At 36.5% G+C, this 144,179-nt stretch overlaps 1 protein-coding gene across 1 annotated transcript; it reads right to left on the minus strand.

The window, feature by feature from the left end:
• Positions 1 to 45,970: 45,970 nt before the first annotated feature.
• On the minus strand, positions 45,971 to 119,390 carry cdh22 (cadherin 22; the record flags this gene model as incomplete). The annotated part of the gene is made up of 12 exons (XM_079242330.1): positions 45,971 to 46,503; positions 51,584 to 51,685; positions 52,023 to 52,172; positions 57,668 to 57,785; positions 75,893 to 76,014; positions 84,371 to 84,507; positions 88,062 to 88,318; positions 90,005 to 90,186; positions 91,865 to 92,032; positions 96,497 to 96,616; positions 107,522 to 107,816; positions 119,160 to 119,390. 12 exons carry the CDS (start codon positions 119,388 to 119,390, stop codon positions 45,971 to 45,973), a joined length of 2,415 nt encoding a protein of 804 aa, XP_079098456.1.
• Between the last annotated feature and the right edge of the window lie 24,789 nt (positions 119,391 to 144,179).

The raw sequence follows: 144,179 nt of genomic DNA on the forward strand, positions 1-144,179 counted from the left end.
TTCACATGGCGTTAATTATTCCAATAAAAGATTTGTGGTTCGAAGAAAAAAAAAAGGTTTCTTCAGAGTCATCCCCAGTCTTTAAAACTCCCAAATTCAGACACAAACTCAGCCTATTGTTCAAAGCGTGTTCTCTCTCTCCAGTGAAGAGTGGACCTCCCAGGTCTGTGGATCATCCAAATGTGACATGTAAATAAATAAAATTCCAAAGCGTGGTTTATTCTAATCTGCCTTTTTCTTTCTTGGGCCCTTTGATCAGCAGAATATGCATATAAACAAACAAAACCATGAAAAATAACTCACAATGAAAAAAGGCAATTTTCCCCAAACTGGCAGTTTTTATCAAAAGATACAAATATATTTTCATAATTAAAGATGTAAATATTCTTTTCCTCTTTAATCATCTTTTCACTGTCAGCGTGTTGTGTGCTCATTCTAATGGAATTGGATTGGAGATGTTTACGTGTTTATCACTAACATATCAATATGAAAGTAATGATGGCTCAGTGCACATCACTAAAACAAAGCAGACTGACTTATTTCAGAGGTTGCATGTTGCTTCCTGACACTAAATGTGATTAAAATGTTTATGGTTTAAAATTGGGTTTGATGTAACACTGTGTCAGTTTAAACATTTTTTACACATTTTTAGAGATATTTTTAGACCTATTGTAGCCTGTAGTTTGTACTACAGCTAATACCACAAGATGAAGTTCCTGGCACTCAAACATTACCTTCGCTAATATTCCTCTTGAAGTATTAGTTATACTAATATTTGTTTATAAATGAGAATATAGTAAATTTATATAGATAAATGTTATTTCACTCCAACAGAATAAACAATATTGGTTTTTTATTTAGGGTATTCTGTTGTCTATAACCCTGTCAGTAACATGTCAGGGTATATGAAATTTATCACAAATGTTGACTCTAAATTGCTTTGATGGTGGTTTTTTTCAGACGACATGTTTTTTAAGACTGGTTTTCTAATCCCATTTCAGTTGAGACAAGAAGCAGTTATCATCAGTTGGGCGGATTGGATTGGTTTTAGCTGGATGTTGAATTGTATGGAGTTGGACTGCATCTTCAAAGGTGATTTGACATGATCTTATTATGAATTGGCATTATGCAAATGAGGCTGAATTGAATTGAATTGAAGGGTAATTTCTGGTCAGTGAAGTTTTATGGATCATCTAATTTGAAATTGTATAAGTTCATCACATTTACACTCACCTTACATTGCAGCATCATCAGCGAAGGTGGTAAAAATAAAAAGTCACCAAATACCTTTTGTGCATTTAAAAGTGATTATTTGATTTATCAGAGAGAAATGGGGACATAAAAAAAGAGTTTTGTGACCGTTGGTCTAGTCCATTCTAAATAGAATATCTTCAGGTTTTTCAATCCAGAAGGATATGCAACTACATCTGTGATGGGAACCTTTATAATCATGCAGGAGCCAATATTACAATATTTCTCCTGATGTTGGTTATCTTTTTAGGATGATTTGTGAGTCAATGATGAAGCATTTTATGACCTTGGTTATATGTGCAACTAAATTCCAGCTGTGAGCGATGTTTTCATTAATTGTGTTTTTATTTATATTTTGCTTTTTTATTGCAGACAGGACTCCACTTTCATAATTGGTGATGCTACATGTGTAGCCACAGCTAACCCGGGGAAGACTAGTGGAAACATGGCAGCCAATGTGTGCCTATAGCCTCTCCGACCACCACTACCACCTAAACATTCATACTCATCCATACACGAGTGATGCCGACACTGGAGGCAAAGAGGGTGAATTGTCTTGACCAAGGACACAGCAACAGGCGACTGGGGGAGTGGGATTCAAAGTAAAGAATTAAAGATAAACATTTGGAGATTTGGGCTAATTTGATAAGTAGTCTTTGTAACCTACAGTTTTTCAAACTGGACAATATTTTCACACGACTGAAAGACTTTCATGTGTGTCGGCTCAGTTGACTGCAGTGCTTTCCCCCATTTGGCATCATGTCTGCTGAGGTGAAAAAGTAAATTGATTGTTATGCCATCTTATAGTATAAACACACTTTAAATGTTGCCAACATGTTGTTACTTATTCAGAGTCTCAGTTCACAAACGAACAAAGAAGCTCCTAATAGATGATAGCACTATACTTATTTAGTATAATAACATGCTTCTTGTTATTTGCAGTGTTTAATGTTGTGTTGTTGATGCAGTGCAAATAAAAAAGAGGTAGGGGTGGGGGGGTGATACTGACTTTTGTAAAAATAAATCATCATGTGGCAAATTTGAATTATTCGACATATCCATTTTGTCCCAGCCCTGCCTGTCAAAAAAATGTTACTTACTCCCTGAGAGGTTCATCATAAAGAAACAGCCTGTTATTTTTTTTAAGAAAAAAGTTTAGCATCAGGGAATGGTAAAAATGCCTGATTAAAGGTTGTTTTTTTTTTTCTTTTGCTTTAATTTATTTTCAACTTAATAATAATATTCACTCTGCTGTCAGTAAAAGTATACATTGGAATAAATATGATAATTTCAAAACATCTTTCTATCAACTATTCAGGTCAGTCATGAAGAAACACTTGTATGGTTAAAAACACCATTTGATCCATAACACACATTAAATCAGTGTGTTATGGCCTAATATCCGATGTCTGGTAACTGGTAATCATTATTAACATAAAGTTAAATTTGCTTACTGGACTTCTTAAGCCTGTCTGCCTTGCTGAGCAGAAACTCATGTGTTTTCTATCTAGAAAACAGAAGAAAGAAGAAATACTGCCTATTTCTTCTGGACTTTTTCTTGATTCTAACAATCATTTCCCAGAAATATTTCTACTATCTATTGTTATTTAATTATTATTAATTCACATGACACAAGAAGGTGTAAAAGGATTTCAGTGAGGGGTAAAATAGTTCTTTTTAAACAATACTGTAGTATCCATTTTACAATCATACAAACTAAATGTTGTTGTGTCTCACTGTTGGGAAAAATAAGATAGAAAAATAATCTTCATATGATCATGTACTAAGCTAAAACCCCACCTTTCTGCATGTTTCAGTGACATGTTATGAATGCACTTTATCTGTTTCATGTTAATTCATGATGAAAATGATTGATTTTAGCAGTGCTGTCTTACTACTCTCAAGTTACTGCTGGATAACATAGCCTGTTCTCTTTTCAAGTCATATCATGATTTGATTTTACAAAACTATGTATCATGGTCATTAAGGACATCCTTGTGTTTACAAGCAGGTGCTGCATCATAACAGAAATGTCTGCAATGTAATATTTGTTTAACAAAGACCGCATCCCCACCACTATCTTGAAATTCAAGAATACGTTGGATTTTTATCAGTTACTTTTAAGGCACATATATACTAAGTGCTTTGAACTTTTCAGTCCCATTGTATTTGTCACTCACGTGGGCAATTTGTTTTGTTTTTGGGGCCCTTGTGGATGTAGCAAACACAGAAGGGTTACCAGAAACTGCAGGGGCAGAGCTGAACAATGTAGCCATGTGACCCAAGAAAGGAAGTAAAAAGAAGAAAATGTGAAGAATTTAATGGCAGACCACTACTACTAGGACCATTTCTTTCTGTCTCTTTTGGAGAATGTGCATTATCATGATCTCCTCTACTGTGGCCATACTACCATACTATTGACTGAAACTTAATGTTAGAACTTGCATGGCGCACAAGTGCATGTACACTGAAAATGTAAGTAGTTAATCACATAATCAAATTAAACTCACATTCTTTACAGATAAATATGTTGCATTCACGTCAATGTGAATAATAAATATGTTCAATGAATATGTTCATTGAAAAATGTTCCTGAACAGTACTGTCTGGCACAGCCCACCAATAAAGAACAGATCCAGCTCCCTCATTTGCTATACTTGCTCTTCATGGGGTGCGATCATGCAAGCCCCATTCTCCCACCAGTGAGGTTGTCTGTACCTCGCAGTTTGTGAACAAGACAGTTTCCAGGTAACGGTGAAAGTGAAAAAGGTGACCAATTCTCAGCGCCTGAGGACACATCTCATCTCCAGGCAGAGTTGATAACTTCTGCTTTAATGATCCTGTCAGAGTCATTCAAATTAGAGAGCAGCAGGAAGGTAAATGAGAATGAATTGAGATATAATCCCCAAACACTGCAGACTTCGTCAGCACGAGGCCAGAGATATATCTCTTTTAAAGGTTTCTTATGTAGAAAGGCAAAATCCTGTCAATGACAAACTTATTATCTGCTTCTGTTCAAGGTTAAAGTAGAATCACAGGAATCAGAATTGGAAAATAGGCTTTTTCTACATGAGCTTGAGCTTTTTATCATATCTAAAACTGTAATAGATGATCAGTGTCATTATGAATGATGTGGTCTTACTCTCGTTATTCAAAATGCTAGTAAAAGGTGATAATGACTTTCATTTCCTCTCAAGATAGTATCTTTATTGTAGCTTGCACATGTAGATGAGCTGGACAGAGACTTATAGGTGATAGCTGACCTGCAGCCACATATTCGGTTCTGCTCTTTCAAATAAGAGCCGGAACGATTTCACACGAGAAATCCGGCTTTCGTGTTGACCCGATGTAAGACAGTACCCTAATGACTGGCTGCCATTCTCTCTAGTACTCATCCTGACAATATGGCTCGAGATAGTTGCAAACATAGTTTTTATTGAATAAACTGATTAGCAATGTCCATGATCAAGAGTGTTTGAAACATGGCTGTAATGTAAGGGACACATCCCGAGTTATAGCCAAAGGTGGAACTTAAACATTTGAAATAGTTTACTTTATTGCAAGGTTGCAAGCTTTAATGGATTCAGGATATTTTAAACTATTCCCCCAGTCAGTGGTTTCTGCACTCAACTGTGATTTTTCCAAATTTATTTTCAGCTGCAGCTGACTAAGCAACACAGTCGAAGCCGAGTTACAAATAGATTCTGTCAAGAGAGATCAGTTATTTCTACTTAATATGCCATACCATAGTACACAAATGTCTTTTATTTAGCATGCAAATTTTCACAAGTGCAGTTTATGATTTTTGTATCCTACAGGCAGAGTACTTAGTCCTTGTCACAGTTCAGGTGCCTAATTTGTAAGGAATTTTCGAGAGATGTAGAGAAAGCTCATACTATATGACATGGAAAATATACATTGAGCATTAAGAACATTAAAATTGTCTGCCTGATGTTGCACAGATCCTAACTGTGCTACAAAACATCTCTGGCCCTTCAGAGCATAGATGTGCCACCAGTCAGGTAGTGTCTGGACCTGGGATGTTTGCAATTTATTCATTTACAGGTGCTGCCTGTTGTTCCTCCCTACCACCAACTGCTAAGAATAGATGCACAGAGAAGTATGTCTGTGACAACTTGTCTATAGATGTTCCCATAGAATTTTCAAGTTAACAGATAATTGCCAACTTTGCAATTAAGGCCACAATTAATCATGTTTTTCAGTTTACCTGCTTTCTTATCAGCAGCTGTCTTTCTGAACTTCAGACAGTTGGAAGGAAAATAGAGTTTGGCTGTCATATAATTGGACACCTTTTGTAGCACAAAGAAAAAAAACACAGAACAAAACTAATGAGAATTTATCAAGAGCAAAAAAAAAAAAAAGAAAGCTAAATGGTTTGATGACATCAGAGCTGGCAAGGTTTAGGAAGTTGTATAACTTTCTTTGCTTTAGATTCACCATTCCAACGAACACTAATAATTGGAGGGTAAGCTCCCTTCAAATCGTATCTCTATTTTTGTATGAATTTAAAGACTGGGTGAAATAAATAAATATTTTTCACTTACACTGATGCGTCAATTGCTCCTCATGGAAACATAAACAATCTATAGGCTGAATCAGAAATTGGTCTAATATAATCTGGATGACATTATACATTTTTTTCAATCAAAGTAAACTGAAACAATTTAATAAATATGTTGAAGATAAAAGTTGCAAAATGTTAACGAAATCTTTAGAAATGAATGCATGTTTTAACCATTTTGCAACATTAGGAGGATTAGGATTAGTTTTTCAAGCCAGTCAGTAATATTGCTGGGAATGTATTTTTTTAATATATACGATACACACATGGGAAAATCATCATTTCAAAGCGCACAGTTTATTGCAATGTATGTGCAATGTTCTTTTTGTTTTTAACACCAACGCGTCAAACTATTTTTCAAGTAGAGATTTAGCCACCGCAAAAGGTTTAACATATAAAACTAATGTTACCAATATGATGAAGCCAAGGACAAGAATGTTTAAAATATATTCAAGTCATAATGCAAATGATGATGAACACATTCAGGGCCAGACCTTCTCTGTAATCAAGGACAAATCAGATGTTTGTCACTGTTCTGTTCCACAATGTGTTGTTGGTACAAACAACAAAATGAATCTCATACAGTAAACAGTGGGCTCTGTAACATGTTGGTGCATTGTAATTGTCAATTATGCCAATCAAAATCCAATTGTCCAAGCACAACTCTTCCATTATTGAATTTATATCTAATGTTCTTATCCGGGCTTGCAGGCGCATTATGAGATTACATTATCCTCTGTCAGTACACTTTCAGCCCTGTGTGCAAGGCGGAAAATGACAATTACACAATTAAGACAGTTTCATTAATAAGATAAAAGATAGAAGCTGATTTAGAATTTGGAGTCTTAATTATGACACAGATGATCCTGTCTGATAAGTGAATATTTTACAAAAGTTGTCCTGACCGGTTTGGTATGGCATTTAGGGATGCATGGCCACACTAATCTTTATTTTCTTTCATTTCAGTCACCACAGGCTTGTCAAAATGAATGACTAAAATTTTTGACAATGTCACTGACATTAGAGTAAATTTATCTTCACCAATATCTTTGTTTATAAACAAGAGATTTCAGCATTCAGACACTGACAAGACATTGAGGCTATCAGGCTCTGGCCTAATCATCCAAGCAGAAAAGTTATTCTTCTCTGTAGCCTGCAGGTGAAGCTTCCACACGTGTCATGTTTAAAGATTTATGTTAATTGCATGGAAAGCTCCACCCATTTTAAACCTGTACTCTGCAGCCATTGTTGTATGACAAGTCATGAAGCCATGAAATGGCTCTACAGGCATGTTTTAATCTACTTTACATTTTATAAATAAATCATTCTATCTGCAAAGAGAACCAACAATTTTAGAAGCAATTAAAGCATATTAATGTATCCAAACTTTGGAGATTGTTTTGATATGATGCAAGTGACAAACACTTACAAGGTCACAACCTACATTTTTAATAGGGGTGGAAAAGAAAATAGCAAAAATGGAATATCTGGATTTTTTGCTCCACAATTTTTAAAATAAATTTTTTAGATAAAAAGCCGTTCTTTTTTTTTTTTTTTCAAATATATAAAAAATAATCCATTATAACATTTTTGTCATTCTTATTGTTTTTCTTGATCTTTTTACTTGTCTTCTCGGGCATTGTTGCACTTTTTTTTTTTTTTTTTTTTTTTTTTTTTTATTCTACAAAAATCAGCAAAATTGAACAATTATGAGAATCAAAATTTTAATTGAATTGGCATCCCCCCAAAAAAATCAGATTGAATCGGGACAAAAGTATATCACTGCCCTGACTTATGGATTCTTGACATAAAACAGCTAGTGGAAAACAGCAATGACTTGGGATTAGGGTTGGAAAATATGCTACTGAAAAAAAAAAGTAAGAATATAGTGCATTACAAATAGAAAGCAAAACATTTTTTGATTACTATTCAAATCAAAAGCCAAGGACAATAAAATAATTTAATACACTTGTCAGTTTTAATAAACAAAATGATTTTCTTGAAAGTAATAAATGTTTTAGAAAATTACAGATCCAAAGACTTTTTAACCTGCAAATAATTATAATTTTTTTTTTTTTACATGACAAAGTCTTGTGATCAGAAAAAACGAGTTTAAATAAATGCGGTAAGGAAAAGTAATTGAAACACAGCCAGCGCACACCAGATGAACACTGACCACTACTATCAGTTATTGTTGTCCTATTAACAGATAGGTTAGTTGTAGTCAACAAGCAGATTATTTACACATACAAATGTTAGGTTGACATAGCTTTGCATGTTTAAAGATGCCGGCTCCTAGCATAACCTCCGAACATTATATTCTAGAAGTGATATTTTACAGAACATTGAGCTCCTGTCACTGCCTGACAGCTGGATTGGAGGTGGGCACATTATAAAATGCCATTTAAAAACATTGTCCAGAAGGAGGAAGTCCTGATTGCTTTGTGAAATTACCTTTTTGAAGCAGACAAAAATAAGAAAGTTGACTGGGTTGATAGGGACCAAAGGTGTAATGACAGGTGGTGTTGACTGAATTAAGCAAGTCCCTTACTCCTACCATACACCCACTTTCACATTATCAGCCCATTAAGGTAAGAAAGCAATTTCCCTGCTTTTCATTCCATAAGCTACGCATACCAGAGCTCCATTAATCAAGTAATAAGGCTTCCAGAATACTTCCTTGCAACACATCTTTCTCCTCCCCTATCAGGTATTGTACACGGTTAGGATTATCTAAAACCACTAACCCTCTGCAGATTATGGTGATAATAAATATGCAACATCTTTCTTTACTAACAAAGCAAAACTACCCTTTTTTTCATTTTCAGCTCTTTTAGCTCACATCATAAAAGCACAAGATAAAGATAGCTTCTAAAATCACCAAACTCATGAAAAATCACCTCCTTTTCTCTTCAGTGACTGTAAAAAAATGGTTGAATTACAGAAAGGGCTATGGTTGGAAGATTAGATGGAATAGTGTCCGTCTCTGATTTCACAGTTGGCTAGATTAGCAGGTAACAAGTGCCTGGTATGATTGATTGCCACTTTGTTAAACAAAGTAATTAAATACAGGAGCAGAGAAGTTGTTCCAGTGAAACACAGAATGGCCTAAGTAGGAGCAGGAATTAGAAAGATGTGAAACAAACACTAATTGAAACAGATGATAGACAAATGTGCTAGAATTACATTGGCTTAATATCCAACATGGACATCTATAACATATGTAAATGGAAATGGTACATTTTGAATTATAACACAGGGTTTTTGGTTATCTTTTCAGGCATTATCCAAATGCTAAACCAAGTAATTTGGTTATTGGGACATAAAAGCTAGACAATATTCTCATATTAATACTTCATTGATAGTACAAACCACTAAAATCAAATGAACTATCCTAAAATAAAGAAATGTCAATCAAGCTAAGCTCAGGTAATTTTTTTTTTTTTTCACATATTAGAATCACCAAGACCAGTTTATTTAATCTGTACTGTTTATTTATTTATTTATTTTGTGAGTTTTTAAAGTGATAATGGTAAAAAAAAAACCTACAGTTTTACACTCAAGAGAAAAAAATTTAAAATGAATAATTATTGGTTGTCTCAAGTGATTACCAAGTCAAAAACTCTAGCATTCACTTCAAACAGAAAACAACAAACAATCAGTGAATTCGTTTGCAGCTTGATGTGATGTTATAGTTGGAACTGAGAAACCATTGAATGTCATATCTAAACATCCATCTACAACTTTATAACAAATTGTTATCACTGTGTGTTGGAAAAAAAGACAAGACACTTAGCATTTTTTAAAGCAAAGCATTGACTAATATTTGAAAAAAAAATGAGTTTCTTCCCTGAAACAGACAGGAGTTTGCCAAAACAGGTGAAAAAAAACCCATCCTCCAGGCATATAGCTCAGGAATTCTTCACTGTAAAACCACTCTTAAATCTTTAAAGTGACCATGAAAAGGGTTTGTCTGTTATTTGAATATTTTCTCTAAATTGCCATTTAAACTATCTTTAACTATGTGATCTCCTCTCATCCATGTTTGAGTTCAGGACAGATTGAAAATGAATAAAACCGGTATCAGGTACAACACAGCAGTGATTCAGAAAGAACTCTGGCTTCAGAAATGACCTGGTCTGGACCCTTTCCACTGCTTAATTAAGTCATAGTAAGGATCTTCTCTTACATAGAATTTACAGTGACAGGAGATTACACACCTCTCAGAACAGCAGTTGCTGTCTTTTTAAAAGATGAGCTTTGTTGTACAATGCATATTTTGGAACAGGCTGTTGTTTAGCTGTGAACTGTTTAACTGTTATTGTTAGCAAAGTGTCTGTGTAAGTGCTCAGACATCCAGGTTAGAACTGTGCTAAGAGAGATTAGAAACATATTTGGATTTTACTTTTGGATTTGGAAGGTAACTTAGCCTTTTATCCAAGTACGGTTCCTGCCTTTTGCTGACTGATACAGTAAACAGTTTAGATTTTTTGGTAATACTTTAATTTGATGTATTCATTTGGTCCTCTAAATTTTTTTTATGATATAATTCAGAAGATTATCAGTTGCTCAAACTTCCTCCAAGATAAACAAAACTTGCTTTATCATTGCCAAACATTTATGTTTTTAATATGCCAAATACGCTTTCATTCAACTGCTTCTTTGTATTTTTGTCAAGCAATAATGTTATTTTAAAAAAAAAAAAATTTTTTCATAATAATTGCGCTCTTAGCATAGATAAAAGAGAAATGAGATTTTATGATATTAAGAGGTCAGGTTTAAGAAGCTGTACCTGTGTATGTTGTCAGACAAATTGCTTGAAGTACTTTTCAAAACTGTTTGACTCAAAGAAAAAGCATCTCTTCACCACATCAGAGATGAAGCACAATTGTATTAATCTTAATACTTTTTAATGGTTTAATAACTATTCTTTCATAGTTGGAGCTTTGTCCTTGGGAACTTCAAAGAACATTGTTTTCCTCCTACACTCCAGTCCACACATGCATAGTGTAAAATAACGATATTACATATGTGACAGACCAACAGCGAAAGCCTGCACATTTGTTCCTTCAGACATTACTTAAAGCAAAGCCCAACAATAGATAGACCTTGCTATTTCTGCTTGCCTTAAAGTATTGAATTTTGCAGTGGCCTTCCCCTTTCCTCCTCACACAATTCTGAGAGAAGAAAAACTCAAACATTTAAGGAGCTCTTGTAGTAAGTGATGTAGATATTACATAATTGTGAAACTTTAATAAAGGCCCCCAGGGAGGCTCTGAGGCTGGTATTAGTTAATTAAAGAGACAGGGTAAAGTTGTCTGCAGAGACAAAAGAATACACAACCAAATTAAAATGACACTGTAAGAGGTTCACAGGGAGACAAACAAATCTGAATTTGATAGGTCTGATTTAGAAAACTAATGAGCCACCAATCAGGGCATGGTTGAGGACACTAAATGTTCTGCATAAAAATCCATTACTAAGTGAAACCATTTTTAACAGTGTAAAGACAAATGACATGATATTCCTCTAATTTCAAACACTTTTTCATTTTCTTCTATTTTTTTCTGTTTCAGCAGGTAAAAAGACAGAAAATGTGACATATTTGTACAAGTAATGGGTGTTCCATATCGACGTTCATGAAGTTGTGGAAGACAGAGATTACAGGCTTAGCAAGACCTCAGACCTTTCCAGCAGCAAAGGAGATTAAGAAGAAGCATTTCTTCGTCTATTTCTCTTCCACCACCCCTGGTGTGTATACATGCACACACACACGCACACACACACACACACACACACACACACACACACACACACACACACACACACGCACAATATATATATATATATATATATATATATATATATATATATATATATATATATATATATATATATATATATATGTGTGTGTGTGTGTGTGTGTGTGTGTGTGTGTGTGTGTGTGTGTGTGTGTGTGTGTGATAATAATAAAACACTGTGTAATAATTTTTGTTTCCTAAAACTTTTTTTTTTTATTAAATTTAGTGTCAGAACTGAGAAATTTGTAAACTGACAATAACGTATTAATAACTCTCACAATTACTTCAGGAAAATAAAGTCACCAGTGCAGCTTAGCTCAACAAAAGAAAAGCCTACTGTTGGTTGTCTCTTGTTCACAATTTGTGGCTTTTTGCACCACAAAAAATATTCACCTTATGCCATTGTTGAACAATACTGATACTAGTTTTGGAACTCATACCACTGGTACTTGGATCAATCCACCAACCCTACTGGGTAAAGCTGCAGCAACCTTCAGGGTAAGCTACCTTTACTTTACCTTGCAGTGGTGAAGTGGACACAGGACTCTGATGTAAGAAAAAAAGCTGTGTGTTCTTTAAAGCTCGTAGAAAAAACATTCAGTGCTAAACAGTCAGGTTCTCACTGATAACTGGAGGTTCCATTCTCATAGCCAAAGCTAACACAGCCAATGACCCCAGTGCACTTGACCACAGGATACCTTTAGGGCACATCCTAGTGATTGTGCTACAAGAGGATGTTCCCCAGGGCAGCAGAAGAACATTGTATTTGCATTTTTTTCTATTCATTTCTAAGGCTTGAAGATCTAGTTTTGTAAAGTTACCTACTTCTTCGGACTCTAAACTAACTTTGCACACTCCAGCAGGGATTTGCATGCACGTTTACATGTAGCCAAAACCATTTACCACAACGCACAAATTATAACCACGAAAGAAAATACACACAATAAGACTATATTTTTTGGAAGCAGTATTTTTACACCGCTAATGTCACTTTTGAAATAGTTGTTTGTTATTGAAGTTTGGAAATTCGGATTATGTTTCTGTTGTTAGCAACTTATAATAAAGACAACTTTTTTTAAATTATTTCTTTCTTTCTGAGAATGGGTCCTGGTCAAACTCCATTAAAGTTTAAAAGTGATCTGGATGGAATTGTAAATACATAAATGTTTGATTATGAAATAACACATTTGTACACAAAATGATAGGATGGAAAACTACATAAGATATTGAGCAACTGGTGTTTTTATTTTGTTCACACATAGTTTTGCCAAACTTGAAATAAGAGAGAAGAATGGAAGATTTGTTTTTAAAGCTCAATAAACATTACTTGTCCATGCAAGTGGAGGGATTTCTCTGTATCTTACGCTACTTTGTTTGTTATCTTTTATGAGAACAAAATTATTTGAATTGAGTGAATTCATTGCATGATAATTCAATAAAGCTTTTAGGTTGTGGCAAAAGAAGGAATGTTTTGGGGACACAAGTTAACAGAAAAGGGATGAATAGACTGATTTTAGAAATGTTCAAAATTGGTACAAAGCAAACAAATGAACAATTATATCATTTGTCTGTACATTTTCCTTAATATGTTTTAATTTTGCTGTAATGTTTCTTGATCAGTCACAAACACAACACACACAAACACTGGTTTTAGAACAATTGTAAGAGAGAATACCACATACATCATATTAAGTCGAAGTCTAAAACTGGTTCAGTCCAGTTGTTGATGGAATTACAGCTTCATTTGAGGGGCTGAGTTGTCAGGAAGAGACTCGTGTTAAGGAGGAAGCCTTTTTGTTTGATATATCTTTGACACGCTAACCTTCTCCAGCTCACCACCCACAGCCTGAAGCCCAAAGACTGTGATTCAGACTTTGCTCTTTAATCAGTCATGATGTCCAAAAGCAACATTGTAAGAGGGCCCATACTGTCACTGGAAATATTGTGTGAAAGAAGAAGAGGATGAGAGCAGGAATAGCACACTGCCCTTAACGCGTTTTTTTTGTAGAACAAAATAAAATAAATAAAAGAAAGATCATTTTAAAAACACGAAGAGGGCTTAAATAGCACACACATGGCCCATAGGAGCTGCTTAAGATACAAAACAAGGGGAAGAAGTTAAAAAGGGATGACGACAAGGCATAACTCAGGGTTATGAACAGAAGACAGAACCTTGTCCTTGAAGTCATTGCCTTCAAATGCACACCTCCCTTTCCCTGTGCACATATTTGCCTTCTCCTCACCCCTACTTCCCTGATCTCAGTTAGCCAAAGGTTTAGCTGGAATCTAAAACTATTACAGCTGTGCAGCTTCCATGAGTGGCCAGACTAAAGAGAAGTGACAACTCTGTCTCAGGGGAAGGTTGACAACAGAAGACAAAGACAGCTAGAAAGAGCAACAAGAAAGGCTAACAGGAGGATAAGAAAACACAAAACAAAGCTAAAAGAGGGGGAAATTAAATAAGTTTAAAATGGTCAAAACAAGTTAAGGGCACAGAAGTATTTGTGGGAGATATAAGTAATATAGAGATGAAAGAAGGATGGGATGTTATCAGTTAGTATTAAGAATTTTTCCTGAATATAGCAAACATTTAATACTGAACACAGAGTGCGTTCAGCCAATACAATGCTGAAATCCATGTAATCCCCAGATGGCATTTCCAACAAGGCATAATCTGGTGTAGGCAGGCACTAAGCTTAAAAAATATGCTGGTACCATAGTAAGTATACTACTGGAAATATACCTGTTACAGTGACTTTGTTACTTTGTTGAGTGAAGTAACTAGTAACTGTAACTAGTTTATTTGTTCTGTAACCAGCACAACATTGCTGACATCACAAATTCCAGTGAGAAGAACAACACTGACATTAGTTATGCCCAAGTATTAATTAATTTATGATCAACACAGCTCTGTGTCTGTAAATTGGATGATCAGATGGATGAACCTGTGTGAATTTTAACAATGGCCTCTCCTCTGTACACATAAATAGCATCCACATATAGATGCAATTTATGAGCCTTGCACAGTAGCAAATGGCTGATTACTACTGTCTGGGGACTGCAGACTCAACACTTTGTCACTTCTGTAGTTAGTGTAGTTCTGTCGGGATTATTGATAACATTTATACAGAAGCCTTCCTCCCCTCCATTAACTATGAACAATTTCCTTTGAAACAAAGGTGGTGTTAATCAACGGCACATACAGTAATTGTTTCTCTGTCACAACAGGGGAAAAAAAGAGCATTTTGTTGTTCAATATGCAGGAAGGAAGAAGATGTGCAGGCATTAACATAAAACACACTGACAAAACACACCAATCAGCCATAAGAATAAAATCCTTGACATGCAAAATGGAGAGCTCTACTCAACCAGTTCCACTGATTCTTTCTGCTGGGAAATCATGGCTTTCAGATAGATATTTAATTTACAGGCTAGCCCAGCATTTTTGTACACTTTCCCACACTATCTATAACAACCATGCTCATCTGGTCCTTACATTTTCAAAGATGGAAGTCTGTTGGGATCAAATGGCATCTGTTGCAAACATGTCCACACTGGCCAGTTTCAGTATCCTGAGAAGGACCTTGTTGATATTTAACAAGTTGTTTTAAAACTCAAAGCTGATCAGTTCAGATGCATTTAGAAGAATTACTTGAGTTTTTTTTTTTTTTTTGGTTTTTTTTATTCTTTTGTAACCTGAAAGTGCTGTGATGTAAGAAAGTAGATATGGTGTTGACATGCATGCCTGATTAAATTTACATGACCTTGCCCTGCACACAGTAATTGCAATAAAGGTTAATGTAGCCTGAAAAAAAAGAGATGTAGTCCAGATATGACTTGACTTGATTGAAACCTATCAATCACTCATGAAAGCTGAACAAAGGAGGAAGAGGTGTGAGATTGGCAGACAGTTAACCATGAAATTCACTTTCACTGATGTCTGGCAAGTTGCAATTTTCCAGGAGGATTGAGTTGAATCTGTTACACTCATATGTCACATAGGGTTTCTTTTTTTTTAATTTATGTGTGTGTGTGTGTGTGTGTGTGTGTGTGTGTGTGTATACGTGCGTTTGTTCATGACAGGATGAGGGAGAAAAGACTTTGCTCTTGTAATCCCACTCTACAAGTTTCAATCAAGTATTGACACAAGCTTGAATTCCATGCCCTTTTAGACGAATCATTTTCTCTGCAACACAAACCTCCACAAAACATCTGTGTCATTATATGAAGCTTTGCTTCTCATCAGCAGATGACCAATTGGGTGAAGTTAAAGATGAGAAAAACATCAAATAAAATAACCTATGGCACAGTATGCCTCTGCCCCTTAGACATGAAAAGAAGAACTACATTGTGTTGATCTTTGTGGTTATATTGAATAAAATGTCGCACTGACTCATGGCAAAGCTTGCGGCAGTGGAAACAAACAAAGCTGTGGTGATAGCAAGCCATGCAACAGTACACACCTGAATGACTTTATTTCAAACCCTCTTATATTCCCAATTAGAATATGCTTCTTTTTGCAAGTTTATGGCTTTGACAACTATTGCCTGAATCGCTGGGGCTCTTCCATCTACCAAGACATCTGGCCATTTGCTGCAGTATTGTGATGAATTTGGTAAATTATGACTTTTCAAACATGTTGACTGTCAAGGCTGAAAGGGTTCATCAGCTTAGCCAGCAGTCAGACAGAGAGGGAGTGGACTGGGTCACTGCCAGTGTAGAAATAAACAGGAAATGTATCAAAACTGGGTGAATTAACACACACTGCCATTATAGAAGTACATGCATTTAGATAGAAACATAGAGAGGGAGAGAGATGATGGTAATACGACTGCTCTCTCACCCAATTCTGGATTCCCTGCAGCATGAATTAACATTTTATATTCAGAGCAGAATGTGAGTTGCTCTGGCTCAGCTGAGGGCTCAGTGATCTCTCATAAACTTGGCAAGCTCTGTAGGCTTCTACCCTGGCATTTATAATTAGCCATCCACATCCACATATTGCCTGTGGGAGACAGACCATGTATTTTATTATTATCATTTTATTATTATTATCAAAACAGTGGAATCAATCACCCTCACTGCTAACAGAACATAGTGTCATTTTTATTTTCCATCAGAAAAAAAAAAAAAAAAAAAAAAAACGGCTATCGGGACATATATGAAAAACGATAGCAAATAAGCATCACTAAAGCTGATGCACTTTGGTCAAAAGACAACAAAATAATCCATCTTCCTTAGCCTTAGCAAAGCTAACTCTTGGCAAAATCTTTCTTGAAAACACATGTTTGGTACAAAAAGTCCACGATTTATATAAAAACGCATCAAACTATCTCAACTAGATTTAAAGTAACAATTATTACTAGAATACATTTTTTCCCATAGTAAACTTTACTTCAAGAACATAATTCTACAGAAAACAACATTAACCAGTCAAGGTTATTCCTTTCAAGTTTTTTACATAAGCTGGAGGAAACCAGATTACTAGACACTAAGCCGTATCGCTGATGATATGCAGTTAACAACAACATTAAAACAAAAATGTACATGCCTTATGCTGTAGACACACGTACATGACTTGTGGTCCTCATCTGTTTGGTGAAAGGTTGAGTTAGCAATGGTATACTACTTAGTGTCAGAGAACACAGAGGCCATGAAAAGGGTGGTTGCCCTGAAGCATCCTTGCAGGGAAGGATTTAATGACATGCTCAATATCCCAAACAATGTCGTTAGGAATAAACAAGTCCTGCATCAGTGATTGTCAAGATAATTGCTGCATAATTTGCATTAGAAATGTTGTCGAACCATTTGGGGTCCCAAGCAAATAAGCGTGTACATAATAGCGCTGATGCGTAATTAAAGGTGAAGAGTTACTGATAGTTAACCGTTGACCTTAACAAATGTCAATCAAATGCTATCTTATCAGAGAGCAAAGAGAACAGAAGTGAAAGGGAAAGAGCAATGACAGCAAAATATAATGCTCCCACTGGATATTTTAAAACACATTTTAAAACTATTCTCACATTCAGTCACACATGTCTTCATTACAATAGCACAGGGTGTATCAGGATTTCCTCAGATTATAGTAACTTTCAGTAATGGAGGTAATGAGTTGAAACAATGACCTTTGGAATACATATTTCCTTTTTTCTCTGGCAGAAAATGCAATAGCAGTTCATTATCACCCATTAGATCTTTGGGTTTTCAGAGTGAATGCCTGTTTGATCAAATTACCTGCAAAAGAAAAGTAGACCCCCCCCCCCTCCTCCTATTCCATCCCCTCACCCTCCTCCAAACATTTTAGCTCTGTTCAATTTCATGAACTCACCTTAATTGATTCAGGACTGCCTCCCTCCAGCTGGCATCAATCCATCAGCAGTGCAGCCTGTGTGGAGTGTAATACAGCCACCAGGAAGGCTGGCTGCATACCTGCTTCTGCTTGTTCTCCTTCCTCTGTCGTTCCCTGTTTGAAAGACAGATTATATTGGGCTCCTTTCAACAAACAAAACCCACAATTCTCAGCCATGTTAAAACAAGCTGTAAATGAACTCCAACCCTGCTGTCAATATAAGAGCAAACTGCAATCAACATGAGCATGTTCTCATTTGTTTTTTTCCCCTTTTCCTCTATTAATTAATTTTCTTTCTCTGGTTCTCAACAAGAGGCAAGTTGCTACATTATTCTGTTATGACAAAAAAAAAGAGACAATCCCTTCTTCCTCCATCTGCTACACACTTATTTATAGTACCATTATTCATTCCACGAAACATTTTTCAGTAAAAGGCTAGAGTTATACTAGCATCATGACCCATCACCACAGATTTATCAAAGTGGTGAAAAATGACCACACCAGGTTTTTGTTGTGTGGCTCTGCCACTTGGATAAAGTGTCACAACAAAGAGCCAAAAGCTTTTCTTGCTGTACATGCTGCAGCAGAGTTAGACACGGGCGTATGTTGTTGTATTTCTCTCTTCAGCCTTCCAGAGATAGCAACAAGTCGTCAATCACAATAAATGCTCATAGCAGGTGTTTTCACTATAGCTCACTTCAAATGTCAGCTATGTTCTCTAAACAAACTGGTTAAATCAGGGAAAAGTCATACTTAAGGCGTTTTTTCTGATTCATTCAGCTGATATTCTTCGCAATGGGAGCCAGATTAATAAGACACTTGAGTTCATATCAGAGAGACAGATCAGTTAGTCTCTCACTGTGTAATTCCGGCAGCAGAAAATTCCAAATAATCTTATCATTTAAGAAATAAAAATACACAAATGTAAACTGTAATTGCATGTTTCTTGTTTGAAGTAAGTTAGCTTTGTACTGGTGATACATTATCAGTTTAATGTTTGGTCACTTTCCCATCAGACTTAACACATTTTGCCTGGCAGAGTATATAGTGTCAGAGTGATTTATCAAGTAAATGGCTCTCTACTTTCTTGTTTTCCTGCTAATTTTTTGGCAATTTAATCATGTTCCTGTTTGAGATTATTACTGGAATGATTTCATGATGTCCAAAAAAAGCAACAGCAAATATTAAAGGAAGCAGATTTCATACAAAAGATTGCATGGAACCCTTAGAGCACATTCACATCGGCCTTTTTTATTTGAATCTGAATTGCTTGGAAAGTCCACTTTGTTAGGGGGAATGTGAATGCACCAAACAAATTCTGATTTGGACAAAAGAAGCAGACTCGCTCCGTCTACAAATGCAGGTGCGTTGCAAACGGACCAAATACAGGAAGCGGACTACAAAAAAAAAAAGTCACTTTCTGCAGTTGACATAGAATTGCATTAGATAAATAAATAGTGATGGCATGAAGGCTCCTCTGCCTCATCTTTTGTTCATACTGCGTCCATTGTTACAATGTGTTTCTGCAGTATACTTGCACAAGACAAAATTAAAAACCCAAAACAGCAATAGTTTCATTTCCATGTTTAACTTGCACGTAGAAAAAATGTTAAAGTTTTCTTCTTCCCGTGGGTCTTGTCCTCTCTTTTGCTAAATACTAATGCAGCGCCATCTTTGGTGGTAATGGGGATATATTATTGTAAAGGTTTGCACATTTGACCAAAGTGCAGCGTGAATGCAATCTCTGTCTGATTGTAAACATCTCCCTACAACAAAGTCGAGTCCCCAATCGGACTGAGTCTAGCAGACTGTCCTGATATGAATGCTCCCTTAAAATACTCGTCTTCCAGTTTCTTACCACATCTACTGGCTTTGCTGTTTTCCACCGATGATGCTTTGTGTAGTTCCTTGGCTTGTATACAGATTTTTTCTCTGTTATCTTGGCATTTGGCAGCAATACTGCAGAGGTGTTGATGAGTGATTTGTTCAGGTACTAAAAAGCACTCAGTACTTGTCTCATGTCACCTTGGAGACACTGTGCCTTCAGGCTGTTTCTTTCTTTCCTTTTTTTTTTTAAAACAAGCTTACACTTATGAATTTTTGAATGCACAAGATTCATTTCATTCATATAAACATATTTTGGCCCATATCTAGTGGATAGCATCCATATTCCTCAGCAAGTAAATAACAGTCTATCTATTAATCTGTCTGTTTGTGTCTGTTTAGTGAATGCACTGCCATGGGCATAATCAAGTGTTGTGTGCAGAGGATGATGCCATGTGAACGCTACATATTGTCCACCATCTCCTCTCATTTCCTTTGACATAGAGATGATCTGAAACTACATGGCTAACAGAAGGACCAGACTTCTAAAGGATCACAGTTCACCCTGTGAACCACGTCTGCCTCAGCTCTCCTGGCTGTGGCATTTCTCCTAGCTTTTAGCTCCTTACTTACTCTATCATAATGCTAGACATGTCAATCAGAGCTTTGGGACAGAACACTCATCTCCCAAGGAGATTATGTGTCATCAGAGGATGGAAGAACTTGCAAATCCCCCTTTCCTTTCATAGCTCCTGTTGAGGGCTTGAGAAGTAGCCTATCTCCTCCTCAGTGATTAAAGTGGGAGATTGAGTGTGTTTGCGCAGCACACAGAGAGGCTCATTACAATGCAGTAGCATGTTGTTGGAAATAGCTCTAGCCAGGAGCTGTAATCCAGAATGTGCTTAATGAGGGGCCACCCAGCCTCTTCATAGGTCTAAGGAGTCAGTGAGACCTGGAGAGGCGAAGGAAAGGAGAGGGAAGAAACAGCTCTCTCCACTAACATATCAATCTTCACAGTGATTGAAAAATGACAATAATAGAGCTCTCTGCTGAAATGTCAGCCTTTTTGTCCCATGTTGCCTTTAATTTAATGACATTCACAGCAGATGGCTTTTCAGAAAGAAAAAATGAAAACGTATGGGGAGGGTTATGGCAGCAACTTATAAACAAAAATGATGCAGGAAAATACCTGATGAGATATTATGGTAAGAAAGTGAAGTGAGAACTAGAATAACAAGATCTGCTTAATGCTGAGCATTATAGCAGGAGAAGCTTATTTATCTGAGTAAAACATGGCAACACCATATGCTTGTACACTTTTAGTTTAAAGTGCACTTTTCTTTTGAAACAAAATACATATCAAAGTGCTTCCATTCTTTTGTACAATTCACTGTAATGTGTAACACTCACGGCTTTGCTATCAATTCATCAAGAAAGTCCCTTTCACAGTAATGCGAAGGCCCCAAACAACTTACAGATGACAAGGACTGCCATTTATTACTTTTGAATGCCGCGACAGCCACTCAAGAAGAACAAACAATTTTCATCATGAAACACAAGATTTTTTTGCTTAAGGGCTTGGTAAGATTACTAAAATTCATGTCTTTACCTTGAAGCTGCAGAAATATGCTTGTCCAACTGCATTTCCATTGTCTCAATTGGTGATAATCTCCACCTGCCGAGATGACAGTAAGTCAGTCATTTCTGTTTGTATTAGCTGCTGTCCCAAGCCCTCGTTCCCAACTACTTGCTACAGTGGCTAGCCATTCTTTGATAGTTACGATCCAACTTGTTTGATTGAAATATCCATCCATCCATTTTCTTAACCACTTAGACCAACTCATGGTCGCAAGAGGGGCAAGAGGCAGGGTACACCCTGGACAGGTTGCCAGTGCACCTGAAGGAAATATTCAGACAGAAAACACCTGCAAGATGTCATAATAAACTCTTTTAATGATGAAATCCATTCTGAGAGATAAATGCATAGGTCTGAGCAAAACTGTACTTAAAATACAATCACAAGTCTTCATGCCTTTTTTGATGATGAAGTTTGGGTTTGCCTGTCACTAGTGGAAAGAATGTTTAGGATAGCTGCAACAGATGCACAAAACAACTAATACTGTTCAAACCAACCAAAAAGAAAGAAAAAAACAAGAAAAAAAAGAAAACAAAAAAAGAACAACAAAAAAAAACAACAGGTTAAAGAGATTCAATGTACAAGGGAGTCCCAGTCCACCACTGCTATATGTAACTGTCTATTGAACAACACACCGACACGTAAGTGAGAGAAAATTAGTTTATTCTCTCCCTGGTTTTCTTGATACAGCTCCCAACAGGAAAATCTGCACTCATCTCTCTATTCCCTCTGTATTAGTTGGTCTTTTCAATTAATTTACTTAATATATTTTCATTCCCTTGCTTCTGTCTAGTCAAAGGAACTGCCTTCCTGTTGCTTGGAGACCACTTGTATAATCATAATCATTCATCCTTACTTCCCTCTCTTGGGCCAGTAAGAGACTTGAGCACTGTGCACATAGCTTATTGTGTTGTGACATGCAGCTTGTCCTTTTCAAGTCCCAAATTAGCCAGTTACCCTCACAACAAACAGTGTAGTAGGAGAGATTATTGCAGTCTAGGTAGATAAGATCGGTGAAAAAATACGAATAAAGTGTCAATGATTCTATAATTGCCATGAACAACAAAATCCATTTTGGTATTGGCAGTGCTTGAAGGCACCCACTTTACTTGAGATTTAGTGGGGAAATGAAGAGTATTTTTTATTTATGAGGACAAAATGAAAAGGGATGATGCACCTCCTGTTTATCTCAATCGTTCAAGTATTTCTTGCATCTCCAAATGGTGCAGTTGTTGAGAAAATGCCTTCTGATGTGTGGATTCAACCATATTGAACAAGTAAGAGTGTCAAACCTGTAGCTACATCTAACAGTAAGTGGCAGTAAAAGCTGAATCTCCCATTTGTCTCATTACTGACTGTACTTCTATGCGAAGAAACCCATTTGTTGATAAATTACTGCAAACATAGCAGTACTTGCATTATGGTTGTCATGGACATTTAATTTCAAACTTCTATTGAGCTTGATTTTAAATATTTATCTTTTTTATTATCCGATGTTCTGGATTGCTCCAGACCTTTTCTTTATTTCCCCTTGAACACACCAGAATCTACATATTTTTTTAACACCTGTAGTTTTTTCCTCTGCTTGCTTGAGCCTGTGTTCCACATACCTATGGTATCATCTGGTTGGACTAACCTGATAGTTGAATTGATGCTGAGTGTATCAAAGGTTGATTATATAAAATATTGACTGTGTGAATAGCTAAATAATTAAGCTAATTCTTGTAATATAATGAGGTGATTGTAATAACCTGTAAGAAGATTGTAATAACCTTTGTTGTTGCAATTTAAGTTCATTGTAACTATTTTCTTTAGTTTTTGAAGGTTAATATTCAATCAAATGACTTGTGATAGAATGCTATTATCAATCTTAAACCACTAGTGTGTTAGCATGGTTTTTCTTGTGGCATGGAGAAGTAAAATATAAAGAAACAAATATAAATTTGCATGCGCAAATGGGTTTAATTGCAATTATACATAAAGTTTGTTTTGTTCATTGTTTAGTGATATAATTTCTTTTAAACATTTTCTCTGCTGAACGTCTTTGAAAATTAACATACACCGATGTAATTTGGCAAAGACACCCTAAAGCTGCAGCAGTGTGAGAAAACAGCAAGAAATCTTTTATGCTTCAGTTATTTTCACAGAGAAGAAAATTACCATTAGTCCCGAATCTTATAAAGGCAACAAGAGCAAGCTTTGGAGTAATGAGTCTCTGCTTTACAAGCATTTCCCTCCACTGAGGTATCTGTCATGAAGATTCTTGTCAGCAAAAGCCAAAGAAGCTAAACTAAGACAAGACAGTAGAGATAAAAGACTCTCTTATAGTGCACATTGTGATGTCTCTTTTCTTCTTTTTATCCAAAACAACTGGCAAAAACAAGTTATGCTTTAACATGTGATGATCTCTTTAAATGATAACTTTCCCATAATTTGCTAGGCCTCCAACATAAGTTGCCATTGTAATATGAAACTGTCAAAAAGTGAACCAACTATTGTTTTTGAACACCAAAACATTGTTTTGGTGAACTTTATTTCAGTTTCATTGTCTCATTTTTAACAATGCAATGGCAATAAAAAGTTCTTGTTTTGACATTTGAGACATTAAAACATAAAGTTGAATATTAAGTGACATTGCAAAGTTCATTCCATAGTTTTCTCAAACAGTCTGTGACATCTTATTTATGTAGGATTGCCAAATAATTAAAAAAAAAAAAAAAAAAAAAAGGGTGACAATTTTACTATAGCAAAAGTCCACATAAATTACACAAAGATGCTATTGATAACAGAATAGGGACCTAGTTGCATTTGTTGTGCTTATTAAATAAAGACATAATCCAAAATGATTTATAAAAGAAAATACATTGTACCTCACAAATTCTGTTATCAAAATGTATGTGGATATCAAGGCTTAATTATTAACATGATTACTTACCAAAAGAAAGAAAGAAAGAAAGAAGAGGGTCTTGCCGAAAACTTTGAAAAACAGATATTAAACTTGCCAATTTAAGTTGTTATTACACACTCCTGTGTAATTAGCTAATTACTAATTACTAATAATAACTACTTACTCAATTCTCCTGCATTTCATTATAGCACAGTCCTCCCTGTGTTTTGATAGAAGAGCTTTTTTTTTTATTGTTTTTTTAGTTTTTACTGTGATGTGCATGATCCAAATTCACACACACATACATGTACTTGTTTGTAGTGACCATGCAACACAAAATGGTGTCAGTGCACAAAATTCATGGAACATGGCTGAAAAGGAGGACTTCAAAGCTAAATCCTGTTTGAGAACCACGTGGGAGTTTTTCATGGTCATCTATGGTTGTATGTCTGGACTGAAATAAAACATTCATCCACACTTTGTTTTGGTTTAGGCCCAATGAATTGTTGAGAAGGTTTGGGCAACATATGTGGCCGCAAGAATATTTGGAAAATTACATGACAGGTTCAATGTTTTTGTTTTAGTTGTTCTTTTGTATATACACCATTATTTTTAAGGCTGTACATTCTTTACTGCATGATGTGTCCATCACAGATTTACAAAACTCTCTCTCGCATGACTGCCTGAGCTCACTCATTACTAACAATATAACAATCACCAGCTGCAGAAGTGTGGTTGAATTTATGGGGAAGGCTGTCTTGTCAACCCTTATACTGGCTGACCAGTTTGTAGTGACAAGGTTCATGCTGACAAGCAAAAATCATCTCTACAGGTATATGCAGCTGGAACAAATTTTGAGAGACTCACCAAGCCTGCACACATGCTGTAATTATTCCTCTACAAACATGCAAGATGCCAGATCATATCCTGTGCCAGCAGCTCTCAGTGACATGTAAGGACTTATGTTCTTATGTAGACATCATTTCTGGAATGGGAAGCAATTTTGGTACTGTTTATTTTAGTAATGTGCTATACAAGATTTAGTAAAAAATTATAATAAATTAATAATTAACTATATTCAGAAATTGACACAGTGATGTTTTATATCCATCTCCTTTTATCTTGTATTTACACTCGCCATCATGTCATCATGTTCATGATCCTTCAATTGAGTAAGCTGGATATAAAGTATTTCAAATATTATTATTTTTTGTTGGTTTTTTTTAATGTTTTTTTACAACGCATGCATCATACACATTCCTTCATTCGTTCGTTCGTTCGTTCGTTCGTTCGTTCGTTCGTTCGTTCGTTCGTTCGTTCGTTCGTTCGTTCGTTCGTTCGTTCGTTCGTTCGTTCGTTCATTCATTCATTCATTTTCTTAACTTATTAGTCCATTCAAGGGTCACAGGAAGCTGGAGCCTATCCCAGCTACCATTGGATGAGAGGCAGGGTACACCCTGGACAGGTTGGTACTCCATCACAGGGCCAACACAGAGACAAACAACCACTCAGCACGCATGAGACAATTTGGAGTAACCAGTTTACACAAACCAGTTAAGGAAATTCATTTTAATTAATACATACCTTTTAAAACCACCCATCATCTTTTTAGAATAGTAGCTCCTTAGCTTATTAGGACACCTAATATTTTAAAATTTGTGTAAATCTTTCTAACATCTGGCTGACACCAGCTTTGATAGAGACAACAGTTTTCAGCTGCACACATTTTTGTATATTTTTGTCACAGGTTTTTTTCATTTGTTTTGCATTAATTACTTGCCTGTAATATCTGTAACTACTGACATTATTGAAAATTAGACAAAAACTGCGTTTCTACTTACAGTAGACCTTGCAAGTATTGTGACATGGAGAAGACCATCTCATCTGCCAAAAACTTCCTGTATTACAATCTCTTTGGAGACCCATTTCAGAGTGCTGTTCAGAAATTAACTAAAATTAGCTATGTGCCACAGAACCATAAAAAACAGAGGGAAAGATGGAGAAGCTTGTGGCTTGATGCCAGGTGAAGCTCTTCTGAGAGGACCGTAGGCTCTGCGGCACATAGATCCAAGCCAAAGAGCTTTGTTGTGATAAATCAAATTCACAACCCTATTTTAACTCATCTATAAATCTCTCTGAAAAGCAAAACTAAAAAACAAAAAAAGAAAAGAAAGAAATCCAACCAAAGTAGCCAAGGAGTCATGTTCGTTTTGCATAGACAGGAAATAAGCAAGTTACTTCTCTGCACCATGTCAATGGATCACGTCTAATGACCATTATTTATTTCTGTTGTCATCCTGTTCCAAGATACTGGAGAACATAATGATATGTTCATTGGGGGAGCACTACAGCATTGCACTACAGCAAACACAGCCCCCCCCCCCACCAGGAGGGACACAGAAAGCTGGGTGCTCAGCCATAAGTGCTGGTGTAATAAAAGATGGAGTTCGTAGTATTTCATATACTGAGGCTTGTAAAGCAATTATTCAAAGGATTTAATCTAGGTTATACCTTGGATGTCATACTGCAATGAATTCCTGCTCTGCAGCAGATGATCCATCAGCACACCATAAAAAATCCATTTGCATTGTAAAGCAACAGCTTCTACTATAGTTTGTAAACACTGGTAAACTATATTGCCAGTTTGTATGGTCAGTCACCTCCAAAGACCACAGTTAGATAGTTTTTACAGTATTTAAACTACTTTAGGCTAAAAAATCATGGGCACAGTAAAAATGTTATTACAAACAGATGTCATATATCTTTCAATCAAGGAAACCATGCCAAATAAAGGCACTGTTAAGGTAATTTGAAATCACTAAAATTATATGGAGGATAATGAATAATGAACCACACACTTATTGTTAATGATCACTCATCAATAACTCTACAAGTCCTTCTGCTTTGTGTATTACTGACTGCCTACTCAAGTCCACTCTTTCCAAGTCAGGGTCTTTTTTTCAAACATCACTTTGCTCTTCTTCATAACGTTTCTCAGATAATGTCCTAACATTAGAAAACAATGACAAGAGTTCCTCCTTTTGTTTGAACTTTTCTGCAAACCCATGCTTTTCTCTACCTGGAAATGGAGAAGGCTAATTTAACTGTTTTATCGGTGCATGGCAAAAATCATTGCACTCACACTTGCCACTGGCTTTAATAAAAATTAATGATGTACAAACAGTGATAATTAATTGTGTAGCATATGTGCTTGCCTGCATAACCAGCTTACTTGGCAGAGAGCAAATGCTGCATATGCTGGTTTGTGTATAATACCTAATTAAATCTACCCATGACAGAAAAATAAGAAAAAAAACCAAGAAAAACTAACTGTAAAAAAAACTGCTACAACAGCATCAATCATAACCAATAAAATTGGCAGAACCATCAGAAAAACTATAACCACAACAATGAATATTAAATTTAAATGATCAACTTTTTCTCTCCATATTAGCCTCATACAAGCACTTCTTTGCAAATGTATCCTTTAGATTGAAAGACCACATTTTAATGTTAAAAACAGCACACTTTTTGATGTAACATTTATAATTTTGGAAGGGTTGATTTAAAGATAATTAACGTTTGTATTTCTGTTTAACCATAAAACGCCAAACAAATCATATTTGACACACACAGTTTCTGAGACGTTTTGTATCATTTTATGGTAAAAAACAAAATCCTGTTGCACACAATCTGATACTTATCTTCAGTCTCATCATAGATACCAGGAAGCAGAAGATTACAGTATAACATTTTTTAACATACTAAATGATAATAAATAGTAAACATCCCCCCAAATAATGGTTGGTTTTTTGTTACATTTTGTTAGATGACAAGTAAAAACCTCATATTAAAAAAAATAAAAAGACTCAGTAACATATTCCACTACTTAGAGGAGTTATTTTTTCTTTCATGAGATGACAAAAAGAAAAATTAATCTGTTAGAGTGCACATTTTCTACAAAGTTGAGCAAGAAAGTGACAGAGGCTTCATTCAGACTGCAGGGCTTGCTGCTCATATCGGATGTATTTGTGAAATCCAAATTTTTTGAAAGTACATTCACTTTCCGATCAAATGTGACTTGTATGTGATCTCCTGTATGAACCTCATGCGCACCAGAAGTGTCCCACATGCGTAGATGACATGGCGATGTGCAGTGAGCATGCAGTGTCTTTGTGTTTGCAGAAGTAAATATGGATGGCAGCAGAGCATTTGCTATTTTAAAAGTTTTGTCCAACCGTAAATGTTAAATAAAAGTCAAACGTTTTGTCCAACCGTAGCCACAAAATTGTGAATGGGTTCGTTTTATGGAGACGTTTACGGAAGAGAAGAGTAAAAGTTTTGGTCAAGGACTTTTGTGGAGCTGTGGCAGCAACAACTGTAGAGAGAAACGTTTGGGTACGGAGTCGCAGTCAGGATTGGTGGGAAAGTGATGTGAGCGCATTTACCGATAAAGAGTTCATAAACAACAAAGGCAGAATAATGACGTTTGTCGTGTGTCAATGATGCATCAGTCGGATTAGTGCGACCTGACCGTTCACACTGAAGTCGCATGGCAAAAAAGATCAGATACATATCGGATTTAGGACCACATATCTAAGCGACCTGTGTCACATTTGAAAATATCAGATGTGTCGTTCACTGTTAAGAAAAGATCGGTTACAGGTCGCATATGGGCAAAAACATCGAATTTAAGTCACTTCAGCCTGTAGTGTGAACGCAGCCAGAGTGACAGTATTTTCTCATTTTGGGGCCATATAGACATGCAATGGAGACACATATGACTCCTACAAAACCTTCAGAAAAAGAATTGTTTCATATGGTAACCTTTAAACAGTGAGCAGTAAGATTGAAATGTCATAAGTGGGGCGCATATTGAACTGATAGTATTCTACTGTGAAAAAAAAAAACTGTTGTTGTGAGAATTATTTGTATATAGTTGTAACATTAATTTACTCGTTCACTATCCTAACCGCTTAGTGCGATTAAGGGTCACAGGGAAACTGGAGCCTACCCCAGCAGTCTTTTGGGCGAAAGGCAGGGTACACCCTGGACAGATCGCCAGTCCATCGCAGGGCAATCGTTGTAACAGTGATGTTTGTTTTTTCTTTCTAAGCATAGGTCTCTGCCTAGTGAAATTATACCTTTGGCTATACCTGCTGGATGGTCAGGGCCAGCTGCAAGCCTAAATTTTGGACAGCAGTTTATATTATTGTGTTGACATTAGCATCTATACAGAGTTGTTGTTAAGGACTTGCAGAAGAAGCATCATCATCATTCTCTCTAACTTTCTAGGACAGTATGTCCAAAGCTGGTTACATACTCCACATGATGCAAGGACTTTGTGTTTTCTCTCAAGGCTGCAAGAACAAAAAAAAAAAAAAAAAAAAATTTTTTTCATCTGATCGTTTCTTACTCCCAGAGAAGCTTTGTCTGCAAAAGGGCAAGGATCACTGTGAGCAGTGATGTCTGCTTCTATGAGTGATGAACCCTGTTATTTTATATTTAAAGAGAAACTTTTTCGCGTCAGGTCTGGTTTTGCCCATGATTGGGTCAGTGTGTTTAAATGTCACATGTTGTAACCATTTTGTATACTTTGGCGCCACCTTGATTAGCTGTTTTATCAAAACCATCTGTTTCACCTGCTCAGGAAAAAATGTGGAAACAGCAACATTTCGCTTCATGTTTATCTGTGTTAACCACGCCCACCTCAAATGAATGAACCAATCACTTGACACTTCTCAGAGCCCCCCCCAAATGAAAAAAAGGTCTGTTGGCCCGATGAGTCAAAAACGGCCTTCAACCACACCGGCAAAAACAAAATGTCTCATTTTCTTGTCGGGGCCTCCAGAACAAGAAAAACGTGTTTCGCTTCTCGTTGAGTGTGTAGCAGGCTTAAGTCCTCATCCACATGCAATTCAGCTCTGCAGAGGCCTGGTAACAAGCCATTCACTTACTTCAGGTGTGTTGGAGCAGGGATGCACCTAAAAGTTGTATGATAAAGTATATGACTTGGGAACCCTGGTTTAATTTGACTTTAATTTCAGTTACTATTTTTTTTTTTTAATTTATTTATTTCTTTTAGATAAGTAGTAAAATGATAATGAAAACATTCATAACAATGTCCATTAAGGGAATGTTGGCATCCTATGAATGCTGTTTGTTTTCTTCTACATGTTAGTGTTATAAACCCAATCAGGAAGTCAAAATGTTTTAGAAAAGTATTCCTGAATGAAAGTAACGATGCCGTGAAAAAAAAAAGTGATGGTTAACAATGCACCATCTGCCACCAAGGCCCCATTGTTTCCTCTTTTACAAGAAGTTTTTTCTTGCTTATTAAAAGAAACACTTGAGAATGACAGGATTGGTGTGCTTATGAGATTTAATTCCCTTTTGTTGGAACAGGATTTGTAGCGTGTTCCTTTGTGTTGTATTTAAATCTATCAACAGACAAACTATCATTTAGATGTGAGGACTTATTGGTAGATTGTTTATAAATCGCTTTGGATAAAAGCATCTGCTAAATGACTGTAGAATAGAATAGAATAGAATAGAATAGAATAGAATAGAATAGAATAGAATACTCATACATTAAGTAAAGCTTAAAGCTTGAATTTGACTATTTCTGATTGTCACTGTGAACAGATAACCACTTTTACTTTTAAACAGATTTAATTTCTTTTGATGTCTCCCTTTCATACGCACCTGACCCTGCCATGTCATGCTGCAAGTCATACAAAGTAACAGCAGCAACAAAATTCTATTTATATCATGTAATCCAGAGAAGTCCTCACCTTTATGAGGAAGCACAACATTCTGCTGACTTATAAGGCCTGGTCAGAAAAGCTTGTCAAGTGAAAGCCAAGAAACGAGAGCTGGCAGCATTTGTTCTTGGCTGAAGCTGAGGCCACTAATACCATAAACACAGTTCATGTACAATATGTCCTGGTGACAAATCACTTGGCATTTTATAGGTTAAAGTAGCAGATGGTCAGCATGAGGGGACTGAAAAAATACCAAAGAAACAGGAAGAAGAATAGAGAATTAAAAGTTAAAACGGTGTAATTTCAAATTCTTGTCATACTTTAATGCAATTTATAAGTTCTGTACTTGGTGAAGATTGTGTCTCCATGGAGTGTTCAAAGGCTAAAGTGTACGGTCTTCCATTGAAAAGAGATGCCTTGTACGCAACATGGCGAATGAATGGATTCCAATTGCCTGATGCAATGTCAAATATAACTACATACTTACCCTGTTTATTTTATTCAGCTAGAATAAAAATCCTCCCCCTCTCATGACAATGACGCTGGACTTGTTTGAAGTATTTGCAATGACGTCCTCATTATTTTTCATACAAAAAGAGGATAGATCAAAAAGCAGAGAACAGAGGGGGATTGTAAGGACTCATGAGACTGAGTAATAACCTTGCCAGTAGCATTCATTGTAAGCTTATGCGTGTGGAGTGTGTGAGTGTGTGTGTGTATAAAGAAAGCAGTTTGCTTAGAGACAGGGCCAGCTGAGACAGCTTGTACACACCCTGGCATCTGTGTGGTCTCACATAGACATGCTTAAAAAACATGCTTACTTCCAAAACACACACACACACACACACACACACACACACACACACACACACACACACACATATATATATATATATATATATATATATATATATATATATATATATATATATATATATACACACACATATATATATATATATATATATATATATATATATATATATATATATATATATATATATATATATATATATATATATATATTCATAAAAGCATGCACATGCTCATTGGATGACTTCATGTGGAGAGGAGCAGCAACCTTCTCCCTATGGGGTTTGGCCTCTTGCCTTCACATCACATAGCAAAGAGATTGTAAACTCTTTGATAACAGTAATTAAATTGCTAAAAGGCAAAAAAAAAAAGAGCATCGATTTATAAGATGTTTTATTGGTAAACATGTCAGACTGCCCAAGCATGTGTGGTCCTCATGAAATAAACATCAAAGCCATCACAGAAAATGAGAGAAATCTAAGAAAATCTTGTGAGAAAAATAAGAAAATAAACTCTGAGAAAAAAATATTCTGAATAAAATGTTGAAAAGTTAAAACTGTGTTTCATCTCTAAGTGTCTGCCAAACATATCTTTTCACAGAGGAACCGCAGCCCCATTTCATAGCAACTAATGCATAAAATGTAAAGTAATAATTTAATTATTTCCTCAGCACAATTTCATAGACTTAAAGTAAGTAGAACTCACTATATGGCTGTAAATATTACATGAGCCAGGTCATTGAGAAAGTAATTGGCTTTTAGAGTTGGCGGATACTGCCCCGCCATATCTGCTGAGATTTATAATGTTGACTTACTGTACAAGACACAGAGGCTAATCACGGATACAGTTTATCCCAAAGCTCCATCAGCCTCTCACCCTCTGGCATTAGGAAAGTGCAATTGTTCAAGGCCTAAACAGGTGTCACCTTAAATCAGGTGGAAGTGCTTTATGGACACAAGAAAAAAGACAAATAAAAATGCCAAGTAGGAAAAAAAAAAAGAAGAAAATTGAAGGCTTAATCTATTAAAATTAGATCCAGGGAAAATCTAAGGCTTCATTCTAAATGCATTTTGTTGTCTTCCCTTCTGATCTTTTACTAATTCATCTTCAAGTCTCCCTCCCTCACTCTCTCCAGGTTTTGACTGGAATTAAATTGATTTGCATAATGAAAGGAGATCAAATTTTCAGTATAGGAGTAAAATAGAAATGAAAAAGGACTTTCCTCTGAGGGCAGATGGGGTATGAGCTGCAAGAGGAAGAGAGAGGGAGGGGAAAAAAAAGAAACAATAAAATGCAATTATACAGCTTCAATAAACCCATAATTCCAGCATGTACAAAAATACCCAGATAGGCGGTTCACATTATTTCATTCGACAAAGCTATAAAGGCTCATTCAAAGCCACAGCGAGCCTCACAAAACCACAAATCGTTTAATCACTAGTTAAAAAAAAAGAAAAAAGAAAAGAGGGAATTAGAATGTCGCTAACCCTTGTGACAGCCTCCACTTTCTAGGTGTTATTACTAATTGCATTTTCATTATAATGGTAATGCTTGGAAATCCTCAACAAAGAATCTCATCTAATTATTCTGTTGGTCTTTATATCTCTGTCCAGGGTACCGTTCTGTTGTGTTGGAAAGCTGTTGATTCTCATACCGTTGGGTTTGTTATCCACCAATTGTTGACATAACTGAGAAGTTGAATATTGTGCATGGATGAATACTCGATCGACTATTTGAGCCAGTTAAGCTTGCTTGTCAGTGAACTGTTTCTTAATTGGTTTGATTTCTGATTTTTGGACAGTTACATTTTTTTTACATTTCACTGTTTAGCACCATTCCTGTCACATGAACGGATCTCTGATTGATTTAGTTGAATGCAGGTGTGGTGTTACACTTTAATTTTGTTTTTCAAAAAACTAAATATTTAAAATTCACCATTTAGTCTGCTTTACAGTTTTATACAGTAGGATAAAGCTGGTGTAGAAAATGAATGGATGAGTGAATGGATCTCTTAAAATGGAATAATAGTGTGTAGCTCTTCATAGAAACCTCATGGAGCTTCTATGTCTTGGCTAAAGGCTAAGATTCAATAACAAGAGGAAGTAGAGATTAAGCCATATGCAAGTGATAATGCAGCCCAGCTACCACAAAGTACATGACCATTAATTAGTTATTTATTTACAGTAAAATAACCATCATCTGTACTGCCTTTGGCCAAATGATTAAGGTCTGGCACTAGACTTCTTCCTCACAGGTGAGAGCTTGATTGATGAAAGTAAGTGAGCATGACCATAAAACATAAAACAAATCCAAACTAATGTGCATGTGTCGGAAAAAAAAGTTCAATAATAATTCTAAAAATTGGATCTAATAGAAAACATGTTCCAACAGAACTTTATTTCCTTACAAGTGGCTCAGTTTTTATGCTGAAATATGCCAACTAGCTAATGCAATTCTTGAAATAACAATTGAGGAAATCCCTGGGTGAAATAAAAAACAACAGTGAAATCTTGTAAAACTGTGCAACAAAATGAAAGTAAAAACGACAGTAAACCTCATATTGTAAAAAGCTGCATAACCCTTCTCATTCTCTGGTGATGATATTTTCCATTTACCTAACACTTTGCTGTGCATCAATACAGGTATTTAATACTTAGTTAAGGAGCGTAATTTTATCAACTATAAAAACTTATAATCTTTTATTTTACCTGATATCTTCTGACAAGTTGGGGGGGTTAAAAAAATCGAATCTCGAATATGTTTAGAGGCTGACTTTTGCGTGGGAAGAGGAACTCGTGAACAGCTTCACTTCTGCTCCAACATAAGGATCTGTACTTCAGAGGTGAACTTCCACTACCCCCTTGTATTGCAAGAGTTTATCTGCATATCTTTAAACGTGTGAAATGACAAAACAGAAAACATATAAAGCCCAGACAGAAAGTAGGTTGTTTGAGGTGGCGGATTAACCTTGCAAGAACCCTTTGGATCTTACTATTTATTTCCACGGAGCGTCTCATCCTCTTTTAATTAAATGACGTGCCTATTGCTCAGCCACAGGAATGACCATACCTGGATTAGGTTGTCTCTTATTAATGCAAGCACATGCAATCTAATCACAGAAAGAGGATAAGAAAGGCTACTCTCCGATGTCCAAAGTTGAAGAAGCACCTGCTAAGACCAGTGACTTTACTGAGATGACCTATTCAGCCTCTGCTCATAAATAGCAGTGACTGATAACTGCATTGGCTTTTGAATATATTCACAAAGTCTAAAGTTGTTGTTTTTTTGTTCCTTAAAACAATGCTGATTCATTTGAAACAAGCAAAAATCTTCCCCGTTCAATATAGTTTCCCTTTATTGTATTGCAGCTGTTGTGTCAAATGCTGTTTTATGGCCTCTTTGGCACAACTGTGTAAACAAAGTGCTGGCAAGCAAATCAAACCAGCAGTACAAGTCCTTTTATCATTCAACAGTATATTTTCACGAAGCTTATCTTTGTTGTATATCAACCACCAGTTCAAGGGATTGGTTGTTGTCTTGTTGCTTTGAGTCACTCTAAACGCCTGAATGATAAATTGAAAACAAGTTTTAATACACATTTAGTACTCACACAGATAAGTAAATCTTAACTCAAAAATGAAAACTGGATGATTTATGAAGCTATTCACTAAAAACCCAGAGACATCAAAGGCGCCTTTGAAAAAGAGAGGACTCCACTTGTCCTTCATGAGTTTGGTACTTTGTCAAGTTTGCACTAAATTATGATCTCTATTCAAGGGACACCTGATCCAATATGGATAAGAAATCGTTGAGAGAAGAAAGGAAAACACTTCTGCTTGCAGTGAAGCATGCTGCATCTGTACTTTTTTACTTTTACAACTCGGAGGCTAATCCAGTATGACATGAGACATAAGAGACTCAGTTTTCCTTCATGTGGGACAAGAATCTCCTGCTTAAAACACCTCCCAGTTGGGATATCAACTGTCCTGAAACCATTAAAGTATCCATAAATCTTCTACATGAATAGCACTGATGAAATCCTACATGCTTAATGAGGCAGCTTTTGACAGGTAGGTAAAGACCACTTCCGAATATCTCCTTGGATGAGCCTTTGCAAGCTGGTAGTTAAATGGCTGGATTATAATATTAGTATGCGCCCTGTGCTGCAAGCATGGGATCAGAATCTGTGGGACCCTGCTGCACAGGGCATGAAGGGCAAACAAAAGTAGCTTTTATTGTGGGGTAAATGATGACATCAAACATGCCTGTCTCTAGCTTCTTCAGTGTGGCATTTTACTTCACATTTCTTTTTAAAGGCTCCTGCCTCAAGGGAGCCCCGGTTAAGTTAAATGAAATTTTTAAAATATTTTATGGTGGATGTGAGGTAAGGTGTAATGATGCTCCAAAAGGGAGAAGTATCATCTAACAGTGCTGGGTGAGCTTTAAAGAACACATGGCTGGGAGCATTAGGTCGCGAGGGTATCTACAAAGAAATGACAGTGGATCAGGATCCTTTGAACTGTGTGAACTTTGTTTTTACATTATTTAGATTGTTTTCCAGATTTAGGGTAAAAAAAAAAACAGTTCTTACTGATTGAATCATCTATTTCAACCCAGTTCTTCTCGAATTATGTTGCCATAAATGTAAACAATAATATACTGTCATATGTGGATTCCTCAGTCAACCAATTCCTGTGTTTCTACCACCATCTGACAAATGGACGATGATTAAAGAGCACTTCATATTATGGTAGTATTACATTTGTATTTAAAGAACAGAAATATAAGCATAAGGCTCTTTTGAAAACATCATATCCAACAGATTATTTCATAAGCCATCAGCAAAAATCTACAGACTGCAATCTGGAGACCTTAGAGACCTACGGCTGATGGACAGCTGAATCAGGTCTCTGATGGAAGCAGTTGTCTGATGATGCATAGCTCCAACAGTAATCACAAGAGTCACGAATTAAATTATCGCTCTAATGGGGAGCAACGTACAGAGATCAAATGTGGCATAACATAAGACCTCCTTAAAGACCCAGTCAAAAGCTTAGCAGCAAACAGCCCATGGGTGATTGCCAAGATAAATGAAAAGATATGTACTATAACAGAACAAAATGAGAAAATATGAATAATCTTAGCTTAGTAATTATCCTTTAGCAGAACTAAGTCAAAAACTCCACTGTAAACGTTGGTACTGAGCCAACGTCCAGGCAAAGCTTGCACTGTGTTTCTGATTGAGATGTAGACTGACAAAGAATTTACTTCACAATCCTGTTTGGTTTAGGATGAAAGCATATTCCAAATCTTCTGGTTCATTATGAACCAACCAGATCCTTCAGGTCATTGTGGTCAAATCTACATCTGTTCCCAGAGTCAGCACTAAACATGGAGAGGCAGCGTTCAGTTTCATGCTCCTCACAAAAACAGCAGGTCTGCTGACGCTCAGAAGTTTGAAATCAAGGTTGAATTTTTTTGTATTTGCTACCTTCTAATAATTTCCTAAATTTCTTTTTAAAGTTTGTTTTGAATAAGTCCAGCACCTTGCCATAACAGTTTTATCTTTAACATTTGTAAAGTTCTTTGAGCTGTATTTTATTGTGTAAAAAATGCTTCATAAATTTGATTTGATTAGATTGATGTTTTGTTTTTTTTATGTGAAGGATTTTGAATTGCCTTGTACATAAAATGTGCTACACAGAAAAATGTACATTGCTGTGCCTCATCTAACAATGTTGTCACCTGACAAAATAACATATTGAATGATGCTAAGGAATCAGTTTTTTTTTTTTTTTTAATTTATTTTTGACTTGTATTATCAACATTAACCCTTTAATGCCTTGATTGATTTCTGATTAAAGAAAACAAGCAAACTAACAAATGAATACAGAGGAAGAAAAATTTAACACTGAGTCATTTTAGAATAAACTCCAGCAGAGCTAAATTAACTTCTGTATTATCTGCAATACTTATCACTGTTGGTCTTCTTTTTTCTTTCTTTTGTCAGTGCCAGTGGAAAAATGCTTCTTCATTTAGATAAAACTCTCATGTTTGCTTACAGAAGACACACAGATGCAGCAAAATAGGAGTATATATATATATATATATATATATATATATATATATATATATATATATATATATATATATATATATATATATATATATATATATACATATATCTTGGGGTAAGGACACTTGAGGTAGCTTGAGGCCTCTCAGGTGGGGCTAGAATCAATCCACTGACCTTACAATTTGCAGACCACTCTTCCACCTCCCTACTAGTAGATGTAACTTCAGCTGGAAAAAGCAAAGGGTCATAAATGTCCTTTAGCAGGAATAAGCAGTGAACTTACACTGTGGTAGTTGTTGTGCTGTATATTGGGTTTAGCACATTTTCTCTGTCATGTTTCTTCTCATGCAAATAAAGCAGTGGAATATTGCACTTCACAGCACCCACACAAGTTTCCATTTCAATAGCCAGCGTGGCACCGGTGTCCTCCATGCTGCAGACTGAAGCATCAGTGAGATGTTCTCCTTCATTTAAAGTGACAGGTCTGCTGTAGAGGCACACTCAAATTTAGTAATGCAGAGATGGTGTCAAATCAATTGTTTGCTGCACTGGCATTGTGCAATCAGTTGTGGAAGAGTCCTCTCTCAGGTCTGCACACTTTAAATTCACTGCTACAAAACTAACAGCAGTCGGTTATTAAAAGAATCTCCCACACTCTGTTTTTGTTTGCAGGGGCTTTTTGTGACCAAGCCATACCACTATAAATCTATGCACTCACCAAGTCAGTGTTTTCCAATCCTGATCCTTTCGTACCACTATCGTGCATGTCTTATACATGTTCCTACTCCAACACGCCTGATTCAGATTAATAGATGTCCTTAACAGCTATTTACAAGTCTTTCAAGGGACCACTCATTAATGTAGGTGTTTTAAAGAAAGATTGCCTTTAAAACATACAGGGCAGTTGTACTTGAGTACCAAGATTGGCAAACACTGCTCTAAGTCATCACGATATTTAGTGCAAGATCACTGGCTAGCTTTAATGAAGTAGTAATAGATCAATATCCTTTAAAAAAAGAAAGAAACCGGTTAAGCAATAATTTGAAGGAAGGGACATGTGTCAGGTGGCATGTTGCAAAAATCAACCACTTCCAGCAGCTCTGGTGATTCCAGCAACATGATGAGACCCAGCAAGAGAGCAACTACATTTTCAGCTGCTGGATTAAACTCAGTTCGACTCGTCCTATTTAATTTCCTTCTTTGATGTTCTAAAGAGTGGAAGTACGTTTCACAATATTAAACAGGGTCAGTTTGGTTGAACTCATGTAGCCATTTTCTAAAACTGACTTTTAGAGTACTACATGTAGTACAGGTTAGTTGCCAAGCATTCCTCCACCTTTCCTTTTTGATCAAATGTTGAAGTTTGCTGACGAGCATAATGGAAATATTTACAATGAGTTTCTGTGCCACTGAAATCCATGCTGCTGAATGTATCTCTTATAATATTGCAATCTCAGTTTAACTCAAATGTCTGCTTATTGATAGCGATTTCTGGACTGACTTTCCTATGAACGCTATTTCCGTTGGTTACAGCTGACTTCTGCTGGATTCATTTTTAGGCTAAGTATCAAGAATAGGTAAAAAAAAAAAAACAATAGAGGAAATAATTGAATGGTATTCTATCACTACTTAATATGCTTAAATATGGGTTAAAATATGAAATCATTAATCTAAAATTTGGCCTCATACATTCAAACTTTACTTGGTTGGCCCACCCACCAACCATTTGCTGTGTTCTGGTGCCGGGACTGGACACAACGTATTCCTCCATGCTAAACATAAATCTTTTAAATCCCTAAGTGGGTACATCATCTGTCATGTTTCTTCCCTGATCAGCTGGCACTCATCAGTGAAAACTTTATCCACCTGTGACTTACTAACTGCCTCTGCTATTTCTCATCAGTTTCATTCAGTTCACCTGGTTTTCATGTCTCCTAACCTACTTAAACTCTCTCCAATCTCTTCCCCTCTGCCAGATTATCAGCAGATTCATGTCTAGTTGTTTTCCAGCATTTTGCGGATTGTCTCCAGTTACCGACCTGCTGCTTCACATCCCTGGATTACCCACCTTGCCTTGCCCACGACAGACTCCTCTAGTGTCTTGGATTTTCTGGTCACAGACCTTTGCTTTGTCGTCGGATCCCCGAGCCTTGTCTTTCGTCCTGGATAAGTACTTTGCCATAATCTTTACCTCCTGCCTCCATCCTGACCCTGTCTCTGGAGACTCTAACAGCTTCTTGTTCATCTGGATTGATCCTCTGCTCAGTCTCATTTCACATTCCTTTTCACAAATAAACTGGTTATTGTTTACAGCTCCTTTTATGTGGCTGAACTTCCGGGTCCTCATGGTAATTCATTACATCATCTACCAAACATGATTTTCTCAGTCAAAGCTTTGGGTGGATTTTAAAATCATTTGTCAGGGCCAACAGACCAGTAAAGTGAAGGACACCGACAATAAAAAGCAATCCAGAAAGTTGATTCAGAGCGCAGTGTTTTTTTTCACTCTGCCTCCTTCAGTGTGTCTATCAAACAAATAGGCATAGGCACTGAGTCAGTTCCAGGCTCACATCCGTCATTCAAAACTTTAGTCAGCTCTATGCTGAGAGCTTGTTGGATATAAGTTAAACAGCGTTCAATCATTTACTCTGCTTTGAGCTCAACACATTACTGTGTCATTGGCTATTACAGTTCTACAACTTATCCACCCAAAACCCTCCCTCCAGTCTCTGGTTGGATTGTTTTGTTTTTTTCTTTCTTTCTTTGTTCATATCATGTATGTTCCAGTGTAGTCAGCTGCTTGGCTAACCAGTAAACAAGGCATCCTCCTCAATTTAGGAATTTATGTCAGAGTTTAAGTTTAGATTAAGAAACTTAAAGATAATAGTATCTCAAGTTCTCTCCAGAGGTTGAATAGTTTTCCAAAACACAAAACTGTATGCAAGAGTCTGAAGTTGCAGTTGCAAAATTTGTCCCTGTCTCTAAACATCAAGATAGGATGGTGACTACTCAAACTGTCCAATCAGAAAGCAGACAGCTTCCTATCCTTTCCATGGATCCAGCTCTTTAAGAGGAGTAAATATATTTTTTTAAAAAAACAAAAAAAAAACCAGGTGGTTCTGCAACCAGACTTCATAAAATGACTGCAATGAAATTTGTAAAATTATCAGACAAAACTATATGAAGGTAGGTCCTTACTTAATAACAATGGTACCTTAAAGTGAAAAGGTGTTCATTGAATAACTCAGTACTTCTGATTGCGTATGTGTCTAAGGGTGGAGTTTCAAATTCCTGCCAGGTACTAGAACTAAGTAGGATATATTAAAAATGTTTATGCTTTTTGGGAATTTTCCGATTTCTTTCCAGGCTTATGTAAAGCTGCATGATACCTGCCTAGTGGCAATCAAGGGATTAGCAGTTGTTTGCTCATTTCAATGCGCTTTATTTCTTTTTTCATTTTTTAATACAATATGAATATAACATTCTTTAATTTTCCACTGGTCAGCCACAACACCATGACAATAAGGGACTAGTCCAAGATGGAGTCTCATTCTGAAGAAAACGGCTCCTGCTATGCTGTAACCTTTAACAGCCTAAATGTTTTAGAAATTGGATGGATGTTGTCATTCTCCTTATTTACCATTTCATTTCACAGGCTTGTTCTTTTCCCTTGGATTTATTTTATGTACTCTACAAACAAACAGTACTTTTGCTTTTTTATATATTAAAAACAAATTGAACATTTTTTTCTAAGCCTAGGTAATGTACTGAGGCTGAACAAAAAGTCACGATTATTATCCGAGTGACCAATGAATCAGTTGTCTAGGCATTGAAAAGGTGTCATTTTGGTAATAAAACACATGCTCCATGATTTCCTATAGCAGTTCGGCTTTTTGTAGTTATTAAAGTGTGTGGTCATGTAAGTGCAATGATCATGTTATTTCATTATTTCAGATTGTCAGAGAGTTGCATGAGCTTTGCAGTGCAAGCCAGGCCCTTTTGTGTTGTGTATTTTACCTAAATGGATTTGTTGTTACTCTGCTCAGCTTTGTTTTTAGCATTTCTTTAAACTAATAATATTCAGCTATTGGGACATATATATATATATATATATATATATATATATATATTTAGTTTTTTTTTTTTTTCTTTTTTTTTTTCTGCTGTTCATATTTACCGCTCAGTGTTTGGTCAATTGACTTTACCATGACAAGTAGAAAGAGAAAGGAAGAGGATATTTAATGTGGCCACAGCTATCCCCCAGAGAGCTGTCAATCACCAAATGTCTATCTGCATAACTAATGGTCGGCCTCTCACTGCCCTTGGAGTTGGGGGGTGGGTGTTCTGATTGATGGTAGCACATTTGTATGTTCACATGTGCAGGTCATCACCAAAGACTGACATTTTCTCAGACAGCGATGGAAGATGAATGAGAGGCTCATTTGCCAAGAAGATACTGAAGAACAGGAGCAACCAGGGCAGTTAGTCACATGACTCAGTTAGGAGATGTTAGGTTAGGAGCTATGATTAATAATGGATAACCCGCTCCTTTTAAAGCACAGTAATGCAGTAAAGTGAGCGCAACATAACAGAGTAATCTGGGTATCAATAAAAACAGGAATGTAAAACACTGCTCAAACGGTGGGATCAGCTTGTGAAACGTGACTTAATTGCTCTGTGTTTTTCCATTCTGAAACCCATATGTGCTGTCAGATAATTATAGCGCTTAAAGATGACGATTCAAATAATTAATGGGAGTTTTAAAGATTTGTAACCTTGCTGCAACACCATTAAGTTAGGTTGCACTGCTAATTGTTGCATCACTCAGAGGAAAAAAATAGACTGCAATAACACCTTTTCACCACTCGGCTAAACTGAGTTTTTAATCTTGCAGTGATGTATCATTCATACCTGAAAGAGTTCTCAAGAAGGTCTCAGGAAAGTATGACACCTGAACTTTGACCGAATGAAGAAGATCATGAAAGAGAGCTCCGCTTGCTTTCCATTTTCACTGCAGATGAAAGCAGATTTATATCTTCAGCTTTCTGCGGTGACTGACAATTTCAGTAGTTTGGCACATGATAGAAAGGAACAACACACACTGGGAAGGGAGTCTCTCTCAACTGTGGTAGTCCACATGGTGTTTGTTCGCATGTACTGTACCGCTGTTTCCTGAATCTGTCCAAGCTGTAAATAAAACTGTCTCGGTGTATATTTATAATTCAGTAGTTGTCCTCTGTAAACAATCGTTGAACGATAATTACCATCCCAGTTCTAACAATATTGGGACTTTGTGTAAAATGTAAATAACTGAATTTGCAAATACTTCTTTATAAAACTCCTATTCATTTGAATACACTACAAAGACAATTTATTTAATGTTCAAACTGAAAATACTTTATTATTTTTTGCAGATATTTACTCATTTGGAATTTAATGCCTGCAACATGACCCAATAAAGCTGGGACCGGGGGACAGTGCTACATCACCTTTTCTTTCAACAACACTCAATGAGCATTTTGGAACTAAGGACACAAATCAAATTGTTGAAAATTTGTAGATGGAACTCTTTCCCAGTCTTACTAGACATGAGTTCAGCGCTTCCCTTCCCTAACTATGAAGCCACACTGTAACATGTGCAGAAGGTGGCTTGGTTTTGTCTTGCTGATATAAGCAGGGACTTCCCTGAAAAAGACATTGCTTGGATGCAGCATATGTTGCTCAAAAACCTGCATGTACATTGATGGGGCCTTCACAGATGTCCAGGTTAGCCATGCCATTAGCATTAACACACCCCTATACCATCACAGATGCTGGGTTTTGAACTTTGTGCTGATAACAATCCAGACTGTCCTTTTGCTCTTCGGCCCAAAGGAAGCAATGCTCATGACTTCCAAAACCAATTTGAAATGTCAACATCGGCACTTTGTTTCTCTGCGCATCAGTCCATCTCGGAGGATTTTGGTTTCAGAAAAGTCTGCAACATTTCTGGGTGTTATTAGTCAGAATTTTTATCACTTAATGTTTTTAGTTGTTTTATTAACCTGCATTCGGTTAAAGAGACAGTATTCAGGGAATGATGTTTTTTGCGGAATGTGGGTGGGTGTGTGGAAAGAGCTTGTGTCTTTATTTTTAATAATTATCCACTTTTTAATCCTCATGACTTGATTTTATCTTGTAAAGCACTTTGTGTTGCCCGTGGCATGAAAAGTGCTCAAGAAATAAAGTTTGATTTGATTTGATTTGATTCAGAATTGACTTTTGCTTTTCAGGGTGGAGTTTTAACTTGCACTTGTACATAAACTGTAGTGTTTTTGGGCCCATGTGGTGATATACTTTACATGTATTCCAGCTTTTTATGAACATGTTATGGGTAACAAATTCGAAAGGAGTGAATATTTGCAAAAAAAACAATACATTTTGTTAGTTTGGACATTAAATGGTTTGTCTCTGTACTTATACTTACTGTACTTACTTATAAGGGGTTTGCAAATTATTGTATTCTGTTTTTACTCAAATTTTACATAATGTCCCAACTTTTTTGGTTCGGGGATGTAGTAATAGGCAGGTGTTCTATTGACTTGATCTCATTGACAGAGCAATTCACTGAGTAATTTAGGCTTTTGCACACCATAAGTGTTACCAAAAAATTAAATATTTATTGTTCCTTTTTTTCATCTTCATTTTTTTTTTTCTTTTTTTTTTCTTTTCCATACATTTGCACATTATGGTCAACATAGAATAAGTTGGGATATCAGGTTGGTTTGACCAGTCCATTCAAAACAGGTTATCCCATAAGTCTTTAGTTCATTTGACACAACCGTTCTGCAGGAGCTACTTTTCCTTTTCAGCCAGAAAGGAAGTAAAATATCAAAAGCAAAATCCAACACCTCAGATTGTGAACCAAATTCAACATAATGTGACACATTCACACAAAAATCAGGATCATATATCGGCTCTCTGTGGCACAAACCAGGGAACAAGTCAACCCCACGGATTCTGTTTGTTTTGTTCATTTAAATTCACTGTCGTTGTTTGTGCCTTCTTGCCTTAAAATGGCAAAGAGGAGAGGAAGAAAAAAATCATTATTAACTCTCAGTTTTCCTCAGTTTTTTAACTCAAGCTTCCCCCTCTTTTTTTTTTTTTTTAAATATAAATCTCCAAAATACAGCATTGGTACATCATTCTTAGTTCAAACTGAACTAGCCAATCACTTCTGCTGCTGTTCTTCTGTTCCCACTTTTCTATTTGCTTTTCTGTTTTTCTTTCTAAGGGAGGTTATTTTACAAAAGTGGTCATAGAAAATAAATACAAATATTTTAAAAGATGTCATTTTTAGACGACCCATGTGTCACATTTGTACCAGTGTTCTGTGTCGTCCTCTGGCACGGCAGTCCTTCCTTTCTGTAATGTCTTCCTCCTTCACTTTCTCTTTAGCACTTTAGCAGAGTTTACTGTTGCAGTCACCATAGGGATCATTGTATAAACAAATAAATAAATAAATAAATCAACTGGAACAAATAAATACATAATTTGTTTTTGTTAAATAGATGCAAGTTTTTCAGACAATGTACCTTTTCACTGGCTGAACCTCGCCCTAGTAATTCTTCTGAAATTCTTATCTTAAAGTTTTCATTTTGAGAGACAAACAAATTCTCTCCTTTCTCATCTCGACATGGCAGTTTTGGATATCTTTCACTTGTTCTTTTCCCAATATCATTACCACAGTAACACTTTGAAACTGAAGTGAGAAAAGTAAAAAAAAAAAAAAAAAAAGTGAAAAAAACAGAAAAAAAAATCAAAAGTTGCTTAAAGCAGTTCAAAGTCTACAACTGGGAATTTTCAAAAGAGATAAAGAGATGGTACTCTGGCTTTAATGAGTACACAGTGTTGGCTCTGATGATCTCAGAAGAGTGCCAGAGGGTGAGAAGAGGAGATAGATGAAGAGGGGAGTGTTTAAAAGTCTCTATACTGAGGAGAATCTGTGCTAGGAACATTCCTCCTCAAGATTTCCTGGAGCATAGTAGCCTGCCAGTTGCCTAAAGCGCGGTCCCCAGTCGCTAAGGTAGGAGAAATCCTGCTCCGAGGTGGTGGACAACGTGTGGATGGAACTGAGTGAAAGCGCAGGTGAACTGGTGCCCTCGAAGGCATATGTCTGGAAAGAGTCGTATGGCGGTACTGACAGGTCGGCGTCGGCCTGCTCCACCTTCTTTCGGATGTAACCTTTGAAAAGGGAGAAGTCTGCTGTTGCTGCTGCTGCTGCTCCCTCTGCCCCACCACCCACTCTGTTTGCTTGTATCCACTGTGGCAGAGAGCGGATGTCCGGTCCAGAGTCGCAGCTCTTAGCCTCTGGAAAGTCATAGAGGTTCCTTAGTGCACTCATGTCATACGCCTGCGTGTCCTGCTCCCCTCCGCCCTCATCATTGTATTTGATGACGTTATCTCTCATGTCCTCCTCGTCCTCTGCCATCCGCTGACCCTTCCTGTGGCGTTTCAGGGTCAAGATCAGCAATACGAGAACTGATGGAAAGAGAGAAAGTAAAACAGAGAAGCTGAGTACACAGAAATATATCATCAACTGAAATATGTAAAGAATAACAGAAATATCTTTGCATGTGTTGGACCCTGATAAAAGTACACGAATGGACAAGTCCCTTGATTATTCTTTAAACTTTAAAAAAAAAACAGTGACAAGGACATGTACTAAAAGATGTTTTAGTTGAAAGCTTCAAAATTCTTCTTTGCTTCATTAGGAAAAAAAAAAAAAAATCAGTTGCAAGGCCGTACAAAATATGAATGTAAAACATTATATGGATTTATAAGGGCTTAACTTGGAAAAAGTTTAGAGCTACTTTCATTTATTCTAACTCTCACCTTTCAGAAGATAATGTATTATCAAGTTTTACATTTGAAATGCATGAACATTGATTTTTCACAAGCTTGATTGCTTTACCCAGAAATATGATTCAAAAGACCTAATGTTGGCCCATCTGTATATCAATACTCATCCAAGCCTAATGAAAATAAGACTCTGAGGCTCTTAAACTTAAGGATCAAGGCAACCACTTAGCATACATGGAAATGTTAAAAAAATAAATAAAAAAAAATAAATAAAAAGAAGCCTGATTTAAGAAAAAGAATGTGTTGAGATAGCTCATTATAGAGTAATGAAACAAGAAGAAAAGAAGGTGTGTCGGGGGGTGGCGTGTGCATATGTGTGTGTGTGTGTGTGTGTAAATATATCAATGAGGATTAAATTTTCACCTGTTTTAATTGCTGCCAACATGTCTGATTAGACTTAACTTAGACACCCACTCTGGCTTCAAGAGTCCTCCTCAGGTTTGCAGAGCACTCAGCCAGATCTTTTTATGTGATTATAGTCATTTACAGTCAATCAACATATTTCAGATTATTCCTCATTTGTATATGGCAGAGAGGGTGAGAATAGTAATGCAGCTCAGTATTTATGGTATATTCTTTTATTGTTGTGACCAATAAAACTTTACAGACGTCCATTCTATTAAATTCTTCACAATTCATCCATTAGAATTTATCTTCACATCCAGGAATAAACATATACATCTACAAATTACCAGCAAAGTCCTAACTAACAGCAAGAAAACTGATACAAATGTGAATTTAAATCCTATATATTCTTTTTATTTTTCTTGCATTTCTAATAGTTGTAAATTAATAGTTGGTTTTTTTTTTTTTTTTTACATAAAACTTATTTGAAAACATCATCACACAAAAATCTCAACTGGGAACACTTTTCAAGCCCACACATGATTGCCAAAGTGCAAATAAATTAGCAGCTGTTCCAAGAATCTGGCATGCTTATGAATAAACCACAAGATGATGGGCACATTTTTATTATTATTACTGTTATTATTGAGAAAGTGAACAAACAGTTCATCAAGAATAAATGATCTCTGAAATTATTTTGGGCATGTGGGGGTACTTTTCACTGAGTAATAACTAAGGAAAACAAACAGGTTTCCTTTTCTGCTCCCCACTTCACAGCATCTTCTGAATTGGTTAAAAAATGAGTTCACATGTGTGCTTTTAAACAATTAATGGTAACCTGTAAGTGATTGTTGAAGTTACTGTTATCAAATCATTTGCAGTGACAAAGACAAAGATGAAAGTTCTAGACTGTATAGTGTTCAGTCTGATTAGCAGCAGGATTTGTCTCTGAAGCCAGTTATTGACTATGTCCCCACAGAGTCGTAATTAGAGTACCCTTTTCCCTCCTTAGGCAGACACAAGTAAATACTTTAAGGTGATGCCAGTGAGGACACATTTAGATGTGTCATTAAAAAGTAGATGCCATGAATCTTCTGAAACAGCCTTTTACCAAAAACAACAAGTCCACAGTTATTAAAAGAAACCATGAGTTACAATGGGGGGCTGCGCTGACCCGTCGGGAAACGCCTGAATACACTGAAAGTGAGCGATGGCTTCATTGTTTCGCACTCAAACTATACTAATATCAAGATTTCATGAGCTGTGTGTGGGAGATTCACATGTGTTGATGAACAAAGAGCAGTGAACTTTTTTTTTTAAATGCATACAAATCTGGTTTCCTAGGAGATCAGGATGTGACAATGAAACACTCTATTCTCCAAAGCAAAGCATCACAAATGAAAAAGAAAAAAACAAAAAACTGTACTTATCTGTACAAATGTTCTATTGCCGTTTTTGGTAATTGTCTTCATTTGGAAAATACGGTCTAAAATTAACTGGCGGAGTGAAAACACCCATGTGCTCTTCAACAAGAGGGTTGTTCCAGACTAAGACGCCTTGCTAGTCTTGAATGGGGATTTTATGTGGTATCGCTTCATGATAATGTTGTTCTCCTCTAACATTGTTTGCTGGGCTCCAGTGGGGAAGCAGTGTCTGTAACCATTGTGTTTATTCTTCTCCTCCATGAATGGGGTAAATTAATTGCCATGAGGCGGAAGAAAAAGTCATGGTTTGTGGTAATCTGTGGCACACACTGCCATGCATACTAAACAAGAACTAAGACAATTACTCCAAATTCCCACTAATGAGAAGAGTAATAGGAGGTGAAAAACTTAGCGTTATGAGCTCCCAGCTCGGTGCCCATCAGTTAATCATGTTAAAGAGTGTGTGACATTTTGTGGCATTCTCATGAAAAGACGATCAGATAACCTGACGTCTGACAAAAACCTTCCTCGCTGATGATTGTCACTACCTTTTTAGGTATGCAGATGCTTGAATTGTAAGACTCTGAAAACCTATTGAACTAGGCGATTATCTTGCCTTTGGAAATGTCAATAAAACACCATGTACTGAATTTACTTTTGCTGAAAGCATATGTACCCCAGCGTGGCTTACTCCTATACATATATAGTTGATACCCATGTGTACAGATGTTGCGATAAGTGTTCCTGACAAGATGGTTAATTTCCCCTTGGGCTGCGCTGGTTGCCCTCATGCGGGAGTTCATCACAAGCAGATGGGAGGTAATTGGAATGGATGCATGCAGAAGCTGCAACGCGGTGGAATGGATTCATCACATCAGGCCTATAAATGAACTGATCGAGGGACTGTTTGTTTGTGAGGTAATTAGGCAGAAATATGTTTTCATTTTTCTCATCATCCAGCAATTGATATAATAGAGGTGGTCTAGCCTCTGGAGATAGACAACGCTCGCTGGTTGCTAAGGTAGTTATTGTGACTGCAGAGGGAAGAATGGGTAGCGTCTGAATGTGTGTGAAGAAAGGAAAAAAAAATGTACACGCCATATTGGTACATTAACAAACAGGGATTGTATCGACGTTAAGATGTATGGAGAGGTTTAACTTAATATGCACACACAATTACTTTGTGTGTGTGCATATGTGGCACAGTAAGTGTTGGGCTTTATGCAGTTGAGATGATAAGATTGCTGTCAGATGCCTCACTCTCATGTTGTTATTCACACTACATGATAGCTGTGAAAACACGGCTCATCCCCGTGATCCTAACTCCTGCAGCCCTGAGATTTCACTGTCATTATGACAAGCAGAAGGTATGTGTTGAGATAAGGCGCACTGTCCATTTCTTACTATCAGAGTGCAATGGTTTGGCACCATTTGCAATAATTGTCACCACAGGACTTAACTTGGCATCATTTCAACATAAAATGAATCATGCACTTATTTATTTATTTATTTATCTTTCATCTTAAACCTAGATAATTTATTTCTTAAAAACTAAAATGATGTTCTTTCTGCCCAGGATGTTGTTTCCTGCTGTTTTTACATTCAAAGACAGTTTTTAAGTTGCTTTCAAAGAGATGCCATTAGGCCAATACCCAAAACTGATAGATAGATAGATAGATAGATAGATAGATAGATAGATAGATAGATAGATAGATAGATAGATAGATAGATAGATAGATAGATGAAAAAAGCACCATCTATCTATCTATCTATCTATCTATCTATCTATCTATCTATCAAGTATATGTGGAATCAGTGCATTCCCTCATGTTTGTACATGGCATTTTTGAGATGCTTTTAAAACCATGATGAATAAATGATGCTCTGCTTTTAAAGTTCACTGCAGTACAGGCTTTTGTTAATGGAAACATGAAGACTTTTAACAACTCTCATTAGAAAACCTCCTAAAAAAACAAGAAGCAATGCAAGTCACAGTTAAAGCTGTGTTGTGTCATATGATTCATCACTCACCCTGTTCATGCTATAAAATGTGGCACAAGCGGGGAGACAAAACACTGACAACAGTGCTGTTTCTTTCTGCCAATAAGGAATATGGTGCAAAGAGGCTAAGAGGAAAAACAAGAAGCTAACTCATAAAAATTTCAAATATGGTAAATCTAAACATTCTTGGTACCTGAGAGGGTAACTGTGAGTATGTATGGGTATTTCAGTGTGTGCATGTGTGCACAAGTCTGTATATAAAAATCTAAGCTGGTTTGGAAAGCCTCGTCTATTTAAAGCCCACTGCGCTGAGCGATATAAGTGCTGAAACAGCTCTTTTGCCTGTTTGCACTCTCTAACCCTCCCTCCACTTTACTCCCATTCATTTCATCTCTGCCTGTGTTCCATGGATCAAAGTGGCTTGATATCATTCATAAAACCAGGCAGCATCTGTGTTGCTGTTTAAACAAAAGCTTTCTCCTCGTAAAAGCAGAGAAAAATGTTCCACAGGAACATGAAAGAAAGATGAAAAATGTTGCTTGTTTTAATGTAATTCATCTTTGGTTTTTGTTGCCCTTTAACTTGTGAAATATGGATAACATCTAAAAGTGGTCAGTCCATTACAGCACACATGCTTGGCAGCGTGATTTTTCTGAGCACAAGATTTCAAGGTAGTTTTTTTTTTTTTTTTCAGTACATCCCTTAAATGTCTCCTTTCACTAGAATGCCCACCCATTGAAGGAAATATTCCTTGTGGATTTGCTGAAGTGGTTGAACTTAGCACTGACCCCAGCGAAGCAATACTAATCAATTGTGCTTATCCATCGCTCCAGCCATCAATCATGCATCTATCCATTTATCACTTGTGCCTCCATGCATACATACATATAGGATGTAGTGCAAATACACGAGTGCATTCGATTGCTTACCTATGAGGATGAGCATGCAGACCAGAAGTGCTATAAGTGCCCCTGGGCTGAGAGCTGCACTCATGACATAGGCAGTTGCATTGCAGGACTGGATCGCTCCTTCTGTGTCGGGAAAAACAATAAAAGAATATTTGTTGTAAAAAGAAAAAAAAAAAAAAATTGCACCAGAGTTGAGTCAGTCCAGTGGATAAGGGCTAAGTACTGGCTCAAAACCGTGGTTTTATAATACATATTTTCTACCAGCCTGTAACCTCTGTAAGTCACTTGTCTGTAGATTTTGTGGCCTGCAGTTGTTTTGCTTTCCATAAATATGAGCTGATAAGAACTGTTTGCTAAGCAAAGCAGTGACACAATGACCTTTCAATATAACTGCTGCTGATGCAGAAGGTGACAGTGATGTTAATGTTTGTAATGGTGCAGCTTCCACAGTTGCTCTCACCTGTGTCACAGCCACAGACATGGATGGTCAGGGTGCCTGTGGAGCTGAGGGAGGGAGGCCCACTGTCCACCACTAGAATAGGCAAGAAGTACACATTCTGCTCATGGCGGTTAAAGCCTGACCTCTGGGTTCGGATGCCAGCTGTGTTGTCTGGGAGGGTGGTGATAGTTAGTCAAGAAAGGGGAGGGAGGGGAGGGAAGGGGGGGGGGGGGGGTCGGAAGGATGAGAGGAAACAGAGAATAACCCATAATCAATGTCATGTTTAAATAATACCATATTGTTTCTGCTTGTTCAAGTCTGTTTTTAAAACAAATGAATAGAAATAGATGTACAGTTTATTTATTTAGAACCAATAAAATAAAATAAAATGAAATAAAATAAAATATTACCCTGCAGTTAGTCTCAGACATACTGCAATCTCATGATGGATGGGATGTGTTGAATACTTATGTCAACACATGCAAATTACAAAAAAAACAAACCAAAAAAAAAAACAAAGACCATGCATACATACACATACCCACAAGTATGTGTTCATACAGAGTTGCAATACCACTACTATACATCTACTAATATTACAACTACTCCAGTTTGGTTACTGGACCCATCTGCCTCCATATTTATCTCATTTTTTGGTTTGAAACAGCTGTGTGAACTTATGCAATGTTAAACATGATTACCTTTTTTTCTATTGCACTCAGTTTTAAAGAGTGACTCCTCTTAAAGCCACAAGTGCTGTTTATACATTCATATTATTCAGATATTTGGAAAACAGCTTTTAAAGGTGGATTTCATTGCATACAAAATAAATAAATAAATAAAGACTAAAGTCCAAATTGTCTAACTTTGTTTTAAATTTGATTATTTTTCTAGGAAACTCAGCTGCATTTGAGTCATTAACATTTATCAGCTGACATTTTTTTCTAAAACAAACAAAAAGGCAGCTCAGAAAAGCAGAACGAGAGCCACTGTTTGAAATTAAACTTCACCAGCGTAAATATGAGCTCTCTGCCACCGACATAGATAAATGTAACACAGAATACAGGATGAGATTTTGACAAATAGAGTGAGAGTGGCTTGTGGCTAGACTTGTATAGAGGATAGCAAGTAATCCATCTCCCAGAACATATATCACTGTTATCCACGTCACCCTAGAACTCCTTTGGCACATGTAGAACAATTTTCATATTGCTGTTTATGTACGAGAATGTTAAACCTCTCACTTTGTCCTTTTGACTTTTGCACAGCATTCTCTTTCACAGAAGGAAGTAAAAGGGTCACCCCAGTCATCTCAGAACAGAGGCAGACACATTGCATTTTTTCAAATTAAATCTAGCATATTTCAACATGTCACAGCATTAAATGTTTCATCACGGCTATCGCCAAAACCTTCACTGTATCTCAGTTAGAGTCAGTGTTGCTTTCAGTGTAGTCCATGGGTTCGGCTGTGTGTTAAGATTCCGTGGGCCCAGTGGCATTGGACTGGAGCGGGGTTAATGGCACAAATGGTACAGTTTACCCAGGGCCCATTACAGGGTGGGTGCCTTTGATTATTCTGTATTTATTTATTTGTTTATTCATTCATTTATTCATATTTGTGTGTGTGTGTGTGTTCTCTTTTCTAAAAATTCAAAGTAATTACTGTTATGATGAAGCCAATCTAAGTGAATTTTGAATTACTAATCATGACGGATGTTCTTTGAGTGGCCTTTAATCCACTCTACAAGTTTGCAAAATAGTTTATTCCAACCGACAGTATACTAGTCAGTTAGCATTGCCAGTTGTATTATAACTATCATATTTAAATAATAACATTTCCAAAGATCCCCTAATGTATGATGTTCTGATCCCTTCATTTCCTCAGTTACTTCCTTATCAAACACCTGATGGATCCTGTCGCCGCACACAGTCTCAAGTCTATTTGATGTGACTAATAAAGTCTTCATTTTTTAAATAATCAAGAACACGAGGAAAGTGCATGGAGGTGGAACAGCTGAGAGGAAGGAAGTGGTGACACAAATGGACTGGGGTAGAAAGGGAGAACAAACGGGGATCATATTTAAAGAAAAATACACTTCAGGAGGAGAAGGAAGTATTCAGATGCTTTTTAAAAGTTTCCACAAACAGCGGCAGCATCAGCAGCTGAGTTTAATGTTTAACACATAACAAGGACAGAAGTTATAGCTGGTGTTTCAAAATAAAAAACTTTTATCTGAACATGATTATCTCCAACAGAGATGCTCTGTCGATTTTTCTTTGTAGAGGTTATAATGTTCCTGGTTCTATTTGCTATCTGAACTATTGTTTGTGATAGTATAGTAATATACTATATGTCTTATCAGCCCAAAGATAAACACTCTGAATTCTGTTTCACCTAATGAGGCAGACTTGATTGAAACATTGCATAAAGCCTTTATAAAATCTCTGGAATCACGTGACTGATGACGTGTGTAGCTTTATACACCCCAGAAATGACATGATTCCAATCTTTGGCGGAAATGGCGCTGTACCAGCCGTCATAATGAGACAGGAAATAGACAGTCTTCCCTCCCTGCTCAGTTTGGCCCAAGCACAATATGCTCTTCTACATACTGACTTCATTTTCAATGTGTTTTGAGCATGATTTTAACAATCATGGATTACATTTATATAGCACTTTTCAAGGCACCAAAGCACTTCACACTGAATCCAATATTCATTCCCTTCTCATTCATACTTGGTGATGGTAAGCTACATGTGTAGCCAGAGCTGCCCTGGGGCAAACTGATGGAAACACGGCAGCCAAGGCACCAGCGATGCCAACACTGAAGACAAGAAGGGTGAAGTGTCTTGAACTGGGACACAGTGACAGAATGTAGGAGCCGGGCCTCTGTTGCCACCTGTTTTCAGTATCATTCTCAATAAACTACTATTTCAAATTATGCATTGCAATCTTGTTCTCTTATTGAAAATAATCAAAAAGTACAATATAATATATTTATTGACACTTTTTTTTTTTTTTTTTACAGTCTTAAATTTTCTTACAATATAGTCATTTTCTTCTCACTTCAGAGAATTTTTCTGAGAAGGTTCTGGTGAAGTTGGCTGTGATGCTCCGAGAATGTTGCCTTGTTGAGATAATAAACGAAAAAAAAAAAAAAAAAACGTTTTTAAACATTATGTGAATGTTTACTGAAGGTTGCAGGTAACTGTGCTGTGGTTACTGCAGTGTTTCACAATGAATGAATGAAATAAAGGCTTGTTAACAGGCTGCAAAGAACTTGATGAGGAAGTTCAATAATCTGACTCAGGCGCTTTGGAGGAGGATCATGTCTAAAACATGCATGGCAGGTGGGCCTGAGGACTGGATTTGAGAAACACTCAGTTACTGTAACTACAGCACAGCCTTTGTAAAATAGTCCTGCATTACAATTGTAGCTAAATAACTTCATCAAATGTTTGAATCGCACAAACAAAGTTACAGTAATTCACAAAGAAATTTGGTTTTCATCTCTACAAACACATTCTGCAAAGGCTCTAAAGAGTTTACTAACATGGGAAAAAAAAAAAAAAGCCTTATCATCATTGTGTGTCACGGCTTGAGAAAAGAATGCAATGTGAGGGCATGACGGAGAGAGGAAGTGACAGATCGAATGTGACAGCTTGACAAATGTGTCCATGTAAAGAGACACCAGAGTGGGGAAAAAAACAGCAGTGTAGGCAGATTAAAAGTCTGTTTTTTTTTTTTGTTTTTTTTTTTCTGTTGTTGTTCTTTACGAAAATATATACTGTAGTATTTGTGGGAACTGATACATAAATAGCATGTAAAAATAGAATTTTATTTTTGTTGATAAATGTGTTGGCAAAGTGGTATAGAATAACAGGTTTATATATTATTTTATCATTTTTCTCAACCACCCACATTTTTAACCTCATATCTATACCAAACCAGTCGGATTTAGTTACACTATAAACATACTGGAAAGAAAGTAGTTCTGGACAAAGTGACAGTGTGGTTTGTATTTTGTGTACAGATTAAAAAGTGGCCAAAAGGACATTTCATACATGGCACACTCTCGATCCATCCAATGGCATGTGTTCAAACAATGTAATGCATGTGTATGAAATTACACAAGGTGTGTGCTCTTCCATTCGCATGCTTATGAACAAGACAACAGCAGACCCCGCTGCCTTCACATAGTGACATTTCCCTGGCTCGGGCTGCTCCCCTGACATTTTCCTGGTGTCAAATCAATCTTGATTTAGCTAGATGTCACATTTACTTAGATACACAGCTCTAAATGAAAGACCAGCAAGCACGTATGCAAAAGCAAAGACAAGCATGAAAAAACTTATCTTCCTGACAAAGCATAGCCATGACAAGCGACAAAGTGATTTTTATGTTTACTTACATGTCAAATCTATTGCATCTATTTTTCAATCAAACTAAAACACATTCCAGTCAAAACTGGGACTAAATCAAAGAAAACGATTTTAGACATTCAGTAACCGTGTGTGTGTGTGTGTGTGTGTGTGTGTGTGTGTGTGTGTGTGGGGGGGGGGGGGGGGGGGGGGTATTTAAAGTATTTAATAATACTTTTTCCAAAAAGAGTCAGAGCAAGTAATGTTTTACTAAAACATTTGCCTGATAATGAAACAAATGTTCATTTACAAAAAGTCCACAATTTAGCCTTGACTTTTAAATAGTCACCCACCAGTCATCTGAATAAACTCCACTGTTTTTGCAAAAAAAAAACCAAAAAAAATGAAGTTTTGTGTTTCTTTGTGAAAATGCTTTCATAGATTTTATTAAACTTCAACATTTCTGCCACTTTAAAAGGAAAGCTGCAGATCATACTAGAGCCTGTCTTCTTCATGAGCTTTACATGTACATGTTTACATCCACTCACTACAAATATCTAAACAGGAATTAAATTGGATGTTAAAACAGTTTTGCCACAAATGAATCAGCATTACAGATAAAGCAAGGGTGGGAAAGAAGTCAGTTTTACTGAATGTAAATATCAGACATCAGTGAAGAAGGCAAATTAAATCATTTGCATTTGATGCTTTCAGTTGCAGAAACAGAACAACAACTTTTGACTGGAAAGAGCAACAAAAGCAATCAAGTGTGTACAAAGCAAATGATCTTTAGGCAGAAAAAAGAAAAAAAAAAACAAACAAACATGATAATGAAATATAAATGATGAAAACCCTTGAAAGCAGCGTGGGAGCCATGATCTGGTTCCAGGAAGAGAGAAATATAAATGATAATTAAATGTTTTCTAAACTTGTTCTACCTTAAATCTTCAGCCATTCAATTGCAAAACCTTTACGCAGAATGATAGTTATTCAGTTTCCATAATTCAATTAAAATAAAGCAAAACCATAGTGTTATTCTAGTAAAACATTTTGTTTTGTCAAATTCATTTACCCAATTTCAATTAAAAAAATGCAAACACATAGTGACTTTTCACCACGTTCTTACAAATATTTTTGTCTGTGTGTGTGTTTGGAAAAGGCACATAGCTTTTGTGCATAAGCATTGTTTATGCATTTGACCCCTGCTTTTACAGACTGCTTTTATTGTGTAAGCCCAAAATCTCATTATGCTGACAATATCAGTGGCTTCGGTTTTCAGGAATATAAGATATTTGCCCATTTACCTTTGACATCCCACAGAGTAAAGTGATGATTGCTGGAGGCTCCAGGTGCCAGGGTGAAGTAGAAGCGGTGTCCAGATTGCGGCTCATCTTTATCCACCACACTGATAGTGTGAATTAACTAAGGAGAGTGAATCAAAGCAGAGAAAGAGAGAAAAAATACAAAGGGTTAGATGTCTTCTCAGAACTGTTCAATAGGAACAATGGAATACTTATAAATACACTCATTTACATTTCAAATGTCTTCCTAAGGAGGGAGAGACTGAGGGAAAGCAGGATGCAACAGAATGACAAAGGTATGCTGTGAGGGAGTAGTTCAAAAGGGCTGCTGTGACAAATAGATGAAAAAAAACAAAAAAAAACAACTATTTAGCAGAAAGTCGACACATTAAATCTAAAAAAGTCTCAATGTTAGAAATTCAAAACTATATTAAAATGTATTTGAGCAAAAAAAAAAAAAAAAAAGGACAGAAAGTCTCTGAGAGTGCTGCTGTGTTTGTTCTACAGAGGATCAAAGTAAAACAGAAGCTGTTTGCAAGAGCAAAAACAGACACGTTTGGATGTGGAGTCCTATCACACAAAATGGTAGTGATTAACACTCAAAGAAAAATCAGAAACTATGATCCAGCTTTGTGAACTCTGTGTGGACACAATAAAGGTGAAGGAGAGTTAACTGCCAGCTGAACAGACATCAATGGATAGTCTTTCACCCTAATGCAAAGCTCTCATAATTCATCCTTTTCTCATGCTACTCCTCTGGAGCTAGCATCAAACCACAATCTGATAAATTATTTTTTTCACTTCACATCCGTCTGCTCTGTTTCCTCTGCCAGGACGTAACGTATGAGCCCGCAACCTTATTATTTTGATTTGCTTCACCGTTGTTTGCTGCATACTCACACCAGGAAACAAAACCACAAATACGCCTCTGTGTAATAAAAACAATCAGAAAAGCTGCAGTCTGTAAGAATGCTGCAGGGTGTAAAATAAATGAAGGATGTATCCATATTTTTTAAAAGCTGTTCTAAAACATAATAGTTCTATGTACTGTTTGTATTTATTACAAGTGGAAGAAGTGTCGTCTGAAGTGTAGTTTGAAAAGTGGAACTCTATGCAACGTTAACGTCTCGGTTTAAAAAAAAAAAAAATTATGAGCATAATCCATGATAATTCTGTTAAGTCGGAGCTTTGACTGATGTTTGCTTGCCTTTAGCTAAGTAAGCTGTTGTATATCTGTTCACTGTGTGAGCAAAACTGATTCAGATTTTCCCAGGAATACCCAACCTTATCATGAGATTAAAACTTTACCCAACATGCTTTAAATTCTTTTATTTCCAGTCTGAACAGTTGGTTTTTTTCTTTCCATTAAAGTTAGAAAATGTTATGTAATTCTCTATATTGAACCAGTGTAGCAAGAGCTTATGCCACAAAATAAAATCTGTGTTTTGTATAAACAATTAAACTTCAGTGACACTAAGAAATTGATTTCTATGACCCTGCCTTACTGAACATTGAGTGTTATAAAACACACACATAAAAAAAAAGAATGTCATTCTTTCTTTGCAAAATGTCATTCATCCACTTTTAACCTCTCCATTTTTATCCATTTATATTTTCTGCTGCTGATCTGGCAGTTTCATGTTGCATCAAATAACTCTTTTTTTTTTTTTTTTTTGTCACACCAGCAGGCAGCAGGACCTTCTACTGTCAAACCAAGTTTTTTTTAATTGGCACCGTGTCAGATCAAGAATTGTCTTTCTAAAAAGGAAGCCATGACAGCAACAAATGCTAATCTAAAACGTGTGCAGTAAATACCTTTAACTAGATTAATATTATTTGGAAATTCAATATTTGTCTATTTACTGGTACTATTACTATTTGTTTTACTTTTTGGAACAGAATCTTTCAGATTTCCAAACTTTTGCCCACCTTTGCCTTTGGGTACTCAGCCACCACTGTTTTCTTTTGATGCTCAGTCATGTTGGTGACATGTTGGCAATGAACCTAATTACAAAAGCTTCATTTTGAGGGTGACTATTGGTCATCTGAGGACAGTGAAATTGATGCTTCTGTTAAAATTACAGTGCATCTCTCCATAAAATTAATGTACCTGAAGAACCTAATGTACCATATTATTCTATTTTTTTCTTATTTACATCTTTACCTTTCAGAATCGAGGTTGTTAGCTGGTTGGACAAACACATGATTGTGTTTCCTGAAGCTGTTAGTGTGACCACAGGTTTTATCTTTTCTATCCAAACAGAAACCATTTGCGATGATTCCTGCTACTTGTGAGGAAGTATTTCTTGGCTGGCAAAGGCTGCTCCTGCTGCTGAAGTTTCCACTACCTGGCATATGTTCAAAGTTAAGTAGTCCAGCACATAACCTTTTGATTTTAAGACAAAGATTGTTCAAGTTATACAATGTTTAATTAATGAGCTTCAGAAGTGCCTGTAGGTGAATTTTTATACTTGCGAATTGAGCAAAGCAAGCTGTTTTCCAAGTTTTGTTCCAAGTCAAGAGTGGCAGTTCATAGCTTCGCCTTAAAGGTTATGAATAAAAGCTGTACAAATTCTAAATGAGAGACCGTGGAGGAACCTTTTCATATTTACAACTACATTTTGTTTTTAATCAGGGGTTTTGTTGTCTATAACACAAGGCAGCAAGTATTTAATCAGATGGATGTCGTTTTGTCACCAGCTCTTTCTGGTTTACAGAATATGCTGACGGCTGCCACTGCATTTTATTAAATCTCAATTTTCCATATTTTCTTCCTATGCCAATTTGACATCCTGTATCTGTGTTGGTGTAATTTCACCCCACTCCTGTCAGCATTCTGCAGTATTGACAACATTACTCCCACTGTAAACACAATCAGCTATTCACATTACAGCCTACATTGTTTTTATAGGCTGTCATTCAAACCAGCAGAAGATCTTCCCACTACCCATCAGTTTTAAGTGATCTGTAAGAGGAGAATTCCCATTCAAGAGGATGGAACGGCTCAGTAAAAATGTTTTTTTTATCACAAAAACTGCACTTAATAAATTGATAATAAATTAAATCCCTTTCAATCCCTATCAGACACTCTTGCACTCGAATACCCACAAAAACTGCTGCTAAATTCTGCCGAGACGTGACAAACAACCCCTAGAACTATAATCCAGTGAGACATTACTCAATAAGATTAAAGAAGTGTGTTTAGTTCCTGTTATTTCTTTGTTTAGTTTGCACAAAATTCCGAGTTTAGATGAAACTGAGGTATATATATCAAACAATTATTTAGTCATTACAGCAGTTGTCCCCGCTTTCAGCTGCAGGATATTGAATTTCTCTTCCCTTTCTTAGCTGCTTCACCCTCATTGTGCCTCTTAAGTCTGCTATTCCTATTCCTCACTAGGTGCTTTTCCACTCAGATGTGTAGTAAATTTAATTGAATTCCACACAAATTTTCATCTACTACTTTTATGTGATTATAATTGGCAGTTTAATTGAGATGGATGGTGCTAATTTTCCAGAATTGAAGACAAAGCTACACAAAGATTATCTTAGATGCACAAATCCAACATAAAATAAGGAACATTGAGTAATAAATAATTGGGCGTAGTAAGATGCTTGATGGCTCTGTATGGATCTGGGAATCATGTGATTTCTGTGTTTCAAATATTTTCATTTGTTTTGTTTCCTCTGCACTTTGTATCATTTACCTAATGATAATAAGCTGATTTTTCCATCAATCCATTGGTATATTTTAATTTGCAACTTTCTTAATAGTCAAAAAATGCCCACAAAGCCACTGTTATGGAAACATTGATTTTCGTTTCCTCCTATTTTTGGTTCTTTCCATTTATCTCCTCTGAAGAAAAATTATTTTATTCTATCCTGCCCAGAAGAAATGTTTCCACTGTTCACCTTCCATCTGCAAATCAAAAAGTAAAAATCTCACAGTTTCTAAACTCCACACAAAGCTCTGAATATAAAAGAAGGATACTATAGCTGAGTTGCTGACAATCACACTTCCGGGCTCCAGCTCCACCTTCACAATAAATGGTTTCTGAACATTGACACAGAACAGGCTTAGTTATACCCACAGCTCTAGGATAATGTTTGGGATAATATGGCTTACTTTGTAATTACAAAATGTTGCAGCATGATTTCAGGGTAAATGACATGCTTATTGCTTGGAGCTCAAGAAAATGTATTCATTTGAGAAAGAGAAAACTCCTGTAATTATTGCCTGTGTTCTTGCAGACATATTTCAGATCTTGCCTATATAAAGGTTTGTTATAGACTTAAAAAGTAAGACTGTGTGAATTTCTACTGATAATGAACACTGTAATAACAACATTCAACCTTATTCAAATTACTATCATTTTAAAATATGGTTTTAAAATATTTTTTATGCCTAAGGTTATGGTAACCAACTCCAACCTTGCTTCAACACACCTTTGAGACACCTGGTCCAAGGTAATGTTAGCGATGCACTATGTTGTTCAGTTTACTAGTCAGGGTCGCAGGAAAAGACACCTGTTATGAGGCCTGAAACACTGCAAGTCATTGATGAGTGAATTCTGCATTGTTTTTTTCAGGTGTTAGGATGTTTTAGGATGTTGTCAGGTAATAGAATGTCAAAAGATGTGCTTGGTAATTAGACTCCATTATGGTTGCTACGATTTCAGCTTTAAATAAAGGTAAAGTTCCCACTACAAAGAGAAAAAACTATTTCCAGGAATCTAATTTAAGGTCAATATTTGACAACTAGATTTAGCATTATTATTAACATTTACACAACCTGTGATATTGTTAGATGGGAAAACATTCAGTGGGTTTATCTCATAGAACGTATATGAAAGATGGCGGTTAAAAGGGAAGCCTATGCGGAAGAGCATAAAACTGCAGTTCCCCCTTTATGCACTTGGGGCTGGATGCAAAACTGAACAAATCCCCATAGACTCCCATGTTAAAAAGACCAACTTCACGGCAGAAATAAACATGTGTACAGCCTGGTTCAAAAATCCATTTTTGGTTAATAGGTCACGTTTACCTTCATGACAACTGTGGGGGGGAGTGAATTTTTTTTTTTAACTCACCCGTTCAAAAGTAATTTAATCTCCAAGTTCGGCATATTTAGGGGCGTGCCCTTTTGATTGACAGGTACCCGACCTTACGCCTCAAGTCAGAAGAACGTAGAACAACCGCGGTTTTTAGCCAGTTAACAACGTGACTTAGTGTTAGCCCGTTTATCTCTGTTAGCTGGTTAGCTCCTGTTATCTCCAGATTAGCTCGGTTAGCTCTTAGCCACAGAAAGCTCGATGTCAATCATCCACCATGACGTTCACAGCCTCCCTCTCCGCTCTACCCCTTTGCCCATATATGTATTTTCCGGCCAAGACGACACGCATGCCCCTGCCCAGATGGGGCTGGTAGGAACCGCCCACCCAGCTTCAATTTAGCTCTACAGAAACCTACGGGTGATGTCACAGAGGCTACGTCCACCTCTATATACAGTCTATGGTTTATATACACACACACATATATATATGTGTGTGTGTGTGTGTGTGTGTGTGTGTGTGTGTTCTTGAAAAGTAGTGTGTAGCTTGTCAGTGGTCTTAGTTATCAGCTCCAACAAATAGTTTACTTTTTCCATTGAAAAAATAGGCTGTTTCACCGTCTAAATCATGGCTGTCCAGAGAGGAATGGAGGGTGTGTATGTGTGCAGGCGGGTGGGGGAGTGAAGGGTGAGTGAAAACTGAAGTCCTGAGATAGAAATGAGCAGTGTGGAAAGCTGGTGTGTGGGAGTTTATCAAGTAGCTCGCGAAGCTCCCTCCAGCACAATCCCCTAATTAGATTTCTATCTAGTAGTACCCTTTCCTGACCCTCTTAAATCTCCTGCATCCCTGGAAAGTGAGAAGTGGAACTTTCCCAAAATCAGAGGCCATTTGCATTGGAGGTGTCTGAGAGGTGAAACTTGTGGAAGGAAGGAGGCTTTCTCACTTCTACATGAAACAAAAAAAAGAAAAAAAAAAATCTGACCGGTAATTTATTGATCAATTATTACAAGCTGTGTAAATTGTTTGCTCATATCCCAGTAATTACAGGTAAACTACCATCACTGCAGCAGGAGAGAAATACAATCCGTATGGGAATTTCTGTGTCACAGCAGGTGTCAGCCTCAAGTGCTGCATTCAAGTAGCCAAGATCTCAAGCAGGACAGAAGTAGATGGCTAGAGCTGTATGTGCTGTAGTTTTATCCAAACGGGGCTTATAAAAGTGACGCATGAGGTCGTCACTCAGACAAAAGCACAACATTTTGCTAAACAACTTCAGTCACTTTGTGAATTCTACTTCACTAAGCTTAGGAAGAACTGCATGATGGACGAGGAATGAAATAATAGCACACGCTCTGCTAAGTCAAAACTAACAAAGAAAAGCCTCACATCAGAGACAAACCTAGACCTCCAAAACATAAGTTTTACTCCTTAATCTACCACTACCTTTGCTGTCTTTTAATACAAACTGTAGCATTGGTTATTAAGGCAGCACTTGCTTCCAGCATCAAATATAAATGCAGCCAATGCATCATGGTACGGATGTAAAATGACACCTTTTGCATATCTGAGAGGCGCTAGTGGCTTTGACAAAATAGCACTATTTGAAGCCCCGGGAATGAGAACAGGTTGTGCTTTTACAGTGTGGTGTGGGTGTTCATGCTTTTAGTCTCTTTATGTGCAAGGTGGGCCAACAGTTTCAAGGGGAGGGCCGTACAGTTGGAAATATAGAAGTAAAAAGAGAACACCTGTTATGCACTGAATAAAGAAGTCTGGGTTAAAACACAGACAGGCAGGGAGCATAACACACAGTTCTGTTTACTCAAGTAATGTGTATCTTTATCGAAGCAAATATTGGCTCACTTCAGTATTAAGAAAAGTGAAGTATATAAGCTTAGGTAAAAAGGTGTTTTTTTTTGCGTGTGTGTGTGTGTGTTTTTGTAAAGCACAGTAAATATTCCAGCTCATGTAATCTGCTTATTTACATGGTTCACTTTAACAGCGATAACAAAAGAAAGAAACATTTGGTGAGTAGGACAGATGACTCACACTTCCACATGAAATACCGTCTGGGAGAATTCTGAGTCTGTCTGGGTTTTTCAACGTCTCGTTTTTGTTCCTTTTTTATGTTTGTCTTATGTGTGACTGTGTTTGTTTCAGCATCCCCCTCTCTATGTGGATGAGGTGAGTAAGCATTGCACTTGCGTGTGTATGTGTGAGACAGGCTTAACATTTAGTTATCTCTCCCAAGGGTTGGAGGTTGGCGGTGCTGTGGCTAAACTGAGGTGATCTGTCACAGTGACCCACTCAGCCAGCTGTGAGATGGCACAGCAGAGCTGACAGGCCCCTGTTACCCCAGGCCATACTTAGTATTTGGCTTTCCATCCAGCTTTTCCTTTTTTTTTTTTTTTTTTTTTTAACACACGTGGCATTATATTGATATCTGTCCTTGTGAATTCAGTCAGCTAAATACCACAAGGTGGGCGAGGAATGGGCTGATGGTGAAATATTGTGCTCACATGTCTGCTTGCTGGAATTACAGAAATCACAATACAGTTAACCATTTGTAAGCTGTGGTATTTTTCAACAGTAATCTAAGTTTAGTGTATTAATAAATCGTGGCTTGATGGAGACCAAACAGTAAATTCTGAGATATTTCCTGCTACATTTAGCTGAATTTGCTCTCTTTATTTTTCTTTTTACAACTATATGAGTGTCTCTGAGATTAAAATGGCCTGAAACATTATCGGCAATATATCTGGACACATCATTCGCTGATAAGGGAGAATAAAGGAACTGGACAAAATTATGCTGATGTTCTGAATCAGTGATAAGGATATTAACACAATTTTAATGAATGTGAAGAATTTAGATTGGAGTGAATGAGATATAAATTGGATTATCTCTGGATTGAATTGGACAATGTCCTTAAAAGTGCTCACATAAATAAGACTTAATTGAACGGAATTGAATTAATTTAGCATTACATGTAAAAAAACAAAATAAAAAGAATGACATAAAATGTAACTAAATTATTTCTGCTGGAGGGGGTTCTGTACACTGATGCTAAAGATGACCTGACTTTTCCACAAACGGATTGCATATCTATTGCTATTTCTATTGGATATATTTACATGGTAGTGCTCAATCGATTTCCAGTAGCTCACATAATCTTGTTATTTCACAAGGAACCTGATGTTTGTTTGAAAAAACATAATGAAAAAGAAAACAATTTCCATTTCCATTTGGCACAACTTGGCACAGGACCACAGCAAGCAAATTTTTTTTTTTTTTTTCTGCTGCAAAATTAATTATAAATGAACAAGCTATTTATAGATGAGTAAAAAAAAAAAAAAACTTTCAGAAAGGAAGTAATTATAAAAGCATTCAGAAATACAGATTGCTAAATGCTGTCTCTAGACCTTGCATAAATGTCACTTTTTGAACCTTGACTAAAAGAAGGAGTATTTCCAAAGGAAGATGCTTTTAATGAACACCTTTCTGTAAATGGTCTTCAGCTGTTACAACATCTTATTATTAAACCTTATATGACAGACACAGCATCCTATTCATTGTATGCTTACACTTTCAACACATTAAAAGGTCTCATAGAATAATTCAGTTAGAATACTTCACTGCTCCTCAATATTATTCTATATAAGAAAATGTATAAGATCCATATAAAAGTCTATATAGCCACCCACAGAAGCTATTTAACAATATCTGTCATGGCCTTGGCTCGAACTATGTTCCCAAGCAAAAGCTGTCTAACCCATATCACCCAGTTATCATGTACTTCTCACCTACAGTAACCCTTCCCCCTCTCTCCACACTCATTTCCCCTCTAAACACAAACAAAAAGGTTGTGTTGCCAGCTCTCAAATAGGATCACACTCAGCCGGAGTTAAAAGGCTTAGGCAAATCAGATTTCCTCTGTGGTTCCACAGAAAGCAAGAACTGAGCCAGGGAACTGACACTCCGTGAAAAAGACTGGGTGATAACACAGCACGGAGCAGGACACAATGAGACTCCCCTCATTAGCTTAGTAAGCCATGGTTTGATCTGACATATTAAGAGTGTGACAGTAAAGGCTGCGTGAGCAACGCTTATGTATGGGTGTGTGGATGCATTACCTTTTTTTTTTTACTGCAGCATGTGTCTGTGCAGGGAGAGGCATTAGGACATGAAATGAAGACACAGTGAATGAATTCACATGAGTCTTGTTGTTCCACTGACAGCCTGACTGACTGGTCTACACTGAAAAACATCTATATTTTATGAATAATAAGCCAGAATCCCTTCCTCCCTTCAATCATGTCATCCAAATAAGGCTTTGCGAGAGTTTTTTTTTTTTTTTTTTTGCTGAGTTGCAGTCATTCAATTTGTCAGTAAAAACTTTTAAATCATGAGCTGAACAATTAAATGTTGACTAATTGGAACGGTAACAGGTGGGCTGTAGTGTTTTCAAAACAAGAAAACAAGACAGAAACTGTCGTTCACATTCTGCGACATCAGATAGGAAAATCATTAGGCAAAAAGAAGGCAGGAGACCAGCCTCTGCTGTCTGCGTTCCAGGTAAAAAAAAAAAAAAAAAAAAAAAAAGTAGATAATTATCTCAGGAGCTGAAACAATAATTGAAACTCATTTTACACACAAACATCTGTTGACTTGTGTGTACCTCTGGGCCTTTCTTTTGCCGGCTCATTTTACTGAATAAATAGGTGCGTAATTGGATGCAGGAAACATAAAAGAGCTGCCATAACCCTTCCCATTAACAAAAACCTACATTTTTCACATTGTGAATTGATATAAAGAGTAAATTCTTATATATGGAAACCTTTTTATTGATTATTTTATACCATGTAGCACAGCTCCTCAGTGTTTATGCTGACAAGAGCCCTAAAGAGTGTTACACTTTGAGACTCCATACAAAAATGCTAAAATAAACTGTAAACTTGTCACAACAATAGATCAAAAAGACAATTTTGTAAAGATACAACTATGATTTAATGTGTCATCAAAAACTTTACTCGTGCAAAGTGACAAATTGCATAGACCAGTTAAATGTTGACTATTTGAATAAATTTTAGTGACAGTACCAGTAAAAAGTTTGGACACATGTTCTGTTCAAACATCTGTTAAAAGTTCTGACTGGTTGTGTTGTATGCATCTCTAACCTGTCAACGTGATAGAAGGAAAACCGTCTTCAACTTAATTTCTCCAGGACTGACCTTAACACAGCCAATCATTCTACCTCACAGAGCCAACATGGAAACTGCTTCTTAAAAAATCTCTCCAGTAAGGATTGCAAGAAACCTTGGTGTCAAGCTCTTGGTACAGCTAACAATTATCATTTGTCCCAAATGCTTTTTAAACTTTTCAAATTTTCACCATGATACTTTTACAAATGTTCCAGAACATGGTTTCACATCTATAGTATGAATACCTAAAATGGACAAGTCATTTCATCACTCACTGGACTCTATTGGATATCCAAAGCTGCCAGAATCCAATTCAAGCCATTAATTCTTACCTACAGAGTGACTGAAGGTGTACATCCAGCTTTTTCAACTCCCAGCAACTTTGTTCTTGCCTGGTATTACCATCAAATGCATAATGCAGTCTCAGTCCAGACTGCTCTTATTTGCAGATTTATGAGCTATCAAGTGTATGGATAATTCATATTGATTTAACACTCCAAGTATAAACCTTTGGTTTTTTTTTTTGGTTTTTTTTTTTGCAGTGAAGCTTTAAAATTATGTTCTCAATAGAAGTCACTAATGTCACTAATGCAAGACAAGGCAAGTTTATTTGTATAGCACAATTCAGTAGAGTGATTCAAAAAGTTTTACAGAGACATTAAGTATCATTATTTAAAATTAAAACAAAACAAAAAAAAAAACAGAAATAAATAAAAACTATGAAAATCATGATCAATTCCAGCTTAAAGAAACATGCAGATTTGGACTTAAAATAAACGTAAATAGCTTTGAGTAAAAACACCTGAAGGCAGCTGAGAACAGGAGGGTCTTTAACCTCAGTTTAAATAAAGTGTTTCGGCTGATCTGAGGCTTTCTTGGAGTTTGTTCTAGAGAATTGTGGAGAATAGAAACTGAATGCAGCTCCTGCATGACGTATTCTGACTCTGGGAACAGATACAAGACTAGATCTAGATGACATGAGGGGTCTGATAGGTTCATAATGGGACAGGAGGTCTGATGTACTTTGATCCTAAACCATTCAGGGATTATAGACCAGCAATAGAACTTTAAAGTCTATCCTCTCATATATAGGCAGCCAGTGTAAAGACCTCAGAACTGGACTGATCTGGTCATCTTTCTTGGTTTTAGTGAGGACTGGAGCAGCAGAATTCTGAATGAGATGCAGATGTCTAATAGATTTATTTAGGAAGACCCGTAATGACCAATATTTAAATGTAAATGTACAATTAATGAATAGAAAACTTGCAATCGCATAATAAAATGAGTATATGTGAGCTAACTAACAACATAGAGTAACATCTCAGCTAAGTTACTTGAAAACACACATTGTAACTACAGTACTCTTTCTGCTCCTATGCATCATGTTTTTGTGTAATTTATTAAGTAAAACAGATTCATTGCTATTCAACATGCACATCAAAAGAGCTTAAGTATACATAGATGCAGGTACGCGTTTTCACATTTGTAGGCATATTGCTGATGTACAAAAATATCACGAGAGAATTGGGAATGATTCACAAATACTGACATCAGCTTTTCTGCTCCAAATCCCAAGACCTACGGGTCACAGCCTCTACCACATGTCACTCCAAACAGAATGGCAAGCTCATCTGAGGAGAAAAACAAACAGGTCTTGTGCTGTCATCACTCACAGAATGTGAGCCGAGTTGTGAGTGGACAGCTGCCAAACAACTTTACTGCATTTAAAGACATCCACAGGTTAAGGTCTCATGAATCATAATTTTACCGATACCCTTAACACCAAATTCAGAAATAAATAATTCAGCAAACAACAAAATACTGCAGCACAAGAACTAATGCTATTCTTGCTATTTCTAATGTTCTGTATATCAGCAAAAAAAAAAAAAAAAAAAAAGTTTCCTCCATGTCATCTGGTTACTCCTGAGGCTGAAAATCAGCATCATAACAAAAACCTTTTCATTGACAGCACATAAATAATGATAGAAAAATGAAAAAGGAAGTTGTAGGTAGATCGGGATAAAAAGTGAACCGGTGACGTGATGATGAATAAACACATCAAAAAGTGACATCCAAAAGCAAAGATAAGTTGATTCAATGTCATAGTCTCCTGTAAGTACTGTTGGTTAATAATTATAGTTTGAAATATCTTTACTCCCTTTCTCTCTAATGAGAACATTAAAAAAAAAAAAAAACCTTTCTTACAATGCTAGGAGCCAGCAGTGGTCTTTTTGCTGGAAGACTAATCATCTCTGTGAGATTAGGAGCTGAAGGTTAATGTGGGCTCTCGCAGATGGGAAAAGGAGCAATGTGGGAGTGAGGGAGATCAGACCAGACAACGTTCTACGGAGACTGGCAGCATAGCAGAGGCACAGGGGGGCTATAAGTGGTTAAGAGTCTATGGATCAAGGGGAGGAGAGGCCTGAGCCTCATTACACATGTAAATGCAGCTTCCAGCATGGAGGCCCCACTTTAAAGCCTTGCTGTTTTAATTATTCCTTTGCTCTGCCCATGATAATTGGGTTTAACTCAGCCCAAGGCCTGCTGGCAACATAAGGTGAATAAAACACCCTAATGACTGTGTCCATTTTTAATGGTGATGAGTGGAAAGACTGGGCCTTCTATTTGATTGGAAAGCAGGGGTACCTTTTGTCTTGATTTTCCACACAGGCTCCCACTGTTTGATTGGTGCATTGTAACGATATATAGAAAAGTCATTCTTGAGCTTAATTTTGTCTACAGCTCTGCTTTGTTTCAACCCTGCTGTTTTCCAATTGTTTACAGGTTTTGTGTTTAGGATATGAATGAAAAAATGTATTTAAGAATAGTGCTATGTCATGTATTAATACGACATCTTTATCAAGCTTCAGCATTCAGTTTTCTTCCAAAAGAAGACATTTGGTAGGATGATTATATAATAATTGAAACATTATTTTCAAAAGCAATCAGAGCCAAAAAGAATGGCTTGTAAATATGAGCACATTATTTAACCATGATCCCCAAGAAACTTGTGTTGATAAGCTGTTTGAGTAAAGTTCTGTCATGGCTTATGATTTCTGTTATACTTATTTCTTCTGGATTGGCTTGCTTTTTCTTTCTACAATTTGGGTTTCTGTTCCTGCTTGCCATCTGGTGTACATGTCCTCAGTTGCCCAAATTTTGGCTACAGTCACACTCCTGGAAAATGGGACCAAATCTGATTTTTCCCTCCTATGTGCGACAGATATTTGGTTTTTTTTTGTGCACAAATCGGATTTTTCTAATCCAACCCAAGCAGCTTTCATTTGTGCATTTAAATAAGATGTGCATCTCATTTTTCCAAAATGACCTCAGTTAAAACATTGGGCACCCCTGCTTTAGACTTTTCACATTAAATACTTATACTGTTCACATTGCATCAACACATTAATAGCAGCATCACCCTCCATTGATGTAAAAATGATATAGCTTATATCATTAAATAAATTAGTCTCACATCCTACACTCATTCGTTAAAATATCATATATTTATTTCATTATTCTATAAACTATTTTTAACTGAAAATATGTAAAAAAATTTAAACCAAAGTTTGTATTGTGAAGACCTGTACAAATGTAGCACAATAGAGCATGAATTAATTAAACTAAGTACAAAAGAATGCAGAAAGAATTTCTGATTCCAACTAAACTAAATTTGATTGATTGTTCAAGAGGTACATCAATAGTAATGAGTAATATAATAATATATGGAAACTTAGGAGAAAAGATTTGTCCTCATCAGAGGAATTTGTTTGGAGGTGACAGTCATTCCCAGCATCTGTTGGACATGGTCTATAGCAGGGAGTCTCCAGTATTTGAGGACATCCTGGGCCTAGTCCAGACCAAATGTACATTTTTGGTCCTAAAGTGCGACATTTCTTTAACTGTCTAATAACCGGGTTGCTCTGCTCTGTTGCCCCCACTGTTTGAAAACTCTGACAGAACCAGCTGTTAAACTTCTGCCTCAGAACCAGCTCAGGAGGCTGAGAGGAGGAAAAGCTGCAGCTAGCTTTGGGGTGAACCCATTATTCAATCATTGGGGAAACAGACACATCTTTGTGGTGATTATTGCTAAAACTTGTAGCAAAATATTCACTGCTAAACAGGCAGTTTCTCAAAGCTAACTTCCTCTGCTGCCAACGCATCTGACGCGCTCTCTCTCTCTCTTCATCTCTCTCTCTCTTCTCTAACGCTCGACCATTTTTAAAGTGGCCACGTTGTTCTTTTAACACGGCACTTAAAACTGCACTGTGTGTTTTGAACCTCTAAATAAGCTGCTCATTGCCTCATCCCACAGCCCAACCAGCCCTGTGCGATAGCGTTGCTTTGGTTGTGTGAACGAGTGAGTTGGCCGGTGGCTGAGGACAAAAACGGAGCGGAGCCACTGGAGGAGCGGGTAGAAGTTAGGTTTAAGTGCAGCTGTGTACAGTGACTTTGGATTTGGCTACCGGCTGGTTTTGGTTTTGGCCTAGAATGAAAACATTGGGGGCTGGAGCCCCAGGAAAACCGTCTGGCCTTGGTCCATAGGAAGCGATGTTCAGGTGGAAGGGTCTCCATGATGCTGAATGAGCACCTAAAATATGCGGGCCATCTACTCAGTATGTTGGGTCTGGTGTGGTTTCTCCCTTTCTGTGCATCTCCAACATGCAGCTCAGGACTGACCACATGGTGGATGGCAAAAATGACCAGAAAATATTCACAAGATTAATTTATAAATAAAAAAATGGCTTTAGCTGCAAGGAGTGGAAAAATTACAACAATTTCTATGAGTTGTTTTGATTACAAAAATATATAATTCTTAATAAACTTGCACTGTTATTATGTGCTACTCCATAAGTGTGGAGAGCAGGTGCACTGCTTAATTCATTGTAAAATCTATAAATATGAATGGCAGGGGCTAATAGGGATTTAAGAAACATAATGAATACACACAAGAAAAATATGACCTGCGGGTTACACACACACACACACACACGTAACCTTCAAATTCCGTATATATAAACTGTATGTGACTGTATGTGCTTTCAGTCTACTGTCCTCTGTTCCTTTCCACTCTGAGTTTTCTGTGATTGAACTCATAAGATAAAGCCCGCAAGGGGGTTTACTGTCTTCAGCCAATGGGACCACACACAGCATTATAGCTTTAGCAGATGAGAAAAAACTTGGATTTTTATTTGAATATCAGCGTTTAGAATAATGTTACAAATTTTTATTTCTTCATTCCCTTCTCATGTAACATCTGACCTTGGACATTTGTGAGTAATATATAGTCAAAAACATATGAATGGATGCACATGTAAACAAAATTGCTGCCTTTCCATTACCCCCCATAATTGCAAAAAAATATCGCAACAAAAAAACTGGTAATGGAAACACATAATTTTGAAAAACCTTAAATATTGCTAAAGTGTTTATATGGTCTCAGAAATGAACTTTTTCAGACATGCTTATATCGAAGTATATTGCCAAAGTGCAATAGACACACTTTTCGTTCTTACGGGATCATGGGATCATGGCGGTCATGGGAACCTGTTAATTAAAAGTAGAGATTCTGCCGTATGGACGAACGAAGGATCAGACGGAAATCTTTTTAAAAATAATTTAAGACAAAAAATATAACCACCATCCTTGACGGGAAACAATGATGAAATGCGGAGTGGAGCCAATCCTTGTAAAATCTTGAATCTTGAATGAAACCATCTGCAAATCGCAAATGCACTTTGTCAAAATTTTAGAAATATTTCTTTGTTTAGCAGAAAAACTGCTATGGAAATGCAGTTAAGGATCAATTGTTCAAACAGGATAAAATGAAAAGAGCAAAAACAAACATAAGCAGTTATAAAGCCAAGCCATATTATTCTAATAAAAGAAGAAATTCTGTAAATAAACTAATCAAATCAGGTTAGAAGTCAGAGTTCTGCGCCTCACAGTTGATATGCGACCCCCACCATATCTCAGTGGGATTGTTGGTTCCTGGGGGGATAAATAGCAGTTTAACTTGGCTTGATCAGCTCACAAATGGCTCCACTGGCGAATTTATGTCTAATGACTATTTCTCTGAGCCGTATCTCCTAAATTGCCTCAAACCTCAAACCAATAATTTGGGTTTCTCTTTGAGGAAGGGCAAATCCTCTTGTTGTCTGTTTAAAATCAAACTGTGACATGTCTTGATCAATAAAATTGCAAAGAATGACTTTTTAGTTGTGGGTATTTTCTTTCTGCTTGGCCCTTTGTCCCAACAGAATTGGCTACAAAACTGACCACTTTGTAATCCTTTTTTTTTTTTTTTTTTTTTTTTTTTTTTTACCTCAAAATTATGTGTTTCCGACTTATTTTGATGTCAAAGTGACATTTGTCATGTAATTTCCTGAAGCATGAACCTTGCTGTAACTTGGGGCTGAAAAATCACACTTTATAAATTCTTCTTCCAGGGTGCTGCATTACTTTGCAGATGAGTTTGGCTTTATGCACTGCATCACATGTTAGGAACTGGATATCAACACAATGGTAGTTTTTAACACACACTATGGCCGATTCCTCAAAGAATAAGACTAAAGTCAACATTGGACAAACTTCTATTGACTGGAGAAAGTTCCGAGTTGAGGTATGGTGCAATAAGGATGCTGAATTAGCCATAGTCAAGGAACATCTAACTTAGTAAACCTGCTCAGAAAATCCTGAAGACCTACAGACTGTGGCCATATTGCCTATCTACCACCTGTTCTTCTTTGAATTACCTGCAACTACCCAGGAAATCACTCCTTCGCCATTATAGTTCTTTACATATCTGCCTGTATTCTCTTGTATATCTAAGTGTGTGGTTCTTTTAGCTTTTTGATTTATTAAAATGAATCCAATGCTCTGGCAGCAGTGCTTTGTTCTGATCTTTACTAAGTCAAGCTTTTCAAATCTACCTCCAGCCTGCTCTGTCCTGCATTTGGATCTCCTCTCACAACAAATCATAAGAAATAAATTTGCTGAGTGGAGCAGAAACTGAAGGGAGTAAAAGTTTCATGAAAGGGCAGATTTAGATGGTGATTTATTTAATTTAAAACTAATCACACATCTAACATCTCACATTCTGACACTTGGATAGAGTTGTTTCTATAGATTTTGATTGCAAAACTTACTCCCACATCCAAGGCTTCTCCAGTTGGTGGCTTAACAGAAATGACTGATGACCATGGCAAAATGGAAAATGTCAGTACAGCTTTTATAGCTAAAAGCTACACTGACATTTGAGTATTCTTATGCCAGACATTAATTGTCCAGTTTAAACCAAAAACTGTTAATGCTTAACAAAGAAGCACATTGACGGAAGTTTTTAAGAAGATAAGAAATTAATATTAAGAGTGAAAAAAGACGCATTGTAAGGGCTGAACCTATATTTAGGAATTGGTTGCCCCTTTCTGTCCTCTTTATTTCTAGCTTGGTATTTAGGGCTGAGCGTAGAATTAATATATACTGTTGCTGTTTAATATCAGTACAGCTAGTGCGTCACTTCCCACCACTGAAGAGTAACTGGCAATAACAATATCGAGCAGTTCTTGGTATTTGGAAGGCTAGTCATGCATCTGTATGTGACGGGTTGGAAATGAGCTTTTATTTCTTACATTGTGGTTTTAATGAAACTAATATTCAAGTATCTATTTCATCACATCACCTGCTTCAAATCATTTTAGAATTACTCAGTCTCTCATTATGTGTCTATAGTGACTGTGTTTCAATCATGATCCTTCATGATAGTTTAAAAGAAAATACTTGGAATCTTGTGATAATATCCACAACTGATGTCACATTTCTTTACTTCGATAACTGACTCGTATGTCTATACATTTGTCTACTGTAGTGAATCCTCACCAGCCCAACAGTTTCAAGAATTGCAGGTAAAATTGTCCTTCATCCTTTTTTGTTTGTTTATTTTATTTTATTTTTTTGTGACGTTGGCAAGAAAGACATACCTGGCCTGGTTTGGCATCTTCACATATAGAGGCTTCATATGGTGTTGCCAGTTCAGGAGGATTGTCATTTACATCCAGAATCCGAATGCTGACTGCTGAGAAGGACGCCATTGTGTGGTTATCTACAGAAAAGCAACAAAGGAAACGTTAGGAGTCGTGGCAGATGTTTCCGGACATCTGCATAATCATTTTTACCCAATTTAGGATGACACATCAAATGACAGTGTGATGAGATTGCTACACAGGAAAACTAGTGTTTGGAAATTGAATTACTGAGATTCTGTATTTTTAAAGTTAAGTTAGAGATGTTTCACACACATTTGTCAGTCATCCAACAACTCTTACTTAAATTATCCAATAAAACTGTCAACAGCCCACATTGCACTTACGCTTTATGCCTATAACTGCAACCTAAAGCATATTTTTCATTTTAAGACTATTATTTTCAGACTTAGGTGTAACTATGTCTATTACTGTGGGCTGAAAGTCCTGCCAAAAATGCAACTGAACACAGCAGCACTTTAGCTCCTTGCAATTTTGTGGACATTGATGGAAGACTGCAGCTGCTGCTGCAATGCTGCTGACATGCAGATTTTTCAGTAATAGGGTGGTATAGACAAGGTATGAGACTCTTAATAGACAGCACTCATAACTCAGTTTTCAGTTCAGCATAAGTGAGGCAAGATGAGGAGGAACACATTTTTCCATAATGAATCAGGTTTAGTCAGGTTATTGTTGTTGTGTGGTAATGTCCTTACAATTACAGACATTACCTGGAAATTACTGGTACCAGTGACGGTTATATAATATACTACAGATGCTCTCTTTGTCTCCTGGTCCTCGTTGTCTGATAATGACACTGTTAATTGTCTAAGTGCAAATGGTGCACATCAGCAAGTTATGACAGCAAGAAAATGCTTTTGGAAAAATCAGAAATTTAGTTCTCCAATTTTACTGTTCCTGTTATTTTAAATTCAGTGATACAGGAAGTATTAGTCCACAGTGTGCTCTTACAACAGTTTTGTTAATAGACCAGAATGTAAATGTAGGAGTGGAGAAGATTATACAATTAGGACAGCCAAACTCCATTTTAAATTAGCTCAATTCTTCCTTTAATCTTAATTCCCATTCTTAATCATACAATAATGTCTGTTGGAGTTTTCATTTTGCTCACAAAACACTGTGTACAGTGAAGGAGGGGGGTGGGGGGGGGGGGGGGGGGGGCTAGAGCATGTGTGTGTGCCTGTGTGAGGATGTAGTTTTGAGAGGAAAAAGGAAAAGAGACACAGAACATTATGTGGGAGTTTAATGAGTGATCTGGTTGCTTGCAGTGTTGGTTTGGATATCCTGGTTAATTAGAGTACACACACTATGAATAAATCAGCATACACAACATTCATCGTGCAGTTAAGACATTTGAGTGGCACCCCACTGAAAACGTAACAACATGCAGCTACTTGCAATTACTCACGGCTGGAAAAGCTACATAAATCATCGCAGTTAAAACACGCCACTGAATAAAATTAAACAGCTGTAATTCTGCAGTTATAGCAGATTGTGAAGTAGTAGTACAATGTAGAGTCACTTCTATGAATACGTACCAGGTTGTTTGAGGTGAGTGTACGTGTTAAAGTTCAACTGGGAAGTAAAGTTAGGCCTTGTATTTGTAAAGAATGGTGAGGGATTAATGACACCAATGCTGTTGGAAATGGCATTGCCGCAAAACAATAAAACTTTGTTTTTTCTCATGTTGGAAACCGCTTTTATATTCTCTAATTGTGTGACTGCTGCAAGTTTTATGAACTTAAACCACAGCTTTGTAAATTTGTTAACCGATGACTCACCAAACTGCTTTTTATACTGTCAGTTCGACCTCTATCCCAGATGGTCCAATGCAGTGTAAACATCTACAAACTGACGAGTCAGCACTTTGATGATGACATCAGAATGTGTGTACTATTGAGACCTCAAAGCAAATCTTACAAGAAATATTATATTATGGGAACAATAGCCAAGACAAGGTAAGTTTATTTGTAAAGCACAACTCAACAACGGGGTTGCAATCAGGAAGATGCTGATCAGGGATCCTCAATCCTGGTTCTCGAGAGCCGGTGCTCTGCAGGTTTTCCACATTTCCCTGCTGGAAAACACCTGATTCAAATCTTTAGCTGGCACGTGCAGAGCTAGTCTTTGTCTGAATCAGGTGTGCAGGACACCGGCCCTCGAGGACCAGGATTAAGGATCCCTGATGCAGATGCACTACTGGCACAAATGTATTCTGGATAAGTAATTAAAGAATAGGAACAAAAATATTATATATATATATATATATATATATATATATATATATATATATATATATATATATATATATATATATGAATACATACATTTATAAAATGAAAGCAATATCAATAAAAACATAATGCACAGGTATACTGATCTCTTGTTTAGCTGGAAATACAAAGCAAATGTGTCATATATTGTTTATGTCCTTTTAATTTAACATGTACAAACAGATATTGAGAGTATGTTTTTTTTGTGAACAAAGTCCATGCCCACATGGTGTATGTGGTATATGTGCATGTATACATATATGGATCTGATTGCATTTAAAGATTATACTGTATGAACTTGTGTATGCTGTCATTTCATAAACTGTATGAAGGGCTAAATGAAGTCTGTGTTTACCCTCGCACACAATTATAACAGAACAAATGTGCACATTTAATTTGAAGGTCTTGTTATGGCAAAACACTAGCTGACATATATGTGTGCTACAGACTAGCAGAAGAACTAGACAGGTCAGATTAACCAGAGAATGCAAAACAAAGCAATCATCTTCAGATTGTAGCAGAGAATTTCCAAAGCGCTCTCCTACTGTCTCACTGCTCTGTTCTAAGAGGGGCACACCAGTGAATGTTGGATTCGACTAACAGCATAATCCTCACATCAATGCATGGTTTTAATTGACTGCTTTTAACCAAGGCTGCAAGAACATAAATGCATTAAGAGTTTCACAAGGCCTGGATATGTTTTCCTCTAACTCTGCTGCTTTTCCTGCTGTGCCCAAATGAAAACCAGCAATCATCAGATGTGCACATTTTACATTTCAGTTCCCAGAATTGAAGAAAAGATTAATACATCTATATATACACACACATTATATATATATATATATATATATATATATATATATATATATATATATATATATATATATATATATATATATATATATAATGTATAATTAGCTATACTGCTATACTATAGCATATCTTCAAGTGTCAAAGTCAGATAACCTCATATTTATCAATTAAGGGGGGTGGGGAGGGGGTTACTTAGTAAGACAGGCTCTTTCATGTGGACTAAGTGGCACTGTTCTAAATCTGTCTTCGATGGAGAAGAATAAAGGGATTTCAACAGATTATTGGCATGTTCTGCATCTGTTAGGCACAAACCAGCTGTCAGAAATCTTAGACTGTCTCTCAGGCACTAAATTATGCTGACATTACTTCAGGGAAGATAGATATATATATAAGGGATGTGAGTGGGTTTCTGTCTAAAAAAGGCTGGCACATGCCAGCATGTGTGTGTACTGCAGCTTGATGTCTTAAGTGTTTCATTGTACAGCGAAGCTGAGTGGCCAAATGGTCTCCCTGCTTTGCTGGAGGGAATTATTAGCTCTTTATTGTCACTTTTGTCATTAGAATAAAATACAGACATTTACTCAATTGTATCTGTGTCACGTCCCTTTATGAGGCCAGTTGCAAACTACGGTAAGAATGGAGGCCACAGAATACTGGTTATTTATTTATTCATTTATTTTCACCTTGGTTTAATTGTTTTAAATACTGTAGATCTTTAAGCAGTTCAATGTTTTGATTTTAAACATATAATTTTTAACAAAGCTAAGTTATTCAGGTACTGTTCACCTTATAACTGCCAGTAATTTGTATTACAATTTTTAGCCAAGTTGTGTTTAAATGTCAAGAACATTTAACCAAACGACATAGCCAATCACATGTGTGGTGGGCACAAATACACATTTTATCACCAAGTTAATGTAATGCCATTTAGGTCTTTACATTCATTTAGAACAATATGTTGTTTACAAGGTGGCCTTACGGAATTGATCATGATTTCTCAGAAAGAAATTTCACAGTTGAGCCATGTAATGTGCTGAAATTACAGACCATGGAAAATACTAGGCTTGTGCTTTTAGAGCCATCTATTAGACCAGAATTCTTGGTTACCACAGTGACAAGTCCCATCCCAGGTGCTGGTGATGACACCAATGCTTCTCTGAAAGCACCAGAAAACTATTCTCCTACAGAAAAGCAGCAATAAATTCAATAACATTTCTAAGCAATGTTTTCTACCTATTAAATTAAATGGAAAAATACCTTTTTTGGAACTGCATTAATTTGGAGGACTGCATTGACCACCTCATGACGACAAAAATGGTGGCCTAAACCATAACAAATACATTTATTTCAATAAAAAAACAAAACAAAGGCTGGTTTCTTGACTGAAAAGTCTTGCATCAGGTGTGCTCTATAGATATTCCTTGCATCATAAGAACTTTTTTTTGGACATGCATATGTATTCCTCAATTCACCAGGAAGATCCATGTGTCCAAGTTGACAAGTTTTGTGTCTATGAGAGGAAGAAAAAAAAAAAAAAAGAAACACCCACTGGGTTTCTACTGGCATATTATTTACATGGAGCCAGTGCAGAATTTTAGTCCCCTACACAATACCACTAAGAAAAAAAAAACAAAAAAAACAAAAAAAAAACATCAGTTGAGAGCTGTGGCTTATTTTGAATATTTCCATAATATAATATAAGGTTAGTTATTGAAACTTTGTGGTTGCTGCTTTTGTTGCTTTTCAAACCATTTTCCATTCTGAGTAACTAACGTCTGCATCTGACTTTCCTTCTGCAGTCTTCCATATCATCAGCTGTTAAAATGACTTGGTTATGGTTCATTTACTATTAATAGTTCAGGCTATGTATTATGTACATGTTAGAATATTTACAGAAACATGAAACTTATACAGTTTCATATTCCTGGATCATATCTATCAGTGAACTTTCTGACATTACAATATTATAATGGTAAATCTTTACACATCATCATGTATTTTGGCAAATGCTATTCATGCTGCAGGCTTATTTTGTGTCCCTTAATTGCTGGTTAATGATAAATCTTGATAAACATAAGAAAAACCACTTCATAGTGCTGTATCAAATTCCTCATTTTTATGCATTATTCTTTCAGTGTCAGCAATAACCCTGCAAAAAGGCAACAACGCTGAATTTAACCTATTTTTCATCCCAAAACATGTCTATAGGAAGATGTGCGTGGGACTGCTCATATTTATAATAATAAAGAAACAAGTTCATATGTAACTGTGTAATTTTAAGATCTACAAATTATCCATACATGCTTACTGTGTATGGCTGTTTTTAACCTCATATAGACAGTTTAAACAGTAAACTGTCTATATAATTGACAGAAAAAAGAACCCAATCACATGGCATCTCTCGACCATGACTTGTGTTCCCTGTTTATTCAAAATGTGTCTCAACCTTTCATGTACTCAGCATTACTTGGGCATCAACAACATTCAGTTATACAGAACAAATTAAACTCATTGTGCATGATTTGCACAAAAATAATGTACCCTGTTCTGCACTTTTTTGTTTTTTTTACAAATTTAATCTGATTTGTGCTTTTTGAGTAAGTTGATGCATTTATTTGCATATGAGATTTTTCCCAATTTCATTTGCTCCCGAATTGTATTTTTCTTTCACATCTCCCAAATCTGAGTGAAATCTCCATTCGCCATGTTCCAACAAGCCTTTGTTTCGTTTGGACTTACAAGGAATAACGTTCCAAGAGTGTAACAAGTCAAACAGTATGTGTTTGTTTGATCGACAGCAAATGTTGGAAGGTTATGAAGTAGAAAACGTCTCTTCCCTGCAATAGTGCAAGAGATAAAGACTTTGAGCTTCTTCAGTATCTTTTTGCCCTCAGGGTGAGGCTCTTTTTTCCCCACTATACCTGTCTGGGTAAAAAAAAAAAGCAGTTTTGTAAGGTGGTATCATGCTTGCTATCAGTTCTCGAAAATTATATGTCACTCCAACTTAACCTAATATGTTTCTATGGAGAGTGCTGCCTGGAAGTATGAGTATCCTGGCTAGTGACAGTGCATTAAATGTTCTCCCTAAACTCTGAAGACTCTGTGCTTTGCAGAAGGGATGCAAGTACTGCACTGTTTCATCCTTCAAAGAAAAAAAAGCATGAAGGCACCATGTCTGTGCCTATGTGTGCATGGCTCTTGGACTGGTGAAATGTCAGAGTATTGTATGCACATGAGCTAAAAGGAAACAAAAAAAGCTCTTGATGGGGCCCACAGACAGTTAAAACATGTAATAATTTGGTGAGGTTTGCATTTTGATGGGATAGGTTAATTTTAGGGCACGGGCAAAAGAACAGTCAGGAAGCCACTTGTCACTTGTCCAAAACTGGTACACATGCGAGACAACAGTTCAAAGGTCAGTAATGGACTGAGATAATTAAGGGTTATGCCATAAAACTGGAGTTTAACAATGTCCTCAGATAAGCTGACCTTGTGGCTCTTTAGTTTTAATGAGCACAGGGGCCTAACAAGAAAAGATCATCATTAAGGCGAAAATGAAGAGCATTGTTAAAATGCTCTTGCTACTATAAACATCCAATCCCCCTATTTCCATCTCTCTTGTGACCTTATTTTGTTTCCTGTCTGTACTTTTCTTGGGTTTTTTTTCTGCCTCCAGTATGTGTATCTGGAGTTTTTGGGTCTATGCGAGCCAAGCGGCGATAAGAAGCGTTCTGTGAGGGAATTCTGATGCCGTTGACCAGTGACATTGTTTTTGCGGATGTTTCCATTGAATGGCACTGTGAGAAGCTTTATCTTTCAAGTGCAGGCATGTGTTTATGTCTAACACTGGAAGGTGTAGGGATTCTTTAAATGTTTAATTAACATTAAAATGTGACTATGACATAATGCCAGAGCACAAAGAGATGGAGGACAAAAGATCCAAATTACTCTGGGATGACTCAGACAGACTAATTTTAATGTTCATGCCGGGTGAGATTGCATACTGTTTAGTTTAGGCTGTATTGATAATTGGAATAATCACAGTCTGGGAAAATATAAGGCAGGAACAAATATGAAGACATGCTGGCCTTGTTTATGGCATTGTTTTCTTTTTCTCTTTATGTGTGATGGTAGATCCCAGTTAGATGCAGAATCCAATCTCCTATGCTTTCACTGCAATCCCAAAATCATTTAATCTGTATATGATTGAAATAGTGAGAAATACCAGTCTTCCTCCTTTCTCAAGTTTACTTCTAATGGCATAGTAATAACCTCCCTGTTTCCCCAAGTTATTGCATTTTTCATTTTCTTTGCTATGACAAAAAAAAAAAGAATAAAAACAAAAACAGCAAGATGGAAAAAAAAAAAGTTCTTCACTCATTTTCCGCATTGTGTTTATAAATTCAAAGATCAGGATGATGACTATATTTTCCTCTGGCATGAGAAAAATACCTGTCATAAACTGCTATCATGTCCTTGATGAGTAACAACATTTTCTTCTTCAATCAATAGAGTGAAGCTGTATTTCATCATTTGTATGTGCTACAGGATGTCTGTTAAACTAGAAATGATCTTTTTCTATCTTTTTATCTTCTGTCTTTTTATATTAGAAATTGCCATTGCTAAAGCATTAAATGCTTTGTTTATGTTAACACATTATCCAGAACAAACCAAAGATGGTCAAATAGAGAATATTACACATTATATATAAACTTGGAAACTGCATAATCTTAGTTGTGGAAAAAATACCCATACCATAACACCTGCCGAGTCTTGTTTGCTAATAATTATGTCTGTTAACAGTCTTCTGTTAACGTTCAATTCAGTCAAAGTGTTGGGCACATAGCTACATATTTTTCTCTTTCATAGGTACAGTATAAAAAGACTTCCCCCATTCCTAACTTTTTCTGCTGCACCTGACAAGTAAAGATGTGCTCAGCTTTGGTGTAATTTGTTGATTTTCTTTGCTCTCTTTTTCTTTTGTCCCTTCAGTTTTATTTATTTATTGGTATTTTATCCTTGATGAAATCGGCAAAGAACTAACATGTCTACCACAAATAATTGCAATTAATATTGCCATTGGGGTCAAATTTAAACTGATTAAATTTCTGTATTACTTGTCTTTTAATAAAGACTCTTTTCTGTGTATTCAAAAGTTAAAATTCTACAGTAAAAACAACTTTTGATTCATGTTGTTCCAGATGGAATTAATTAAACATAAGGGTTACAGCTTTTTTTTTTTTTTTTTTTTTTTTTTTTTGACAATAAGTGATCATTTATATCCCAGTAATATTAAACACAAAACACTAAGTAGGCATTAAAAATGTACCTGCTTCCACAGCCTTCACTGTGATATTGTGCCACCCTGCAGTTTCTCGGTCCAAAATCTTTCCCAATCTGATAGCACCGGAGTCTGGGTCAATGTGAAAGATCATATCCTGGTCTGTAGTCCGATCAATGGAAAACCTGGTGCAAGAAGAAAGAGAAAAAAATGATATTGCAGGTCTCTAATGTGTTAAATGTAAAGACATATATTTTTTTAGATATCCAAAGGAACTAAGGGGATGAAATCCTTTATCCACATGATTGTTCGAGTGCCAATCTCAAACAAGATTCTTAAAAACAATATGTATTAATTAAATATAATGCATTAATCTTTTCTATTGATATAAAGGTTGTAGAAAACATATCAAAGCACCAGTTATTAACGTGTGACCTTGCATATATTTTACTGTGATAACCAAAATGTTTTAAAACACCCAAACCTCTGCGTTGCAATATAGCAAATAATCAGTAGTAACCCAGCTAAAAGATAAATCTACATACAGAGACGTGGTTCCTGGCATTGAAGGACAATTATCCTGTGTTGGGAAATAAAAGAAAAAAGAAAAACATTAAAGTTTCATTGGGCACTCTAGAAGACCCATGCATGGAGATTTCCTTCTTTGGGATACTGGGTGTGCTAAAGAGACTGGTGAGTCAACAAAAATCTGCTAAAAGCCTTCTTTGTTCTCAGTTCCTCTGTCCCATAACACACTCACAAGCATAAACAAAAACACAGATGTACTTGACTTTCTTATGCTTTTATGGAAACATGGCATTGCTTTTCATTGTTATGCAGATGATTGTCAAATTTATGTCCCGCTTAAAAAGAAAGACAATTTCTCTGTCAGTGCACTACAAAAATGCCTGCGTGACATTAAAGATTGGATGGCGTTAAACTTCCTCCATTTCAATAATTCAAAGACTGAGGTTTTGGTTGTTGGTCCCAGTAATGGAGTTGCGACTGTGGACCTAGAAACACTAACTAAATATTCAAAAACTGAAATCAGGAACCTTGGTTTTAAAATGGACAGTGACTTTAAGTTGGACAGTCAGATTCGCTCTGTGGTCAAGTCCAGTTTCTACCACCTAAGGCAGCTAGCCAAAGTAAAGCACTTTTTATCACGACAGCACCTTGAAACAGTGAGCCACGCCTTTGTCACCACACGGCTGGATTACTGCAATGCACTTTACTTTGGTGTAAGCCAGTCCGCACTTACTCGCCTGCAGCTTGTACAAAATGCTGCTGCATGTCTTTTAACTGGCACTCGTAAATATGAGCACATCACCCCTGTTTTATCGTCTCTTCACTGGTTGCCCGTGCATTTTAGGATCCATTTTAAACTTCTTTTATTTGTTTTTAAATGTTTGAATGATGTTGCCCCCTTCTACTTCTCTGAGTTGTTGTGCCCTTACTCTCCGACGCGGTCACTCAGGTCGGCTGACCAGCACCTCCTGAGTGTACCAAAAACCCACCGTAAACTCAGAGGGGACAGAGCCTTTTCAGTTGCAGCTCCAAAACTATGGAACAAGCTGCCTTTGCACATCCGACAGGCCTCTTCTGTACCTGTTTTTAAATCACGTCTTAAAACCCACCTGTTTTCATTGGCTTTTAACACCACCTGAGATGTTGACATTATTAATCTGACTGTTTTTATCATGATTCTACCAGTTTTAGAAATTTTATATGTTTTTGCACTCTGCATTTGTATTATGATCATTATCTCTGTTTTATTCTGTACAGCACTTTGGTCGACTGTGGTTGTGTTAAAAGTGCTATATAAATAAAGTTGCAGTTGCAGTTGCAGTTGCACATAGACCACAACAAACTACCATAAGCGTTTTTGGCACTTATGGGTTCCCACAAACATTGTGACTTTCATTCTTGTAGCTTCATGAGATTGATGGTTAGATTATGTACATGTAAATAGCAAAACGTCATGAAATGCGCTGAAAAATTAATGGATGGCTCCTTCATTTATAAAATGGTGTGGTAGAGGTGGAACATTTTCAGTTAGTCTGTTTGCATGCACTACTTGTCTGTCAGTGAATGGCTCCGGTAAATCAGTGTGTTATATCCTATCCAGGACATCCAACTGGATATAAAACATTTGCTGACACCCATATAAAGTAGAATTGTCAAAATTTGTTCTTAAATAGTTTCCACTAGATGTTTACAGTGATCTAAGTTTCAAAAAAGCACATTTTGCTCAGAAAAAAGAAAGAGCAAGTAAAGCACAAAAATAACAAATTGAATAAGAGAACATCCAATCTAGGCACAAAATAAATCAGAAAAAGGTTTATACTTGACAGCAGGGGCCTCCAATTGCGGTCCTCGTGAGCTACCATCCTGCAGCTTTTAGTGTTTCCCTGCTGTGACACACCTGACCCAAATCTGCCTGCTTATTAACAGGCAGGTGCAGAAGATGACAAGAAGTTGTTGGAGAACCTTTTCATGTGAATCAAGTGTGTTGTACCAGGGAAACACTAACACCTGCAGGATGGTCGCTTACGTGGACTGGAGTTGGATACCCCAGCTTTACAGTTTCTAAATCCCTACAGTGATGCAGTAATTAGGTAAGCTATAAAACAAGGAATATTGTAGCATATAAATGCGTCAAATGTAACTTTAATCTAAAGCTATGAGGAAAAAGTTAAAATAAGAGAAAAGTCAAATATTTTTAACAACAAAGTGATGTTATAGAGCTGTAAACAGCCATGCAGTCCTTCCAAACTTTACATGGAGGAAGGTGCTGCACGTGCATATTTGGTTTCTATCGCTGTGATTTGCTGCTTGTTTTCTTGGAACAAAAACTGATATGTTTAAAATGGCATTGGTAATCAGCATGCATCCAGGGTGCATCATTATACATCATTATGCCTAATTCCAGAAACCATGAGCTTTCTGACTTTGCCCACAACTGTAGGTGTCTTCTGGCCAACTTCCTTCCTGCTTTCACTCACTCACCCATTTATGTACTCAAACACATGCCCACACATAAACAAACAGTCACACTCGTATATATTCTTGCACATGTATCACCCACATACCTTCAGCTGCAGGCTGCCAAGGCAGTGGTGAACAGCAGCACTGCCATTGTGTTGTGCTTTATTACACCTGGAACCCTGAGTCTCATGCATTTTTAATCAAGGTAATTTTCACAGGCCCTGCGTGTGATGGCGTGTACTCTGTCAGTGAGACTGTCATTGCCCTTATCTACGTTTCACCCCCTTCCCTCACACCACCATTGCTCTTCTGGGCATGTATAAACCAGAGACCTTGATACTGATGATTACCGGATGATACTGTTTTATCACATAGACTCATCTGAGATAAAACAATAGAGATGCTCTATACACCTTCGCTGTTTGTACAAGATGCACTGCTGGTTGTACTCCATCTTCAAGAGGAATTCTTAAGAGGTTTTTTTTTTTTTTTTTTTAATCTTAAGCCTGGTGGTTACATTAGTTTCTTGGTTCTATTAGAGAGTTATAGCTCTTTGAAACAGTAATATTTATATATGTTTATTTATATATAAGTTGGGATGAGTTAACATTGATGGAATTGTTGAGTGGCTGTTGTCAAGGTCAACACAAGGTACACTACACAGAAGTTTGAATTTTCTGGCTATACATTGTATGTTACATAGTTTTTAGTTATTTGCTTTTTGCCAAAATTGACATTTTGTCTTCCTTACCTAACAGGTTTGTTCTTCACATCCGGGTCTCTGGCTGTGACTATACCAACGAGGGCCCCAACTTTAGCATCTTCTTGCACTTCCATTACAGTGCCATCTGCTGGTTGAAAAATGGGAGGTTCATCTACGTCGGAGACGCTAACCCGGACAATGGTCTGGTCTCGGAAAGAGCCCAGGTCCACAAAGCGAGGGTCGACATGCTTGTTTACTGCTTCTACAACAACATTGTGCGTCCGCTTGTTCTCAAAGTCCAGGGGCTAAAACAGAAATAAACAATATTGCAAAATGAACAATCCCACATCATAATTATCCATTCTTTAAAGTGTCAGAGTATTAGGTCACTAACAATAATGAGCACAAGTTACATTACAGCGAAACAGCTTTAGAAGAGTTGTTGAATATGGCATTGACATGAAAGAGGAATAAGTGAAGACACCCAAGATGCTTTGACGGTACAAGATCTGACTGCTGTCACCACTTATAATGATATATTATCCTTCAGTTTCTCTGCCAAACTATCACATGCTAATTTCAATATCTAAACATGTCATAACATTTGGCACTGAGGATACCCAAATCACTGAGTTGTGTTGAGGATCCATACTATTAAAAAAATGCTATCAGAAGTATTTTGTTTCGACTAAGGCTGTGATCAAATGTCCAAGTAAAACAAACAAAAAAAAGACTTTAAATCAAGGGAACATGTTTAATCTGAGTTGGTGTCACCATGGGTATGTTTATGTATTCCCTGATGAACTCTGATGAACATTTGGATGAAGTTTTTAGAACTATATTTGTACAGATGGAGGTTTTGGAGGTGACATCTAATTTTAGGTGATCACTCAAGACACCCATTGACATGCATTTAAATACCAAGTGAAACATCTCGAGCAGCCAGCTTTTGATGGAATTGCAAGATAAAGACAAAGTATTCTAGGTTGATTTTGAATGCCAGGAAAGACAGAATATTATTATTAGTGAGGTGTATGATATGTGATGAATGAAACAAACAGTTCTTGGAAATTATGCTTAAAACACAACAAATTTCTCAATAAATGTTGCACGCATTCAGGAATTGTATTAAGTGATTTTATATCATCCTTTCCTCACACAGTTTTCCCTCTTCAGTAACTTTTAAGGGTAGATGTGAAATGATCTTTTTACTCATGTCAAACCCTGCATACTGTGCTTCTAAACATACATGAACAAGTGTTAATTTCTATTAAAATAAAATAGAAAAACAAAGAAAATATCTTTTTTTTTTTAAAAGAAAAAATATTTGGGTAAAAACACCCTTTCTATTAAAAATGGTCAAACCCCTCTTTGGCACGCATTTGTTTCCATAAAATATGTCTTTGGTTATAAGAGGTTTAGGGGCATTGAATTTACATTTTAAATCCCCTCTCAGCATTCTAATAGGATTCCAGTCTGGGCTTTGGCCTCTCAATAACCCTCTCTTTCGCCAATCTGAAATATTTCTTGGTGAATTTGATGTACATTATCCCAATGAAAGATCTACATCCAGTTCAGCCCTTCAGCAGATGACTAAGGATTAGCTTCACACATGTTTTGATATCATGCATGCAAATGTGTCCCAAAAATAAGAAAAAAAAAAAACAAACAAAAAAACAAAACACCACACTGTCCAGTCATCAAGGGAGCAAAACAATACCAAGCCAAAACACGCTTCACAGTTGTGAGGTTATTGTGCTGAAAAGCTGTGTTTGGTCTGCTGTACGCATCTTTTATTACTGTGGGCAAACAACTCTATCTTTGATTTAAAAGAGTAATTTAGCCAATTTGCTGTATTTTTATATATTTTATTGTAAGATTGTGCTTTAAAAAAATGTTGTGAATTTGTTTGTTTCGGCCAAAAAAAAAAATCAATATTGGATCACAGAAAACAAGAACTGCACTGCAGCGCTACTTTACTTCCATTGTACCTTCTTGATGGAGACAACAGCTTCCTGTGTCTCTACATCTGTTGTGACCTTGAAGAGCTCCCCTCCCTCTTTGATCAGATAGCTCATGTCTGTGTTCTCCCCCATGTCTGCATCTGTAGCAATGACACGTCCAACTGGCGTCCCCACAGCAGCTCCTTCTGACACTGAAAACTGGTACATCTCTGGTGAAGAGGGAAGATAGCCAAAGGGAAAAAAGGATACAGCTTAACCACAAAGTGTGGATGAGATAAACTACTATAAAACATGGTCAAGCAGAGGAAGAATTGTAGAAAGACAGATGGAAAATTAAAGAGTTAAAGAAAAAAAAGATAATTTACAGAAAATCCATGCATGTGTTTTGTAGATTATTTAGTATTTGCAAATCAAAATGTATGATTAGCAAAGGAATTTCATAATAATAAATATAAAGTCCAAATTAGGACTGATTAATAAGTGCCAAAAATTACAGTTAAAATGATCACTGCATTCACATGAGGCATATTTCAAAATATACAGCTATCTAAATATGACAAACTCCATAAAAGCATCAACTCTTTGATTTTCATTTGAAAAAAAAAAAAAACAGAAAAAAAACATTGTTGCAATTTAAATAATTCAAATATTCAACATTTTAGTAAGTGACAGTTACTTAGACAACATATCTACCTCTGGATTTACATTTTGTCCCTGTAACAATACTAATTCTTCCATAATATGAAACATTGCTTTTGAAAGTCTTAATCCTGAAATAGATTTTATTTCTCATTGAGTGAACAGATCAAAGAAAATATATAAGATATGCAAAGGGTTCATTATGATCTAGATAACGAGCAGGAAGATTAAACACTCTTGTTCCCAGTAGAGAAATTCCACGAAAACATCAGAGTCTTTACACACGCCATATGTCATCCTCCTGTGCTGCTGATTTATGGAAGTGTATTCCACATTCTGTTCCCCATACCCTGCATTGGTGGTACTGCTATAATTCTGCAGGGCTTATCACTATGACTGTGTAAATATGATTTACTGAGATGAAAAAGGGATTCACACAAAAATTTCAAAAGGTTTGTAGAAACATATCACACACAGTCAACTAGACTGTCAGACGGTGAACCTCTCGCTTCGTCAAATGTAATGCTGTTGTTGCATCACTGAATCAGTTTAACCCAAAAACAAGGACAGAATATGGAGCTGAAACAGGAGCAGGAAGGAAAGAATCTTATCTACACATTTATTTGTTTTTGCTTTTTAACTTAATATTGAACACAATAATATTTCATTTATTTAATTTAAAAAAAAAATGTTTAATGTTTATGAGTATTTAATTTATCTTTCAGCTTGCCAGGCTTCAACTGTTTCAGAAAATGTTTTCTTTTTTTTTTTAACAACTGTGTTTTTGTAGATTAGAATGTAATTTTTTAGGTGTATAATGCATATCTGCTCATGGAGCATGTGCAGTAAAAGCCATGTAAGAGCCATTAAGCCCAAAAACCAAACTCACAATATAAAATGTGATCAGTTCACTCAATGGAGAATAAAATCTATTTCAGCATTAAGAATTTCAATGAGCCATATTGTTCACATCAGATTCCCACATTGGATGGACTACTTTGTAACGGACCGCTGTATGAATGGGCCATGAATTTAATCTAGATTATTTTATAGGACTGTATGCAAGCCATTCGTGTCACCGCCTATTGGTGTCAGTGGTCTACAGCTTTGCAAGATGCAATATGTGTCTTAAAAAAGAAGAAAAAAAAAAAAGTCTGTCATTCCCAACTGTGTTCTACCTCCTCTCCTTCATCGCCATTGCCATCTCCTTTTCAGTCTAAGGTAAGAGAATGTGCAAGATGCACTCACTCTGTGGGAAGCGTGGTGGGTTGTCATTAACGTCTGTGATCACTATGGTCACCGTGGTGGAGCCAGAGAGACCACCCATTTGTCCTGCCATGTCTGTTGCCTTGACGACTAACTCATAACGATCCTGTGTCTCACGGTCCAAATCTGCCACTGCTGTTATGATGATTCCTAATGAATGAGAGATGGAAGAGAGTTTGAAGGAAAGAGGCAGAGAAGGAGGGAGAATTGTTTAGAAATGAGGCCACTGGAAAGGTTACATTAGTCATTAGCGCTTATGCAATAACAGGCTATATTTCATCTTTCAGTTTGAAAACCAGCTTTAGAGAGACACTGTATTATGGAGACATGAGTGGAGTGCATTGCAATTTTTCTTCTTCGGAAAATCTGGAGTAGAGAGGCTGTGTCATATTTGCCCCTCTGCACATACACCGTTTTATGGCTCAGCTGTATTAAAATGAATAATATATAGGGGCGGAATGAAAGCATGCCACAGCCGCCCTAAACAGAATTACAACTCATCCATGGTGGTAAGACTGCTCTCGTGCCTGCGAAGCTGAAATCCACAAAGCATATAGGAAGACAGAGAGTTAGTGATATACTACGGAGAGAGAAATGGGAAACCCAGAAAGAGAGGAATGAAAACAGTCCAGTAATTTTAGTGTACAGAAATACACTTTGTTCAATATGTAAGAGGTCAAAAAGAAAACATTGATTCATATAAATCTTATATTTTTTTGATTGGTATAATAACATCAGAGACTGTACAATAGTTCGATTGGCCACCTTTCAGTTTAAGTTCAGAAAACTAGCAGCCGTATAACCTTCTGAAGTATGAAAGTATTAAACAAAACTGTTTTTATGGCATTTTTACACTATTTCTAACACAAAACAGAAAACAAATTATCCCATAAGTTACCATGATATTTCTTGTTATTACTTTAACATTCTTTTTTACTTTGTTTAGTTGTTTTTTTTTATTTTTATATTTCAGTTGGAAAAATATGTACTGGTTTCCATCAAAATAATGTAGCTCCCAGAAACAAAAAAGAAGTAACAAAACAGAACAGAACAAGACACAAACCCTTTCACTACTTTTTGGTCTTTAAAAAATGGAACAGATTAGTTTTCCCTTTTTTCTTTTACGTTTGGAGAGGAATGTGGATTATACATTAATATCCTAAATCTTTCTTGGTATTGTGGTATCTGTGGTTGGATGCTTTGCATTGCATTCCTGATATAATTCTACTACACGCTTAAGGATTTTCCATATCAGTGTTTTTTGATCCATTTCCCAATCTTTTTGGCTTTTTCTCTTCAAAGGCTTTACACTGTGTTGGGTATCTCGCTGATTCCAGTCACATTTAACTTTGGGCCATTTTTCATGAAGATCCAAAATAAAGTGCATGAAGCAGTGGAGTTCAGTGGGGAGGAAATGACATGCTCTTCTTCCCCCCAGTACGGGCCAGAGGGGATGTGTCTAAATTAGAGCTTTTGAAAGTAAACCTAATGTGCAACAACTGTGCTCTGACAACACTGCAGTTTAATGTTTGCAGCTTGTTTCAGTCTTCCTTTTCTGTATTCATCCTTTATCAGTAGGTCAAATCTGTGTGCTCCATATTCTAATGGATATCACACAGACTAAACATCATATATGATATTAAACAACATAATAAGATGATTCACATCAGCAGTCATTTGGAAGTTCAATGTTGTAATCCCATGCAGTTATATTAAATAAATCTTAACATTAAAATTTGTTTTAAACTTTTCCAAATCACTTGTCTTCCTGTTTCCATCATTTACAGTGATGAGTAGCTTAATCCACTGTGTTTTGAGATGTCAACTTGCATTTCATACCTATCACAGTTTAGTTTTCTTGTCCTTCGATATGCTCATGAACCAGTGACCCCCATGTTGTGTAGTTTAGCATTCACATTTTCTGTCTTTGACACAGCCGAGGACAAATGTGGAAAGGGCAAAAAAAACCGACTTCTTTTAAAAAAACTAAATACATGCACAGAAGCTCTTTTGTTTGGGTCTTTTTGCATTAATTTCCTTGATCTTCTGAGCCTTGAAAATATGGAAGCTCTCTTTGTTGTTCATGTGGTTTTGGAGGCAGCAGAAGCAGTAACTGGCTTAGTCTTTGCAGGGACTAAAAAACAAACAAACAAAAAAACCTAATCATCAGTGTGGAACAATGTGCAGCTGGTACAACGACAGTGTTTTGAATTTCAAGAAGCACAGCAGCCCCTCAATGCAGCGATGTAATTGTAAAGTTTGAGGTGGCTTATGTGGAAACACACACCAGCATGAAAGGCATTCAGAAGCTCTGCAAGGTAAAGCCAGAAGCATCTTGTGCCACTTTAACTTGCTCAGCAATCTAACAAGAAAATTTAAACTGAGAGAAAGATAACAACCTGCCAAATGATAAAAGTTTGTCAATGTATCAATAAGTTAACAACCTTATCTCATAACTAGAAAAAAAAGTGACTTATCCATGTGTGATGTATGACATATAGGGCCAGATATACCATGATCCCAATTTGCAAGTGGTAATAGTAGTGTGCAATCTAGAATTTTGTGCAGTGGAACCACAGTTTCCATGTGATTTACTAAGAGTTATTGAGTGAATGGGTGTCAGGTGAAAATGGGTTTGAGACTCCTATTAAATGAGGGTTTTGTGTGTCTTGTGGTTTGCAGAAGAGCGAGTTTGGAAAGAAAACATGAGCTGCAGCAAATAAATCTGACTGCCACACAAATACACAATATATTATAGTTTATTAAACAAAATGCTAAATGTCAATGCTTTTGATAAAACAAAACCAACAGGGGTGAGGTAAAAAGACGGTAAAAAGACATTAGAATGTGAACAAAAGAACAATCGGCAAGTAATAAATCAAGTAATACTGCAAACAGGTGGGGGCATATGGGTGTATTTATTGTCACATTAAAAAAGAAAGAAAACATGAATGAATATGACAGTTTCTTATATGTAATATAGACCAAATTTATTTTTTTCTAAGGATTTTATAAATTGGCCCATCTACAAGCCAGCCTTGCAACTTGGAGGAGAGAAGATGTTTTTTTTTGTTTTTTTTTAAAATATATATATATGTATATATATATATATATATATATATATATATATATATATATACATATATATATATATATATATATATATATATACATATATATATATATATATATATATATATATATATATATGTATATATATATATATATGTATATATATATATATATATATATATATGTATATATATATATATATATATATATATATATATGTATATATATATGTATATATATATGTATATATATATATATATATATACATATATATATACATATGTATATATATATATATATATACATATATATATACATATATATATATATATACATATATATATATGTATATATATATATACATATATATATACATATATATATATATACATATATATATACATATATATATATATATATATATATATATATATATATTTTTTTTTTTTTTTTTTTTTTTTGCATAATAATTTGCTCATATTGCTCTAAAAAAAACTCCAACTTGTAAAACAACACCCCCCCCCCCCCCCCCCCCCCCCCCCCCCCCCCCCCCACCTTCCCAAAAAAAAAAACAAAAAAAACATTTTGGTTCTTTTTCTTTTTTTTTCATCTTCAATGAGTTTGCACTTGTTTTAGTACATGTATGCCTCAAGTAGATCTGGTCCACAGTAACCCACCCCCCAACAAACACACACACACACGCACACACACCTAACCAAAGCATCCGAAGAAAAAGAATGACTTGCTATGGAGTTTGTTGTCAAGGTGAGTGAGGGTGATATTAATGAGCGAAATTTCACAGCTGCTCGGTCTCTTCTTTATGTTGACCTTCTTGACTCGCACCTATTATTGTGGCCCCTGTCGGCCTTCAAGACGGGGAAGGAGCTGGGCGGAAATGAGGGTTGTGAGGTAGAAGCTGGCTTGTCCCACCAAGGCAGAGCCATTTATCATCCAGGCACCAGGGCTGACCAAATCAAAGTGGTGGTGGAGACCAAAAAGGGAATCATTAAAACTTTAGTGATTTTCTCCAGGGGTGGCACTGAAAGGCAACGCCAATGCTAAGTTCCTCCTGAAAGATGGTCTGGTTTGACTTCTGCAGACTGTTCACAGAGTATATTTGAACAATGATGTCATATAGAATCAAATTTGAGGGAGCAGATGGTCCCAGAAGCTTAAAGACAAATTTTACTATGCTAAGTGCTGTTAGCATTAGCAGAGCCTAAAGAATTAGTAAATTGGTTGTAAAAATAAAGCTCCAGTAGTCAGGGAAAAATGCATAAAAAGAAAAATGTTTATTTTTCTCAGTGGCCTAAATGCTGAATCAATCTTTGTCACAAGGTGTTTTGAGTAGCTGCAGCAAGAATTTACTGGACAGAAGTGTGTAAGAGTTTGTTTTTGACCACAAATTTTGATTGATCTTGGACATTGTGGTCTCTTGAGTTCAGGCTACTTATTTGTGACACTGAGTATAAACCTGTTTTTTTTTTTTTTTTTTTTTTTGAAAGAGGCAATTTCAGTTTTTTTTTTTAGGTCCTTTCTTACCTGTGTGTCTGTCAACAGTGAAAAACTTTTCTCCATCCAGCACACTATATATCACCCTGGCGCTGCTGCCGTATGTTGGGTCGTCAGCGTCTGATGCAGTCACTTTCATAACCGACGTTCCTGTTCAACACACACAACATAATGTCAACAAAGACTTAGGAGCCAGTAGACCACTACTACAGTCTTTTCTTGTAAGGAAAATATAGGTTGAGACTTGAGGACCCAAACTTTGCTGAACTATATGTTTAGATGAACATTTCTGAGTTAGGAAAGCAGTTACATTTGTGGGTCAGATAATGCATCATGACAGAAAATCACAAGTATAGTAAGGAATACATGCAATTTCATGCACACACCTGTGAATGCATCTACACATACTTGTCTGTGATTATACTTGGCACTGGGAGATTAATGCACGTGGGTATCATGGCACCATTAGGCTTTTCATCTCTGTGCATGGTTTTGCAAAAAGATATTTTTGAAGTGTTAAATTACCTTTTTACTACTGCAGTGATCACAGTTTTGGTTCTCATTGGCACATACGTTTTCACAGATGAAAGGAAAACATAGAGCTGCACAGTCAACATGACATCTTCAAAGAATGTTAGAAGCAACAAAAAAAAAAAACTCTACAACAAGCAATTTTGTGTTATTACCAAAGCTTAGGCAAAGAATTCCACGAATGAAAAGCATTTCAGATGAAATCTTGAAGGAGTCGTTATGGAGCAGCAGGGTTGAAGGAATTACTTTGTGTTTGTGATATATTTGTTAACAGAGTGCATGCACAAGCCTCTGGCAGGAAGCATGCAAGCGCATCTCCCACTTTAGCAACATATTTCAGTAAAAGCTCAGCCAAGAGCCAATTTTAAGATTCATAAACATAAGGTTAAGAAACAACGTCATGTTTGTTTCTTACGTGAACAATTTTTTTTTCTCTAAATATACTCATTTAGAGGAAAAGGAGGATAAAAAGGAAGCGGTTCCCAGGTGCCACAGGTCCTCAAGGACAAGGAGTCAGCCTTTGTCTCCTCTGGCCAATGCTATGAGTAATTACTGACAGCAGGTGTTGTCCACTAAAGGTCAGCAGTGTAGCTCTTCTCAGAGGCCTGTCATGCTACTGTCCGGCTACATAATGACCATATGCTAATGTTGCTAATTAGCGGGAAGTGTCAGAGTACTGTTTGTTTCCTGTCAATGAATGGAGTTCCTCGGAGGCAACGGTAGCAGGGGGTAGGCAGCAGATTATCATTAAGGCCAGTCTTCCATTATTTCAGGTGATTCAGATTACTATTCTGCAGCCGTCACCTTTAGCATTCTTTACTTCTCCATGTCCGTGCACAGGAGCCAGCCAGTTTGTCAGTTGGTTAATGTGTAGTATGTTGATACAAGGCATGAATACATCAGTATTTCTCAAGTATGTGGGTATATGAAATAATCTGGAATTCTGATTCTATCAACTGTGAAGGTTTCCAATACATCCGGATTTACATGTATTGTGGCTCCTGGAAAATGCCATCTAAACTAGGCTGGAAAGAGCTTTTAATTCATATTCTGAGTCATATCACTCAGTCATTACTCATTCCACGTATGCAGAAGTATACATCAGTTTGATCCACAGAGGATCAAAATATGCTGCATTCTGGTTAAGGGATGAGTGAGATATTATTCTTCCTGAAAATATGAGAGTGAAAAGCAGCTCGGCATTTTTATTACTGGCAACGGGCAAGGGGGTTTGTTAATTCTGATTACCTGGTTGGCCTCCTGCTTTGAATCCAACAAAGCCATTTTCATCCATGGGATTATTCTCTTATCTTAATTTTCCCCAGGTAACAATCAGTTTGACGCTCAGCTGTTTCTGAATACTGCTGGCAGCAACGTCAGATGGTTTTGGAAGAACTATATAAATGCAAATGTTTCTTTATTGTGCTTATATTACAGGGAGAAGTGAGTCACTGGGTTTGGCACTTGGATTCTTATTTAAGTGGTGGGTTGCAAAAGTATTTTCAGTGGAAGAAAACTTCCTTACAGTTTTTGTTGGTGTCCCTTAAGCAGATTTGAAAGTCGATACACTTGTGAGAATTTGTCAAAAATGGCGTTCTAAGATTGAATTGTAAAGCATCCACTGTATAGCTGAAAGAACACAAGCATGTCTGTTTGACAGAGCCTCAGATATTCATAATCTAAAGAGATGTTTTTCCTCTTACCCATAAAGACTCAACTACAAAAACTGAACTCAGGTTAGACAACAAACTCTCTAACAAGCATTCCAATAAGAATTTTAATTGCAGAAATTTCCTTGTTTCACTACCCATGTTGATATACTTGTCTGAGCTGTGTTTCTTTAGTTTGCTTTCATCTTAATAAAAAAAAAAAAGTAAATATTCTTCTTGATGTTCTCTACAAATATCTGCAATAACAACACTGATGGTATTAAGAGACAACTTTACTTTGCTATTGCACCACTTTTTAAAACCCCACCTTAACATTTAAAAGGAAATGATTCTGCATAGCCACAGTTATGTGAACTTTTAGATTTAGAGCAAAAGAATGAAAATGTGACATAAGACCCATTGAGCACATCCTGACATCAGTGCAAGATAATTATTTATGGATCCATGAGAGTCAACACATTTCTAACTACACTGAAGTCCAATAGAACATGTTTACAACAACAACTCATGGAAATCAGCCTTTTTTTAACATCTGTATGGCATATCCTGAAGTCTAAGAACATTCTGAGCTGGTTTAAATTAATCAGATGTTTAACAACAATTATGCTCTACCAGACAACTGTGGACCCCAGTTAAACACCAGTCCAACAAACAAGATGATGAGTATCTTTGGACTGCAAAAAAGGGTTTGTGGGAAAGAAAGCCCCAGTTGACAGAGTACAATGACTTCCTTTCTGTCTATGACAATATTATGTACAATACCACAGTACCATTCTCAGTTCAATTCCAACTTTTGTTAGAAAAAAAATCAGTACTTTTCTCAGTTTTCATGGTACACAAATTATTTTTGACCAGACAAATGAAGCATACAGAAGTTGGTCATTTTTCTGTATAAATAGTTTTCCTTGAACCACTAAAAAAGCAACAGTGTGTGACTAAACTCACTGCAGAGGACAGTACAGAATTACAACTCACTGTTGTGCAACTCTAAGGTGCAGCTTTGCTATTCATTAAGTCATCCAACAGAATTGAAAAGTACTTTAGATTAAAAAAAAATGTATCCAAATTTTACACCTTCTTTTCTAATACTAAATGTAGTGCCCTTTTTTAAGAGTCCAAAAACAATTTGGGGTTGCTAGGATGAACATAAACTAAAATTAAGTCGATAAACTCACAGATTGCATAAATTGTTTTAATCAGAAGTTTTCAAACTTGTTTGCTTTTGAAGAAAGAAAACATTTGACAAAGCTAGAACAGTTTTTTTTTTTTTTTGGTGGGAAGTACAAGAATAAAGCACCAAATATAAAACAATGCAGTGTGTGTTGCCAATGTTTCTTGGAGGAGAATGTAAATAATATCCAGATGAAAATTAACCTCAGAAGCATATCTGGTGAAATGGATTACAAAAGATGGCTGTGTGTGAGGCGTGGAGGATTTCGTTGGGGGTTGGTGACAATGGTTGTATAGCTAGATTTATGCATGAGTTTGGTTTAATGGCATCAACACAGGCTTCCCACACCATTTCAGCACTCTCGCAGAGATGGTTCAATTACTGTGAAGGGAGCTTGAGGAGTGTGCCACCTGTGAGACACTAGAGTGACAGCTATTTAAGAGGCAGCCTCGTAAAAGAGATTTGTGCCCATCTTAGCTGGTGCCGTACTGGTGCGGGCTTCAATAGAGGGGTCTAACGGCTGCAACGCTGAGCCTCTCTCCTGCCTCAACCCGCCTTAATCTGCAGGACTGAGTGCTCCCTGCCTGCATTATGGATCATTTAGTAAAGCTATAAAAGCTGAGGTGTTTTCACATGAAAAGTTATTTCTTCACTACTTCAAATGTGATTCATTTCTTTCTCATCCACATAAATGCTTCGGGCGGGGGGGTTGAGACTGAAGCAGAGAAAGATGGGTGAGAGCGAATGAAGTATAAAGGGAAGAAAAATCTGCCATGTCATAAAAGCCAATGGCCTGGTTACATTGATCCTCTTCCAGATCTCAACAAGGGTTTAGGGATATTTTTCATCTCTCACGGAAGGGATTGTAAATCTAATCTTTGTTAGCTTCTGAACTTGTGTCTTTTAATAGGTCAGATCATTATTTGTTTTGTAGGACAATATTGTGATCTTGTGTAGCATGTCAGCTTTAAATCTTAGCATCTCATTATTTTTAAGAATTGAAGCATTAAAAAGAGGAAAAAAAAAAACAACAACTAAATCTTGATATGAAAGAATGCAATTGAAAGGGTATAAATACGCGCTTATTTTCAAATAATATAAACCTCTAAGTTTGTGTGTGCTCTAAGTTCAATAATGTGGATAAAAAAGATTATTACTTGAAAATGAGACTTTGGTCTCAAGATAATTAGCAACTTTGTTTTTTTTAATCATTGTTCAATATATTGTACAAAAAACATGGGAAAATATGCTTCTATACACACACACACACACACACCGATACCCATATATATATATATATATATGTATATATATGTATATATATATATATATATATATATATATATGTATATATATATATATATATATACATATATATGTATATATATATATATATATATATGTATATATATATATATATATATACATATATAGACACACACACGTTATTTTCTATTTTCTATTCCAGTGCTTTTGCTATAAACATCTTCAATACTTCCGCACAAAATTAATCTAACACTATGGCTTTCTACCTTCCCCTACTTTCCCTGCAGATTTATACACGACCCCATGCACTGAGATCAGCCAAGATCAATTATGTCAGGGACTGTGGTTCAGGGCCAAATGGTGTGTACTACTAGTCATATACATAAAAGTATTTGGCAGGGGATATTGATTGTAAGCTGCTTCTGCCTTGTCACACTGCTGCCTCCCGTGATTCCGCTGCTCCCAAACGTCTCGTCTACTGTTAGCATGACAGGGCTACCTCTGCAGTAATTTGCAACCTTTCTTGGCCAAAGCAACTAGACAGGTGATTATTAGTTTAATCCCCTTGTGGAGTTCTTGCATCACATGCGACCCAACTATTCATGTTGACTAGAAAAGTGTCAGAAAGAAGTAAAGGTCAGTAGATAAAAAGAAGAAAAAAAACGGCCAACCTGATCTTTTTTTTCCATTCTTGTTTCATTTTGTTTCACCACAACTTAATTAGTGCAAAGGTAATTAATGTACTGTTGTAAGCTCTAATCTCTTTTATTCAATAACTTACTTTGAAACCTTACCGTGTATTTTTCTCTTCTTTATCCTGACCAGTGCTAATGTCTTCATACTTTAAATGTCACTTATTATTATTTCTTAAGGTCAAGATTTGAATTTGAATAATATTTTTTTAATCCCCAGAGAGCAAATGTTTTTAATCAAGCCTGATTAAACCTTCTCTAGCTATTTTTAATTTACTGCAAAAGGAGGACTACTTATTAACATTTTGTTACATAAAATGTTAAAAAAAAAAAATCCTTTTCATGAACCAGATTTAAACATAATGCTTATATGTTCTTCCTGTCAGAAACTAGATTTCAGATCTGTCAGGATGCTTTTCTGACGTAGTCCAAGGCACTTTATTCAACATTGTCAACTATGTTCAGTTGAAGCTAAATATATTGAAACTAATTGAATTTCCCTTTGGGGATTAATAAAGTATTTTTCATTTCATTCCATTTCTTTTTTCATTGTCTTTTCGATTTCACAGGATTTGTGGTTTATCTGTTGTTTTAAATTGACATTTATCCTGTTGTTTGTCAAAGACAAATGACGTCTGAAAAACAAGTTAGATAAATGTAGTTATACTTCACTATACATGCTTGTGTCATTAGAAGACAAAATAGTTGGATGTCGTTCAGCTTAATGTTTTTTTTTTATTATTATTTTTGTCAGGCTGCTGTTTGGCTGCCTGTTGTTTGGACTCTGTGACTTGCCAGTTAATATTACCTGAGGTTTAAGGCTGCGACACAAATGTCATGTTGTGCCACATCTCTGTGCCACATCTCTGCCACTCACAGGTCCTGAGGTCCTCTCTAATGGAACCGCATCAATCACAGGATTAGCTCTGTGGAAACTTTTCACCCTGTTGTGATCTGACCACTAAAAGCTGCCCCTCCTAGAGACATTTTCATCCAACCCGCTTTTACTGGAAAGCAAGGATGTGCAATTCAGCGACTAAATTTCATACCCAATAAAGTGTTACTTTGTCAGGCAGCTTGTATGACGACAGGAATATCAGAAAAAAAAATCAAATAAAAAAGGATGGAGTATATGTGTGTGCGTAAAACCACAATGTAAGAGTAATTTCAACCTGGAAAAGATATGTCTTTATTACACTGACATAAGCTTGATTCAATAAGCATTCAAGCGTTTGCATGGGGCATCACTAACAATAATATTTTTGAAGTATGTGGATGACTTCGAAAGCAAAGTCTATTCATCGCTTAATACGACAGCAGAAATCTCAAATACTGGCAGCAAACCAGTTTACTTATATATATATATATATATATATATATATATATATATATATATATATATATATATATATATATACACACACATATGACATACACATACTCACATACATACATTTGTATGTATGTGAGTTTTTTTTTTGTTTGTTCGTTTTGTTTTTCTTTTTTGTTTTGTATTTAAAATGTGGTTGATGTGACAGGTTTTCTGTTAGTCATCAAATTTAGCATATCCTTTACATCTACATTTCTCATCTTGGGTTTTGACATTTCTCTCACATCTCTTTTTTAATGCATAACAATTATTCAGACATACTATGTGTGGGTTCAGTTTTTAAATATTTCAACATTTAAGATTGTCCTAATTCTTGTATTTGTCTAAATGATTATGCAACATTAGGTGGCCTTGAGTTGTTGCTGGAACTTTTAGGATGGCAGGCTATTTGTCAAAGAGGAATTAGTTGTTTCTCATAATGGAAGGATGGATGTTTCCAAAGGCAGACCTGTACATCTAACATTGCCTCCTAAATGGACATGAGGCAGCATTAGCTTTTAACATCGCAGGTGATTTGCATTCATGATAGATCCATTTTTTGTTTAGAAAAAAACAGAGGCATAGAAGCCATAAAGAGAAAGATGATGGGTTGGGTTTCTAAGTGAATATCCCTTAATCAAATAAACCTGTAAGGGATCATTTTTTATTTTTGTTTTGTTTTTTTAAGTGTTATACACCCTTAAGTTAGACCCTAATAAAATAACCAAATAAGGAATAAATAACATTATACAACTAAAACTAAAGCATGGTTATTCAAGAAAGAAAAAAAAAAGTTTTGTTTTTCACATCTAAAGTAACTGTAAACTATATATAGTTTAAAGTTGTAAAATTATAAATATGGAGAAGGGCCTCCAAGTAGAAATATATTCCAGAGAAGCGCCATCCACAGATAAGATACGGTGCAAGACCATCGAGCTCTCAGGCGTCTGCTAAAAGGACCTAAGGACATAAATAGCCACCCACCCCACCCAGGGGAGATGGGGAAAGGGTGATTTGGTTCTTTGTCCAAACATTGCTGGTTATAATCAAGCTGTATTTTGAGTAAACAAGTGTTCAACTTGACTAGAGCCCCAAGGTAACAATGCCAAGCTACTGTTTGAGTTAAAATTTAATATATAAAGTATTCATCAAATCTAGCTCTTGTGTGTCAGTCAGTCCTATGTAAATATAGGACAAAAGTCAATGAATTCACTGATTTTGACACCACCAAAGGCAGGATAATAACAAAAGACAGATGGAGGATTTCTTGCTATAACATACCTCCAGGTGAGTAAAAAGCATGCATTTTTTTGCAAAGACAAATATGTTTCTCTGGTGAATCAGAAGCCATACACATCCATTTTCCAACCCACTGATTATGCATACACTGGGAGTTAGGCGAGGAAACAACAGGACAGGTGGCCAGTCAGAAACAACAGCCACTGAAAGACCATGTGATTAAGTTCCTACTTGGCCTCATTCAAATCTGTTCCTAGGTCTTGCTGTGAGAGAAATAAAGTTTGAAAATGGCCTGCTGTACCACTATTTAGTTTGCCATTAACATTGAAACAACATAGTTTTAGAGTATATAAGCAGATGACTGAAGTTACAGTCAGTTACAGTAAGAAAAGCTGTTGAGATTCATTATGAAACTTTCATGAAACACGCATTTCATTAGTCCAAATAAAGGCTAACCAGCCTCCTCTGGCCAGCTTTTCCTCATGTTAAAATATGCATTAAATCCATTTGTATCATTATGAGTCAGGAACCAAGATAGCTGTTTTCCAAAGGACCTACATGCTCCTGTTTCTGTATCTTATTAAAGAATATGTGGTTCTCAAAGCAACATCCAACTATACAGTACACATCTAATTAAAGGCTATTTCCCTTATACTCCATTAGAATTTTTTTTTCTCTACACAGTTCAGAGCTTATGACCTTTTAGTGCATCATCATTTTTCCCATTCCTCGTATTTACATCATCCCTTTAAAACTGAAAAGAACAAGAGAATGCACAAAAGGGTTATTTTGAGGGGGGTGGAAATGCTGAACAAGCAGAAAAAGGGACAGCATGCCTATGTAGAACCAGAAAGGTGGGAGCTAAGGCTGTGAGACTGTGACAAACATGTGCATAGGGAGACATGACAGGAGTGATAAGTAAAGATGAATTTGCCTCAGGCAGCGACTGCTGATTACTTCCTTACTATTATGGCCTCATGTGTTCCAAGGCGATTTGCCTGTATGGTTGGCCGTAAAACAGCACAGTGAGCAAATCACTCGTGTGGCTAATGCTCGCAACCTGCTTCAAATCACGGCATAAAAATGCAACCCCACTTCATGTCACAGAAACTGTGTTCAAATTACAAAAAAGAGTGGTGCAGATTCTGACCGTTTTCTTTTTGCAGAACAAAAAGCAAACAAGAAGGCAAATAAGCAGCAAGCTTTTAAAGTTTCCTAATGTTCTTAAGTCAAACTCATCAAGCAAATTATAAAATGAACAACTGATCTAGAGCAAGAAATCTGAATGCTGATATTAATTCAAATACATTTAGGATGGTGTGGGCCTATAACAAAGATTTAACAGGTTTGTGTACCATAAAGCCAAGAAAAGTGTACAATAAACAAAAAACACCCTTCCTTGTGTGCTTTTAAACTTAATATAGCAGCAATGAGGATTTGATTGCACTACACATAGTTTATTTATGTCAATTTTATGAAAAAATAATAAACAATGTCCTTGTTCTACCAATAAACTTAATTTAAAATGAACAAGAACCCCTCCCCAACAATAGTTCTAAACGTTAAGTCCTATGAGCTTTGGGGTAATATGTGGTGTAAAAGCTGGTCTGTCCAGCACCTTATTTTCTCTTTCCACTCTGTGAATGTCATTGCACTTGTGACCTTATCAGCAACATGTCAAAAAAAAAAAATACTGATGGATTTAGCTGACGCTCAACAGGAGAACAGCAGAAAGAGGAGAAACAGGGATAGGGCAGGAAGATGCTTGACTAAGCAGCTCATGTAACCTCATTAGGGGAAGTACGGCACAACAATGTTTAAAACATGAACCGCATGCCCATTTAGTGCGTAATTTGACTGAAACGCGGCAGGGTTGAACAAGGGGTAGCATCCGAGGTGAAAGGGTCATGATCATTAAGACTGCATTTGCAGGCATTAACTAAGCATGGCCTCTTTGACTTCATCCCTCACTCTTAAACACATAATAGTTCTGCTTTCAAAGGTTCTGCATAGTTTACAAGTCTGCATTATTTCTATGCTCTTAATCTATTTTTCCTGGGTTTTTTTTTTGTTTTCTTTTCTACCTTTCACTTGTCCTTTTCCCTCACTCTTTTTGCCATAGTCCCGCACAATAACACTCACACACTCCATTCAGTTTTAGAGAGCACTGTAGGCAGAAAATGCCCATGGTTTGGATCATGCTGAGGAGGCAGGAATTAATTCCAATCAGGCTTAAACGGGGTAAGAGTCATTCCATTTTGCACCACTCCTGTAGTCACTCAAATAAGAACCCCCCCCCCAAACGCCTCTACTGCATATGCATGAACACCCACACAAACCACTCTTACACAAAACATTCTGAGCACACATGGTATTGTGATATCGCTTGGCAGCCAAACAGAATTTTGTTTATTAAACATCAGCCGTCTTTGACATTAATGCCATGCTAATGAGGCCCCTGACACCCTCTTTCACCTGTCTTTTCCATTCTGCAGAGAATTTTAATAAGCCACGGGGTGCCGCTAATATGGATGCTTATAATAAAAACATGTTTGTCAAGATTAAAAGCATTGTGTTGTCACTGTCAGAAGGCTTTGCTGGAAATGTGGTGTATCCTCTCTATCATCCGCTCGTCTGAAGCACCTCTCCTGTGGTTCCTTTCGTTTCTCCTTCCCTGCCTGTAACATTTGCCTCAAAACAGTACGTATGAACGCAACCACAAAGCTCATCGGGGAGAAATGCTATTTATTTTTGCTACTTCTTTCTTTTTTAATGTCTGCACCATCTCATTCATTTTCCATTCCTTTTCGAGGTTTTATAATTCCATGTCACAATCTCAATTCTTACCATCCACCATTTATCCATTGACTGCAAAACTGTTTTAATGAAAATGCCTTTGTGACAAGGATTTTAGCCTACTGCTCCTCTTGGAACTTCTTTAACTTCCTTTGATCACAGTATTATGTTGTGGAGCACACCCCTATCTATGGCAATGATGGCTGTTTTATAAGAGATGAGTTAATAAAGAAAAGGCACCTTTAAGTCATCCTGAACATAAAGGTTCAAAGAGCTTATCTGAATGGCCCTTATCTGACTGTAGTACATTTCTAAGCTTACCAATGGGCGACAGCTCAGCCACACTGCCGATATATGGGCCTTCCAAGAACTGAGGCTCACTGTCGTTGATGTCCTGGACCTTAATGACAAACTCTGACTCTGGTTCGAGCGGATCGTTGGAGAGCCGGTCCCGCGCCTGAGCTCGAAGTGTGTAAAAAGCTTTCTCCTCTCGGTCTAGTCGCTCTGTGGCATGTATGTCTCCTGTAAGCTCATCAATGATGAAGATGGTGCCCGCCCCCTCTCCAGAGATGGTGTATTTGATGTTTCCCTCGCCTTCATCAGAGTCCGTATGAATCTGTAAAATGAATGAGAGAAAATGGAAACTGAATGAGTTCATAATATCACATCATCAATGCTTTTCACCATCTGCTTTTGTTTAATTAAAAAAAAAAAAAAGGCAAGATAATTCAGTTTTGCATCAACTGATCTGTGAATTTATAGATAAATAAAATATTAATAATAAAACATTTTTAAAAAATGTTTGTTTTTTTTTGTTTTTTTATTTTTATTTTAGAAATGCCACCATGTCAGTTTTTTTAACCATTATATAAAGGCATAAATAAAATGGCAAGTCCCAGGATGGTAAAACTAAAAAGGATTTGCTTATGTTATGTTATTCCCCACTACAAAACAAAGAGAATATTAATATTTGTTTTTCTGGTTCTTCTTAGATGCTTAACACTCTTGGGCAAGGTCTAAGAAAATGTTGATATGTAATGAATGGACAAACACAATTAAGAAAATCAAGAGTTAAATTTGGAGTAAGTCAGCAGTTACTGAAGTCCAATAAGACATAAATCAAGATTCTTCAATAAGTTTAGTTTTATTGATAAAAAAAAAAAGCCCTCAAATGACAATTTGTTGTAACCTTGCAGCCCTACATGAATAATGAAAGCTGTATAACTACTTAATGACAAACTTCTGCGATGATGACTGTTTTGGAGTCAAATTCCTTGACTGCAGAAAGAAATTAAACCCAATCTCCATAACTGCCCTTAATGCTGACCCTAACTGTCCATAATGTGGTTATTGACATATCATCACATTGCAAAATGTTTTTACTGTTAGCTATGGGTTGCACAGTGGCGTAGTGGTCAGCACTGTGTCTTCACAGCAATAAGGTTGCTGCTTAGAGGGGGCTGGGCAGGGGGCAGGTTTAAACAGTGGCCTTGCTGTGTGAAGTTTGCATGTTGTCCCATTTATCTGTGTTCTCCCCACTGTATCCTGTTTCTTGCCTGCTAATTGCTGGGATAGACTCCAGCTTTCCTGCAACCCTGAAGTAGACTCCGTAATTTGGAAAATCAAATCTGTTGACAGGTTAGATTTTTAGAAGCTAAGAAAATGTTATGCTGGCATTTTTCTAGTTTGGCTGAAAGCACCACTAATAGTGAAATGTCATTGTTGACACTCAGAAAAATACTAGTTTTCATCAACTGTTACCAACAGAAATTAGATTATTGTATGTTTTTAATTTATATCGCTTATCTTATTCCTCTGCTGCAAACATAATATAAAGATTTTTGGCCTTCCGCTCCCTACTGATCAGCCATCATCATGTGCTGTAAAAGACCATATTTCAAGTGATGATTTACACCTTTTGCTGCTCAATGTGCCCTTCACAGGATGTGACGCCCAAATTAGGGGATCAAAGTCGTTTAAAAAAAAAAAAAAATGTAGAGGTGCTGGTGCTAAAGAGTGAACTCAAAAGAACCCTTATAAATCAGAGCTGTACTTTCTTCTGATGCGATTAGAAGACATTCAGGAGGTAACGATAGGAGCAGCATTGGTCCCCCATCGTAACTCTCCCTTTGGCTCCTTTCTGAACACGATAGACATGCCCTCTCCCTCTCTCACTCACTTACCTCCTATCTGAAATTCTAATTCAGAGTTGTCTATGCAATGTAACCGTGCTTCAATCCACTGAGCAGACCAGGGGTGAGGGGAAAATCGCCTGGCCTCCCTAGTTAATATTTTATAAAGGCTTAATTAAATACAGACTTCTATCACCCTTGCAGGGATTTTCATTAAGTATTTGTCGTAAAACCACAGAATAATGCAAGGCTGTGCCCTGATATTGCTTTTCTCATCCATTCCCTTCTCTATTTCTTTCATCTGCCTGTTTTTACCTCGTCTCAGTGTTGTGAATCATCCTGAAGACAGAGATACATGAGCAGTCAGAGAATATATACTGCCTGCTTCAAGTATCAATATTTCAGTTACAATTAAAAAAAAAGAAAAAAAATTAGAAATTAGATTATGCAGACGAGTGTGTGTGTGTGTGTGTGTGGGAAATGCTGTCATCATGTGTTAATTTAGCTGCACAAATGATGGCAAGCTCCTACTGTACACATGTGCACCAAGCTGTGCACTTCTACTTATTGTGCATGCTCATACACACAAACACACACACACACACACACGCACACACACAGATAAATGCATAGTGAGTTTGTCATTCTGCTAGAATGATGCTATTTCTCCCCCCTCGGGCTGGCTAAACCCATCCTTCTGTCAGTCTATCCTCACTGGTGTGATTCGAGTTGACAGCTTGAAAGACACACACACACACATTACGCTTTGCTCAGTTGTTCTCTGTGAACTAAAGGTCAGAACCAGGACGTCCCTCGCTTTGTAAAATATAACCTGCAGTGTTTAATCAGTCCAAGAAATTTACATGTGAAAAAAATGGAGAGTACAAAATTTCTAAAATGTTCCTAATCACAGCCAGAAACAAAAAAAAAAAAAGTGTTTCTTTAGTTTTTTTATTCCACACTTAAATTATTGCATTGCTCAGGTCGTCTATGACGTGAAAACATGTGCAATACAAGTCTTGTATACTTTATACATGTCAAACCAATAATGTTCAGCTGTTTCTCTGTAGAACAGCTATGAAAAACTAGAAAAACCATGTTAGTAGTTTTATTACAGACATGGAACAAAAAATTTGGTCAACTTGAGTTCAATCACGAACACGTTTCTGCAAATCATCCATTTTCACAGTGCAAAAAAAAAAAAAAACTGTCAAAATGCCCACAGGGATTGTGGAAACCTTTCTGTGAGTAAAATTCACTTTCATGGAGGGGTTTCAGCTTACACAACCAAATGTCTAGGGCATGCTGAGTCCATGAGATGACAGAAAAGTATATTATGCTGTGGGATTTTACAATGTGAGGTACTTTTTGTTTTCTTTACATTGGACGCTCTTATTGAGATCAGTTTGATGAATTTGAAGAATAACTTGACAAAGTCTATGATGAAAGAATAAACGTTTTTTCCACCTTTAAAGGTTGAACATAGGATGACGTTGGACAGAAAATAGTAATGGTGGACTGTTTTTTGTTTTTTTTTTATGAATTGAGAGGTACATAAGCAAACTTCATACATAAAACACAGCACAATACTATAACAATACTAGTAACTTATACTCAATAACCAGTTGGTGATTAAGATAAACCAAAACCGCTGGGAAAGTGTCCTAACTTTGTGTAGTGGTTCAGTGTGTCAGTCAGGAGTTTTTAGACTTTAAAAAAAAAAAAAAAGGCCAGTTAAGCAGGAAGTGAAAGTGGAGAGACATGAAGGAGAAATTTCACTTTGCTGTAATAAAAAAGAAAGTCCCGGCACACCTGATAGCAGAGGGATGCAATTAAGGTATAAAGTAGAGTTAAACCCCTTAGCGCCCAATTTACCAAAATAAAAAAAAGTATAAAATTATAATCCTCCGAGTCACATCTCAGTCAGATTTTAAAACACAAGCATTGATGTGCACATGCATAAACTTTATGACAATGTTATTGCGTCTGCCATGGGCATAACACACAAATGCTCATAAATCATCTTTGAAATCATCAAGTTTACTTCAACTATTTTTCATTAAGAAGTCACATAAAGAACAACTTATGACTCACTAAAATGCATGGATGTAATATATAGAGTAAAAAAAAGTGCTGCAGTGGTGTAGTGGAAATATATGGATAGAAAAAGAAAATCTTCATTTCTAAATCTTTCTATAAGAGCCAAGTTGTTGCTGTGTGTGATGATTTGTTGCCTCTAATAACACTTAATGTACATAAGTCAGAAGAAAAGAATAGTAAGAGACTATTTATATATATATTTAATAAATGCTGTGAGCTTATCCCTTGGCATAAAAAAATATGAAATGGTGACTAGAGCTAAACAGTAATTATGATTCACTATCTGGCTTTGATACTTGATGCAAGTTGTAGTCAATCATGCCACAGGGTTTCCAGCGGAGGGCTGCAGGATGACTAAGGAGAGACTGAGGTTGTTGATGTCCTGTTAGAATCACCTTTGGGTCATATCAAAGTGTCCGCAGCTGTCACTGTAGGCAAATGTACTGAAGAGGATGACATATGAATCAGAGATATTGAGGGGAGGTTCCCTTTTTATCCGCAAGTCAGCTCTTTAGAGTGTGTACATTAATTAAATTATAACGAACTGACTAAGACTAAATATATTTAGTGGTGGATAACCATCTGTAAGCAAATATCTTGAATCCACTAAAGAACAGAATAGAATAGAATAGAATAGAATAGAATAGAATAGAATAGAATAAACATTTGTGGTAAAAAGATAACTTTGCAGAGAAGATCCACCAATTCTTTAGTTTATTCAGGGTTTGAAAGTAGAAGCAAATTGGCTGTCTTATATTTAAGTCTGTGTAATCAGAAGCAGGCCTGCCACATTTCACTGCAGCTTGTCAAGCTCTCTGATCTTAACAGCTTTAAAGTGTTAACAAGGTGACTGTATCAGAGACAGCCTAGGAGGAGACAGCTATGAAGAAGGAAGGGTGCAGACCACGGGGGACAGAGCTCAGGATGAGAGGGGAGAATAAATGGCAACAATAGCAGAGTTGAGGAAAAAAAAGGAAAAAAGAAAAAAGTCAGGGGAAGAAATTGAAATGAACGGGAAGTAGACCAGTAGATGCTTTGACAAAAAAGGAATATCAGTATTCTATGTAGTATATATTAGAAGTTATGACAAAAACCAATTTCAAAGACAAAGGTTAGTGAGAAAAAATAGGTGAGATAAAGGTGTTGTTCTGTTTTTTTACAATAAAAATAAAGAGCAAAAGAATGAAACAAGACAAAGCCAACAAACAAACAAACAAAAAAAAACAAAAACACACATCAAAAAGTCCTACGATTTTTCTCTATTGCTGTTTAAAGCTGCTGTGTTTCTTTTCCATGACAGCCATGTGATGTTGTTACAATCAGACATAAATTTGACTAATTATAGCTTGGATCATTCTGACAAAGAGAATTGTCTTAACAGGCATGGCATGAGAATTTCAATGTTGTCTGATTAACTGTGTCTGAGGCCAAAATTATCCTCACTTCTTCTCAGTCATCCACACAAATAGCATTACCACTTTGCCACTCGACACTACTAAGGAATCTTGTGGATTTCTGTGCATCACCTTTACCATTATGAGCTAAAGTTACTAAAAGCATGTTAAAATTGTAAGATGAGAAGATTAGATTCATGTTTTATTTTGGGCAAACAGTTTTCACATTTAATTTTGTGCTACTACTGCTGTGTAGAGTGATGCGGTTGAACCAAGCGACAACCTCCAGCGGTTAAAAGTGAAGTCTATGCGGAAGTACATAAAACTGCAGTTCCCCCCCCATCCACTAGGGGCTGGCTGCAAAACAGTGCAAATCCCCATAGACTCCCATGTTAAAAAGACCAACTTCACGGCAGAATTAAACATGTTTACAGCCTGGTTCAAAAATCCATTTTCGGTTTTTAGGTCAGGTTTACCTTCATGACAACTGTGGGGGAGTGAATTTTTTTCTAACTCACCTGTTTAAAAGTAATTTAACCTCGAAGATTGGCATATTGAGGGGCGTGTCTTTTTGATTGATCTCCGGCTTCAAGTTAGAAGAACGTAGAACAACCGCGGTTTTTGGCCTGGTAACAGCATGACTTAGCTTTAGCCCGCTTACCTCCGTTAGCTGGTTAGTTCCTGTTATCTTGGGGTTAGCTCAGTTTGCTTTTAGCTATAGAAAGCTCGGAGTTCGCTCGATGTCAATCATCCGCCATGATGCTCACGGCTCCCCTCTCAGCTCCACCTTTTTGCCCATATTTGCATTTTCCGGGCGAGACGACGTGCATGACGCTGCCAAGATGGCGACGGTAGGAACTGCTCGAGTTTCAATTCAACTCTTCAGAAACCTATGGGTGACGTCATGGAGGCTCCGTCCATCTCTTTATATAGAGTCTATGGGTTGAACTGGTGAATACACTGGTTGAGTAGAAGAGTTGCTGTGTTTTATTGTGACTGGATGCAAGCTAAGGATGAAGCTGCATCTGAGCCAGAAGTAAATGCTAAAGAAGCAAATACTTTTACCCTATTATTCTGTACACTGAATGTTGAAGTAGGTTTCTAATGCTGAAGCTGTCTTCATCTGATCGGGCCTTAGGGGGGGGAGCAAGCATAACTGATGATGAATGAATGATGAAGAGCTAACTGTCCTGGCAGACTTGGGTAAGTCAGTGCATGCAGCCACACACATGTACACACACTCACACAAACAGTTATGAGATGAACACGTCCAGAGAAAACACAGGAAAAGTTTAACACTGGAATCACAGACGTCACTTTTTCCCTCACTAAGAAAAAGACAAGAACAATATAAAAAATGTTCACTGATTCCAGAAAGAAAGTGTTTCTTTTGGTGGCTGTAAGCAGTGAGAATCACGTGGCACATCTCTCCAGAAGAGGAGACGGAGACACAACATCCCGAAGCCTGACATCATGTTCGATCAATTTTTCATTAGTAATTTGTTTCATTAAGTTTCCTTTTCATTCATTAATCAGATCAAATTCCGTTTTCAAATTCAAACTCAGTTTCATTTTAAATACATGAATGTGCAGATTAATTTGAAGTCCAATAAAACTAGTTTTAAGATTTAAAAACATTTGAAAATAAGATCAACTGCTATGTAGAAGTCAAAGCCAGCACAGATCAGAACTCTCCTCTAGTCGCGGCAGACTTTGCCTCACCTGCTGCTGCCGTCCGAGTTTTATTTGCTTTTCCACAGCTTTGCGCTGGAGCCACTTCATAAAATAAAAGGATACTTTCACAAATAATTAATTATTGTCATAATGCTGTACGTCAGTTACTAACTCTGGTACATTTTGCCAGGAGTAACTACGAGATATTATAAATTACTTTTTAATTATAAGGCATCTCACCCAATGACTGCTGGGATTGGCTTCAGCTTCCCTACGACCCTTAAGTGGACTAGATGGTTAAGAAAAATAATCAATGTATGATATGCAATGATTTACTTTCTACCTTCCTTCCTTTTCTCCTTCCTATATGAACTGTTTTATTTTACACTTTTGTTAAGAATAAAATGCACCCAACAAAATGCAAGCTACTTAAAATTGAGCAGATACATTCTTTATGAAGATGGAGACGTTTTAGAGAACAAAGATGCAAATCCTTCTGTTTTACTTGGCCTACAGATGTGCATCTTTAACGTGGACTGTAGAAGCAGCCTTTTTTTGGTTAATGCTGACAAAGGATAAGGAAATCTGTGCCATGTACAGGCTCAAAGATCACAGGGTTGGAATGCAATAAACATACTCTGAAACTACACAATAAGGTAAAACTATTTTTTTGTTGTTGTTGCAGGAATATAACAGCATGTGGGCAAGCTATGCACGTTGCCAAGCTTACACATGTACCCCCGAACAATGGCTTTATTTCTGACAGCTTTTGTCAAAACAGAGGAGAAAGGAACATGACATATGAGAAGAAGAATTTGTTATTTCTGCCTTCTTTACTTCTTTTAACAACTGCTATTTAAGATTATATTTGCTCAGCAGCATTCCTGTCTCCTACGAATACAATAATGTTTCTTTTTCTTTTTATCACAACATTTTTTAAAGAATTTGCCACGACAAACATGCTACCTTTTTGGGGTCATATGATTCCATAAATATTCATCCTCTGCCTGATAAAATTTGTCATAGTGTATTACCTTTGATTTAGTGCCATCAAGCATGCCACTTTACATTACGCACAAGAAATTACAGCAGGAGCCTAACTTTCTCCAAAAACTCAACAATTTCATGTTATATAACCAGAAAAAAAGAATAGAAACAGAAGAAAGTGAATAAATAATGCACAAAAAGTGCCTCAGGTGGCATGCTGTTTTAATGATACATTACTATATCAAACTAAATGTACCAGATTAAGGCTTGTTAATGACTGATTACTGAGTCAGATTTCACTGGGGTAGCAGTCGTACACACAGTGTAGCTTGCCCATTTTTCAGAGTTTGGATATATTGATATGCAAAATTAGGCTTGCTGCAATTATCCAACACTGATGCACGCTGCTTGGATTTAATCCGCCCCTTCTCCAAAATATTAGCTGATACCAAAAATCCAACAGAGTTCATCTTCGCAAGTGGACATGAAGAAATTATATACCGACAGTCACCTTCACATGTATCTATAGCAGTGATCGCAGTCCCGACGGCCCAAGTCACATAAAGACTGATAGTAATTTTATTTATAAAATCACATTTCCTCTCCTGCTGTAACATTCCCTCAAGCTCCCATAAGCTATTTTGCACCAGTTCACTGCCTTTCCCCGGCATCCTGGCTTATAATGAATCACAAGTCAGTGTATGAAGCCCCATCTTTTCCAGTCTCCATTTGCAGTCCTCCCTCCCCCTACATTCCTTTTCTCATGTATCACTCAGTTCCGTTCTGTCAGTGCTGCCTATTGGCCTTGTTGTTGGTCTTGCCAGCAGGAATGCATCAAAGTCACAACTGCAGACAAGTAATGGTCAAAGGATAATTATTTTGTAACACCGTGCCCAGCGTGCTGCAGAGAACATCTCAATTCATTTGGAAGAATAGAAAGATCAATATATGCAGATGTGATATTAGCTGGTCAATTGCCATGTCTAAATGATTAGAAACAAGAAGATCACATGATTGATGTGCGCGTGACTCAACGCTGAGTCTCATTCTGTCCACATTAATGTTCTGCCTTTTCATATCAAGCAGTACGGAAAGCAATCGAATCGCACATGCTGCCCACTCTCATCAGCTCACGGAGATTCATTTGAGAAGTTTCTGATGAATAAGTTGAAAATGAGAAGGGACAAAAGAGGGCGAAAAATATTCCCAAAAATAAGCACGACAGAAAAATGATAGAAAACAGATTTGACTTGACATTCAATATACTTGTATAAAATGACATTGCCAACTTAAGATTCAATAATCATATTTATAAAGTCATGACATTGTCCTAAATTACAGAGATAAGGACACTGCTGAATTCTTATTCATTCTTAGGCATAGATCCAAATAATCTGATGATATGGGGGGGGGGGATAATAAACAATTAAACAAGAAATAAAGAAACAAAGACGAACAGTTTACATACTTAAAAAAGTATATATGCTAGAAATTAAAGTAAGATGACATGCAACAGTTACTATATTGAGGAAATCCTAACTGTATGTATATCTGTTGTGAGGATGTTACACGTGTTGCAGTACTGTTGAGTGTGTAACGTGTAGGCAACTTTCTGTTGTGGAAATGTATTCCCTCGCGACCAGTTAAGGTCTTAAAGCAGGAACTTTTTTGGTTACACAGTTCATGTCATAAATGTGTAATATTCCGCTACAGATGTTTGATATCTACTCAAAAGCAGGAAGGAAAGCATGGCAGTGTAAACCTTTCATCATGAAATTGGCCTGTTTGCACAACAAAACGTTGATCACAAAACTAATTCTTTTTAATAAAAATGTGTTTTTGTTGATTTTGTTTGAAGTATTATTATAAGAATTCAATGACTTTTTATTTGAGAAAGTATTATGAAGCTTTGCTTAGCAGGCATCTAGGCAGTAAAGTAGTAGCTCAGTAGGTAAAGCAGAGTGGTGATTTTGGAACACAACTTCCTTAGCATCTGTCTGTGAGTTGATCTTGAAAAAAAAAAAAACCTATAAAATAAAAACTGCAGATTAGCTGAGATTTTAAAATGATGTTTTTAATTATTTAGTTTAAAAAAAAAAAGAAATCACATTGATGCTTCTGGTGCTCTGCATGCACTGCTCCGTGTGATTTGCTTCTAAAAAGCTTTTCATGGTGAGAATTAGCATTGCGTGTTGGCAAGTAGATGTGGATATAGTAATAATACTTTATTTTATAAATGTATTAACTTTTTTTTTCTGCTTGTTTGTATTGTTGTCGTTTTTTAACTTATTGACTGCCAGCCATTTTTATAGTAAATGTCTTTAATAGCAACTGAGTTAAATAAAAGTCATAATAACAGTGCATTTTCCAAAGTCTTAGTAAAATGTACATTAGTACAGAGACCCAGTGAAACAGTGTTTTTTTTTTTTTGCTTTCTTTCATTTTTTTCCAGCTCTGCATAAACCTCTATTCGGCTGCAGGTTTTATGGTGTTGAGTGAGCCACTTCACTTTAATAACGCTGATTTCCATGACCATGCGAACATAAATTTTGACACTAAATTGCACTCAATATCCCCTGAAGCATCTTGTTGTCATATGACAGAACACACAGTACTCTGTCTGAGAGCTCACTAACACACAAAGCAAACTACGCTTAAACTAGCAGAAATCAGGCTGAACCTGTTCATATACATATATTAGGAATTGGATTAGATTTAAAAAAATAAGAATCTAATTAATTACAGGCTTTGTAATCAAATAATCTCATTAATTGCATTACAATTTTCACCCCAAAAAGTGAAATTTTTTCAACTAAATGGATTTGGTGGATGCCTAAATCAAATTAGACACTGGCATTCATATTATAATAGGCTCTATTAATGCCTCGAAAAATGTATTATATTTTAAAATAGCAAAACATAACTAGAAAATATAAATGACATTTCCAGTGTTAGGACATTACCTGGTTATTTCTACTTGTCAATACAGCATATTACCTGTAATTATTGTGTAATTTCCTTCTTTGTTTCCATGAAATACCACATTATTACATGTAGTATATCCTGTGTAACTACTAGGATACTACCTGGTTAATTCTACTGGTAATTTATGTGTATTATCTATAATTACTCTGTCATTTCTTCTTTGTTTCTATTAGATCACCACACAATTACCATATAATTACTGATCTGTCATGTAAAGTGCTACTAAAGATCTTAATTGAAACAGTTACAGTAATATGAGCATATCATGTTGCTCCATAACTTGTGTGTGTATTCTAAAGTGTATTTTTCAATAACGTCTTTCACTGAGCATTAGCACCAATTAATTCATATATAATTGCATACATATGTTTGAATGCTACATTTACTTTGTTCCTCAAGGATGCAAAGATTTGCTTCAGGGGAATCTGGTCTAGACTGCTCATTATACAAATGTTGCTGTTGCAACATGGAGATGATATGATCAGGAAAATCTTTGACTTATAAACCATTCATACAGAATACATAAGACTATATGAGCATGCTGATATAATCTTTAAACATTTGCCTTAAATGAATTTAACTTCATCCTGGAGGAGTTTGGATTAGGTATTTTCTTATATTTTTTGTTTCCCCCTAGCCAATCAATGGTTTGGATGTCAACATTTAGGCACAGCAAAACTGGCTTACCTTTCCGACATATAGCGGCTCTGTGCCTGTATATTCCTCCACCACAAAGAACTGGTTCCATACCCATCCTCTCTTTACTCTTTCAAGTGACGAGGCTCCTTCGTCCTGTTTGCTTCCTCCAGAGGTTGTACTACTAGTCCTTGATGCCTCCGACCAGTTAAAACTACAGCAGCTCAGAAGTCCCAGTGCTGCTAAAAGTGTCCAAGCTCCTGCTGCCCAAAAAGGGGCCATTTTTTGATTGAAAAAAAAAACAAAAAACAACTGAACAAAAACAAAAGAAAAATAAAAGCTTCCCTGTGTCTACATGCAACTCCCAAAATACATGCAAACACAACACGTTTTGGAAGTGTGGCTATATCCCAAACACAAGTCTGCCTGTGCAAACCTAAAAGGTCTGTGTTAAACTTCAAACTTAATCCATTGGATCAGAAATCAATCTTGAGTTATCTGCTGAATGCAGGGCAGGTCATGGAGCAGAATGGATTTGTACCACCTGGTGAGCGCCTGTTTGTACTGTAACATGGTCAGTCATTCCAATTCTTTACAGTATCTGCCCCACCTTACAGAGTTTCTGATATTTCTTCAAAGTATGACCTGCAGCAGCGAAGCAAACAGATTGGGAAATGTCTTTCAAATTTTCCGAAGGCAACAGAAACAGGAGATTTGACTAGATGGGTTCACTGGTCAGAGGGGAAATTAAGTGAAAACAAGGACATGGTGGCATTGAAGAGCTTGCTTTTGAGTTCCAACAATGCCTTCCATCCATTTTCAGCTCTGTGGTATTCGCCGCTTGCTATTCTTAAAAAAAAAAAAAAAAAAATCTCATGTAGCCTTGTCAGCGTGAGGTAGCATTAAAATAAGCTGTCTTAAAATGACTAAACTGAACAGAAAACTTTTTATAGTACAGTTCCTTAAAGAGTTCCAACTGGTTTTACTTCTTAGAGCAGAAACTTTGAACTGTGAAAAGGCCAGCCGATTTTATTGTTGGTGATTATGTTTGATCTTTGATGGCTTTGCCCTTCAGAACGATCCATTGGTTCAGAGAGCCCATTCTTCAAAGGTCCTATAGAATTATTTCCTCCATTATGACAGCTCTGTCACTGATTCAAATGCAGGAAAAAGACCTGGAAGACAAAAGAGAAAAGGCTTGTTAATACAGCTGTACTTCAGCCTGGATTTGTACATGTTTTCTAAATGATAACTTAGTTAGGGAGTAAAATCAAATATCAAATGTATACATGCTGTCCTTTCATGTAATAACCTGCTAAAATCCGATCATTAATACACGTTTAATTTATGATCCATGAAAAAATAAATAAATAAATAAAAACACCTTTATTGCTTCAGTGTGGTTGATGTCTTATTTTGCCCGTGTGCTCTCTCCCCATAACTCCCACTATTTACATTTCAGACTAGGATTACCTGGAAAAACTGGTATTCGACTGGTGTGTGTTGCGTTCTAAAAATGTATTTTGGGCTAGAGACTGATTGCAGTAGGGTGAAAGCAGGACAGGGAACCAGGTGCAAGGGAAATGGAAAGGATGAAGAGCAAGAAGGATGAAGAGCAAGCAAAAGAGTGAGGTCACTGTTCATCACACACCCGACCCAAAGCATCTGTCTGCCTTTCGTCCGACTGATGAAGCGACCCAAACCCCAGCCAGTTGATTAATTGCATGAGGGAACACTAATTGGATAAAAGTATTAATCAATTAATCCTATCCAATGAGGCAACACCCCCCTAATACTTCGGACAAACATTGGAAAGTAGACACAGTCCTTGGCTGTTGTCAAATATGTACAGAGGCTAGACAGAAAGACTGAGCCGACAGAATAGAAACAGATAGTGGGCACACGGCCGGATCTAAAGGAGAAAGGCCAAGTCAAAATGAAAATAAAGGAACTGAAAAATGAAATGGGGTACAAACTAAAAAAAAAATATTGTAAGAGACGGTGTTGTGCTGTGTATGCCTATTATTAATGATTTGTTTTTAAATGTTTGGAACCAAATGCAAATGACAACTAAAAAAAACAAAAAAACAAAAAAAAAAACCATTTAGTATGTCGCTGGCATTGCATTCTTAAGAAAGGAAGATTTCAACAACAACTGAGGAGAAGCTCCTAAGGCCAGCAGGTGGTTTAACCTATTGTATTTCTGCAGGCTAGGAGAGGACTTCTAATCTTACTCTCCGCCTGACCGATACCAAGCTTGGAGCTTCCGGAAATAATTCCTTCTCAGACTGTTGGTCAAGGCAATGTCCGTGGTATTGGAATCCAACTGCTCTAGGGGTGTCCAATCTGCAGAGCAAACTGTTCAGGAGAAACTTAAACAACTCAGACCTCTTCCCTCACTGCAGCAAAGTTGATGATCTTAACATAAGCAGTATTTGGAGGTTGTCATATACAGTATGATACATTGGTTTGGTGCATTTATGTGATTCAGGAGTTGATCAGTTGAACTGAATTGAGCAGCCATGCTGCTGCAAACACAAATAATGCTGGTGAAATGACAAATGAACTGTGACAATGAACCTTTCTCTCTCTTTATACACTCACACACACCCACTCACACACACACACACACACACATATATATATATATATATATATATATATATATATATATATATATATATATATATACGTGTGTGTGTGTATGTCTTGTATGTCTTGCAAGGATAGTGCCCCATTTTTTTTGCCCCATTTTTTAAAATGTATTTTCTCCAGGATTTTCATATCATATGACAGAAGACAAGCATAATGCTCAAGTTTCTCCATCTCCTTTGCTAAAACATTATGACCCTTATGGGAAATAAAACTCCTAATGCAAAGGCTATATGGGAAATGGACATTGAACAGGAATTGATATATGATACCTTTCACTTTCTCCATCAATAGCCACACAAGCTTTTTTAATAATTAAATCTTACAAAAAGAGTTTACATAGCTCAATGCTTACCATCACAAGTTGAAGCTATGTAGAAAATATAGATATTAGGATTCATTTTGTTCTTACTTACTCTTAGAAAAGATTAGAGCTAAAAGATTAACTCTAAAAAGAAAAGATGCTTTCAATGAATGCCAGTGGCTTGTAGACACATGGTCAGTAAGCCCAAATGTTTTTTTTTCAGAGCTGTAAATTATTCAAGATTACCAAATCAAAGAAGAGAACCAAAAAGAAATGTATCATTTATAATCATTCTGATCTCTTGCAGATATACTTTTTGGTTTTGGCTATGCAAGTTGTATGAATAACTGCATGCTTATTGTAGTTTCCTCCAATTATACTATATCCCTCTATTTGTAAAGAGGCTATTTTTAAGCCTGAACTAACGTTGTTAACTAATGATACAGACAACTTTGGAGTTGTCAAAACCTGAGTTGATGTACCTAGAGCTTTACACCCAACAACAATTATGATTAAGTCATTATAATCTTTTAAGCCTATTTTAAATAGATCGGCTACACATTTTGCATCAATACAGATAATTAGCTATAGATGCATCCAAATGAAAAGCACACCAAAGAGATACAATTCTACAGACAAATATTAGTTATCTTTTCTCTAATTTGCACATACATACCCTGTGTCATGCCATATTAGATAAAGGGCATTAATTTTTTACGGTAACAACAGAGGGGATTTAGTTGTATTGTTTACTCACTAATCATTTGCTAAATATTAAATGGCATTTCTCAAACTCTTTACTCACATCATGAACAATTACGGAAAGTTTTACATGATATGATAATGAAAACAGCCTTCCAATGCTTTAACTTCATATGCTAAATGCAACAGGAATAATGCAATTTGACAAGGGGTGAAATAAAAAATAAAAGATAGCTAAGGTACCAGTAGTTTAGAACAGTGTTAATTGCATAAGACTTGTAAAAGATGAATGAGATTTTTACAAGAATTGCGGCTCATGCAAGTTTGCTAAGTAACGTTATTTTGGGGTTTTCGTTTTGCTGCAGAGAATTTGCTCCGACTTTTCTCTTCGTTTATTTATTTTTTTTATAAATTTGGTGTTTTGTGCCACCAGAAATTAACTTGTCATGAATCCCCACGTTACATCTTTACACGTAAATCCGACTAAAGAGTTTCCATTACACTTTTGAATGATATTTTGACATTGAAATGTCTGAAAACCACCTTGTGAGAGCGTAAAAACTTTTTTAGCAATATTTGAGACTTTTTTTTTTTCAAAATGGAGGTATTTCCATTATGTTTTTTATTGCAATATATAGTTTTTGCGCAATTCTAGGTTCTTAAAATGCACCTAGTTAAGTTTCGTTGGCAATGAGTGCCACTGCCTCCATCTAATAACAGGAAAAGTTTGTGTTGGCAGTGATAGACATATCTTCCAGCATTATCCTCTGATGAAGCATTTTTCATACAGTACTGAGACAGAATGAGGCATATTCAAGTCACCACCAAACTGCCAAAATGAAGTCAGTTATTTCTTTTCACATTTCCAACAACTCCTGAAAATTTCTATAAAATCCAGTCATATCTTTTTGAGTTGTCTTGAACACAAAAACAGATAATTACTGGTAAAAATGTAACCTCCTTGGTGGAGGTAATAAAACAAAAAGAGAAGAAAGTTATTTATCAATTTTAAAATCTTGGTGAGTAAATGTCTAGGGATTGAGTAGACCAGTGGAGGAATATTCCTTTCTGACATGATGTAAACTGCTCAACAATTCTGTGTGGTTTTTTTTTTTAAATTTTTTGTTAAATTTTACTTTTCGTCTGCGATGGACTGGCGAGCTGTCCAGGGTGTACCCTGCCTGTCACCCAAAGCCGGCTGCTTCCCCGCGACCCTGAATTGGAATAAGCGGTTCGGAAAATGAATGAATGAATGAATTTACTTTTCGTGAGCCGCACACTTGTCCAGCACCTAGGATTCTTCAAACTAAACCATATTGTACATTAGACTGAACATGCAATTTAGCGTTGCCATAATAAAATATGCACAACCATCTTGGAAAAAAAAAACAAAAAAACATGTAGATGAGAGCATAAACTGCTTTTAGACCAAACGTTGCTGGTGCCATACATATTAATGCTTCCCCAAAGCATCAGAAATGTAGTCTTTTGAACTGAGTGGTAATAGCCAGCAACTCCTTCTTCTCTTTAGTCCAGAGGACGAGCATTCGTGATTTCTGTAACGTATTCCAAATGTCATCTCAGTTCATTTTAAACAACCTCTGCTCCTGAGAAAATAGAAGCCTTTCAGGATTCTAACATGGATACTTCTTTGCATGACGTGACTATTGGCATTCTTTTATTTTTTTATTATTGGTAAATGAGATTTGCAAAATGTTCCATTCTATTTTTTAATTACATTTTAGTATCCCAACATTTTGTGAGTTTGGGAAATTATCTCTTGCTGGATGGTATAATATCATACCCATGCCTTGGTTACAAAGGAATACATCATAATAAGCACTTCTGAATGATTATAACATAGGCTAAATGCTTAGGGGAGTCAACATTGCATAAATGTTTAGAAATAAAAGGGAATGAATCCCTGTGGCACTTTGAATGGCAGTTAATAAAATAATAAAGAAAACTCATCTTAAGTCCTTAGCTTGATGTAAACTGATCAAAAGTGCTTCTTTTCAACTTTCCAATTAGATGTGTTAGAGCTATGGAGTGATAACTTCAAAGAAGGAGAAGCATAGTGTTTATTCCTCTGTGCCTCAAAGGTATACAACGTTAGGAGGAAATAACTAATTCCTTTTTTGCCTATCTAACTTCTGCGGTTCCCTTACATGACTTAACTGTGCAGCATAGAGTCTGAATTTGTTTAATTAGACTTCATTTGTATCACACATTTTGCAGTTTGCACCAATGGCCCAGAAGTTCTTTTGCTAAGTGGAACATTTGCACCAACTGCTTGGCAACCAAAAACAAAATCTACATTCCTCCATGAATCTCCTTCTGTTCTGCTTCTGCACTTGGGGAATTTCATTAAGTGTTTACACATTTACTTATCATTAGATCTAAAAGTGGGTAACTCTAATGAGTTGGAAAAAAAAACAGAAATAGAAATTTCTTGCACTTGTTGAAACTTGGCCATCACAGAAGTAGAGTAAGCATCCTCAGTAATCTGAAGCAAATTAGTGGCACATTAATAGCTTGTTTTTGTGAATAGCTTGAAGTAAACTTTGTTTATACACATATATATATATATATATATATATATATATATATATATATATATATATATATATATATATATATATATATATATATATACATATATGCACTGCTCAAAAAAATAAAGAGAAAACTAAAGTAACATGTTGTAGATCTGAATGAATGAAATATTTTTGTTAAATACTTTGTTCTTTCCATAATTGAATTTGCTGACAACAAAATCACACAAAAACTATAAATGAAAATCAAATGTATCAACCCGTGGAGGTCGGGGATTGGAGTTGTATTCAAAATTAAAGTGGAAAAACACACTACAGGCTGATCCAGCTTTGATTTTATGTTCTTTAAACAAGTCAAAATAAGGCTCAGTAGTGTGTGTGGCCTCCACGTGCCTGTATGACCTCCCTACAACGCCAGGGCATGCTCCTGATTAGGTGGCGGATGTTCCTCCATAGGGATCTCCTCCCAGATTTGGACTAAAGCATCTGCCAACTCCTGGACAGTCTGTGGTGCAACTTGCTGTTGGTGGATGGAGCGAGACATGATGTCCCAGATGTGCTCAATTGGATTCAGGTCTTGGGAATAGGCGGGCCAGTCCATAACATCAAGGCCTTTGTGTTGCAGGAACTGCTGACACACTCCAGCCACATGAGGTCTAGCATTGTCTCGCATTAGGAGGAACCCAGGCCCAGCCGCACCAGCATATGGTCCCACAAGGGGTCTGAGGATCTCATCTAATGGTACCTAATGGCAGTCAGGGCTGTGCTGCCCTCCAAAGAAATACCACCCCACACCATTACGGACCCACTGCCAAACCAGTCATGCTGGAGGATGTTGCAGACAGCAGAACGTTCTCCATGGCGTCTCCAGACTCCGTCACGTCCGTTACATGTGCTCAGTGTGAACCTGCTTTCATCTGTGAAGAGCACAGGGCACCAGTGGCCAATTTGCCAATCTTGGTGTTCTCTGGCAAATGCCAAACGTCCTGCACGGTGTTGAGGTGTAAGCACAACCCCCACCTGTGGACGTCGGGCCCTCATACCACCCTCATGGAGTCTGTTTCCAACTGTTTGAGCAGACATATGTACAATTTTGGCCTGCTGGAGCTCATTTTGCAGGACTCTGGCAGTGCTCCTCCTGTTTCTCCTTGCACAAAGAAGGAGGTAGCGGTCCTGCTGCTGGGTTGTTGCCCTCCCACGGCCTCCACCATGTCTCCTGATGTACTGGCCATCTTCCGGTAGCCCCTCCATGCTCTGGAAACTACGCTGACAGACACAGCAAACCTTCTTGCCACAGCTCGCATTGATGTGCCATCCTGGATGAGCTGCACTACCTGAGCCACTTGTGTAGGTTGTAGACTCCGTCTCATGTTACCACTAGAGTGAAAGCACCGCCAGCAGTCAAAAGTGACCAAAACATCAGCCAGAAAGCAACAGAACTGAGAAGTGGTCTGTGGTCACCACCTGCAGAACCACTCCTTTATTGGGTGTGTCTTTCCAATTGCCTATAATTTCCACCTGTTGTCTATTCCATTTGCACAACAGCATGAGAAGCTGATTGTCAATCAGTGTTGCTTCCTAAGTGGACAGTTCCATTTCACAGAAGTGTGGTTGACTTGGAGTTACATTGTGTTGTTTAAGTGTTCCCTTTACTTCTCTGAGCAGTGTGTGTGTATATATTTACATATGTATATACAGTATATATATATATATATATCAGTCAAAAGTGCATGTGTCCAAACTTATGACTTATGACTAACTTTCCCTTTCCTTTATGTCTTTCCAACCCCTACTCTACGCATTCTTCAGTCCAGGGCTACTGGCAAGTCCTGTGCAGCCATTCGTGACCTATTAGAGCACTGGATGAATTCTAGAGCATGGCTGTAGCCTCTCATCAGTGGGCATGCCCGGAGCAAGCCCTTTGACAGCTGGCAACAGACAGACGACAGCCAGGCAAGACTGATCACTGCAAACAGATAGGCACAGGGCCAATGACCAGCAGACAGCCCTCTCTGTCTCTGTGACACAATCCCTCACAAATACACATGCATATTAACATTCACAGGCGTGCAAACATGCAGTGATGTCATGTGCAAATGAGGTACATTTTGTTTAATTAGCAACAAAGTGAAGGGCAGCCATTAATCTTAGCTGCCCTGGATACCAGAAAAGTTATACTATTAAATCACAAATTAAATTAGTCATAATGAAATAATCGAGATTTTTAGCACTCACAACAGTTTTGAGAGAGTTTGTCAACAACCTTTCAGCAAGCAGTAATGTCAATGTCACGGAGTAGCATGATCTCAGTACAGCCTTGTTTACACCTGGCATTACCAGCATCAGAGATTATCCAACGGTATGTGTGTTTACCCTTGGCATTTAGGTGTGTCTTCACGTCTGTCTAAAATGTCATTTTTCCCATTTCATATGCAAATAAATACATAATGTAGAGTACACACAACCAGCTGAGATGGAAAACAAACATGTATTAGTGTCAATTTAGCTGCTTTTTACGACATCTAGAATTACATTCAGTGATCAAAATTTTGTTGTACAGCCAAAAACTTTTAGATCAATCTTTGAGTGACATAAACGCCCATATTTCTGTAAAATTTGACAAGCTATAGTGCGCCACAAATTTAATATAAGATAAGAAATGAAAGAAGCTTAAGACAAGTAGTTGCGATCCTAAGGAGCTCTTGGTAAGCACATTTCTCCAGATACTTTTCATTTCATGAATCAGTATGTGTGCATTATGTAAAGAGAAGATTAAAAATCACAAAGCATACAGTTAAACATAATTGACAACTACTGAATTTTATACAACAGAAAACGGCTACTTAATAACCCTGATCTTAATATTTAGTCAGAAAATTCACAATTTTTATATATATATAATTTTCTAAATACAGAAATAACAGTATAATATGCAGTATATATGCTGCAAAAGAAGCTATGCCAGTTTCTCTTTCTCTCTCGCTCTTCGTTCTGAATTAACATGGCCGAAGTAGGCAATACAAAAAAGTTAGGCAACAGAAAATGAGCAGCAACTGAATTTTCTTGGTCTGCACCTTTAGAGTAGCCAGGCGATGCCCTGGGTAAAAGTGATGACAAGTGGCAGAGGTAGTTGGCGCTTAAATGGAGGAGAGTGCATTTGCTGGTAGAAAGAAGTTTTGCCAAACAAAAAAGACATTGATCTTCAGGGAAAAATGGACAATAAAAAAAAAAAAAAAGTTAATAATAAAGCCATCCATTTGAACGCAGTGTAACAGTGTCCATTAGAGATCTCTTACCATATAAGGACAATTAATATGTTTTGGAGCTTATCTTCACTACCTAAAGCAGCGGAAGTGAATCATAAAAGCAGCAGTTGTTTTAAGAATCACACGAATGGGAAATTATCTACTGAACCTGAATAAATGTCCCATCAACATTATATATCAAGGTGGAAGAATTTCTATTTGTTTATGCAAACCCGTTCTGATTTGTTTGTTCTACCCGTGTTGTTAGAAGGGGTGTATTCTACCAACAAGCTGATGGGCCTGAGCAGGTCATTCAGCTGATCACCCATTTTCAGTGGGCTCACTGCTGGGTCACCTGGGTGGTAAATGGTGCAGACCCTCTACCTTTACCAGGTCATAACCTTTATTTACACATCAGTTAACAACACATATAACTGTGTACAAAAATTAATGGACATAATTTAGTATTAGAGATTTACTCATTAAAGCTTGTTGCTGTTCAGCCAATACAGGTGTCAATTAAGGTGTCAACATTCTGGAATGTTGTCACTTTTGGAATAACATTGCACTCAATTGTTTCGTGTTGTGTTTTTTGTATTTTTTCTTGTGGTTAATAATAGAGTGATGTGTTGTGTGTATTCATGTTGTGCTTGTTGTATCATTTTGAAACTCCAGGATCCTCCTACTATGAGGCTAAATGTGTATATTGTTTTGTCATTGCTGATTTGGAAACATGATTGAGGTTTGTTGCTGCAATTCCAGAAAGCAACAGTTGATTAATAGAAACTGAACCGAGCTTTTAAAGACCATTCTAAGTGAAAACGGGATCCTAGGAGATAATTACCTCAAATAGGAAAACCAAAATAAGAATTGAATCTGGTTTAAAAAAAATTTACTCATACTGGGTTAAAATCAAGCAGAGAACATGTTTGATTGAGGTTCTATGTTCCTTTATGTGTTTAAGGCCATTTGTGGAAGTTTTTTACAACTGAAATGTGTGACTGGACCCAAATTGTTAGTATTTGCAAAATGTTTTTATGTGTGTGCATGTGTGTGTGTATGTGTTTGTGTAGGTGTGTAGGTGTGGGTGCGTGTACATTATCAAGCCAGCATTCCAACATCTTTTGGTCTGTGGTCAGTTATTTTTACAAGTGCACTGCTCCTATGAACCTAGACCCTGGTCTGAGATATTCCTAATCTCCTTTAAACTCTTACCGTGCAACAGTGGCTTTATTCACCACTGAGCACTTGTACAGTTCAACCAGAGAGAGTTGGGCATCTTACTGGCCTGATTTAATATCCAGAACCAGTTTAGCATTGGTTGTGGTGGGATGTTGAAACAGGATGTAATATTATAGATAAGGGTGGATTCAGTTAGTGATTTCTGTAAAAATGTCTTCTCTGATGTGAAAAGTTCTCAATTTTCAGCAGATGGAGACACTGTTGAGCCTTTTCTTAGTATATGCTGTGGTGGTACATTACACGGCAGGTGTTGATGTTCATCCCAAGACACTTTAATCTGTGCACCTAATCCACCAACTGACCACGGAAGCTGAATGGTTGGAGTACCTTTGCTGAACTTTTCCTACTGCTCCCACAGCACAGCTCTTTGGTTTTTGAGATGTTCAGCTCTAATGAGTTTTTAGGAAACATTTGGACCAGGATGTGGATCTCCTGATGGGACCGTCTGACTATCAATAGTCAGCCACAAGTGCTAAAGGGCCATGTATTCGTCTTATTTATTTATTTTTTTTCTTTCGCAGGTGATTCTGTTAGGATAGGCAGCAAAAATATTGTTTTTAAGTGATTGTGGATTTAAAACCCTTTAAAAGCATATGTTGTTGTCTGTCTTTTAAAAAGTTCTTTCATTCCAAGAGGAGCAAAAATTGCACAAAGCAGAGCTGCTTGTTTTCAAGCAAAGCGCTCCAGATCACATGGTCCAATGAAAGCTGGACAGATTCCGAAGACAGCAACCCTCTCAACTCTATGCTGACCCCAGAAATCATTCATTATTCACATTAGAATAATGTTTGGGTCAAAAGTTACATGTTTTTCTTTTTTGTTTTTTTAAAAAAAATTAAATCCCAATTTTTCATTGCAAAACAACGTTTAACGTTTGTATAGCATCTTTGTTCGACATATTTGTTTTTTTGTGATAGTTTCCTGTTTTCCAACCTTTCTTAGAATAAATAAAATGAAGAGATTCAAACTAAATGGAATCTCTTACATTTATGTTCCTACTGTTATTTTTCTACAGCTACCACAGTGTTCAACGGGAAAGAAATACCAATTTAAATGTGCAGGAATGAGGCTGAAAAGTCAGGTAACTGGCCAGTGGCTTATTTAACTCAAATACAAGATATTTCTCATTTCTTTTTCACTGTGATAAGCTTGTTATCTTTGCCGCTCTGCTCTGCCATTAGCCCTCTCTCCTCTGTATCCTGCCTTCTCTGACCAGTGAGATTAGATGCAACTTCTTAAAGCTATGTGAAGTGCATATATGAGTACTCTGAATGACTGAGCGAAACGTATGAGGCCCTTTCTCCTTTTATTTCTGTTTCTTTTTGTTCAGTGAAAACACCTTTTAAGCATGAAAAAGATGAATCACTGTAATTGACAGTGATTTCCAAGTAAAAACTTATCAAGCTGCCTCGTTGACAATGACTCTGAACACAGACTTAATAGCTGTAAGGAAAGCTGGCAAAGCAGGTAGCTTGCTCTTCACAACCCCCAATGTACCGACCGATCTGAGCAGAAAGCCTAAACCTCCTACTTTGATTATATATTTTTTTTAGTTGTTCCATTTAGGTGACAAGCAGAACAGACTGAAGAAGAGTTACCAGATGCATCCAGAGACTTTGGTAATCTATCACCACTTGGTGAAAGAGAGCTTAACTCCTTTCCACCTAGCAAAGTCACCAAGCACAGACTGTTGTGTTTATAGTTGTGTTTTGGTGTGAAAGTACAGAGCTGGAATTGAGGGTTGATGTTGATTTGACATTGTGACAACTTCCACTGCTGGCTCTGTGTCTTATCAGAGTCTGTGACCTACATGGATGGGGAAATGATAATGGCAGAACACCCTGCTCAAATCAGGTATTCTGTGTCATTCAGTGGATTCCACAATGCACTTTGCATATGTGTAGGTTCAGAGTTTCCTCAATTTTTTCTGTAAAAATGACTTATAAATCACAACTGCAGCTTCACCTTTAAGACCAATGGCAACACAGACTTATTTCTATTTTTGATGTGCATGGTGGCGATCCTCTTCCAAGCACAAGCACATTTGACTTCAGTCTGTCTTAAAGGGTTAACAATTACATATTTTTAGACCCTGTGGACTAGGACTTCTTAAAAAGTGGCGTGCCATTAAGACTTCACTTCAGTAGGAAATCCCTGATGTAATAGATTCTAAGAGACCAGCTATCCATCACTGCTGGAATATGGAATCAGCTGATTTCCAGTATGATAAGTCATAGACAAGGTAACAGTCGCTTTGAAAAACTGTAAATAAACACCAGGAATGGGCGATTTCAGTCCTCGAGGGCGACTGCCCTGCAGGTTTTAGATGGTCCTGTTTCAGTTAACCCGATAAATGAGTCAGAACTTTACAACAATCTGTTTGATCCATTTTATCTGAATCAGGTGCAGAAAACCATCCAATAATATCAGGGCAGTCACCCTTAAATTTGCTTATCTCTGGTGTTGAAGTATGAGCAATTTCAGTAAAACAGGCAAAATAATATTTGTTTTGAGCTCATGTTTAATTTCCTATGTGAGACGTTATTATTTAACGTATTCTGATGGAAGGGCCCGGATGGAACAGACACTCTGAGTGACCATACTTTGGAACTTTTACTGTCTTACTGGAAGATGTGACCCAGGAAGTCAACTCTTCCAAAGAGAGAGAATTTTTTGGTTATCGCCTGGATTATGGTATGAATTTGGAAGTTTTAAAGACTTGAGTGACTCTGAATGAACCTCTTTTCTTACCCTAAAGTTTTCATTGGCCTTATTAATTCCCTGTGAACTTAGAACGTTTAGATATATTTCATCCAGGTGGCTGCAACACCCAGTAACTGAACCAGGTCTCCCCTCACTTCTAAATAAACAAAATGATCTACTTTCACGTCTCTCTTCATCCCCTACAAGGAGACAAGAGATGCTTTCCAGATCACTCCTCTGACATTCCCTGCAGATAACAACAAAGACTTGGTTTAACTACATTCCAGATGTGCCTTCATGCACAGGCTACATTTTTATGAATACGAGCTAAAGTTTATTTCTAAAATAAGGATCCTCAATCCATACTTCACATTCTCCAGATAAGAGTTCCAGATAAATTGTCTCTTCCTCAGATATAAGAAGACAAAGACCTTCTATTGCCAATAGCAAAGGTCTTGCTGGAAACTTGCTTCTATGTTAATGTTTGATTATTTTGTAAAATGACATTCAAATCACGTTTATCTGTTCTGATTGGTAGGAGCAGACAGCATAAATCTAGACTTAAACCATGCTTAATCAATTTAGGAATTTTATTTCAAGCCTTTTTTTATGTTTATAGCTTTGCTTATTTTTAATTCCTTGAAGTGCATTTATTCATCTTGTGTGAATGATTGATCAATGTTTTATATATGAATCACCTTTGAGGGGACAATGTAGAACTTACACATGTGTTTGCAAATGTTTAAGTCTGCTATGCTGATGAAAAGATCATCGTGACTCTTGACAGACTTCTGATGTATGAATTAAGAATCTGAACTTCAGCCAAGCTCCAGACAGTGTCCGCTCCTATCGGCTGTCTGATGGAAACCATGACTCTTTTGGGCACAACCCAGGTGTTTCCAAATTGTAGACAAAGCTTTCAGAGAACATATGAAACGATGATGATAAGAACACATCACACTGGAGATAAACTAAAATCATTTTTGAGAGGAGAAGGAGGAGATTATAAAAACCACAGGAGAAATGTGAATTAGAGGCTCTGAGGAGGCCTCTGAGTTCCAGCAGAATGAGGAGAATGGAGGATAAGACTGATCAAGAGAAATGACCACAGTTTGATTGACAGAAAACCACAAACCTTGCTGTTGTGAAAATGTAAACTTAAAACAGCATGGGTCCAACAAGAGGTCTGAATCTCTGGAAATGTGAGGCTGAAACTCTGTAGTATGCAAGGCTTTTCAAGGTTTCAAAACTTATTTTCAGACTTTATTTCAGGTTTTCAATTTTCAAACACTGACTTTCAAGGTTTCATTTTTTTTAAGTTTAAGATTATGCCAGGATTTTAATCCTAGATAGTTCTTAGCCTAGTTCATTTTGACTGAGATGAGCAATGACACAGAGACAGAAAACACAGACGTGTAATGTAGCAAATGCCACACGTCCAAAAGCAATTGCAATTTGATCAATGAAATGAGAAATGCTACTTGGGTAGGCTGAAAGGACTAATTGTTGTGGAGTTTGAACTAATAGTTGTGAAAATATTAATAGGTTGTGAGAAATGCAGCAAAGTGACTGAGATAAGCTGTAATAGATGGTTAGGGTATTACCACCACCATAATCTCCAACAACTATACTGAATTTGTTCAAAAGTGAAATGTAACTATATAATTCTAGTCCAAAACAAAATTATTTTTACAGTGTAAGTTCAAAGCTGGAAATACAAATTGCAGTGTTTAAACTGACTGACTTCTGGCTCATGAGAAATAAGTGTCCACTTTCACTGTAAAAATCTTGTTTTTGGAGCTGGTGCATGTTTTCTTTTGTTTCTTTATTTAGTTGGTTTTTTTTTTCTTTTACTGGGGTGAAAATTGAGAAAGGTTAATAATGCATGCACACAAAATGTGTATAAACACCACGGAAAGCTGTGCTGAGTATAAGCCTTTTATGACCTTGTGAATATATTCAGATTTGTACACAACTTACAAACACTGACTTCATTTGTCCCTAAATCACATATCCTACTCATAATTTCTTTTTTATCTTTGTGTCTGTCTGTGTCTTAGTCACTGTCAACAAGCAATATAACCTTAGGTCTTAAGCCTTGTTCTTGCTTTCCTTTCTTTTGTCAACTTGTTTGTTTTTTTTTTCTTGTAGCATCTACTGATTCTCTTTCTGTATTTTTCCTCCTTCCAACTTGCTTTCTAATGAATTACACCACATCTTTACACATTTTTTCTTTTAATACTGATGCTAGAGTTGCATGGTGATGTGCTGATTGGCACCATAGTTTCTCAGCAAAAAGACCACTACTTCAAACCGCTTTCTTTCCATATTTGCATGTTCTCCCTGTGTGGGTGGGGGTTCTCCCCAGGTACGTTGGCTTTTCCCCAAAGTTCAAAGACATGCATGTTAGGTCAAGTGATCACTCTAGATTCTCCCCAGGAGTGAGTGTGAGTGTTTTTTGTCTCTCTTGGCCTTGCAATGGACAAATAACCCATTCAAGGTGAACCTAGCCTCTCGCCAACTAACTGCCCCCCCCCCCCCCCCCCCCCCCCACTACTCTGAATTAGAATAAGCAGTATAGTAAATGAGTGATGAAGAAAACTATGTCAGTATATGTTTTTTTCCCCTTTCATCTCATCTATTGCTAAACTGCAATCCAAGCGTTTCCTTTAAAGGTTTAGCTTTTATATGTTCTCTTGTTCTGTGGATATATTCCTCAATTAATCCCTTAACCTTTCTGGTTCTGATCTTCTACAAAATATATTTTTCATCTTACAGTGGTGTTACTTGTACCTTTAAAAAATGTTTTTTTGTTCAGTAAATGTGTATTAAAGAAACACGTACTTTCATCTTGTTGACCTCATTTTTCTGTACATGTGCAAATCCACAGACTAGTCGAAAGTGCAGCAAAAGTTTAATCAATCATTAAACTTAAAATAATGAAAGAGATGGAAAATCTTAGCATTCTTCTTTGATCAATAGTTTATCATTTAAAGAGACATGGTGATAGATAGATAGATAGATAGATAGATAGATAGATAGATAGATAGATAGATAGATAGATAGATAGATAGATAGATAGATAGATAGATAATAAAATTAAACTAATAGATGAATGCTACGTGATTACTATGTAAGGAAAGTTTAAATTTGGCAGCTAATAGTCTGAGACGACATTGCTGCCTTTGAGCCCACTCACTCCAGTACATCACATTGATGTGTGCCCTGATTTTGCATTTACTTAAAACCGTCCATCTGCATACACACAACTATGAACAACCTAACATGCACACACACTGTATATGGTGAAACATACATGGCTCCATCTTCCCTTGCCAGAATTTCACCATCAGATGGATGAAAGCTGCCATCAAAGCTGGGCCCAGAAGGAGTTAAGACAGAGTCCAATTCCTTCCGCTATGCTTATTAAATACTCTATTTTGTCATTTTCAATCCCAATTTGTCAGTTATTTGGCTCACCATAACCATGTCATGTCATAGGGAGATGGGGGAAAAATGAGAACCAGAGGAAGAGCAGAAAACTTGTTTTTAGTAAAGTGTTTATGTAACAGTGGCAAAGATGTAATAGACCGTTTGCAGCAAGACTCACACAGTAAATATAAATATATTTAGCCTTGGCCCTTTCACATGTGAATGGAAGCACGTTCACATGGAGAACTTGTTCTGGATGAACTCTGCTCTAACCATAAAATCATTACAGAAAGCATGAAAACCTTTTCTTTTCTACACTGTCAAGTTTCTATTTTAAAGAGCCATAAAACGTCCTTATATTTGTATTTTCTGACAACTTTTTCTTTTATGACAACAAAATCCGTAAAAGTGAATAAATTAAATTATATTTATTTGCAGATACTGTCCAATAAAACCGAGGCAGCATATTTCTATTTATGGTATATTTTTATTTGTGTAAAAAAAATTACTGAAGAATTTACTGGAATTTACAGTTTTATATTTTTGGTTTAATTTTAAATATCATTTCACATGTTTCATGCTTTGCAAGTGCCCCCTCACTGTACTAAAAAAAAAAAAAAAAAACTAAACCGCAACCTTAAAACCAAGGTACGCAGCAAACTGTGACTGAGGTGTAGCACTTCCTGCTTAATTGCAGAAGATATATATATATATATATATATATATATATATATATATATATATATATATATATATATATATATATGGAGTAAAGAAATAGTCCAATAACTTGTTTCCGCTTCTTTAGAGAACATGGCGGTTCTCATGCAGAACTTGTCCAAACTGTAATTTCAACATTCTAATCACCTCAACACCAGAACCCAACACATTTCAGCTCTCTGATCTAATAAATCCCATGGCAGTTTAATAAAGATTTGAACTCCACTCTGCTCCACTACTAGAGATCCCACACTTCTACTGAATGCTGCTTGACTTTGCTGCTGGGACATCTCATTCTCTTACTTTTTCACTGCCTGGACTCTAAACTTTGAATCCAAAACCCGTTGTTGTATTGGCAAGTCAATGATATGCAGCCAAGCATGACTGTAGAGAACAAAATCTGCACTGACACAAGGAAATGTCTAAAGAATGGTTGCTGCTTTGAATTACACTGCCATGTTTGCTTATGGGTTATAATGAGAGGTGACATCTTGTCAGTGCCCTGCTAAAGCTGCTCTCCTAATTAAACTAATTGGTGCTTTTCCACCAACATCCCTTGTTCCTTTTGCTTTTTCTTCAAATCTCCTTCTCATCCTCCCTGGTTCCTTCTTTCCCATGCCAATATTGCTGCTACTCTTCAAAACTCAGAAGCTTCCACCCACATAACACAATGGGCCTGCACCCACTCGCTCCGTTTTTTCACTCTGACCTTCCAGCTATTAATTTTCCTTTAATTTATTTTCCAAAAAGTGACCTCTGTTCCATTCATTTTTCTGTCTATCTGCCTCTGCCTGTCTGTCTTTGACTTTTGTCTCTCTCTCACACACACCATTGGAATAGTCTCCCTGCCTGTAAATGACAGTGTCCACTAGTACCGCACAAGCCCCCATGCCTGGGCTGCCAGCTGCACAATTACTAAATCGTTCATCTCATGGGTGGCTGCCGCTCAGTATCCCTGGCTTTGGCTTGAAGGGGAGAGAGAAAGGAGTAAGAGAGGTAGCATATGATGAAAAAACAAAAACAAAAAAAAAAAATGGAAAAAGATTGGCTTAGAGCCTGTGCTGGTTTATTTCTCTGTGACATGTGAGGTTTTCTGCTTACACACATGTGCATGGCTGTATTAGTAAAAGGCAGGTGATGGCTAAGGTAGTTGACAGCTGTCAGTGCTGATGGGCCCCGGATGGTAGAAGAGCCCTGGTGTCTGTCAAAGCACTGCTCTGACTCTGGCCTTAGCTCTAGGCTGACTACACGTAGGACCCGCTGAGGACAACCGGAGACCACTTGCACCTTTCAAAGCTGTTTCCAGCCAATGCAAATGCAGAACAAAGCTGGCTAAATGGACTGCCACAACGCCAACTGGTTGAATGTCTCCTCATTGTAAGCAAGGCAGGTTTCTTTGCTCTTTTTTTTTTTTTTTTTTTTTTTTTTTTTCCTATAGAGGGAGGATTGATGCATTACAGGGCAGGAATAAATCAAAGCAACAGAAATACGGATTATTCCATTCAAAGGTGACAGGCTGTTTGAGGTTCATGTAGATTATCTAAACCATTCATTAATTTCCAAGAATGAAAATACTGATAAGAGGAAAACCATGAGACTTAATTATGGTCTACCAAGAACATCAGTTTCAGACACCTAAATGAATGCTTGCTCTGTGCACAGAAGAGTAAAATCATATCAAGGTGAATCTTATATATGTTGAAGCAGATCTCTCTTGAATTTAAGTCATGGGAAAAGCCTCAAAAGTGTAAACATGTTTTTAAGATGCTGTGTTTCTTCTAAGTATTTATCAAGTGTTTATGCTTTATTAATGAAAAAATTCTTGCTCTGGAGAAATCTCTTAATCCATGTAATAATTTTTGTTTATCCATTACCTTTTCTGTCCCTTGTGAATGTGTTTCTGAGTACGGGTATGCATGCATGTCTGTTTACTCTCTACCTCACTTTGACTGCCCTTCTTAGGATTTTCTCATAATTATCTTTCAAGCTCTGATGCATTAATGTATTTACAAGAATACAAATTTTAAGAGGCAAACAGATATTACAGCAGTATGTATAATGCAGGATTTACACAAACAAGTATTTAAAGCTTGACATAAACAGGCCAGATCCCTGAAATGTTTTGACCGCTAGTCAGATCAGGCAATTTGATTAGCAAACCTCTGCTGACCGAAAAGGTTGATTCTCAACTTTTCCATCTGAAGCTGCATTAAAAGGACAGAGCAACTGGTGAAGAATTCATTTCGGCAATGCAAAACGCCACCCCATTCAAAGTGAATGAGACAGATGGCGAGTAAAATGTGAATCTTTAAGGCCTGCCTTATAGAAACACTGGTGAATAATGCGGTTTAAAAAAATAAAATAAAATAAAAAGATTGAGAAAAAAACAATAATAATAATTATAAACTGCAAAACTGTGCAATGACTTAATATCACGAGGGGGGTTTTGTTACTTGACTCTTATGAAACAGTCTACTATTCCCTGCACGTTTGTATCAAACCTTTCCATTTTCTACTAACTCGATGACTTACTATTCTTGCTTCTGTTTAAATCATCATCATCTGCACATGGTTTAGTTAAAAACTCAAAGATAGGTTTACCATGTCATAATTTTCAACCTTTCACTGTGAAGCCAGTAGATCAGGGATGTCCAAAGTCAGTCCTCGAGGGTCGATGTCCGGCAGGTTTTTGAGGTATCCATGTTCCAACACACCTGCCTCACTTGAAATGCATCCAACAGCCAATGAAGTTCTGCACAAGGACTGATTCATTTGAGTAATGTGTATTGGAGTACAAGGTAAAACCTCGAGGACCAAAGCTGGAGACCCCTATAGTAAGTATTTGACAAGTGGACAAATATGGAAAATATCTTCCAGAAAAATTGTACATAACATTCATAGTGAACAGTTTCACTTTGCTGTGTATTATTGTTCTTTAAGAAAATTCAAAGATAGAAAAGAAGCTAGAAATGTATCTAAGAATCAGTAGGCAGTTCTTGATCATATAATTGATGGCATACGGATAATAAAAAAGGAATATCCCTTTGTGTCTATTGAAAAGAAACACATTGTTGACCTCTTTTTGACCACACCACACATTTATGCAACCTTTGTTTTCTCCTTAATGTGCTATTTCTGCAGGTGGAATCCTCTCACTAGGTGGCCTCACATCCTGGCTCTGTGTGCTGTGTGGTGCATTGAGCCATGAGATTCTCATTAGACCAGATTGTGGCCAGAGAGGATCAAAGTTTACTGTGTTTATTTTCACTCTTCGCAATCCTGATGGTTGATTTTTTTTTTTTTTTTTTTTACGTGTGAGAGTGTCTGTGAAATTACACATGAAGACCTCCACAAATGCCTTTATTTCACACCCCCTGTGGCAAGGAATGAGTGTTTTTTTAGAGTCCATAATAGAATATAGAAAACATCACCAGAACCTGTGAAATAAAAACACATTAACACACTACAGAGATTATAAAGGAGAATTTTCTTGTTGGTGAGGCTACTTTTTAAATATAAAAAGTCACAAAAATCTGCCACATACTATGTGCCATCAGTGTAGGGACACAATAAGGATGTTAATGTGAGATGACGTCTGTGTTGCTGTGTTTGGAGGCACAATAGGAAATGACATTCCTGATTTTGCATTAAGGGAGATGAACTTGTTATTTGCCGAAAGGTCAAGCCTCCAAGCCCGAGGACAGGTTGTGTAACTGCCGTAATTATTATGTAGCTGTTCAGGAATTAGAGATAACTTCATGTCAAATGTCAACAGCCAAGACCAAGGCTGTTTGATTCCACATCTATTGGTTTTCAAAGGTCAGCACCAGGGAAGTTACATGAAGAGATTCCTAAGATTTTATACCTAATTTGTTCAGGTTGTTACTTTTACAGTCATGCTGTTATTTCTTGTTTTCTTTTTTTGTTCTTTGTAATTATTGTAATTATATATATATATATATATATATATATATATATATATATATATATATATATATATATATATATACATATATATATATATATATATATATATATATATATATATATATATATATATATATATACATTTATATATATATATATATATATATATATATATATATATATATATACATTTATATATATATATATATATATATATATATATATATATATATATATATATATACATTTATATATATATATATATATATATATATATATATATATATATATATATATATATATATATATATATATATATATATCCTAGTCCTGCAATACTGGCAAACTTTATGGAACATCTTATGAACACAATGTATTCATAGGTCAGTCAGCTTTTTATTAGAGAAAAAAATTTAACTAACAACTCTTTTTTTTCTGTGGCACAACATTATTGTTTCAGGAACTTACAATTATTTACACTTTTTGTTGCCTGTTTAGAGAACAGAAAATCACAAGATTGCAGTTTTCAACTCAAATCTTATTTGCCATCCTGCCAATAGCCGCGGTAAAAAAAATGTGTCATGTTTACAAAAGTCTCGGAAAAATAACTTTTATGTTTGTGTATACACATGCGAACCATTATCAAGCAGCAGAGTGCTCTTTAAATGAGGGGATTTGATGCAGTTGGATGCATCTTAAGGAGATGCAGCTCCGGCTATTTTGGAGAGATGGAAGCAATGAATATAGAGTGCCCAGAAATCAGCCGACGGCAACTGATTTCACATAATAGCCACTTCACAGGACACACCTCCTCATCATCTCAGTGAGCGCCTTTTCCAAAATCAATAGTTGGCTGAACATTCACTTCTTCAAAGTTACACAGACAGAGAGCCACAGCCTCTCTTTGTCTCTCTGCAGCATACAAAGACACACACAGACAAACCAACACTAAAGTCATTATCTGAAAAACACACCTTTAGTAAGTGTCCTGAATTTTCTTACAGCTTTTCTGAAGCCATGTGAATATTTTAAATTGATACCATTTTCTGACAGGGCTAAAAAATTATATTTATATATATATATATATATATATATATATATATATATATATATATATATATATATATATATATATATATATATATGTATATATATATGTATATATATATATATATATATATATATATATATATGTATATATATATATATATATATATATATATATATATATATATATATATATATATATTATATATATATATATATATATATATATAGAGAGAGAGAGAGAAGGATAAGGATTAAAGCACAGAGGGGGAAACTAACAAGATATCCTTCCAGTAGATAAACGGAGCAAACATTCTTTGCTAAATACATAGATCACACCCAAAACCGAACTCTGCTGGTGAGGACCATTATGACGCCCATTTGTTTTCACCAGCAAACCCAATCTCAGTTAGCAGAAGCAGAGTTGACACTTTATAGGGCAAGAAGCCAAATAAAACAAATTGCTTCAGCTTCAGATACAACAGAATTTGCTCTCTATGCCCGACAGCAAAACAAATGTGATGGCACGGCGCCAGTTTCTTTCCTTTTAGGTTCATCCTGCCCTTGTTCACACTGGAAATGACTCGACAATATATATATATTTTTATCAGTCATACATTATCAGCTCGAAGTTTGGACTCGCATATCCATTCATTTTGGGTAGCCAGGCATACTTATGCTTTTGACAGGTAGTGTGTGCACGGTAGGTCTGAACTTTCAGAGTCTCTTTCTTGCAAGCTGATTACTTAAACAGAAGATGCCTAAAAGAATGATGACTTTTTAATATGAACTGAGACCTTTAAAGGAGCTAAATCGTAGGGCTGCTCGATTATGGCAAAAATTATAATCATGATTATTTTGACTGAAATTGAGATCTCGATTATTTAACACGATTATCCTTTTATCTTTAACGACATGATTTTTTTTTTTAACATTAAACTGTGACTTTAAAAGTAATGTCTTTAGGTTTCCACATATTTTAGAAAACAAAAAAAAACATGAAGCTTTGTCTCGACAAAGTGCAAATACTGATGTTAACTGAATAGATAAATATAAGTAAGGATTAAACAACACTGCTTGTTGTGGTGTTCTCGACTCCGCGTTGGGCATTAACAGTCTAACGAGTTACGAGTTGTTTAATCCGCTTTTACCATGGTCCCACACAGTAAATATTTTATAACAAATTTGTGGGTTTTTTTCTACAACATTTGCTGAAATATAGGAACTCTTTTATGTTGGCCTCGATGTACGTTTTATGTCAAACAACAGCTGTCAGGCTACAGCGCGTTTCTCTCATTCACCTGTTAACAGACAGCTGGTTTTAACCAGCTGACTAACGCATTGCTATGGTCACGCCCCGTAACGGAGGGATATTACAGTGATTTAACATGCCGAACTACGTGTGCGTTTATACAAAAATAATGCAGCCAGTTCTCACTGACAATGGTATAAACTATGTTGTTGTGAACTTCAACAACCTACTGTAGTTATTCTACATTGACCTGCAGCCGGAGCCGACTGAGACTGGCCGCCTGGGAGTGCTTTAGGACGGGGAGAGGCTCTTGCTGCTCGTCCATTACAGTAACTGCAGAACAATATGTGCCTTCAAGTCAGTCGCCAAAACACCAGAAAAGTAGCTAATAACTCCAGTAAAAGTTGCTAGAAAAGCTAGTTGCTTTTAACAAAAAAGTCGCCAGATTTAACGAGAACAGTGTCTGAATGAAACGAAAGCGGCTGTGGGAGGAGTTTACAGCACAGCGCTGCAATGCCAGGGACGCTCGATTAGCAACTGAAGACAGCAGGAGAGGAAACTGCAAAGAGAAAAATAATCGCACCCTTTTATTTTCATGATCGTTGAAAACTCAGATCGTAATTGAGATAAAAATCTGATTAATCGCCCAGTCCTACTAAATCGAACCATAGTAAAGTTAATGAATAATAACATTAAAAAAAAAATCACAATATCTTTTATAATGACAAACAACATTAAATACAGATTACATTTTTCAAGGCTTTTGTACAGTTTTGACAAACTTCACTTGAATATTTTTAACTTATGACCCCATATCTTTCCTCTATGATATCTTATGAAAAGCATCTCCTTGTTAATGAAATACCTCACAAATACCTGCATTATTAAAGGTTTTTGTACATCACACATATAAAGAACCTACAAAGAAATACCAGGTTTTGTTATAAAAAAAAAAAAAAAAAATAGAAAGCTATTTTTTTAAAATATATAAATATATTATGTTTAAAGCTAAAGATAGTAAATGAATGAGGTTGTGAGATTCAATTTTTTTATTTTGGTATAATTTTTTTGATAAAAGCCTTTTTGGTACATTTTGTCATTACTGTCAGCATATTTACAGAACCTTCTTTTCTTTTTCAGTCGACTCGGTAATTAGATGCAAACATCTACAACAATAATTCCCAGCTTGTGCTCTCCAAATATAACCATGGCTGCCAAGAGGTTGTCAAAATTAGATCTGCACATGTACGATATCCTGTTTACTAGAAAATCCAAAAATCTGTTTGAGAA

This window comes from Telmatherina bonti (genome assembly GCF_933228915.1).
Source record: "Telmatherina bonti genome assembly, chromosome: 6".
NCBI classification, from domain to species: Eukaryota; Metazoa; Chordata; class Actinopteri; order Atheriniformes; family Telmatherinidae; genus Telmatherina; species Telmatherina bonti.